At 40.1% G+C, this 144,179-nt stretch overlaps 1 protein-coding gene across 3 annotated transcripts; it reads left to right on the forward strand.

Annotated features, from left to right (window-relative positions):
• Positions 1–23,605: 23,605 nt before the first annotated feature.
• Positions 23,606–117,728, forward strand: LOC133803572 (uncharacterized). 3 transcript variants are annotated; one of them, XR_009878060.1, is made up of 38 exons: positions 23,611–24,831; positions 25,291–25,435; positions 25,652–25,930; positions 26,057–26,224; positions 26,330–26,545; positions 27,290–27,384; positions 27,997–28,171; positions 28,846–29,270; positions 30,190–30,313; positions 35,912–36,007; positions 36,111–36,182; positions 40,763–40,900; positions 41,853–42,006; positions 42,103–42,470; positions 43,462–43,925; positions 44,011–44,358; positions 44,979–45,203; positions 45,535–45,625; positions 45,764–45,841; positions 46,018–46,308; positions 46,410–46,607; positions 46,750–47,238; positions 58,367–58,528; positions 58,726–59,055; positions 59,139–59,221; positions 59,395–59,499; positions 73,129–73,357; positions 73,887–74,252; positions 74,624–74,725; positions 93,622–93,762; positions 94,374–94,462; positions 104,431–104,513; positions 104,602–104,717; positions 110,671–110,756; positions 116,139–116,238; positions 116,529–116,767; positions 116,886–116,982; positions 117,117–117,728. XR_009878060.1 is itself a non-coding variant. In XM_062241665.1 (37 exons), exons 1-36 carry the CDS (start codon positions 23,879–23,881, stop codon positions 116,949–116,951), a joined length of 7,650 nt encoding a protein of 2,549 aa, XP_062097649.1. In that variant the 5' UTR covers positions 23,612–23,878; the 3' UTR covers positions 116,952–116,982; positions 117,112–117,728. The 3 variants fall into 3 exon arrangements, 2 of the variants coding, with proteins under 2 accessions (XP_062097650.1, XP_062097649.1); XM_062241665.1 differs by lacking the exon at positions 116,529–116,767 and having other exon boundaries at positions 23,612–24,831; positions 117,112–117,728; XM_062241666.1 differs by lacking the exons at positions 73,129–73,357; positions 74,624–74,725; positions 93,622–93,762; ... (6 more) ...; positions 116,886–116,982; positions 117,117–117,728 and having other exon boundaries at positions 23,606–24,831; positions 73,887–74,124.
• Positions 117,729–144,179: the final 26,451 nt, after the last annotated feature.

Here is a 144,179-nt window from a genome sequence, read left to right on the forward strand (position 1 = left end):
CCTTGAGTATCTCGTCGAGGGAAAGCTTCCTGAAGGGCGTAATGATGCACGGCGAGTCCTGTATCAAGCACCGAGGTATACGATGATGGACGGGGTGATATATCGACGTGGGCACTCCCTACCTCTCCTCCGATGTGTTCTTCCAGGCGAAGCAAAGGCCATCCTGCAGGAAGTGCATGAGGGTTTTTACGGAGATCACACTGGGGGGCAGAGCTTGGCCCTAAAGGTCCTGAGGCAAGGATATTACTGGCCCACTCTGTCCAAGGATTCGATCTCGTATGTCAAGAAGTGCGACAAGTGCCAGCGATTCACCGTAGTTTCCCGAGCTCCTCCAGTCGAGCTGAAGATGATCTCGTCCCCATGGCCATTCGCTGTTTGGGGGATCGACTTGGTGGGTGCCCTCCCTACTGGAAAAAGCGGGGTCCATTACACCGTGGTAGTCGTCGACTACTTTACGAAGTGGGCCGAGGCAGAACCTTTGGCGACGATAACGTCCAAAAGAGTGCTTGACTTCGTGGTTAAAAGCATTGTTTGCCGATTCGGCCTGCCCAAGAAGATCGTCTCCGATAATGGCACTCAGTTCGATAGCGACCTGTTCACCGAGTTTTGTGAAAGGTACGGAATTGTGAAAAGTTTCTCCTCTGTGGCCTATCCTCAGGCGAATGGCCAGGTCGAAGCTGTCAACAAGACTCTAAAGGCGAGCCTCAAGAAGAGATTAGATGAAGCGAAGGGGGTCTGGCCAGAACAGCTCCCCCAGGTCCTATGGGCATACCGGACCTCGCATCGAACTCCTACGGGTCATACTCCTTTCTCCCTAACCTTTGGGAGTGAGGCAGTCCTCCCCGTGGAAATTAAGTTGCTTTCGAATAGGGTCCAGTCTTATGACCAGGACCGCAACCACGAGCTACTGTACAATTCCCTTGACCTAGTTGATGAAAGGCGAGAAGATTCGCAACTTTAGCTCGCCCATTATCAGCAAAAGATCACTCGCTATTTCAACTCCAAAGTCAAAAAGCGCGCCTTTAGCGTTGGCGACCTGGTCCTAAGGAGAGTCTTCTTAGCCGGTAAGGACCCCAAAGATGGAGTCTTGGGACCGAACTGGGAAGGACCATATCAAGTCATCGAGGTCATTAAGGAAGGAACTTATAAGTTAGCTCGGCTTGATGGAGGGGCAGTCCCGCGGACTTGGAACGCCATCCATTTAAAGAAATACTATCAATGATTCACTTGTAAGGTCTAAAAGGCCATTTTTTATGTATTAAGCAATGAGAATCTGCTTTCTATTTATATTTGTACATGTTTTCAAGTGTAATCTAAGGTAACCACGAAAGACCCTTTCCCAGTTACTTGGGGGGCATATGGTACCTGGATATAACCAGGTCACCTTAACGACTTAGAAGTTGATTCATATCGATTGATCGTTGTTTTTCTTAAAAAATGCGAGATATTGGTAAGGATTAACACGAACTAAGTCCTATCCTGGATTTAACCGGGTCATAAAACTTAGAAGTTGATTTAAATCTATTGATCGTTGTTCTTCCTAAAGAGCTCGAGATATGGATAAAAGTTAACACGAACTAAGTTTTCAAATTAAGTTCCTGGATATAACCGGGTCATAAAACTTAGAAGTTGATTTAAATCTATTGATCGTTGTTCTTCCAAAAGAGCTCGAGATATGGATAAAAGTTAACACGAACTAAGTTTTCAAATTAAGTTCCTGGATATAACCAGGTCAAAAAACTTAGAAGTTGATTTAAATCTATTGATCGTTGTTCTTCTTAAAGAGCTCGAGATATGGATAAAAATTAACGCGAACTAAGTTTTCAAATTAAGTTCCTGGATATAACCGGGTCATAAAACTTAGAAGTTGATTTAAATTTGTTGATCGTTGTTCTTCTTAAAGAGCTCGAGATATGGATAAAAATTAACGCGAACTAAGTTTTCAAATTAAGTTCCTGGATATAACCAGGTCAAAAAACTTAGAAGTTGATTTAAATCTATTGATTGTTGTTCTTCTTAAAGAGCTCGAGATATGGATAAAGATTAACGCGAACTAAGTTTTTCAAAAATTGTAACTAAAATGCGTAGGGGCAAGAAAGAGAATCAATTAAAAATAAAATTGAGTTAAATTGTCTCGAGGTGGAAGCACCTCATGCAAAGGTTACATAAAAAAAATTAAGTTAAGAATATTGAAGGAAAGGGCACGAGAGGGGAAGGCCCTAAGCTCCGCCAGGTGGCCCCTTGGAGGTCGCCGTCTCACCCTGCTCAGCTGCGCCGGAGCCGTCCCCGGCCTCGGAGGGCGCTTCTTTATCAAGGCGAGCTTGGAACTTCACCAACAAACGCTCCCAGAGGTTCGCTGACAGGAAGGAGAAGTCAGCGTCTGGATTGTAGGCCCAGCAATGGTAGAACAGGTCTTCCAAGGCCTTCTCCGAAGTTGTCCGCTCGGCCTCCAGGGCGGCCTTGGCCTCAGCCTTCGCGGCATCTAGGTCTGTCCGCGCGGTGGCAAGGGCGGTCTCGAGCTCTTGAACCTTTGGGCGGGTTTTTTCCAACTCGGCCTGCGAGGCCGCCAAGGCATCCTTAGCCGCCTGCAGAGAAGTCTGGTGCTTGCTCCTCATGTCCTCGAGCTGAGTTTTGGTCCTGGCGATGCTCCGATGAAGGGCAACGGCGCTCTGCGAAGGCGGAAAGGCAATTGCCTTAGAAAAAAGAGAAGAAAGAAAAAACAGGGCAAAGTGTAATAATAAAAAGCCATAAAAGGGTAAGGTCAGCTTACCGTTAGGGTCATGCCCAGTGAAGACTCCAGCACGCCCACCGGGCTCATTGTCTCGATGGCCCGAAGCTCCTTCTCGTTGAACTTGTATATGTGGCCGACGGCGTAGTTCGCCGACTCATACACCGTTCCCCGGAAGGCCTCTGGGATCTTCTCCAGGTCCTGGGGATTGACTGGGATGCGTACCTCGGAGGGTACAATCGCCGAAGCCTCGAGCTCCGTTCCTACATCCCGGGCGGCGGCCGGAGCTCGCGAAGGGGGTGGGGGCATGTTGTTTCCCCCTGCAGCAGGAGGAACCACTCCCACGACCTGGGCAGCTGGGGCTTGCTCCTTCTCCTTTGCAGGAGACTTGGTGGGCGTCCCAGCGGCGTGCTTGGACGTCCGGAGCCTTTTCATTCTTGGCCCAGCGGCCCCAGCTGGGGGGTTCCCCCCGGCGAACGCACCTCGCAGGCTCTCTTCGGACTGAGACATCTCTTCTGTCAAAACAAAGACATGGTTAATACAAGAGTTAGCAATCATACAGAAACAAAAACAAAGGGGGAAAAAGAGAAATTAAAGTATGTATACTAAAAAGGGATCCTACCCCCCGGGCTAGAAGAACCTATGGTTACGACCATCGGCTTTGGAGCTCCTGCGGGAGAATCTAAGTCGATTATCTCCTGAGCTGGTGCAAGTTCTAGATCTGACTCTGGTTTCGGGCTAGATTCTTCTACATATTGCCTAAGCCCCAGAGCTACGACACCCCTCCGGAGTGATGGCCATGACCGAAGGTTGGTCCCATACTCCTCGAATAGGATCGACCTAAAGGCTAGGGTGTTATCTACTACTACGGTACCCCTAGGCCGACTATCTTGGTAGTCCAACACAAGCCGGTCGACACAGTGGAGCAGGGTTGTGTTCAGGTCCGGATCACTTCGGTGACGATGGACGAGCTGCCTAGGATTGAACCTAGCTAGCCGGGGGTCTGCTGTGGCCCTATCTAAACTCCTAAACAAGTAAGGGTTACCTTGGCCAGAAGGACCCGCGGCTGCTCCGGACTGGATCCTCTCCTCGCCCGTCCTCTGGGCGACCTTCAGCGCCCGCTTCCTGCTCCTCACAAGGGGAACTTCGTCGTCCTCGTCCTCCTCATCTTCATTTCCCGCGACCTCCTCCACGATGATAGGTCTGGTGTCACGAGCTGGGGGAAGCCCCCGGGGCCTCCTTAGGTTCAAAGTCTGATTTGGGAAAATCAGCTTACAGGCCGCCATCGTCTCGTCTGTTACGAGCATGCGATAATCCTTCTCACTGGGGGGCAAGCCCGCCAGTGTCTCGTATTGGGCCCTGAGGGTCACAGATTTCTCTATCCTCGCGAAGATGGCTGCAGGATTAATCTAAGTCAGAAAGGGATACAGGAGGAGCTAAACGATACTTAACTTACGAGCTAAGGATGAAAAGCACTTACGAGGGCGATTGAAGTAGTGGAGCTCGCAGTTTCTGAACCCCGTCGACATGAAGAATTGATCCTTAAAGTCATTGGGATGGCTGGGCAGCTCGATGACCGCAGCCGTGTTGGGGAATCGGGTCAAGTAATAAAACCCATCGCCTCGCCCCGGCTGATCCGGGCTGGCCTTGAGGCAGAAAAAATACAAAATATCGGCAGGAGTGGGGACCTCCAACTCGTGCTTCAAAAATAAATATCTCAACCCCGCCAACAACCGATAAGAGTTAGGGGGGAGCTGAAATGGGGCCAACTTCACATAATTTAGGAAGTCAGCAAAATACTGGTCCAGCGGGAGGAAGGCCCCCGCCTTGAAATGCTCGCCGCTCCAGGCCGCGAATTCCTCGTCGAGCGGCGCGCAGCTCCGCTCGCCTTCCGCGGGAGGTCGGGAAATCACTGACACTCTCCCCAGCCCGATGTTGTGGGAGAGGAATAACTTGTTGATCTTCGTCTGGTCGGTAATCTTTGAGACGATCCTCTCTGCCTCAAAGAACGCGCCAGGAGCCACGTCGAGCTCCTGCTCCACTGCCGGCCCAAAGTTGGGAATCGGGGAATCCGGCATCACCGCCTTTCCTTTGTCTTGCTGGGAGGCCAAGCTGCCGATGGTCTTCTTTGGAGCGTTCCTCTTCGGTGCCATCTGGTCGCCTAACGAACAAAAGAAAAGATTTAAGAAAAGGCGACCTAAGCATAAGGAAGAATCAAAAGGAGTGTTCTTTGCACGAGCTGAGATAAGCCCAGCCCGTGGAGAGTGAGACCACGCGGTTCAATGAACACGCGCCTGTGCTCCCAACAGATCCCCGATTACTCGGAATTCGTGTGTCAGGAGGGTCAAGTTAAAATTTTGCCTTGGAGGGAAAGTTCCAATAGGCATGAAAGGCAAAACCGCCTGTGAAGCGTGTCCCCTAAGCTACCCGATTTTGCACCCAAAATTCCAAAACTCCTACCCAGAAATTTTCCCCAGAAAATGCATCCTGTAAACCATACTCCTAAAACGATTTCCTACAGTAAAAATACCCTAACCTAAAAGGCTTTCACCCTTCATACCCACAAAAACCAGTAAACCCTTGCATGTGCCTACAGTAAATATTTACCTAAGCTACAGTGAAAAATATTTTCAAAACACGCATGGTCAGGGGACTTACAGAGTGTTTGGTTGGGAGGTTGATGAAGGTGTCGCCTAAGTGGGAGCTTCGCCGGAGTATTTATTTTCGATGCTTTGAAGGAGTCCTCACGCCTGAGCTTCTTGAACGCTGAAAATGGCAGTCACAAAGAAGAGGGTTTTTTCTTCTGAGATGAAGAGAGAAGAAGGAGAGAGTTTCTGAGAAATTTCAAATGAAAGGGTGGCCCATGCGTAGGGTGGCCACCCTTGTTATATACGCGAAGGGTCATGTAAAAAGGGCCGTTGGATGGCCCTGATGTGAGATCCAAGGCCCTCCACTCGAAATACGAAACGACAGCTGGGCATAGGCTAGGCCATTAAATGCGGTTCTCGGAAGACGTACCGTCACCAACCATGATGTTCCACGTATTAGGCGCCTGCGTAAAATGTGGAATGTGAAAAGTTCATGGGGAAGCCTAAAAGTCCCTGTTGAGGCCTTATACGACGTCGTATACCACGAGCAGGGGCTTGGGGGGCATATGTACGCCCTGATTTTCCCACGGGCTGATTAGCGAGCTGAGCTGCGGCCTAATCATGATTATCTCGCGGACATCCCCAAAAACCGGAGCTGCCATCATAAGATCATACCTCCTTAGCTCGAGGTAACCTAAGGGTTCGCCTCTGACAACTTAAGGACAGAGTTCGGGCTCTGAATGCCGAAGGTCGAGTTAAGTATCCAGCTCGTAGTACGAGCTAGAGTTGGAGGCTGTGACCTTTTATAAAGTTAGCCACGCAAGATAAACGTGCATATATTAAACATCACGTGTTTGATATTGTACGCCCTAGATTTCCCACGGGCTGTTTAGCAGGACGATCCTCGGACTAAACATGATTTAGCCCGAGGCTCCCACAGGCCAGAGGCTTTATCTTCAGGACGGGCCCTTTCTAGCTCGAGGGGATGGAGTTTCCTGCTCCCTCTTGTTGTTCCAGGAGCTGGGAACAACATCCGACGACCACTGACGGATCAGCTCGGGTTATGGATTGCTCCGGTAGCGAGCTTCTCAGGAAGCTCTGACCCTATGGGAAGTCAACACGCAAGATAAACGTGCATAATCCTGCCATCACGTGTCCGATATCCCCCTGACTTCTCGGACACGCCGCAGGAACGTGCGTATTCAGACACCCACGGACGGGTTGGGCCGTGCGGCCCATTATCTCCTTCCATACTGATTAGACCACACTTGTGTGTCAGGTTTAGGAAGTAATCATGAATATCACAGACTTGATATGACAAATGGTAAGGTCACGGGATGACCTCCCTACCAATTTCCAGGTGCCTTCTCCTATAAATATGGAGACCCTGGGAATTGATAGGGGTTGGAAAAAATAGTCTTGTAAGAACTATATATTTTGTAAACCAATTACCCAGAAAAGATCAATAATATTGACTAGTGGAGTAGAAGGATTTTAACCTTCGAACCACTTAAAAACGTGTTTAGGGTCACCTAGTTCTTCTCACAAAGATTTCATATCTGCGGCGGTTCTACTTTTAAGTACTAATCTCTTTCTCTTCTTCTCTTAATTACCTGTTGCCGAAGAACCGCGTCAACAGATATATCCCTGACTTCTTGGACACGCAGCAGGAACATGCGTATTTAGACACCCACGACTGGGTTGGGCCATGCGGCCCATTATCTCCTTACCTATTGATTTGACCACACTTATGTGTCAGGGTTAGGAATTAATCATGAATGTCACAGAATTGACATGATAGGTAAGAAGGTCACGGGATGACCTTCTTACCAACTCCCAGGTGCCTTCTCCTATAAATATGGAGACCTTAGGAGTTAATAGGGGTTGGATTCTTTATTGTAAAAAAGAGCCTGTAATCAAATATCCAGTATATAGCAATAATACTGACTAGTGGAGTAGAAGGATTTTAACCTTTGAACCACTCAAAAAACGTACTTTGAGTCACCATTTCATTTCCTAAGAGAGAATCATGGAACCCATGTTCTAAGGCGATGTCCCATGGCAAGTGTGCCCTAATCAAAGAAGGGCCATCACCCTCCATATCCGCGCGACCCAGAAAACCTCTGCATGTGGCTACAGTAAAAATTTTTACCTAGGCTACAGTGGCATGCTTTCAAAAATAAATAGGGACAGAAGACTTACAGTATAGGGTTGGATGGTGAGCGAGGTTGCTGCGCTGGTAGGAGCTTCGTTGGCACAGTAGTCTCCAAGGCCTTGAAGGAACTCGCACGCTTAAGCTTCGTGAACGGAGAAGATGAGAGCAATGGAAATGAGGGTTTTGCTCTTCGGAAGGTCAGAGAGAAAAGAAGGAAATTTGAGAGGTTCTGAATGGTAAGGTGGTCCGTGCGTGGGATGACCACCCCCTTTTTATACAAGGGGGGATCACGTGTAAAAGGCTCCTGGGAGACCCTCCACTCGAAATGTGAAACGACGGCTGGACAGTAGGCTAGGCCATTTAATGCGGTTCTCGTAGAATGTACCGTCGCCACCCACGGCGTTCCACGTATCAGACGCATGCGAAAATCATGGAATGCGAAGGGTTGTGGGAGAAGTCTAAAAGCTCCAACTGTGGTCTCCCATGTCTGACGTCATGGACCACGAGCAGGAGCTTGGGGGGCAGATGTACGCCCTGGATTTCCCACGGGCTGTTTAGCAGGATGATCCTCGGACTAAACATGATTTAGCCCGAGGCTCCCACAGGCCAGAGGCTTTATCTTCAGGACGGGCCCTTTCTAGCTCGAGGGGATGGAGTTTCCTGCTCCCTCTTGTTGTTCCAGGAGCTGGGAACAACATCCGACGACCACTGACGGATCAGCTCGGGTTATGGATTGCTCCGGTAGCGAGCTTCTCAGGAAGCTCTGACCCTATGGGAAGTCAACACGCAAGATAAACGTGCATAATCCTGCCATCACGTGTCCGATATCCCCCTGACTTCTCGGACACGCCGCAGGAACGTGCGTATTCAGACACCCACGGACGGGTTGGGCCGTGCGGCCCATTATCTCCTTCCATACTGATTAGACCACACTTGTGTGTCAGGTTTAGGAAGTAATCATGAATATCACAGACTTGATATGACAAATGGTAAGGTCACGGGATGACCTCCCTACCAATTTCCAGGTGCCTTCTCCTATAAATATGGAGACCCTGGGAATTGATAGGGGTTGGAAAAAATAGTCTTGTAAGAACTATATATTTTGTAAACCAATTACCCAGAAAAGATCAATAATATTGACTAGTGGAGTAGAAGGATTTTAACCTTCGAACCACTTAAAAACGTGTTTAGGGTCACCTAGTTCTTCTCACAAAGATTTCATATCTGCGGCGGTTCTACTTTTAAGTACTAATCTCTTTCTCTTCTTCTCTTAATTACCTGTTGCCGAAGAACCGCGTCAACAGTTTGGTGCTTTCATTGAGAGGAAGTCCAATTAGTACTACCACAAACATACAACTATGGTGACTACTCGATCCAAACATGGCAACGAGACAGAACAGCATGATGGGCAGGAGGCCCGCCATGTTGCCCTCCCCGAGGAGCAAGTTCCTGAAGTCCAGCAAAGGCCAGGAAAGCAGCCGGCCGGCCAAGACGACACTGGTAGTTCGACGCCCCGGCCGCCTAATCCGAATCCAGGTTATTATACTGCGGTGGAGATGGAGAATGCTCAACTGAGGAGCCAGCTAGCAGCAGCTGGTCAGCAAATCCAGGATATTCTGAGTCGACTACCCCCTCTCACAACCAACGGTAACGTTGGAGAGAGGCAAGGCGAGGCTCCTAAGTCTCGCCGGAGTAATCGATCCAGGTATAGCCGTTCGGGTAGACTCCCTGCAGCCAACTCCACCCCTTCATCACGCCATCAAGAGGCGAACTTCAGGGAAATGCCTCAGACCGAACCGCAGCGATACAGCCGTTTGGTTAGGACATCAACCCCTAGCTCTCAGCCTTCCTCGAGGACACCCGGAAGAGATAGGGGAAATTCCCAAAGGAGGGCCGAGGAGATCCGGAGACGTCAGCCCGTCCCCGAAGAGCGTCCAGTTCCTCGTCCAGATCGCCCAGCGCGAAACCATCAAGCTGGCAGGGCCGAGAGGCCCCCACCAAATTTAGTCCGTCCAGACGGCACTAGGATCGCCTCTCCGGTCAGGCATCCTCCTTCTCCCATCAGATACCCGTCTCCTCAGCCCGTCCGAGACATCCCAACCTACATAAATAGTAGGAGAGACCCGCCATCGGCCGGGCCTTCCCGGCGCAGCAGGGTGCCGGGGGAAGGATCAGGTCGGAGCCGCCAAAGAGGCACATCGAGCCTGTCCAGCAGGAGTCACTGGACCGGTAGTGCACGGAGTGATCTTTCGGGAGGAGACCTGCGACAGCGACTAAGTTCAGCACAAAGTCACCATAATACCCAGGGAGGCGACCTTCGAGATCGCCTCAACTCTCACAGAGAGGATCGAGTTAGGGATGGTAGCCAGGCCCGCTCAGTTGGGGTCCGATCCGAAGTACGTAATGGCGGGAATGCCCCAAATGACCTATCTCCAGATAGGAGGGGCAATAACCCGCCTAATATGTACAACGGGTCCGGAGCTGTTGAACAGCCCCGGAATAACCCAGGATCTCAGGACAAAACCTTAGAGCGCTTAACTCAAATGGAGGAGCTGATGAAGAAGCTCCTGTCAGAGAAAGAAAAAGACGAATATGATTCAGGGGATGAGATGGAGCTCTTCGCCCCCAACATAGCAGCAACGGCATACCCTTCTGGCTTTCGTATGCCTCACTTGTCAAAGTTCAACGGGGATGGAGACCCATCTGACCACTTAGGGATGTTCAACACCCTAATGATGGCTCATAACATCGGGCCAGAGCTTCGTTGCTTGATCTTTCCTTCCACCCTAACTGGACCTGCCAGGCAGTGGTTCAAACAAAGTAAAAGGCAGTCAATCAGCTCCTGGAAGACCTTTTCGGCTGACTTCAAGAGGGCATTCCGCGCCTCTCAGGCCGCCAGGGTCCAGGCCGACTCCCTAGCTAACGTGAGACAGCAACCTGGAGAAACGCTAAAAGCCTACTTGAGCAGATTTGCAAATGTCGCTGCTCGAGCCAGAGACGCCGACGACAGCTCCAAACTCATGGCTATGAGGACCGGGATCCTAGTAGGCGGAGATCTGTGGAAGGATATTCAAAGGAGGGGGGTCAGCTCAGTTAGTGAATTCCTTAACAGAGCCCAAGAATGGATAAACTTGGAGGAAGCTGAAGCTTCAGCCGCGGGGACCAGCCAGGTCCCCGAGAAGCCCACTGGGGCGGGAACAGAGATCGTAGTAGCGACTCCCGACGTCACGCAGAGCAACCAGCCCGGTGGCGGCAAAAGAAAAGGAAATGGTGAAAACGTCCAGCACGGTCAAAAGAAGAATAAGTCCGTGGATAAATTCAAGCCTGTGTTCACAGCGTATACCGAGCTCACCCAAACCAGAGAGAATATTTTCCTGGCCAACGCTACGCGAGTCCCCTGGAGAAGACCGGAGCCAATAAAGCACCCTAAGGGAAAGAGAGACGCTTCCAAATTCTGCCGTTTTCATAACGACGTCGGGCACAATACCGACGACTGCAGGCACCTCAAAGATGAAATCGAGACTCTCATCCGAGCAGGTCCGTTGGCGCATTATTCGCGGAACAGGGTCCCCACAGGTCGACCCGCTCCGGAGATCCCAGCCAGTCAACCTGGACCTCGAGTAGATCAGGACGTCCCTCCCCCCGTGGTCGAGGGAGAGATTTCCACCATCTCTGGAGGGCCACACATGGCTGGCACGAGCAGAGGCGCCCAGAAGAGGTACATAAATGAGTTGAAGGCCCACAATGGAGGGGAGTTCGTCCCGGAACAGCGTCAATCAAAACAACAAAGACTAGAGAAACAACCAGTCACTTTCACGGAGGAGGACGCGGGCCATGTCCAATTCCCTCATAACGATCCCTTGGTCGTAGCAGTCCAGCTCGCCAACCGGAGAGTAAGGAGGGTGTTAGTGGACAATGGGAGCTCGGTGAATCTCCTATTCCGTTCAACCTTAGAAAAAATGGGTCTGACCATCTCCGAGCAAAAGGCAACCTCGATGATGCTATATGGTTTTTCAGGCGAAGGGTCAGCAGCGATAGGAACGATCGAGCTGGTGATCACCCTAGGCGACGAGTCCCGAACAGTGTCCAAACTGCTCGAATTCGTAGTCATTGACTGCTCCGCTGCCTACAATGCAATTTTGGGCCGACCAACGCTCGTTGCTTTCGAAGCTATCACATCCGTCCGGCACCTCGCCATGAAGTTCCCTACTTCGACAGGGGTCTGCACTATCAAGGGCGATCAGCTCGCTGCCAGGGAATGCTACAGCATTTCCATGAAGGGAAAATCTAAACCCGGGCAGGTGGCGATGGCCATTCAGGATGAAGAGGAATCGCAGGGACCCAAGGCGGCCCCTGAGGTTGAAAAACCTCGGGTTTCCGAAGACGAAAAGCTCGCCTTAAGCGAGGACATTGACCCCCGAGTAGGCGAGGACAGGTCCGAACTCCAAGCTATTGAAGATCTCGAGGAGGTAGGCATCGATGAACAAAATCCTTCACGGACGGTGAAGCTCGGAAAGAACCTCTGCGATAGAAGAAAGGCGGATCTGACCGCGTTTCTGAAAAAGAACCTAGACGTATTCGCATGGTCGCACGAGGACATGATAGGGATCAGTCCGAGCGTAATCATGCACACGCTCCACCTAGACAAAAGCGTCCCTGCAAAGTCTCAAAAGCAGAGGCGTTTAGGGACAACCCGAGCCGAGGCCCTTGAAGAAGAAGTGGCCCGGCTCAAAAAATGTGGCTTTATCCGCGAAGCCAGATTTCCCATTTGGGTTGCCAATCCCGTGTTAGTTCCAAAGCCCAATGGCAAGTGGCGGACCTGTATTGATTTTTCCGACCTGAATAAAGCCTGCCCCAAGGATTGCTTTCCGTTGCCGAGGATCGATCAACTGGTGGATGCCACGGCGGGGCACGAGCTCATGTCCTTCATGGACGCGTACTCGGGCTACAATCAGATCGCGATGAATCCAGCAGACCAGGATCACACCAGCTTCATGACCCCGACTAATGTCTATTGCTATAAGGTCATGCCGTTCGGTCTAAAGAACGCCGGAGCTACCTACCAAAGGCTGGTAAATAGAATGTTCGCGGACCAGATCGGGAAAAACATGGAAGTGTACGTCGATGATATGCTTGTCAAGTCTAAGATTGCCAGCAACCACGTTGCCGACCTGGAAGAATGTTTTAACATACTGCGAGAATATGGCATGAGGCTCAATCCTCAGAAATGCACTTTCGGTGTCGCATCGGGGAAGTTCTTGGGTTTCATAGTCAATACCCGAGGAATCGAGGCAAATCCCGACAAGATCAGGTCACTGCTCGAGCTTCCATCCCCCAGGTCGCGGAAAGATGTCCAAGGCCTCACAGGAAGGGTGGCGGCACTGAACCGGTTCATTTCCAAATCGACCGACAAGTGCCTGCCTTTCTACAACCTGCTCCGCGGAAACAAGAAGTTCGAATGGACAGTAGAGTGCGAGGGCGCATTCCTCGACCTAAAAACGCACCTAGCTGAGCCACCTGTGCTATCAAAGCCCAGGGTAGGAGAACCTCTTTTCCTCTACATGGCCGTGACTGAGGACGCAGCTAGTGCCGTTCTGGTTCGAGAAGAGGACCAGGCTCAGAAACCGGTTTATTACATCAGCAAGAGACTCCTCGGAGCTGAGTCAAGGTACCCGTTGATGGAAAAGCTGGCGTTCTGCCTAATCACGGCCACGCGAAAACTCAGGCCATACTTCCAGTCCCACTCTGTACACGTCATGACCGATCAGCCTCTAAGGCAGGTTTTGCAAAAGCCTGAAACCTCGGGACGCTTGCTAAAGTGGGCGGTCGAACTCAGTCAGTTCGAGATTTTCTATACTCCCCGAACTACCATAAAAAGTCAAGCCTTGGCCGACTTCGTGGCAGAATGCGCGGGATTCCGTGAGATCCCATCGGAAGATTCACAGCAGCTCAAATCCTCAGGCTCATCGTGGAGGATCTTCGTTGATGGCTCATCTAACGAGAACGGCTCCGGGGCCGGAATCATTCTGATATCCCTAGAAGGACATAGATTCCATTCGGCGCTGAGGTTCGGGTTCAAGGTGTCCAACAACGAGGCAGAGTACGAGGCCTTGTTAGCCGGACTTAGGATAGCTAGCGAGCTAAAGGCAAGCTCTGTCCAATGCTTCAGCGACTCCCAGCTCGTGGTGAATCAGGTCTTAGGCGAGTATCAGGCGCGGGGTCCCAAGATGGCCTCTTATTTGGCTAAGGTAAAATCCGAATTGTCTACGTTTGGGCAAGGGTCGATCGAGCAGATACCTCGGGAGCAGAACGCCAATGCAGATGCTCTCGCCAAGCTCGCCACCTCGGGGGAGGCAGAAACCCTGGGGTTGGTGCCAATTGAGTTCTTTGACAAACCAAGCATAGACGGAGATCGAGCGGATATTGAGGTGATTGACATCAGGCCGACCTGGATGACTCCCATTGTTGAGTACCTCGTCGAGGGCAAGTTACCCGAAGGGCGCAACGACGTACGGCGAGTCCTTTATCAAGCTCCGAGATATACGCTAGTCGAGGGGGTGTTGTACCGACGTGGGCATTCATTACCTCTCCTCCGGTGTGTTCTTCCAAGTGAGGCGAAGGCCATCCTGCAGGAAGTTCATGACGGATTCTGCGGAGATCACACTGGGGGGCAAAGCCTGGCCTTGAAGATCCTTCGGCAGGGTTTTTACTGGCCGACTCTGTCCAAAGACTCGATCTCATACGTAAAAAAGTGCGACAAATGTCAGCGGTTCGCCGCGGTTGCACGAGCACCCCCGGCCGAGCTAAAAATGATATCGTCTCCCTGGCCCTTCGCCATTTGGGGCATAGATCTAATAGGCGCCCTACCCACCGGAAAGGGCGGGGTCCGTTACGCCGTGGTAGCCATTGACTACTTCACAAAGTGGGCCGAAGCAGAGCCGTTGGCGACAATAACATCGAAAAAGGTGCTAGACTTCGTGGTTAAAAGCATCGTTTGTCGGTTCGGCCTACCCAAAAAGATCGTTTCCGACAATGGCACTCAATTTGACAGCGACCTGTTCACCGAATTTTGCGAAAAGAACGGAATTGTGAAAAGTTTCTCATCAGTGGCCTATCCCCAGGCGAACGGCCAGGTCGAAGCTGTCAATAAAACTCTGAAGGCAAGCCTCAAGAAGAGGCTAGATGAGGCAAAGGGGATCTGGCCAGAACAGCTCCCCCAAGTTCTGTGGGCCTATAGGACCTCACATCGGACTCCCACGGGTCACACTCCTTTCTCCCTAACCTTTGGAAGTGAAGCGGTCCTCCCCGTGGAGGTAAAGGTCCTGTCGCACAGGGTCCGGTCCTACGAACAGGACAAGAACCACGAGCTCCTATGCCACTCCTTAGACTTGATGGATGAGAGGCGAGAGGATTCACAACTCCAGCTCGCCCATTATCAACAGAAAATCACTCGCTACTTCAACACTAAGGTCAAAAGACGTGCCTTTAGCGTCGGCGATTTGGTCTTGAGGAGAGTTTTCCTGGCCGGGAAAGATCCCAAAGATGGGGTTTTGGGACCAAGCTGGGAAGGACCATACCAGGTCATCGAAGTCATCAAAGAAGGGACGTATAAATTAGCTCGACTTGGTGGAGGGGCGGTCCCGCGGACTTGGAATGCAATCCACCTAAAGAAATATTATCAATAAACATGTGTAAGACCTAGAAGGTCACCTCCCATGTATAAATAAAAATCAAATGTTTCTCGTTATTTGCAAGGGTAATTTTAAAGTAACAACGAAAGACCCTTTCCCAGTTACTTGGGGGGCATATGGTACCCGGATATATCCAGGTCTCCTTAACGACTTAGGTGTTAATTTTTATCTATGGATAAGAGTTATCACAAACTAAGTCCTATCCTGGTCTTAACCAGGTCATAAAACTTAGAAGTTAGCTAAAATTTGTTGACCGAGGTTCTTCTTTAAAGAGCCCGGGATACGGATAAAAGTTGACGCGATCTGAGTTTTTTCAAAATAAGCTCCTGGTCTTAACCAGGTCATAAAACTTAGAAGTTAGCTAAAATTTGTTGACCGAGGTTCTTCTTTAAAGAGCCCGGGATACGGATAAAAGTTGACGCGATCTGAGTTTTTTCAAAATAAGCTCCTGGTCTTAACCAGGTCATAAAACTTAGAAGTTAGCTAAAATTTGTTGACCGAGGTTCTTCTTTAAAGAGCCCGGGATACGGATAAAAGTTGACGCAATCTGAGTTTTTTCAAAATAAGCTCCTGGTCTTAACCAGGTCATAAAACTTAGAAGTTAGCTAAAATTTGTTGACCGAGGTTCTTCTTTAAAGAGCCCGGAATACGGATAAAAGTTGACGCGAACTAAGTTTTTTCAAAATAAGTTCCTGGTCTTAACCAGGTCAGAAAACTTAGGAGTGAACTAGAAATTTGTTGAACGCGGATCTTATTTAAAGAGCCCGGGATACGGATAAAGTTAACTCGAACTACGTTCATAAAAATAAAGAGATAAATTATGACCAAATGCATGAAAATATATATGTAAAACTGGTTGAGCAAATTGTCTCGAGGCGGAAAAAAGAGAATTACAATAGAAAAAAGTGTTCAAAATACGAAAACAAGAAGCATCCTAAGCCCCATCAGCTGGCCCTTTGGAGGTCGCGGTCTCACCCTGCTCCGCCGCGGCAGAGGCCTCTCCAGTCTCCGATGGAGGAGCCTCCTTATTCAGGCGGGCTTGAAGCCGCGGCAACAGGAATGCCCAGAGGTCCGGCGGCATGAAGAAGAAGTCCGCGTCCGGATTGTGGGACCAGCAGTGATAGAATAGGTCCTGTAAGGACTGCTCCGACACGACCCGCTCGTCTTTCAGGGCGGCCTGGGAGGTCTGGACTTCGGCCTTCGCCACCTCAAGGTCTGCCTGCGATGCGGCCAGGGAGTTTCTAAGCTCTAGGTTCTCGGAGCGAAGCTTCTCTAGCTCGGATGCGGCCAGGGAGCGTTTAAGCTCTTGGTTCTCCGAGCGGACCTTCTCTAGCTCGGCTTTTGAGGCCGCCAAGGCGTCTCTCGCCTCCTGAGACTCCTGGAGGGCAGTCTGGCGATCTGCTTCCAAACCCTCGAGCTGGGCCTTGGTCCTAACGATGCCTCTATAGGCGGCAGCCATGCCCTGCAAGAAAAGAGTGATAAATTAGCAAACTGGAAGGAGAAAGGCGGCGTGTGAGTGTCAAAGCCTTAGAAGAAGGGGGCACTTTACCGTTAAAGTCATGTCCATAGCGGACTCTATAACTCGGACCGGGCTCGTTGTTTCGATGGCCCGGAGCTCCTTCTCCCTGATATTGTAATAGTGGCTGACGACGTAGCTGGCCGACTCGTACACCGTACCCCGGAATGCTTCGGGCATCTTCTCCAGAGCCCGGGGGTCGACCGGGATACGCACGTCCGGGGCTGCCGCGGCCAGATTCCCGACCTCTATTACCCCGTCCTGGGCGGCCAGTGGAGATCGTTGGGGTGGCGGATGCATGAGTCCTGTCCTGGCGACAGGGAGGTTCGCCCCCGCGACCTGGGATGACGGGTCTCTCTCCTTCTCCGTAGCTGGGGATTTGGTGGAGACCCCGGTCGAGCTCTTGGACTCGCGAAGCCTCTTTAACCTCGGCCCCGCTGGGGGATTCCCACCAAACACAACGCCCCGCAGACTATTCCCGGGCTGAGACATCTCCTCTGCCAAAGAGCAAAAAACACGGTTATCAGCAATCATACAGAAATTAAGGCAATAAGAAAGCAAATACTAGGGGAGCCCTACCCCCCGAGCTGGAAGAGCCTAGGACGATTATCTCACGAACTGGCGAAGGTTCTAGGTCCGGTTCTGAATCGGGGCTGGACTCTTCTACGTACTGCCTAATCCCCGGAGCGTAGACGCCCCTCTGGAGCGCAGGCCACGTGCGTAAATTGGTCCCGTACTCCTCAAAAATGGCCGACCTAAAGGCTAGGGTATTATCTACTACTACGGTACCCTTGGGCCGACTCTCTTGGTTGTCCAGCACGAGCTGGTCAACGCAGTGGAGCAGAAGCGTGTCCAGGTCCGGATTCCTTTGGTGACGATGGACGAGCTGCCTAGGGTTGAACCTAACCAGCCGGGGGTCTGCAGTGGCCCTATCTACGTTCTTAAATAAGTAAAAGTTACCTTGACCGGAAGGACCCGCGGCTGCTCCGGATTGGGCCCTCTCCTCGATCATCCCCTGGGCGACCTCCAAGCTCCTCTTCCTGTTCCTCACCAGAGGAACTTCCTCACCTTCTTCCTCGCCTTCGTCATCTGCGACCTCCTCCGCGACGATCGGCCTGTTGTCGCGAGCTGGGGGAGGCCCCCGGGGCCTTTTCAAATTCAAAGTCTGATTTGGGAAAATCAGCTTGCAGAATACCATCGTCTCGTCCGTCACGAGCACGCGGTAGTCTTTCTCACTGGGGGGCAAGTTCGCCAGTGTATCGTATTGACCCCCGAGGGTCACGGACTTTTCGGTCCTCGAGTAGATGGCTGCAAGGTTGGTTGAAATCAGAATTGGAATAAGGGACGAGCTAAAATAAGATAACCGTTAAAAGGCGAGCTAAATGGAGGATTACTTACGAGGGCGGTTGAAATAATGATGATCGCAGTTTCGGAACCCAGTAGACATAAAAAACTGGTCTTTGAAGTCGTTTGGATGGCTCGGCAGCTCGATCACTGCTGCTGTGTTAGGGAAGCGGGTTAAGTAATAGAACCCGTCGCCTCGCCCCCGCTGGTCCGGGCTGGCTTTGAGGCAGAAGAAATACAAAATATCAGCAGGAGTGGGGACCTCCCACTCATGCTTTTGGAACAAATACCTCAGTCCCGCCAGCAGACGGTAGGAATTGGGGGGGAGCTGAAATGGGGCCAACCCCACGTAGTTCAGAAAATCAGCAAAATACTGATCCAGGGGGAGGAAGGCCCCTGCCTTGAAGTGTTCCCCGCTCCAGGCCGCGAACGACTCGTCGAGCGGCGTGCAGCTCCTCTCCCCATCCGCAGCAGGTCGGGCGATCACGGAGGTCTTCCCCAGAGGAATGTTGTGGTTAAGGAAGATTTTGGTGATCTTTGCCTGGCTGGTTATCTTCGAGACGATTCTCTCCGCCTCGAAAAACGCGTCAGGAGCCACCTCGGCCTGCTTCTCCACCGCCGGTCCAAAGTGAGGAATTGGCGAGCTGGTCACCACCGCCTTTCCTTTATCCTTCTGGGAGGCCGAACTTCCCACATTCTTCTGTGGCAGATTTCTCTTTGGAGCCATCTGGTCGCCTATCGAACAAAAGAAAACACTTTAGAAAAGGCGACCCAAGCAGGAGAGTGAGGCAAGTGTTAAGTACACGAGCTGGGGTAAGCCCAGCCCGTGGAGAGTGGTGCCACGCGTTCCAAGGAACACGCGCCTATGCCCTCAACAGATCCCAGATTACTCGGAATTCGTGTGTCAGATGGCTCAGAGTAAGAAAAAAATTTTTTTTGCCTTGAGGGGAAAGTTTCAACAGGCAAGGCGTGGCAAAACCGCTTTTAAGGCGTATTCCCTAAGCTACCCGGTTTTTGCACCCAAAGTTCCTACGGATCCTACCCAGAAATTGTTCCTAAGAGAGAATCATGGAACCCATGTTCTAAGGCGATGTCCCATGGCAAGTGTGCCCTAATCAAAGAAGGGCCATCACCCTCCATATCCGCGCGACCCAGAAAACCTCTGCATGTGGCTACAGTAAAAATTTTTACCTAGGCTACAGTGGCATGCTTTCAAAAATAAATAGGGACAGAAGACTTACAGTATAGGGTTGGATGGTGAGCGAGGTTGCTGCGCTGGTAGGAGCTTCGTTGGCACAGTAGTCTCCAAGGCCTTGAAGGAACTCGCACGCTTAAGCTTCGTGAACGGAGAAGATGAGAGCAATGGAAATGAGGGTTTTGCTCTTCGGAAGGTCAGAGAGAAAAGAAGGAAATTTGAGAGGTTCTGAATGGTAAGGTGGTCCGTGCGTGGGATGACCACCCCCTTTTTATACAAGGGGGGATCACGTGTAAAAGGCTCCTGGGAGACCCTCCACTCGAAATGTGAAACGACGGCTGGACAGTAGGCTAGGCCATTTAATGCGGTTCTCGTAGAATGTACCGTCGCCACCCACGGCGTTCCACGTATCAGACGCATGCGAAAATCATGGAATGCGAAGGGTTGTGGGAGAAGTCTAAAAGCTCCAACTGTGGTCTCCCATGTCTGACGTCATGGACCACGAGCAGGAGCTTGGGGGGCAGATGTACGCCCTGGATTTCCCACGGGCTGTTTAGCAGGATGATCCTCGGACTAAACATGATTTAGCCCGAGGCTCCCACAGGCCAGAGGCTTTATCTTCAGGACGGGCCCTTTCTAGCTCGAGGGGATGGAGTTTCCTGCTCCCTCTTGTTGTTCCAGGAGCTGGGAACAACATCCGACGACCACTGACGGATCAGCTCGGGTTATGGATTGCTCCGGTAGCGAGCTTCTCAGGAAGCTCTGACCCTATGGGAAGTCAACACGCAAGATAAACGTGCATAATCCTGCCATCACGTGTCCGATATCCCCCTGACTTCTCGGACACGCCGCAGGAACGTGCGTATTCAGACACCCACGGACGGGTTGGGCCGTGCGGCCCATTATCTCCTTCCATACTGATTAGACCACACTTGTGTGTCAGGTTTAGGAAGTAATCATGAATATCACAGACTTGATATGACAAATGGTAAGGTCACGGGATGACCTCCCTACCAATTTCCAGGTGCCTTCTCCTATAAATATGGAGACCCTGGGAATTGATAGGGGTTGGAAAAAATAGTCTTGTAAGAACTATATATTTTGTAAACCAATTACCCAGAAAAGATCAATAATATTGACTAGTGGAGTAGAAGGATTTTAACCTTCGAACCACTTAAAAACGTGTTTAGGGTCACCTAGTTCTTCTCACAAAGATTTCATATCTGCGGCGGTTCTACTTTTAAGTACTAATCTCTTTCTCTTCTTCTCTTAATTACCTGTTGCCGAAGAACCGCGTCAACAGATATATCCCTGACTTCTTGGACACGCAGCAGGAACATGCGTATTTAGACACCCACGACTGGGTTGGGCCATGCGGCCCATTATCTCCTTACCTATTGATTTGACCACACTTATGTGTCAGGGTTAGGAATTAATCATGAATGTCACAGAATTGACATGATAGGTAAGAAGGTCACGGGATGACCTTCTTACCAACTCCCAGGTGCCTTCTCCTATACATATGGAGACCTTAGGAGTTAATAGGGGTTGGATTCTTTATTGTAAAAAAGAGCCTGTAATCAAATATCCAGTATATAGCAATAATACTGACTAGTGGAGTAGAAGGATTTTAACCTTTGAACCACTCAAAAAACGTACTTTGAGTCACCATTTCATTTCCTAAGATCATATATCTGTTTCGGTTCAACACAAGTACTTTTCTTAATTTCATGTTGGCGAAGAACCGCGTCAACAATATGTATGAATATTTTTTGTATGCTTGTTATGATTGTATTTTTCTTACTGGGCTTTGAAGCTCACTCCTTATAGTATAATTGTGCAAATCAAAGTAAGTAAAATAGATAGATGGTCGGTGATGAGTTGGACCTGGATAGCTGGTTGTGTATTCGTGAGGGACATATAGCTGCTGGAAAATCTAAGGCTTATATTTTGTTTCTTACTAATATTTTTTTATTCCTCTACAAATAAATGTTGTTGTATTCTAGTTTTAAAGACATCTTTTTATTGTAAAACTAGGATCCCCTTCGGTGGACATTATTTTTCAATAAAGGGCAACATTTATGTTTTTATGTTTCAATGATGATTCTCTTTATTATATTTATGAGAAAATAAGAGTGTTACAAGTGGTATCAGAGCCACGACTATATTGGTTCCAGACATTCTCACAAAATATATACGACAGCTAAAAAGGGACCCAACTCGTTACCAAGTAAGTATTTTGATTTATGTCTGTTTTGTGTTAGTAGTTTTGAGTTTTCCAAGTTAAAGTTTTTGTCAAAAAATTAGAACATATGGACGAAAACATAATTAGAAAGGTTAAGGCTTTTAGGAGAATCCTCCTTGAGACAAAAAAAAAAAAAAAAATAGCAAGTTGTTAAGTTTTATTTTCAAAGTTTTAGCATAACCTCACTTAGTTTGGTATTAAACTTTTTTTTAGTTATTCTTATTTTCTGTTTTTTTTAACTTGTTTATTTTTATTTGGTAATATCATGATTAAGATACTTTTGGGCTCAATTGAAAGTATAAGGTTTAAATTTCTCTCTTATGAGTTAGCCCATTTGTGAAGGCCCCATTTGCTTTGCACCATTAGATTGGACCTAATTAAAATGAATAACAATTAATAAAGCGAGGGTTTAAATTCCTATCATTTGGGTTCAAGTGGAAGTTAGGGGGCCTGAGTAGTGGGTATGGCATACTGAACCCAGCCCTCCTCCATGGAAAACTCAATTGTTAAGGCTTAGTTACCTGAGTAGGACTTAATTGCACAAGGGTAATTTATAGATGGAGCTTAATAAAAATTAACATAATTGGTTAGGTTAGAATCTTGTTTGCTTTTGTTATTAGAATTTTTTTACGCATAATACTCTCTTTTGAGAACAAAAGAGACTTATGGATCTAGAACCCAGAAGATCAGATAGATTGAATAGATGAGGTCGTGGTTGCGATGGAGGTCGAGGCTGTGGTCGTGGAAGAGGAAGGGGAGAAACTGCTACCCTAGTACAAGAAGAATTCCTCGACCTACTTGAAGCCCTCGAAGTACCAAATGTGCCAGCAACCCTTGAGGCAGCAGAAGAACCTGCAGCTGCAACCGCTAGAGTCAATCTAGAGCGAGAGAATGCCTGTCTTAGAGTGGAACTAAGAAGAAGGGAGGAGCTACAACAACAACAAATGAATCAGGGCCAACAACAACAAGTAGCGCAACCTGTCATACCCTTGGCGCAGTTTATGCAAATGGCTGAGCCTCGTTATGAGGCAGTGTACGAGTGATTCAGAAAGCAGCAACCGCCTAACTTTGATGACAGATCTGATCTAGAGAAGCGGAAGGATGGCTTCGATCAGTGGAATCTATCCTAGAGCATATGAATATGGGAAATGAGGATAGAGTCTCTTGCGCTTCAAGTTTGCTAAAAAAGAATGCCCGCATCTGGTGGGATGTGGTGAGACAAACCAAAGACGTGGCTACCATGACTTGGGATGATTTTGTCCAAGTTTTCAATAAGAGGTATTACGGTTCCGCAATTCTCACCACTAGGGGGACAAATTCATCATGCTAACTCAGGGGAACTCGAATGTGACTGAGTACGCGAGAAAATTCGATCGCCTGGCCAAGTTCACACCAAATACAATACCCACGAAGACACTGAGAATTCAAAGAAGGGTTTATACATGTGTTAGACCCTATGTTTTGTCTCATTATCTGTTTGGACCTTATGTTTTGACAAATTACTTTTTGGACCCTGTGTTTTCTAAAATAGTTCAAATAGACCCCTAAACTCGATTTTAATCATAGTTTTTTGGACTAAAATTATAAATAATTCATCAAACTAACAACTCAGAAAAAAAATATAGTCATTCTGCGTAAGAAATGTGTTGTTATACTCAATTTTTTGTTCATCAAAATCAAGTTTAGGGGTCTATTTGAACCATTTTACAAAACACAGTATCCAAAAAATAATTTGTCAAAACACAGAATCCAAACAAGTAATGAGTCAAAAAACAGAGTCTAAAAATGTATAAATCCACCAAAGAATTGTCAGGGGACCGAAGCCCATGATAACTCAGAATGTGAAGTTGATAAGGGGATAACTACGTACGCACGCATAGGCATAGAAATAACCTTGGAGGCTGAGCAGGTCGAGGAAAGAATATGAATAACCCAATAATAGTGGAAACTGGAAGAAGAGAACCATGCGTTGAAGGGAGTTTTTGGAAGTGTTGCGATAAAAATGGTTCGAATAAACTAAATATATTTAGAGGATAATTTTAGTTAAGCAATCATTTAACCGGCTAAGTTTTTAACTTATCCCATATATTTAGTGTCTAATAAAGTTCCTAAAACTGTGTTGTTCTCAACTTTTCCAGTTAAATCCCTGATCTACTTTCGCGAGAAGCTACGCACAAATTCTCCCACATTAACTTAGTTCATTCTCAGGAAAGCATGCAACTGCCAACTCAATTTCCTTATTTCTCATTATCCCTAGAATACCGTTTATAGTCAATATTTTCCCGACAACCAAACAGACCAACTGATCATCAATCAAAGGTACCAATCAGCAAGCAAAACCAGTTCCTTCAACACTCGAATTCCTCAAGTTCCCATGTTCCGAAGTCCATAACCCTAGGCGTATCGTCTTCTGCTAATGGACAAAGAAACTGAAATCCTCTCGCGCCTTGCCGCTAACCACATCTATCTCGCCCAATTCGAGCCTCTCAGGGCGGTAATCCTCGCGCTCAGAGACCGAAATCCCGAGCTTGCTCTCGCCCTGCTCCAGACGATAGTTGCTCACTCTGGTCGTTTTGAAAACATTCTATGGTCTTCGTCTTGTCCGTCTCCGTCTCTACTTACGTTCTTGGCCACTCTCGAGCTCTTACTGTTCGGTAATGCATCATCTGCTTGGAGCTTCGATCCTGAGGCGTTGCGTTTGCGAGCCGAGTTTTTGTTGTTGGTTCAGCACTTGATCGATCGGGTCTCGGAATTTATGCGGATGAATTTTGATTTGGAGAGCATTGGTAAGGAGAGAGAGAATGGAGGTTTAGGTGAGAGTGAGAGTGAGAGTTTTGAAGAGCGAGCTGAGTTACTTAATAAGAGCGAGGATAAAACTGACGATTTGAGAGCTTCCAGCGGTGAATGGGAAAGTTCCGTAGGTGTTTTGGATAGAATTTTGGAGTTGGGAGTGAAGAGGTTGAAGGTGGATGCAGTTGTGGATGATGATGCTGATGCTGATGCTGATCATGATAATCGGATTCAAAGTCAGGCCACTGCTATTGAGGAAGGAGATTTGGTGTGTTTGAGGAAGGTGATTTGGGAGTATGCAGATATTTTTGATGCCCTGTGCTTGAATATACAGAGGCAAATAATAGGCTGGGAAGGTTATGAGCCTTCTGGTTTAGCGATTACAGCGCGGAGTGAAGAGAATGCGATTAAGTCTGAGAAGGATGAGGACGTGGAGGTTCTTGGTTTGATACAAAGGAGTGTTCAATTAGCTCACTTAGATGCTATTAAAGAGTGTGCGAAGGAGGGAAATGTGAACGAGGCTGTTTCGCACATTCGTTTTCTTCATTTTAATTATGGAGTGGAGGAGTCCGAGTATCGGTAATGCCTACTGATTTTTTTTTTGTTTTTCTTTTAGTACATAGGTTAATTCTTCTGGAACTAAAACGATGGATTGCCTCATAAGCCAAAAAATGAATAATAATAATAATGCTTTTTAAGTAGCGTTGTTATTTATTTTGAAACAAAACCTCAAGCTTGTATTAATTAGAGGAGTACAAGCACAATGTAGGAAAAGATCCTACTTGAATAAACAGAACAAAATTATAAGAGGTTATGCCAATCTTTACTTAGATCTCTTTAAACTTTCTAACATTAACTAGCCAAATAACCATCTAACATTTGATTCTATCCCAAAGCTGATATTTGTGGCCTTCGACTCCTTCGAAGATTCTCTTATTAACCAAATTGCCCACCAAGTAGCCATCACCCGCTCTCTCCATAACAGAATACACATTGCTTCTATTTTTATCCTTGGCATTCATTTTCGATGTCCTACAGCATTGTATTACAGGATCTACTGAAGGTGGTTTCTCTAGGGTGGGAGGGATATGGAGACTCTTGGCATGCCAAGAGAGAAAAATTGTTGATGATTTATGGTGCAGCTCTTGCATCAAATTGTAGATTTCTCATTCAAATGTTACAGGTATATTTGTTTTCATTTACTTATTAAAGCATATAATTGTGCTCCGAGTATTAGCAGCAGTTTTTGATGGAAATTAATATTTTTATACTGTTATGTTAAACTTAAGTAGTTAATTAACATCATACCTACTCCATAACACTTGATATATACACATGTTTTTATATGTACGTTCTTTCAATTTAAGGGCTATATTGAACTGATAGTTGATTCCCGCAGGTGCTTCACGATGACTTGCTTTTAAAAGAGATTGAGTTGTATCGATCTCTTGATAATAACCAAATCCCACCCCCTTTGGAGTGTTTCCAAAGATATGATAAAGAATTATACCTTGATTCTGATTTCCGTAATAAAACAATGTCCCTAAACACTGCGGTCAGTTCTTGCCTGAGAGACATGTACCAATATGCTCGAGTCTCTGGACAGCATGTTCTTGAATGTGTCATGGATACTGCCTTGTCTGCTGTGAAGAGCAATCAACTTCAAGAAACTAGCAATGTATGTCTCCAGTTTTATGTTTAATTGAGTATGGTTTTATTATTTTTGTTAGTCAGTTATTTAATTTTACAAGTCTGAATTAGTGATAGTTTTTATTGGAAAACCTTGCTTGTATTCCTGTGGTAGATCTTTTCACTGTTTCCGCGTCTCGAGCCCCTGGTAGCTTCCATGGGTTGGGATATATTATCTGGCAAGACAACAGAACGGAGAGAATTAATGCAACTTTTTTGGACTAGTAAGTCTCAAGTACTCCAGCTGGAAGAGTCTTCTCTTTATGGAAACCAATCAGATGAGGTGCTTCTAATTTTCAATTGTTACAGTCTGATATTTTCTGGTGTTAAATTGTTAGTAGTTAAGAACGAAGAGATTATGATTTATGTGTTTTTGATTTTTTGACAGATATCTTGCGTGGAACATCTATGTGATTCTTTGTGTTATCAGCTTGACATTGCCTCATTTGTTGCACGTGTCAATTCTGGTCGAGCATGGAATTCAAAATTTTCATTAATGTTATCTGGAAAGGAACAAATATCCTTTGGAAGTGATGATGCTCAATTGGACCCATTTGTTCAAAATTTTGTGTTGGAAAGACTTTCAGTTCAAAGTCCTCTTCGGGTAAGGTTGTAGGTATATTTTATTGCTTTGAAAAAGGATTGGCATCAAGATCAACCATGAGTTCTGCCTTTCGATGACCATCATTGTAACTCCAAATCTTTTTGGCTTTTGAAAAATTACTGTAATGGTTCTGTTATCATTACAGCTCTCAGTACAAATATTTAATAACACACTGAATAGGAGCCAACATTGAATTTAAAATGTCTTCATCCGAAAAACTTTGTTCTTCAGTAGTAATTTTATTTTTTAAATGTCACTTTGATATATCTGATAAGAGGCAACATGCAATGTCAAATCTGTTCAGCAAAAAGTCTTTGTTCCCCTGATTTGTTGCTTGTTTGAATTTTTGAGAGTTGAGCACGTATATACCCTTCCATCTTCATAGTTTCTAGACCAGTGCCTCAGCGGAACCTGAGTGAAAGTTGTGTGTGCCAAATCCAGCTTTCTTATGATCAGAAGTTCATTATTATATAGTCACATGTTAGGCCAACTTCCTTCTGTGCCATTTGATTTTTGTTAGTTTTTCATTTTTCCAACTTGGGTAAAATGATATATATATATTTTAAAAAAGAATAGTCAATAGAGGGGCACATTGCAAATGAATAGAAGTGTAACTGGGAAGGGTTTCAATTTGAAATAACAAGGTGGTCAATCAGCAAAAAAACATTTAACTACTGGGGATGATTATGTAGCAGTGATGATAAATGAAGAATGCTTAAACTGTGATTGTATAATTTTGTACAGGTATTGTTTGATGTTGTGCCACACATAGAATTTCAAGATGCCATTAAGTTGATCAGCATGCAGCCGATTGCCTCTAGCTTGGCAGCCTGGCAGAGGTGAGTATGCTAATAGCATAGGTAGCATGGGGATGACTATTTTGGGTGCGGGTGCTTGTTTAATTTTATTTCATTATACTATCCTGATATGTATTTGAAAAGGCTTGTCCTACAATACTGCAAATGATAGTACAGAATAGCTGGGTGAATGTTTGGGTCTATTGTGAGGCATTCTGGCATAGTGCTACTTACTTGTTAGCTTTTTGCTTGCTCTTCACTATATATCAGATGAACGTGCAAATTTCATTAATCATTTTTCTGATGCTGTTAAATAAGGGTTGCTTAATAGTGTGGTAATGACCAGTGACTTTGATGGGCTGGTTCTCATTTGTTTTAGTTGTAATAGTTGATAAATACAGACAGCTGGTCCTCTAATTGCTTGTTCTAACTTGTAAGGCTGCTTATTTGTGTTGCATCCGTGGTTTGTTCGGATATACATGTCAATGTTGGTATTATACTCGAGACTAATACCTAGATTTGTTCTTGATATAAAAACTCGAGTATTGTAGCTTAGGTATTATCATTTAATTATTTTTTCTTTGTTGGGATTCACTTTTATTATCCCACATATGCTGATGATACTTTCTTTTCTATTTTTTTTCTTCTTCATAGGCTGCAGGATATTGAACTTATGCACATGCGTTATGCACTAGAGTCAGCAGTTCTTGCACTTCGAGCAATGCAAAAGAGCATGGCCGGTGAAAGAGAAAGTCATCATCAAGAGCCCTTCTGTCATTTGAAAGATTTACAAAGCCACCTGGATGCTATTACTAATATTCCACGCAAGGTCTTCTCATTGTGATTTGCATTTTTTTTTCAGATTTAAGCTCTCTAGATTTCATCTTTTAGTAGTTTATATTGTGCCATCATGCTCTCCTCATCTTTTCATTCACAAGAAGTTCAATCCATAAGTAGACATTGCACATATGATGTATCTTTTGGTGAAAAAGTTGAATGTTCTCTGCATATATTTTTGCGTGTGATGCAAACTGTGGAAAGTATGGAGAATAGCTGTTTCCATTATACCTCAGTACTAGAAATTCTATCATTGCCGAAGGACTTCAATATGGCATTCCTTTATGATTTGTTTTGTAGGAGGGATGTGAGAAGGTAAGGAGGGTGAGTGTGAAGGAGGTGAAGGGTAGTTGGATTCCTTTATATTTCCTCTCCATCTTACTTGCTCTTTTACCAAACAACCTTAGTTTCAACTTTCCACATCCTATTCTTCCACTTGCTTCCTCCCTCCCTCCCAAATCCCTTGTACACTGACTGAGTGCTGAACACCTTGAGCGAATATATATGAACAATGGTGATCTAAGCTTGTCAATTTAAAATTTCATTCTTTTCATTTTGGAAAGCTTGTCATGCGGTTTGTAACTAAGCTTGTCAAATTAAGACTTAATTCTTTTCATTTTGCTTTTCATTTTGATTATGTGACACGCGATTTGTGTAATGATGCAGATAATGATGGTGAATGTTATAATTTCACTATTACATATGGATTATCTCTCCCTTAATTTGGCGCATTGCATGTCATCTCAGAGCTGTACTGAGTCACCTGTTACTTGTGCATGGGAACATAATGATCTCAGTACATCTGAAGGAGCAAACAAAATGGTTCTATCTTTCACAGGATTGCTACTTGATATACTACGTCGCAATGTTCCTTCAGCTGTAACTGAGCTGCAGAATGCTCAAACTGATGGTTTAACTACAAGTGGAAGACATGCCTTAGAGTGGAGAGTGTCAATAGCTAATCGTTTCATTGAAGAATGGGAATGGCGGTTGTCAATTTTACAGCGTCTTCTTCCTTTAGCTGAACGCCAGTGGAGGTGGGAGGAGGCATTGACTGTGCTACGTGCAGCCCCATCTAAGCTACTTAACCTGTGAGTTTTAAGAGCTGTCATGGGGAAGTTTTGTGAGATAGTTAATTTTTCCTTCCACTTAAATTGCATAAAATGGGTTTGCTTGTCTTTTTTGGAAAATTCAATGTGGAGAAAATCTTGTGCAAAGGTCATATTATCATCATCTTGAAAATTCAAGGTGCTGATATAATGTCTATTGTGAGGAAAGATTTTTCATTTTATAATAATGACATTGTTGAGTTAAGGTTGGGCAATGGTAGTTTGTGCATTTTGCTGCTAAATTGTTGGTTGAATATTTTGCTTCCTAGAAGATAACAAAGGGTGTGCAATAGCCTTGTGTTAACGTCAAAGTAGTGGGTTTTTCTGAGGGAAACTTAGCTTTGGTTGGTTCTTACCTACATTGTCCACGAAATAGCTGCTCTATAGAGTTGGACCGGTGTCTTGGTGTTTGTCAGCCTTATTTTGAATTACACTCCTGAATTAACTTATTTTCACTTTATGCTCCAATGTAATCATCATATCCTCCCATAAAAGTGCAATGTGTCAACTCTTACGCAACAAAGTTTCCTACTAATATTAGGTTAATATTATTGTTTGAAATGAAATTTTTGGGTTACACATGAACAATTGTTCTGTATGACAGTCAAAATAATTAAACAAGAGTTGATTTGATGATTCAATACATAGGGCACAATGCATATTAGTTGCAAGTTTGGGAGGTTAAAGTAGTTTTTCCATGGGGTAAAAGCTACAAATTATGTTTTTTCAAGTAAATTCTGCAGTCTTGGAGAGACTATGATGCATAGTTTTTTGTGCTATTCAAAATAGTTGGACTAAATGGTATTTAGAGGAGAGATCTTTGCAAGTTTGTACTTTGTACCGTTGTCTCCTGCCTCAGATCATGTAAAGGGGAATATAATAATAGTTTATTATTATGCAGCTGCTTGCAAAGATCAAAGTATGACATTGGAGAAGAAGCTGTTCATCGATTTTCATTGTCTGCAGAAGACAAAGCGACCCTAGAACTAGCTGAGTGGGTGGATAGTGCAGTCAGAAGAGCATCTGTATGAATCGGAACCTATTTTTTTATTTATGCATTTTCTAGTATTCTTGTTTTCCATTCTACTAAATCTATAAATTGATCTAGGTTTTTTTTGGTAATGTTTCTCTTTCTAGTTCTATATTGTTGCTAATCTAATTCTATTTCTGTGCAAGTTTATCTGTAATTCATTAGGTTTTGATTTCAACGAGTGTGGTCAGCCACTGATGAGTTATAAAGTACATGAGAAAATTCCTAATATTATATAATATAGTCAGCTTAACTTATTAACAATAGTATAGCTTCAGCTATGTACACCTGGAACAGTTAGTTGGATTTTCATTTTAGTAGCCGGTGTTTGACCTAAATTTGGTTAAACCATAAATCCAAGGATGCTGGTCAATTTCTTTTATTTCTAATTAAAAGAATGCAAGTTATTTGTTCTATGGAAAGCCTATCAATGGTTGACTTAACATGGTTGAAAGAGTTGAGTAATGTCAAAGTTTATTAATGATGGCTTGGTTTGTAAGTGGAACTGATAAGAAATTTGGTTGTCGTGGTGACGAGACATTATTTATTTATGTATATATGTGGAAAATAACCTCTAATATTTTGTTATTTTGAGAGCTATGCCATTTAAATTGGCATTGTACAACCTATAGAAATATTTGGTATTGAATACCTAATATTCTGGAGTAATTACAAATAAATTAAATCAGCAAATTACAACTAAATCAGCCTGAAAGTACCTAAGAAAGGAAATATACAGATTGGTTTCCCATACTATGTGGATACCGAATTAATAAAGAATATTAGCTTATAAAATAAAACAATATTTTCTACACCCTCCCTCAAGCTGGTGCATAGACTCCATATGTCCAGCTTGCAAACATTCTCATTGAAATTGTCTTTTGATAAACCTTTAGTCAAAATATCAACCTGTTGTTTGCTAGGAACATATACAACACATAACTCTTTCTTTTCAATTTTTTCTTTGATGAAGTGTTGATCCACTTCCACATGCTTCGTTCTATCATATGATGAACTGGGTTATGTGCAATGCTCATTGCTGACTTGCTGTCACTATATAACTTTAGAGGCTTTGTTCTTTGAAGTTTCAGCTCCCTAAATATGTGTTTGATCTAGATTAATTCACATACTCCTGCTTCTGCACAATAGCCTGTGGTTGACCTTCTATCCTCAATAGATCCTGCCCAATCTGCATCTGTGAAGGCCTCAACACCTCGTTCTTTGTTTTTCTTGAACAATAATCCAGTCCCAGGTGTTTTCTTTAGATAGCGCAAGATTCTGTACACGACTTCCAAATGATCTTCTAGAGGATTGTGCATGTATTGCCTAACTAAGCTTACAACAAAAACAATGTCAGGTCTAGTATGAGTCAAGTAGATTAGTTTACCCACTAATCGTTGATACATTCCTTTGTCAACGGTCTTATCTTTGGTATTCTTTTTGTACTTTCCTTTTGATTCAATTGGTGTTGCTACAGGTTTACAACCACTCATTCCGGTTTCTTTGAGAAGATCCATAGTATATTTCCTCTGAGAGACGACAATTCCTTGTTTAGTTCTCGCCTCTTCTATGCCTAGAAAGTATTTCATGGGTTCGAGATCTTTGACTTCGAACTCCTGGGCTAGCACACCTTGAAGTGTTTTCTGCTCTCCAAAGTCATCACGTGTTTTTTGCTCCCGAGTGTTTGAAAAACAATGTATGATTTGATTGAGCTTGTTTGTAACAATGCCTTTTTATCACCTGATTAAACCTTTCGAACCACGCCCTCGGAGATTGTTTTAAGCCATAGAGAGATTTTTTCAGGCGACATACATTCTCTTTTCCATACCTATCTTCGAATCTTGGAGGCATCCTCATAAAATCTTCTTCCTCCAAATACCCATTAAGGAAGGCATTCTTGATATCTAGCTGCTGTAAGGGCCAATCTAGATTGACAACAATAGATAGTAGGATTCTAACAGTGTTTTACTTTGCAACAGGAGCAAATGTCTCGTTGTAGTCCACACTATATGTTTGAGTGAATCCTTTTGCAACTAGTCTCGCATTGTATCGATCTATTGTTCCATCAGCCTTGTGTATAACTGTAAACACCCATTTACACCCCACCACATGTTTACTGCTTGGCCGATTGACAAGTGTCTAAGTAGTGTTAGCTTTTAATGCCCCAATTTCCTCGTACATTGCTTGCTTCCATTCTTTCTGTGAGAGTGCCTTAGTAATATCCTTGGGAACTGCCACTTGCTCAACTTTTGATAAGAAAGCTCTATAATGAGGAGAGAGTTTACTATAGCAGATATATCTGGTAATAGGGTGTTGAGTACAGCTTCGAACTCCCTTTCTTTCTCTTAGTAATAGGTAACTCAGACTTAGGTTCAATTATATGGGAAGACTCATCATGAAAAGTTTTATTAGGAGAAATTGGATCAAGAGAGGAATTACTTACATCAGGAGTAGTTTGTGGATCAAATTTATGAGATGCTGGAGCATTAGTGGACTGTACTACTTGATTACCTTTTGGTTGACGAGAGTAGACTTAGAGTTCCTTAGCCTTAGGTGGCTGAGATTCTTGTTGTTCAGATGGGTTTAGAAACTCCGGAATTTCAGGGATAGCCTTCAGAAGGCAAGTACTCAACTGGAGACATCACTCACTGTCCCTCCTTGAATTGAAAGGTTGGGATAATAGGGTTGCTCTTCATGGAATGTAACGTCTATTGAGACGTACCTACGACGAGTAGAAGGATGGTAGCATTTGTGGCCCTTTTTTGTAGAAGAGTAACCCAAAAAAACACATTTAATGGCTCGAGGATCAAACTTAGATCTATTTGGGCCAAGAATATGAACATAAGAGACAACCAAACGTTTTCGAAGGAAGATTAGAAACCAGCGGAGTATGTGGATGTACTTTGAGAAGCATAGAGAGAGGAGTGAAATTTCAACACTCGAGAGAGCATTCTATTGATAAGATAGGCAGCAATAAGTATTGCCTCACCCCAAAAATATTTCGGGACAGAGGTTGTGAACATAATAGCGCGAGCCACTTCTAATAGGTGTATTTCCGCGTTCGGCAATCCCATTTTGTTGGGGTGTGCCTGCACACTTTTATGAACGATGCCATGAGAAAGGAAATAATCACCTAAGATGGAGTTAAAATATTCAGTTCCATTGTCGGTGTGTAAGACCAAAAGATTTGTATTGAATTGAGTTTTGATCATGGAGTGGAAGTTTTTAAAAGTTATGGCAGCATCATATTTAGATTTAAGCAAAAATACCTAACTAACCCTTGTGCGATTATCAATAAAAGTGATAAAACTATTTTGTATCTGTAGTGTTTGTTATTCGAGATGGTTAAAAGGCTGAGATGATTTGTAAGGTATAGAACGAAAAATAGCACGAGTATGTTTTGCAAATTGACACATTTCACATTTAAATAAGCTAAAGTCTTTATTTTGAAACAACGTAGGAAATAAATATTTTAAATATGAAAAACTAGGGTGACCTAACCTATAATGCCACCGAATAATGTCATTATCAACTAAAGAAAGACAACCAGAAATAAAGGCTTTATTGACTTGAGCAATAGGAAACGAATCAAAGTAGTACAGCCCACTACATGCCTTTGCATTCCCAATCATCTTCCCTGAGGACATATCCTGAAATGACAACCAAGTGGTGAGAAGAATCAAAACAGTGTAGATCTTGGGTTATTTTATTGATAGAAAGAAGGTTATAAGATAGATTAGAAACGTGGAAAACATCATGGAGTATAATGGAAGATGATAATCGTATAGATCCTTTACCAGCCATGGAAGAAAGAGAACCATCAACAATTTTAATTTTTTGAGTACCTGGGCAAGGAGAATATGTGGTAAAGTGCCTGGCCTGACCAGTCATGTGGTCTGAAGCCTTGATTAGGATTAGACACAGGTTAAGGTGTAGAAGCATTGGTTGCCGTGTTCCATAGCTGATGGAGTTGAGTGATTTGGGCTTGAGAAAATGGGAAAGGCTCAGGTGGAGTAGCGATCAAGGCTTGATTGTCAGAATTGTTTCGATTAAAGGAGCGAGGCTTCCAATCAGCAGGCTTCCCATGAATCTTCCAGCATTTCTCCTTGGTATGACCAACCTTACTGTAGTGAGTACTACAGGGGTGGTCACGACGAGTCCCTTGAGAGTCATTACCATCATTAGCTAGAATGTTTAGTTTCAGCAGCAACGGGAGAGCCCATCATGACTCTTTTCCAACTTTCTTCCCTTTGAACTTCTGCAAAAGCTTCACGAATGGTGGGAAGAAGATTTTTTCCTAAGAGATGACCACATACCTCATCTAGAACTCGGTTAAGTTCATGGAGGAAATAAAAAAGTCTCTCTCGATCAATCATTTTTTGATAAAAGGAAGCATCAACAGAACATTTGCATTCAACCACATAAAATAGATCAACCTCTTGCCAAAGATTATAAAGAATACCATATTATTGAGTTACTGTAAGAGAGTTTTGCCGCTGGCCCCTAAGCCAAGATTTGAGTTCAAAGACTTTGAGCAGAATTCTCCAAATCCGAGAAAGCTTCCTGGACAGTATCCCACACTTCTTGAGCAGTAAAGAGAAATAAATAAGTCTTACCAATATTTACTTCCATGGAATTGATCAGCCACGCCATAATGAGAGAATTTTCTGACTCCCATTTGGAATAAGATGAATCAGCAAGGTCGGGAGCAACAATAGAACCATTCAAGTACCCCAAGCGGCCACGTCCACTTGCAAGAAGTTTTGACCATTCAGTATGTGGATAATAATTTGGAGAGAATTTTGGTGATCAAAAGGAGTAGGAGAGGCATCAGAAGAACTCTTAAGAGTTTTGTTGATGGTGGAGTTGGCTGAGTGATCATCAGTGATGAAAGCCATTGGAGGAGTTTGGTTGGCGGGATCAGTGACGGTGGCCATGAGGCTATGGTTGCGATAGGGAAAAAAAATTGCGATTTGTGAGGGCAGAAAAAAGTTTGCGATTTCAAAGGGCAGAGAAAAAAAATATTACGATTCCTAGGGAGGGTATCAGCTCTGATACCATGTGGAAAATAGCCTCTAATATTTTAGATACTTTGGGAGCTATGCCATTTAAATAGGCACAATACAACCTATAGAAATATTTGGTATTGAATACCTAATATTCCGGAGTAATTACTAATTACAATTAAATTAAATCAGCTAATTACAACTAAATCAGCCTAAAAACAGGAAATATCCATATTGGTTTCCCATTATATGTGGACACCGAATTAATAAAGAATATTAGCTAATAAAATAAAACAATATTTTCTACAATATATATAAATATATATTTTTTTTCATATACTCAATTCTTTTGCAAGCTTAGGCTATTATTAGGAAGTGGGATAATATTATTGAACTTGACATTTTATCTCTTTTTGATGAATATTGAACACCGCATTTTCTATATTATGAATTGTGATGTTTTCAAGGTGAGTAATGTTTTCTTACATCAAATATTGTGGTTACTTCTTTATGTTTGTGGGCTAATACTTTCCTGCCTTTTAATTTAGTTTTCGTTGATGTTTTTAATTTTTTTTCGTCTTTCCCAGGTAGAAGAAGTGGTGTCTCGTGCTGCTGATGGGACTTCTATGGTGCAAGATCTAGATTTTTCATCTTTACGGACCCAATTAGGTCCTTTGGCTGCTGTAAGTTCTGCATTTATATTCTCTATTTCCTCTGCAAGTTGCAGAGTGTTTTGACATAGTTCTAGTTTCTACTTATAGTAAACTTGTATGTTTTTTCTGCCAGATTCTTCTTTGTATCGATATTGCTGCTACTTCTGCACGGTCAGCAAAGATCTCTCAGCAGCTTCTGAATCAGGTAAGTCCTATATATTTCATATGTGGTCATAATAATCATACTTGTTTAAAATTATAAAAAAACAAAACAACTTGTTTCATTTTGTGTTGGTTTCTTTCTCTTTGGATATAAAATGGCTTTAATTTTATATAGGAGAACATCTCTCAGAATCTTTTTTTTTCTTGTGAGAGTGGAAATTCTTATTTTCTATATATACATTGCAGCTTGTGGATTTTGATGTATGTTGACAGCTATGAAATCAAATCCTGTTTATTTGGTTTCTTTATTATTTAGTTTCCCGTTATTGTTCTGTTTCCTATTTTATAGTAATTTCATATATTGTAATTATTCTGTATTAATGGGGATTGGTATGTTAAAAACCTTATATATGCTCAACTCTAGGTTGTAAATTACACAGACATAATACAAATAATTATTTCCTCATAGTTTTTACATATGAGGAAAACCATTAATTAGGGTAATGGTACTTCAATCCTAAAAATTAGGACAGGTTCAATTTCCTGTTTATTATTGGGCAGGTTCAATTTTTTTTAACTTAGCACTTTCTTAAAAATTAGGGTTTGGTACTTCAATCCTAGAAAACCATTTTGGAGTGTCTTCTATTCACACAGCTGGTCCAGGAAGGAAGTCCAACTGCCTCTGCATTTCGCAGAAGTTTGATGCCCCGTAGAGCCGCGTGTGAGCCCCACTTGGTGTTGTCATCCCCGACGCATGATGCGCGTGACAGCCTTTGACGACCTTTTCAGGCGTCTTCTTCCTCGGTGCTTCATGATTCATCTGTGGTTCTTCTCATCACCTCAGGTTCTTGTTGTCCTCAAGTTCCAGTCGCATCTCACATCTCAGTAGTCCTCAGTTTTTTCTCAGACTATGTCAATCAGCTCGAAAGTGTTTTCTCAGACCATCGGGTCAGTCCAGAATTTAGACTCCACTCCGTCAATGAAGTCCAGTGACTCGGTTGGTTCTCAACTTGAAGGTAAACATTACTTTCAATGGGCACAATCTGTGAATTGCATCAATCCTCAACAGAGTTTGTATACTTTCCTGAATCAGTCCTCTTCTTCTAGTTTGGGGTCTCATAGTGCATCTTGCTCTGTTGCACACTTTGGTAATCTCATTTGCTCTCACCGACTCTCAAACACCATGGATTATTGATTGCGGCGCTTTAGATCACATGACAATCATTCTAGTGCAGAATAGCAGATGGGATGCCCTCTCCTGTTGTAGGAATTGGTTCCATTAAATCTGATTTAATTCTCAAAGCAGTCCTTCATGTTCCTTCTTTAATATGCAATTTAATTTCTGTCATTAAGTTGACTATTGATAATCGTTGCCTTGCTAAATTTCTTTTCAATTCTTATCAATTTCAGGAACTATTTTCGGGGGTGGGGGACAATTGAATTGACAGTGCTAGGATTCATGGTGGGCTTTATTTCTTTGAAAATTGTCGATCAATAATACAACAACCTAAACTCCGTTTCTGTTTCAAACTCTAGCAAAATTATGTTATGACATTATCGACTTGGACATTCAAATTTTTCATATTTAAAACATCTGATTCCATAATTATTTTCCAATAATAATTATACATCTCTGTAATGTGATATATGTCAATTGGCTAAGCATACTCGGGCTAATTTTCCTCAAAAAAATTATACACCAACCAGCCTTTTCTCTTTAATCCACAGTGACCTATGGTGACCTTCCAAAGTCACTACTTCCCACAGTCATCGTTGGTTCATCTCATTTATTGATGATCACACACGTCTCACTTGGGTATACCTGCTCAAACGCAAATCTGACACGTGTTTTAAAATTTTCATACTATGATTCAAAAGATCTGACACATACACGTCTCATTTGGGTATACCTTCACAAGATCTTGCTCCATCCTCTGAGTCAAATGAAACAGATACACATCCTCCGAACCAACAACAAGAGTATAGAAATTTGCAAGAGAAATTTTATTTCTTCTTTTTTCTGTACCTACAATCAGTGAACACAACCCTATTTATACAATTTTCACACCTATTCCTTTTAATTACAAAATAATCAACAAATCACAAAGATAGCTACAAATCATCTAAGTAAGGAAAACTACTAATTTACAGCTACAACCAAATCATGAAATTTGATTTTCTTTGAATCTCTTATCTGTCAACACTCCCCCTCAAGCTGGACTGTAACTATTGATGAGTCCAAGCTTGTTTACTAGAAAATCAAAGACAGGTTCAGATAACCCCTTTGTGAGGATATCAGCCAATTGTTGATCCGTCTGTACATATTTGATGCTGACAGTGCCTCCATCAATCTTTTTTTTTTAATAAAGTGACAATCTACTTCGACGTGTTTAGTTTTGTCATAATGTATAGGGTTATGAGCAATATTGATGGTGGATTGATTATCACAGTAGAACTGAATGGGAGCGTCATATTTAATCTTAAATTTTTCTAATAGGCATTTGATTCATATTGTTTCTCACACTCCATGGGCCAGTGGTGCTAGAATCGATGATCCTTGGTGTTTGGAAAGCGGAAGAAAATTACCAGAATGTGCAACAGATGCACCATGAGATTCGGGACCAGACTTGGGTTTCATGGAGGATTGACGGAGGAGTGTGTATTAATGTTCAAGTTCTTGACTGAATGAAGAGGCAGCATGAGTGCTCAGAGGGGTACCATCTGCAGTCTGAGTCTAATAGGCCTTTTTGTCATTCTGGCAACGAGAATTCCAGTTTGGTGGTTTTCCATGAATTTCCCAACAAGTGGAGCGAGTGTGGCCATGACGTTGACAGTGATCACACCAAGGTCGTTCCCCCTTACAATTAGGTCAAGGGTCAGGATTGGATCTGCCAAATGGCGGTGGGCCAGACTTTGAGACAAGGGCAGAGCTTTCAATGGTGGACAATTCTGGAGTGGTGAGCATGACGCAACGACGTGCTTCTTTACGTTTGACCTCAGAGAAAGCTTCTTTAGTGTCATGAAATGGAAGAGACAAAGGCTCGGTACATAGGTGTTAGTTTTCCATAAGCAACATATTTCTTTGTTGGGTGATTAGTACAAGTTCTAACACCCTTTCGAAGAGTAATAGGCAGGTCAATGTCATCAATTCTTGATTACCAACAATTAATTGGAAAGCTTATGTATCTTTCACATACTATGAGTCAGTATATGTTTAACCCACGCCAAGGTCATCTTAATGCTTGGTATCAAGTTTTGAGGTATTTAAAGGGAATACCAGGCAAGGGGTTATTTTTCAAGAAAACTCTCAAATGAAAAGTCGAAGCATTCGCAGATGTAGACTGGGTTGGATCAATTAATAATAGAAAATTTATATATGGCTATTGTACTTTAGTGGGGGCAGCTTGGTGACATGGCGAAGTAAGAAACAAACTGTTGTTGCAACTTGCAAGGAGCAGTGTGGAAGCTGAATATAGAGCCATGACCCATGGAGTGTGCGAAGCAATATGGATAAAAAGATTACTGGGAGAATTGAAGATTGAGTATGAAGCCCCAGCTCAACTCTATTGTGACAACCAGACTGCTATTAGTATTGCTCACAACCCAGTCCATCATGACAGATAAAGCACGTGGAAGTGGATCGTCACTTTATTAAGGAGAAAATTGATGGAGTGGTTATAAAAATTGAGTATGTACACATGGACCAACAACTAGTTAGTTATTTGAGTTGTATTAGAGTGTGGGTGAGTGCACTGTATTTCCTAGTCTATTAGAATAAAAAGGCTGAGCTGTAGAGAGTGGGGGTTGTCGAGTATATTGTAAAGGTTTTAATACCTGTTTGGAGAGAACCAAGCTCTCGAAATCTTGGTAATTAATACAATTCAGTATTTCTTCTACCATTCCATTTTTCTCTACTGTTTCATTCCATTTTTGACAGGAAATTCCTATCAAACTCATCAATATCTCAATATTTACAGTACAGCTTGAGGGGAGTGTTGAAACCTATGAAATCAAATCCTATTGATTTGGTTTATTATTTAGTTTCCCGTTATTGTTCTGTTTCCTATTTTATAGTAATTTCATTTATTGCAATTATTCTGTATTAAAGGATTGACAGAAATAATACAATTAATTTTTTCCTCGTAGTTTTCGCAAAACAAAGCGGGTGTGTACATACCCACACACCTTAACAGAAAACTGATTAATAATTTCCTCCTAGTATTCATTGATTAATGTTAAAGCTTAACTAATATTCTATTACAACTATCTTCACTGCAAGGCTTCTTCCATGCCCTTTTATATAGTAATTCCATAAGTAGGTTTCGCATATGTCCAAAAATAGATTATAGTGAAAAAAGTGGCCTTTCTTTTTTGTTGCTGTTCACTGAAGTTATTTTTGATTATTTTTGAGTTAAAATAAAATTGTTCCTTGGATTACATTAACTGTATCAGGACTTGAAGAACAGCTTTGACTTTTGTGTCATTGCATTTTTAGTTTCTAAGGTTCTGCAACTTTTCCTTTTAAGAGATATGGTTTCTGGTGGTTTGCTTTTTAAGTGTGTTATTGATTGTTTATTATTTGCACTATGCAGACTCAAGTCTTTTTATTTTGTAATCATGTAGGCTCAAGTTATGTTATCTGAGATTTATCCGGGTGTCTCTCCCAAAAAAGGCTCCACATACTGGGATCAAATTCTTGAAGTAGGTGTTATAACGGTTTCACGAAGGGTCCTTAAGCGTCTAAACGAGCTCTTAGATAAGGTATTAAAATCTTTATTTCCTGTAGTTGAATTAAAAACTCTTACAGGTCAATGAGAGCTGGCCTGACTTTGATATGTTTAATCACTACTTTTTTTAAGAAATGAGAAACTGTGAAGAATAAAAAATATTAAAAAATAATTGAGGACAAGGTCGGTTTGAACTCCAAGGCTGGGAGAGCCTACAACCAAAATAGTAAAGCCAAAGAGGATCAAGCAAATGTCTGCCATTTCTTGTAATTCATGAAAAGAGAGGATAATATTTGAATTGAAGATATCCAAAGGAAAACGTGAAGCTGCATTGCAGTCACAAATCTTTTGGTTTCCAGGGTTACTTTGTGAGAGTTGTTATTCTTCTCTCTTTTGGTTGTAATTCTCATTTTGATGAATATATTTGTTTTGGAGTAGTGAATGTAGATTTCATAGAGCTCTTTCCTCAAATATGTATAGTTTTCTGCAACTCTTTTTTATCCTCCCTCTTATTAATTTTAAGTTGATCATTTCACCTCCTTGACACTTTCATACTAGCCAGCTCCCCTGTTGTTTTAAAATAGCTTGTCTTCCAATCTTAAATAGTCAAACACAGCCATATTTCATCTATTCACCATTTCTTGGATCCCTTTTAATTTGAATAAAAGTTTGTAACCATCCCAACCTTGAATTGAACATGTTTCTCTTTCCATTTATCAAAATGGCTTGTTGACATTCAAATGTTCTATGACTGAAAAGGCATCATTAATTGCTTTTTCTTTTGGTTCTCTTTTATTGATTATTTACTATTAAACATTTGTTCTGTCACTTTCTTACTGTTCTACCTTTACTGTTTTAGCGGCAGATAATATTTGAACTTCTATCTCGATCTTTATAGTTTCAATTCTTAGAGTTCTTGATGCATGTTACGTTCCGCAAGAAATATTACTTGGTTACTGATTGTGCTCCCCGAAATGCTCTTCTAGGACAACCCTCCAGCTGTTCAGGCTATTTTGTCTGGAGAGCTAATCATTTCTTCGCAAAAAGAATCTCTCCGACAGGGACAAAGGGAACGTGCTCTTGCTATGCTACATCAGATGATTGAAGATGCTCACCAGGGAAAACGACAGTTTTTGAGTGGTAGTTTATTTTTGCCCCTCTCTCTCTCTCACACACACACACACACAGCATAGGCTGCGTGGTAGTAACAAGTTTTATTTCTCTTCATGACTTTAGGTAAGCTCCATAATCTAGCTAGAGCTATAGCAGATGAAGAAACAGAACCAAATTTTCTTAAAGGTGAAGGCCAATCTGCTGATCAGAAGGCTTTTTCTGATTTTGACAAGGAAGGGGTTCTTGGTCTAGGGCTAAGAGTTATAAAAAAGAAAGCTTTACCTTCAGCCACTGGAGATTTTAATGAGCAGCCTGTGGATTATGATGTAAAGGAGACTGGGAAGAGATTATTTGGTCCCATAAGTAACAAGCCTACAACCTATCTTTCACAGTTCATTCTCCATATTGCTGCGATTGGTGACATAGTAGATGGGACTGATACAACTCACGACTTCAACTTTTTCTCACTTGTGTATGAGTGGCCCAAGGATGTAAGACTATATCTTCACAATTGAGTTATTTGCTCTCAAATTTATGGTTAATTGGTTATGAAACTTTTCTTGTTTGTTTGCTGATGTTCTCATTCAAGTTTATTTTGGGGTTAATTTTGGTTATTTGAAGAATGAAATCATTTTTGTACATGTTTATTTTTCTATAATATTTTTGCATTTATTTATATAAGGTATGAATGGGAAAGATTTATTTAGTTTCTGGCAATATTAAGTTCTTGAATAATCAAATCGGTTGCGGCCATTGTATAGATATGATCTTTTTATTTAAGCACATTAGTTTTTTTTGTTTATTTGCTGTTTATACGAGGATATGTTATCGTCTTGTTTTATAATTCATTTTTTACTCAATATATGTCTGATTCATATGCATATAATATATATATATATATGTATGTATGTATGTATGTAAATAAAACTTATCGTGGAAATGTGTTGGTGTATTTTGCATATTGACTAGTGGAATGCATACTAGGAGCTTTCACTTGGATTAAATAATGGATCATTTTAGCACTTACATGTGCTACTTTGAACAAGCTCACGTGTACATTATTATTATTAGTGAAATTTTTGTCTCGGTGATATATATCATACATTTGGAATCATCACCTTCACAGTATTTTGATTTGCATACCCAGTTATCATCTGATAGGATCATTGGTGAGGTGGTCTTTGCAAATATTCAATGCATAATGCCTCTGTTGATATGTATTAACTGTATTTAAAAGAACATATTTCAAAATCAAGTTGAAAACATATCTGATTTTTTTTTCGGAGCGATGTTTAGTGCATTTTTTTAATTATATCTTGAAGGTTGATCCAATTTCTGGACGGAGCACTGCTTGTTAGTTATTGTTCCATTTAGATTTCTGTTTGACTCATGTTTGAGTGGGACCAAGTGAGCTTTTGATGGTTTGCTTTTTTTTTTCAAGTGGATGATAGATGTATTGATTAGATATTTTCATGTTTGCAGCTTTTAACTCGCCTTGTCTTTGACCGTGGTAGTACTGATGCTGCTAGCAAGGTGGCTGAGATTATGTGTGCAGACTTTGTTCATGAAGTTATTTCAGCGTGTGTGCCGTCAGTGTATCCTCCACGCTCTGGTCAAGGATGGGCTTGCATTCCAGTTGTACCCCCTTGCATTAAGAATGGATCAGAGAATAAACTACCATCACCTTCTTCAAAAGGTGCACCGCCTAATTGTAATGACTGGTCATCAATAATGCCTGGCATCCCTCTCTACCCTTTACAGCTGGATATCGTAAAACACTTGGTTAAAATATCGCCAGTTAGGGCAGTATTAGCAGGTGTTTTTGGGAGTAGCATTTTATACAGTGGGAGTGCCTCTTCTACGTCAAGCTCTTTGCATGGTGAATTGCTTGAGGCACCTGATACAAATCGTTTGTTTTACGAGTTTGCTCTTGATCAATCAGAGAGGTTAGTTTAAAAGCCCTTGTAGTTATTCTTCTTTTTAAATAATCTACTGTGTGATTGCCCATTTAAATATTTATTTGCTGCACAGGTTCCCAACTTTAAACCGATGGATACAAATGCAAACTAATCTTCATCGAGTTTCAGAGTTTGCAGTAACAACCAAGCAAACTGCTGATGGCAGCAGAGTTAAAGATGAAGTAAGAGCAGCTATAAAGAGACTTCACGAGCATGATAGTGATACAGAGTCTGAGGTAGATGAAAATGTTGGTGGCACTAATATGTCCACAAATTTATCAGCGGTCAGCAGCCAAAGTGGTGCAGCTCCTGATACATCTTGGCAAGATGCCATGAAAGCTGATGTTGCCGAACATGATAACTCAGTTTTCCTTTCTTTTAATTGGGAGAATGAAGAACCCTATCAGAAAGCAATAGAACGGTATCACAATTTATTCTATCTTTGCCCTTAAAATTTATAAGGATGGTTAGCTTGTTTGGCTTTCTTGCTTGTTATTAAATTGCTGTCAAAAAATTTTTGCTGTAAAATAGATATTTGGATATCTTCCAGTACAATGGTTATTGTCAATCTGAATTAGAGTCTAATTAACCATCCTAGTCTAGTACTACTTATTGAAAATGATAGTAGATTTTATTATTAGCAATCTGAAAGATTATTGCTAATTGCAATTCAGTTTCTGGTAAAAAATGGTAATGGTAGTAGTAAGTTATAAAACCATCCTAGTACAACATTTCACTTCCATCCTTTCACTCCTTTATATCTTAAAGGGTTGTTGGTATGTGCACTAGCAATTTGATAAAAGGACAATTTTAGGATTTCATTTTTCATTAGTCTGACATCTGAAACTTACATAATATGAAAGAAAAACCATTTTTATCCGCATGTAGTTTTTAGGCATGAGTATGTTGCTAAAGACGTCTTCTTTCTGAAGTGCTTACTAAAGTTTCCAAGTGTGATGATTGAAGACATACATATTTGGCATTGCAATGATGATGGTAATTCAAATGCTGATTGGTGTCATCAATTGGTCTTCCTTTCAGATTGATTGATGAAGGAAAACTAATGGATGCTCTTGCACTTTCTGATCGCTTTCTACGTAAGGGAGCCTCAGATCAATTGCTGCAGCTACTTATTGAACGTGGGGAAAAGAACCAGTCAATATCTGGACAATCCCAAAGTTATGGAGGCCATGGCATTTGGAGCAATAGTTGGCAGTATTGCCTGCGGTTGAAGGACAAGCAGCTGGCTGCTAGACTTGCCCTCAAGTAAGTAAATTATTTCAGGTTTCCTTGCTTGTAGTGAGTGCTACTGTTGTTTGATTTAAGTGATAATTCTGGAAGACACAACATTCTTTGACTCATTTTCTTAACAGTTGTGGAAAAACCCTGTTTTTTTATGAAGTTAGAATTATGTACTTTTATCTTAGTTGAATTCTTCTCACATTATATAGGTTCAATATGCATCTTCCAATATGTGCTGTTTATGGTATCATAAACTATAATGATATGCATGCCCTAATGTCAATTCATAAACTTTGTTAAAACTGGGCTTGTACCTCTAGATATTAATATTAGATCTCTCACATCTTTATTCCAGGTATATGAATAGATGGGAACTTGATGCTGCCTTGGATGTTCTTACCATGTGCAGCTGCCACCTGCCTAAAAGCGATCCAATTACCAATGAGGTTCTGTTTTATATTACAGAATGCTTGCTGGTCTTTAGTTTGCTTTATTATTTTCTGGCAACACTAGTTTCTAAACATGTTTATTCAGTTGTATAACATTTAAAATGTTGTTTGTCCATAATCTTTTTTGATGGTTAGGTCATGCACATGAAACAAGCTTTGCAGAGATACAGTCACATATTAAGTGCAGACAATCACTATAGTAGCTGGCAAGAGGTTGCAATTCTTTCCTCTTTGTTCATTTAAATAAAGTGAATTTTTTTTTTGTTTCTTTCTGCCAAGAAAAGAGATTTTTTTTTGGTAATTATGTCATTCTCTTTTTTACTGGATCTCATCTTTTCACAGTTTGTTCTAATCTTACAGAGTTGATATCTTACTACTTGGTATTTCAGGTGGAAGCTGAGTGTAAGGAAGACCCTGAGGGCTTGGCACTTAGATTAGCAGAGAAAGGAGCTGTTTCAGCTGCCTTAGATGTGGCTGAAAGTGCAGGATTATCAATAGATTTACGGAGAGAATTACAGGGGCGGCAGCTTGTTAAACTTCTCACTGCAGATCCTCTTAATGGTGGAGGTCCAGCAGAAGCTTCTCGCTTTCTTTCTTCATTACGTGACTCAGATGATGCCTTGCCGGTTGCCATGGGTGCAATGCAGCTGTTACCTAATTTGCGGTCAAAGCAACTTCTTGTAAGTAACTATGAATTAGTAATTTTTTTCCTGAATAATTAACCTTCTTTCTAAGTTTGATTTGTCATGTTTCTTAAACATTCCTCTTTTATTTTTTGAAGGTTCACTTCTTTCTGAAGCGAAGAGAAGGAAATCTCTCTAATACTGAGGTTTCCCGGTTGAACTCATGGGCATTGGGTCTTCGTGTTTTGGCTGCGTTGCCATTGCCTTGGCAGCAGAGATGTTCTTCCTTGCATGAACACCCTCATTTGCTATTGGAGGTTTTGCTTATGAGGAAGCAACTGCGATCGGCTGCGCTGGTTAGATAACTTAGATGAATTTTGTGTCATTTGATAGTAAATATTCTTCCCTACATTTCATCATCAATGCTCATTTAGTTAATTGGTTTGACATGAGAGGGTTATATGTGTAGGTAATTGTTTTACATTCTGAATTTTGCAGATTCTTAAAGAATTTCCATCATTGCGAGACAATAGTGTAATTATTTCATATGCAGCTAAAGCAATTGTATTCAATTTTAGCTCCCCTGCAAGAGAACCTCGAGTTTCTATTTCAGGAATGAGACCAAAGCAGAAAACTAGAATAGGCACTCCTGTGAGATCATCCTTCTCTAATAGCTTAAGTAACTTGCAAAAGGAGGCTCGTAGAGCATTCTCTTGGGGTCCACGGAATACAGGAGACAAGCCTACCCCAAAAGATGTCTATCGGAAAAGAAAAAGTTCTGGATTGTCCCCATCTGAAAGAGTTGCTTGGGAAGCAATGGCTGGCATTCAAGAGGATCATGTTTCAACTTATTCTGTTGATGGACAGGAGCGGCTTCCTTCTGTGTTGATTGCTGAGGAATGGATGCTAACTGGTGATACCATCAAGGATGATGCAGTTCGTCTATCTCACCGATATGAAAGTGCCCCTGACATTACTCTCTTCAAGGTACAATGATAACCTGGCTAGTGTTTTTAGCTCATAATTTGGATGTTAGCTATTAATATCATCTAGGACATACCATACCTAGTTTTTCAGTTTTGGTATTTCTGCATTCATTTTGTACTTTTAATGCAACACTAAATAACATATAATGTTTTCTTGCATGATGCTCTTGCTATATTTTTTTTTTTGAAAAAGAGACGGAGGTCAAAGAAGACCTCTCAATAACATTGAGAGCCCTCACTTATGGTGGAGGAATACTGTGGCAAACAAATTGAAAAACAATGCCCAAAAGACTAACCCACTTCCCAAAAATTGTTACAGCCAAAAACTAACCCACTCCCTACAAAGATCCATAAAAGAAACCCCCTCAAAACCTTTCGATCTATACACCCAAGTAGCAACCTAGAACTTGATTTTGTCCTAGAGAACCTCCACAGAACAAGAGGAATCTTAAAAAATCCTGCCATTTCTCTCCAGCCAAATTGCCCAAAAAGTTGCCAACACAGTACTCTTCCATAAGCGAGCCATCCTCTTTCATCCCTCTAAATGGCACTGGAACAATTGAGAACAAGAGGAAGGCATACACCAAGAGACCCCAAACTCGTTAAACATTTTAACCCACAAATTCCAGGATGATGCTCGTGCTATATTACTAGTTAGTGTGTACATGATGTTGCTTTTGTCCATATTCTATTAGCTATCAATTTGTAACAAGAGGTGAAGAGAATTGTATTCACTTGTATTTCAATGAGAAATAAACATATGTTTATATACAAACTAGGGAAGATATTCTAGGAAACTATGAGAGAATAGGAAACTAATTACTCCTAATTTATAGTTAATATAAACAACTGAAATATACAGCTAACACTCTCCCTCAAGCTTGAGCATATATGTTAATCATGCCCAGCTTGTTACAAAAATAATCAACCCGCACCTCATTTAATGCTTTTGTAAAGATGTCCCCTAGTTGTTCGCCAGTCTTCACATATCCTGTGTAGATCAAGCCTTGTTGAGATTTTTTACAAACAAAATGACAATCAATTTCGATGTCTTTAGTCTGCTTATGGAACATAGGATTAGATGCAATATGAAGAGCAGTGTGGTTATCACACCACAATTTGCTAGTACTGAAGTCTTAAGTCCTACTTCAGTCATTAGTTGATAGATCCACATTACCTCACAAATAGACTGTGCCATAGCCCTATATTTTGACTCTACGCTTGATCGTGACACAACATTTTGCTTCTTACTCTTCCAAGAGACCAAATTCCCTCCAACAAAAATAAAATAACCTGAAGTGGATCTTCTAACCACTTTGGAACCTGCCCAATCTGAATCTGAGAAACACTCAATATGAGTGTGCTCTTTTCAAGTAACACAAAATTTGCTAACGCTGCCCAATGATGAATTGTTGGAGATGACATGAACTGACTGACAACACTAACTGAGAATGCAATGGTGGACGAGTCACAGTAAGATAATTCAACTTTCCAACCAACTTGCGATATCTTTCAGGATCTCCAAATAGTTCCCCATTTCTTGCAAGGTGCACATTAGGATTCATTGGAGTACTACAAGGCTTTGTTCCCAATTTTTCTGTCTCAGTCAACAAATAATGACATACTTTCTTTGTTAGGCAGATAACAATGTCGAGAGTGCACCATAACCCTTCTGGTTATGGGAAGAAAAATGTCCTCTTTCCCACTGGATTTGGACAAAATTTTGGATTTGGGGCACCTAAGTCGACTTCTGGTCTTAGGTATTGGAGTTTTAGAACAACACATAAGATTTTCATGTTGACCATCTCTAGGGATGGTGGATCAGTTCGGATATGTGAGAGGACTAGATTAACAGGTTATGAGATTTCTATATCGCTAGATGCAGCCATTTGGCTCTTAGAAGAGGTGTAATGGATGATTGGTGCTAAGGACTATCTTAGGGCATATTGGAGGAGGAATTTTAGGAATAATTCCATGAGGCTGCTATTGGAATGCTTTCAGAATGTTAGAGGAGTCTTTTTGAAATTATCTGTTTTTAAACATAGTGCTATTGAGTCGATCATAGTTCCTGAGGAAAGGCTCACCAAGGATTGGAAAGATTTAGCGGTTTGCTTGGATCATTTGGTTAGGAAAAAAGGTACTTATCCACAAAGGGCTACAGATAGGAAGGTGGACAAATTGGCTTCTTGGGCTTCCATAGTTAAAAGGAATTCACATTCTGGATCCTTGAAGGAGGAGCCTATATTAGGAGGGAAGGAAATGGATGATAAATGTGTGAAGACGGCATTAGAGGAGATGGAAGTGGAGGAGAAGGGGAGAAATCAGCCATGGAGTGGCCATTTTCTGTTCTCATGTTTAGAAAGGATTGTCGACTCCCATGGGCTGCGGTTCAAGTTGGAGTGCAACGATGGTGGGGGAAAAATCTTAGCTTTTCCAGTTTTTCAGATGATAGAGCAATCATTCGGTGTGCCAATGAGAGGGAGCAAGAGAATTTGGTCTCTCTTGGTGCGATTACTATTTCGGCAATCATATCAGTTACTTCCCTTAAATGAAGTTGGAGGAATCAAACACTTGACAGGAAATTTTCGTGCAGAAATGAATGGATAGGTGTTGAGGGAGTCCCGTTGAACATTTGGAATCTCCATGTGTTTAAGGTGATAGGCTCCTCCTGTGGAGGTTTATTAGAAATTAATAAAAACACATTAAGGGGAAAGAATTTGAATTGTGCTCGACTCAAAGTTGCTGGGGATGTTTTTGGGTTTATTCCCAATAAAATTTCTCTCCCGTATGAGGGTGATATTTTAACTGTCTGATTAGGTGTCAGGAGAGAGATGGGAAGGAGGCCAAACGTTTAGGGCAAGTTTGGATGAGGAAATCGGTGAGGAAGGAGACATTTGGGGTTGAGGTAACGACTGGGGCCCAATCGGAGGGGAAGGAGGCGCCTGGGGGTGAAAGAACAGAGATCCGAAAGGTTCACGATAAGTTGAAGGGACACGGTATGGCGGGCACGGGTGACAAGCTGGAGAATTTTGCTGGGCAGTTATCGGCTCCTGGTTTTTCGGAAGTAACAGATAATTCAATGGTGATTGATGCCCATAATTCTTTCCCATCTTTAAAAAGAATTTATAATAGAACATCTTTCGGTCAAAGATCTTAGATTGGCTTACATGCCCTCTGCTTTTAGAAAGGTGGAAAGCTTTATGTTCTCCACATGCCTTGTTAGGAAGGGGAATTATTGTTGGTCTAATACGTGCATTGCTGGGACAGTTAAGATTTCTTTTTCAATTAATTGTTTGGGTTGGGCTTTGATTTTGGAGAGTGGGCCTAGCTCATTAAAAGTGGATGTAAGCTCTTTTTAGGCTCTCTTCAATCCAAGGTGTGTAAATAAGATCTTGGGCCAACAAGCTTTGGGTCGGCCCATTTCAGGTTCTAATTTGGGAACCAAACGAAGGAACAGACCAAGGGCTCGTGATAGTTTTTTAAAAGGAGTTATCAGTTTTTGGGATGTTACGGTTCCTAAGCCTAATTCCAGAAAACATAGTGTTTTGGTTGAGCATATAGATGATGGCGACTCAAACTCAAACGCAGAGAAGGCAGGCTGGAAAGTACTCAGAAACCTCCTCAAAACTGTGTAGTAAGTACATTTCTCGTTGAAGAACAGGGAGAGGGGGCGAACATCAATGAAGTTGGTCTTTCCAGTGCTCGATGATCTTGAGTCGGGCAGTTCGGAAGATGAAATTGAGGAGGCTAATTTTGAAGGTGATAGGAGGGAGGAGGAGGATAGTGTGGTTCTGGGGAGTAGTCTATGGAATGAAGAAAATTTTGAAGGAGACCAAGAGGTTAGTGATGTTAATAAGGGTGAGAGTGTGAGACATTGTTTGGACCTGGTCGAGTCCTTGATTGTCAAGAAAGGGGTTCCTAAGCAAGGGGTGACAGGGGATGATGATGTCGGGGTGAGCATGGCAGAGGATAATTTGATTGAGCCTTCCAGACTTCTTAAGGCCATGGACTCATTAGGTATATCGGTGTATCCAAACGATTTGGGGGAAAAGGAGAAAGGAGATTCCATCAATCTATCTCAAAGGAGCTATCGGGAACTAAGAAAATTGAGTTTCAATGTTAATTACGAGAAGAGGAAGAGAGAAGTGGGGTGCCGTAGTGACTTGTGAAGATTCTGACTTGAAATGTGAGGGGGTGTGGCAACATAGACAAACAGAAGGCGATTAAAGAAACTATTTGTAAAGTTAGTCCAGATGTTATCGTTCTTCAAGAGGTAAAAAAGGAATCAATAGATAAAAAATTCGTGGGAAGCATTTGGCAATCCAGATTCAGAGCATGGATTTATCAGCACGCTTCAAGTCGATCGGGAGGTACTTTAGTGGCTTGGGATACAAGGAGTGTCTCTGTTATTGACTCTTTAGTGGGAGATTTTTCTGTTTTTGTTTGTATTAAGGCAGAGGGGAAGGATCCTTGGTGGTTTTCTGGTGTGTATGGGCCGATGGTGTATAGAAAAAGAGAGTTTTTGGGATGAAATATCTAGTTTGAGTGCTATTTGCGGTGATAAGTGGTGTGTGGGGGGCAACTTTAATGTGGTTAGAAAAGTTGATGAGAAAATGAATAGTGGGTCTAATACCAGGAGCATGAAGATGTTTGATGCATTGATTAGAGAGTTAAAATTAATTGACCCAAAACTTTAGAATGGTCGTTTCACGTGGTCGAATTACAGACATAAGCCTATTTGTTGTAGGCTGGATAGATTCCTGTATACTCTGGCATGGTCAGGTTTTTTCTCTTTTGTTCGTCAGGAAGTATTGACTTGTGTTGTGGCGGATCATAGTTTGTTTGTGTTGGATTCAAATCCTCCCTCTTGGGGGCCAAGCTCGTTCAGATTTGATAATGCTTGGTTGGACCAAAAGGATTTTCCTAGCCTTTTCAAAAAGTGGTGGGGTTCGGGCAAGGGTGGCTTGGATATCAGTTTATGTGCAAATTAGACTGGGTCAGAGATAGAATAAAGGAGTGTAGTCGAGAAGTCTTTGGATTAAGAACAGCGTTTTAAACAGTCGCTAGAAAAGAGATAGAATAGAGGGGGAATTCGGAACGATCCAAGGTTAAGAAAGAATGGCAGTAGCTTGTCTTGGAGGAAGAGAGAAGTGTCTGGCTTAAGTTAAAGTGTCAATGGGCTAGGGAAGGGGATGCTAATTCTAAATTTTTTCATAATATTCTTAGTGCTCGGAAAGCTAAAAGCTTCATTTCAAGGGTTGAATAAGATGATGGAACTGTGCTGGTTAATGACGTTGATATTGAAAAGGCTATTGTGGGCTTTTATTCTTCCCTGTACAAGTCGGTCTACAAGAGTGGATTGGGGTTGATGGAATCTCTTGGGAACCTATTCCGTCTGTCTTGGCTTCCTTGATTGAGCGGTCTTTCTCTGAGGAAGAGTTAAGACGGGCAGTTTTTGATTGTGATGGGTCCAAGGCACTGGAGCCAGATGGTTTCTCTATGGAAGTTTATCAGGAAAATTGGGACATTGTGAGAAGTGATCTGATGACAGTCTTTCATGGGTTCTTCAAGGATGGAATTATTCAAGGGAGGGCCAATGAAACTTATATTTTGTGAAATTTTCTGTGGGATAGAGCGGATTGGTCGGGGGGGGGGGGGGGGGGTCACTTTGTCTCTTGGCAAGAAGTCTGTAAATCTCGAAATCATGGTGGTTTGGGTATTGGGAATCTTGAGAAGAGGAACAAGGCTTTTCATATGAAGTGGTTATGGCGTTTGCCTCTAGAAAATAAGGCTTTATGGTTCAGGGTGGTGAATAGTAGGTATGAGGTAGATGATGGTCATTGGGATACGGGTGGAGGGGCAAGAATGTCGGTTCGTGGTCCTTGGAGAGATATCTCGGCTTTGTATGAGTATTGGAGGATGGCCTGTTTCAAGGTGGGAAGGGGGGGATAGGATTCGTTTTTGGGAGGATGTTTGGCTTGGAGAAGTTTCCTTGATGTCTCAATTCCCTGATTTATTTTTGGTGTCCATGGCCAAGAATTGTGTGATTAAAGATCTGGCAATCTTGGAAGGTGATGGGAGTTTGGGGGGCATAGGATGGAATTTGCAGTTCAGGAGGAATTTGTTTGATAGGGAGGTGTCTAGTTTCGCTCTGCTGTTGCACAAGCTTTAGGTTGTGGCTTTCCCGTCAATTTTGAAGGATAGGAGGCATTGGATTCTAGACACCAGCGGAGTCTCTAATTGTAAGTCCGCTTTTCATTACTTGAGCTATGCTCATTTAGGCCCTGAGTTGGATTGGGCTAAGAATTTATGGAGGAGTGTTGTTCCCTACAAAGTTAAATAGTTTGGATGGTTGTTGTTCTTGGATAAGGTGAATGTTCACGTTAACTTGCAAAGGCGAAGACCTTTTCACTATTTGTCGCCAAATTGGTGTGTTTGCTTTAAGAATGAAGTGGAGTCAGCTCGCCATTTGTTTCTGGAGTGTTTTTTTATTAGAGAGGTGTGGTTTAAAGTGCTGGCTAAGTTCGGGGTCTCTTGGTGCATGCCTTCCTCTTGTTCTCAACCGTTCCTGTACCATTTAGAGGGCGGATGGAGGTTGGCTTGTTTGTGGCAAAGTACTGTTTTGGCGACTTTTTAGGCAATTTGGCTGGAGAGGAATAGTAGGATTTTTGAAGACATTTCTTGTACAGTGGATAGTCTTTTTGGGATAAGATCAAGTTTTGAGTTGCCACTTGGGTGTATAGATCGAAAGGTTTTGAGGGTGTGTCTTTCTTGAATCTATGTAGGGAGTGGAGTAGTTTGTGGTTGTAATTGTTGTTGAAAAGTGAGTCATTGAGTGTTTTATTGAGAATGTTTTGGGTTTTGTTTTTGTTACTACGGTAATCCTCCGCCATAAGTGAGGATTCTCAATTTTATTGAGAGGAGGTCAATCTTTGATCTCTGTCTCTTTTTTTTTTTTAAAAATGACATACTTTCTTTGAGATAGTAATATACTTTGTTTACTCCGAGTGACCTCAACTTCCAAGAAATACTTGAGCACCCCCAAATCCTTCGTGTGAAACTAAGTATGAATGAATGATTTAAGAGATGAGATTCCTCTAGTATCATTTCTAGTAATAACAATATCATCCACATACACAACCAACAAAATGATACCGACAGTTGATCGCTTATAAAACATAAAATGGTCGGACTTACTTTTCAGCAAGACGAATTTCGCAATAGCCTGACTAAATTTACCAAACCAAGCATGAGAACTTTACTTCAAACCATATAAATTTTTTTGAAGATGACAGTCCTACCCCGACTCCCCTAAGCAACAAAACCAGGAGATTGCTCCATATACACCTCCTCCTGGAGATCTCCATGAAGAAAATCATTCTTGATATCCAGCTAATGTAGAGGCCAATGATGGGTAGTTGCCATTGAAATAAACAATTGAATAGATGTCAACTTAGCAACAGGAAAAAAAGTATCACAATAGTCCACTCCATGGGTTTGAGCATAACCCTTAGCAACAAGACGGGCCTTTAATTGATCCATCTGGATTGGCCTTAATAGTGAATATCCATTTGCACTCTATGGCCCGTTTTCCTGAAGGTAAATCGACCAAATCCCAAGTACCATTGTCATCTAAAGCATTAATCTTTCCTATCATTGCATTATGCCAACCAGGATGAGATGTGACTTCTCGAACAGTCTTAGGAATCGAGATAGAATCAATGGAAACAATAAAAAAGCAAGAAGAAGATGACAAATGATTATAAGAAACAAAAGAAGAAATAAAATAAATGCCTTGACGTTTACCTTTACGTAGCGCAATGGGAAGATCATCACTTGTGACCGGTTCTGATGACGAAAAAGCAGGTGCAGGACATGAGACAGGAGGTGGACGCCTGAAGTACATTTTAATAGGAGGTGGAGGCATGTCGGGAGCTGTGGCTGAGATAGGTTGAGTAATAGGAGGCTCGTCGTGAGTCATGTCTGAGATAGGTTGAGGAATAGGAGACTCCTCAGGATGTGTGTCAGGGGCAGAAGATGTGATAGAATATACCAACAAATCATCATCCTCCTTCTGACGAGTAGAAATAAATGAAGACGAAATATACAATATGTTTTCCACGAAGGTAACATCAATGGAGAATATATTTGTTAAGATTGGGACAATAACACCTATACCCTTTCTGAAGACGAGAATAGACAAGGAATACACACTTCAATGACTTAGGATCTAATATGGTGACATTTGGACGAACATCTCGAGCAAAATAAGTACTACAAAATATCTTAGGGTCAACAAGAAATAATGACTTGCCGAGAAAAAGAATTTTATACGAGATCTCACTATTAAGAACAGAAGATGACATGCGATTGATAAGAAAATATGCTGTAGAAACGACATCGACCCAAAAATGTTTAGGAACATGTTTTTGAAATAAGAGGGTTTGTGTTTCAAGTTGTTTGTTTTTACGTTTTGCTACACCATTTTGAGATGCAGCTACACCATTTTGAGATGCAGTATCAACACAAGGTTTCATGAAGCATGCCATTAGAGACCATATAAGAATGAAATAAAGCAGATGTATATTCTTTGGCATTATTACTTCGCAAAGTACGAATAGAAACATTAAATTGATTCTGAATCTCAATACAAAATATAAAAAACAACTTAGTAACAAAATACTTGAATCTAGGTTTAGACAAAATAGGACTCAGAATGAACTAATTCAATCTAATGAAGACACCTTACTATATTGTGGATAAAGTTTCTTGAGCAAAGGAAGAGATGGATGGCCCTATCGACAATGAGCCTCAAAAGCGGTAGTGACACTTGAACAAGCAATAGAAGTTGGTGGTGGTATGTCAAGAACATAAAGACCTCCAGATTCATGTCCTTTACCAATATTCTTCTTCATCATAAGATCGTGAAATAAACAATGATAAGGAAAGAATGAGATGCAACAATTAATATTACGAGTGAGTTGACTAACATAAAGCAAATTGAAGGATAAATTAGGTAAATGTAAAATAGATGACAAGGTAAGCAGGGGTATAGGAGTAAATAGTGCCAGACCCACGAATACAAGATGATGATCCATCAGCTAAGGTAACAGTAGAAGTGGAAGTGTGAGAATGAAAAGTGGAAAAGAGACTGGGATTACCTATCATGTAATCTGTGGTACTTGAATCAATGACCCATTTGGATTTGGAGGATGAAGAGAGAAGACACGCATTAGATTTACCTGAAATGACAATACCAGTGATAGAAGGAGATGACGACTTGAGTGATTCCTGATATCGTGAGAACTTGGCAAATTCATCAACAAAAATAAGGACCGATTTATCAGTGACATCGATAGTATTTGCAACATTAGCAGAGTGTAGTTGCTGATTTTTAAACTGTAGCTTTCTACACTCAAACTTGGTGTGGCCTGGCTTATTACAGTAGTTGTAAATAATGCCTCAAGAATCCGATGTTCGAGTTTCAACTCCTTGCGAACTGCCTCCTTTATGCCCAGTTGGAATAGAAGATTTCCTAGGTGCATAATTATTACGACTTACCAAATCACTATTAAGAAGAACAGATGGAGTATTTTCGTGCGAAGAATATGACTAAAGACATCTTGTAAAGAGGAAACATCAGAACCAAAAAGAATCTATGCTTTCGCAGAATCAAATTTAGGTGAGGGCTTGCTAGAAAGCTCATAATAGCCATCTGCTCTTGTTGGCGTTGTTGAACCTTCACATCAGGGCTAAATGGTAGTAACATATTAAGCTCTTCATACGTCTTCTAAAATGACATAAAGTAGTTTATAAGGGACTGATCTTGTTTCTCCACACGGTAGAATGCTTTGCAAACTTCATGCATACGGGAGAGATTGCCTTTTCCAGAATACAAAAATTCCAAACAATCCATTAGCTCTTTAACAAACTCACAATGATTAATTAAACCAATTACCTCACTGTCAATAGAATTCCGTATTTGAAGGAATAAGCGAGCATCCTCCCTGAGCCACGTTTGTCTTGAATCATCTTTTTCTTTAGGAGGGTTATTAGTCAAATGGTCATCTTTGTCAATACTTCGTATATAAAGCCAAACAGTCTTACACCACTCCAAATAATTCGAACCAGTCAATTTATGGTTCGTGATCTTAGACATCACAGGAACCACATTAGATGAAGCCACGGATTTCATCTCTGATTTATTCTCAACCATAACTCCTTAAAGAAACACAGCAACAAACACGAAAAACCAATGTAGAATCACAACAAAGATCCTAGAACAAACCTTGACAGTTGCAACTACGGAAATTAGGTGAGCAAAAACGAAGCACTAATTAACCAGAAACGCAGTGGAGACCAAACAGAACAAAAAGGGCTGCCGGAGACAATGCCACGTGCTCTCACGCGCCGACGCGTGGGAGGTGGTGCTGCGGCTTGTGACGGCGCATGGGGCCCACACGTAGGGGTTCTGGCGGTCAGATTTCTGGGGAATGGCGATCGGTGGCTAGGGAATCCTTTGGTGTGGGCGGTGAGAATAATAGACCAACAAAACTAGGGTTTCCGAAATAAACTCTAAAATAGACTAAACCCTAATTTGTGTTTATGGAAAACCCCAAAAGAAAAATCCTAATTTTGTAGCAAAATTTGAATTTTACGGACTAATGCTCTGATACCATGTAACAAGAGGTGAAGAGAATTATATTCACTTGTATTTCAATGAGAAATAAACATATATTTATAAACAACTAATATATGCAGCTAACAAAATTAAATGTACTGTGAATGATTTTCAGACACGTAAAGGAATTTAAGGGTGTATAGTTTTCTGATTTTGTGAGTGGTGGGAGTTTACTGTTGTAACTATGTTTTTGTCTCTGATGTGGCTTCTTTCATACTTGTAATATGTTCTCTTTAATTCAAGTGTTGTGTCTTATTTAAAAAAAAGCTAACACAAAAGATCCATCTTATAAAAATTAAATTTAAAATGGATTCTGCTGGAAAATCCAATACTACTTCATTTATATATCAGAAGAGAGAAGGATTTTCTTGCATATTGTGATTTTGGTATTTGTATATGCAATACTCTAACTAGTAAGGCTTCTGTCTTTTTTCTTTTCTTTTTCTAGGCCCTTCTTTCTTTGTGTTCTGATGAGAGTGTGTCTGCCAAGAATGCAATGGACTTGTGTGTCAATCAGATGAAAAATGTGTTAAGCTCCCGACAATTGCCCGAGAATGCATCAATGGAAGTTATTGGTCGCGCTTACTATGCCACTGAGATATTTGTACAGGTATTCCTTTCCCGGAGCACTGGGTGGTATGTTGGTGTATGTTGCTTATTGAAATCATGGCATAGCCAAGAAAAGGAATCACATCTTTCTTTTATTGCCAGGACTTTCTTTTTGCATTGTCATAAAAATGTCCCCAGTGTTTTTAGTATAGTTCCTTTTTGTAGTTCAAATTGAAATACTTTTCATGACATTTTCAGGGTCTACAATATGCTAAATCCTTGCTGAGAAAGACAGTGGGAGTTAGTGATTTGTCAAGTAATTCTGAAAGAAGCAGGGATACTGATGATGCATCTTCAGATGCTGGTAGTTCTACCATGGGCAGTCAGTCAACAGATGAGCTATCAGAACTTTTATCACAGGCAGACATTTGGCTAGGATGTTCTGAGCTACTTCAAAGCCTTCTAGGCTCTGGAATTGCTGTGTCTTTAGATGATATTGCTGATAAAGAGTCGTCTGCTCGTCTCTGTGACAGGTTGATTGTGGATGAACGGTACAGTATGGCTGTGTATACTTGCAAAAAGTGCAAGGTACATATTCTACTTCAAAGTAATTGTAGTTAATGCTGAATGTTTTGATTCATGCTTAGATTTTAATACTTGGTGCTTTCCAGATTGATATATTCCCTGTATGGAATGCATGGGGTCTTGCTTTGATTCGTATGGAGCACTATGCACAAGCTCGTGTGAAGTTCAAGTATGCACCTTTTTTTTGCATATAATGTTTAAAGCTTATTTGACAACATTCAGAAAGAGGAGGAATGATGACTATTCTAGAATCTCAATCTCAATCTCTCCCTCTTTTCCTCATTTCTTCATAAGAGTTTATGCTGGATGTATAATTCATTACTTCCCCCTCTTTGGTTTCAGGCAAGCTTTCCAATTGTATAAGGGGGATCCTGAACCTGTTATTACTGAGATCGTGAATACAATTGAAGGAGGTCCACCGGTGGATGTTTTAGCCGTTCGTTCTATGTAAGATGATTTTCAGCTTCCAGATCATTTGGCATTAGTTTTTTCTTTAAATATCCAGTTAGAAACTGAATAACTATTTTGACCAAACTAGGATGTCTTGATTTTTTTTTTTTTGAATTTGCGGCAATAATACCAAATCTTTGCTAATAGTTGTACCTATATGCCAATTCAATTTTTCTGATGACAATGATACCAAATCTTTACATGGTTGTTGATGTGCACCACCTGCAAATCAAATCCAATATCGCATAAAACACCGAGAACAACAAGCCATAGAAATGGAAACAGGAGATATATTATTGAATTAAGTCAAAGGTAACCAGAAGCAAATACATGAATTCGAGAGCCTGTGTCTCTCCAACGATGCAATGGCTCAATTGTCTGAATTCATGAATGCCCGAACACACCTACACTCCCACACTGTATTCTCTTTTTCCTAACTAACTCAGAAAGACTAAAATGCCCTATCCATTATAAAATCCATCCTTGTCCAATATTACCCCTGCCCTCGAGTGCCTTTCCCACGCCTAGCATATGTGAACCTCACTAGGGGCCTAACATTACTTTCACCTTGTCCTCAAGGTGAAAATCAAGAAATTGACTTTGAATAGCTTCAAATTTCTCCCAAGTCGCCTCAAACGATGGCAGGACATTCCATTTGACCAACACTCCTAAGTTTTGAGTGGTGCTGCTTTTGCTGTGACACATATCCAACACCTCCGTTGGCTGCACTTGTAATTCCAAGTCTGTTGTCAATTGTGGAGGAATGGTGGGCGAGGAACGAGCTGGAACCCATGGCAGCCGTCAAATGAGAAACATGGAAAACTCGATGCACAGGTGCTGTCGCTGGTAAGTCCAAGTGGTAAACAACGCTTCCGATGCGCTTCAATACCTTGGAAGCCCCATAATATTGAGCTGCCAACAAGGCCTGATATTGACACACTATATCTCCAACTTGAAATTCCAATTCTTGAAAAGAAGCATCAATAGCCAGCTTCATTTTTTGTTGTGCTTGAAGCCAGTGCATCTTCAAATCATCGAGAAAACTATCTTGTTCTTCCAGCTGCTGGTCTACTTCCACTACTGCCGTCGCACTAGTTGAATAGTAAACCAAAGGGGGTGGGTCTCAGTCATACAACACCTTAAAAGGAGTACAACCCAATGAGTGGTCGCTAGTGTTGTACCAATATTCAGCCCATGGAAGCCACCTTGCCCATACTTTGGGTTTCTCGACAATAATTAACAACTTCAGTCTAACCATCGATTTCCTGATGGCAAGCGATACTATGGCATAACTTGGTCCCTTGAAGATGAAACAACTCAGCCAAAAAATGACAAGAAATTATGTTAAAATTATGAGTCGCCCCATTGTCAATAAGAACCACTACTAAGTGCCTATCAATACTCCTGTGGAGCTTCATCATCTTAGGAGAGGTGCTTCATCATCTTAGGAGAGGTCAACCCAACCACAGAATTCAGGGAAACCTCCAACAGTTGAGCTTTAGCCTCGTTAATGGCTACCTCCAACTAAGGTTCCATAACTTCATCAATGAGCGAGAATGATTTGAAGCTCGAGAAACTTAAACTGATGCCCCCACAACAATTTCCCATCACATTTGAAGCTCGAGAAGCTTACACTGATGCCCCCACGACCATTTCCCATCACATTTGAAGCTTGACCTTCTTCTCTTTAATCTCCGATTCAGTGAGCTTGTGAAAGCCACCCGTGTTATAGGATGGGGAAGTCGATTTGGAAGGCGGGATAAAAGTGCCCTTGGGCCAAGGTGGAGTGAACACCCCTTTCGAACGGGTTGGGCTAGGGTTAAAATTCTTAGTATGCCCATTACAATGGGTCCATAACAAAGCTTGGTTGGCCTCAATGGTTTAGGCCAACTCCATTGTCTTCTCCAGCCTTGGCGATTCAAGTATTTGAAGTGACATTGAATTTCAAGCTTCAACCCCTTCAAGAAAGACGACTCCAACATTGGCTTAGCGTGAGGGGTACGAATTGTTGTTGGTAGTCCTGGACAGTCGACAACTGTTGCAACCCGAAGAAGCGGTCATATTAGTCTGTGTGGGTCAAAATCGTCGGAGTAGCAAGGACTTCAGTTCTTCCCAACTTTGAATCTCATGACGACGATTTTCCAGCGTAACTAATGTAAAGCATTGCCCTCCAAGCACAGTATGGCGACTTTAAGCTACTAAACTATAGATAGATGTTGGAGACCAAAATATCTTTCAGCTCGGTAAGTCCAATGTTGAAATGGTGAGGAAAAAACCTTTCTTGCTATATTTCTATTCTCTGATCTGTTTGTACAACCTAGGACTATAGATATATATATGAAATACAGAAATAATTACATTAAACACAGAAATAGGAACCGATTCCTATTCCTAGGAATCCCAAAGATCAAACATTAATACCCTATTTTTTTCTGTCAACACTCCCCCTCAAGCTGGACTATAGATATTGATGAGTCCAAGCTTGTTTACAAGAAAATCAAATGTTTGTTCAGATAGTCCCTTTGTGAGAATATCAGCAAGCTGTTGATTAGTATGCAGATATCTAATGCTGATAACTCCTCTGTCAATTTTTTCTTTGATGAAGCGACGATCAACTTCCACGTGTTTGGTTCTGTCATGATGTATAGGGTTATGTGCAATGCTGATAGTAGATTGGTTGTCACAGTAGAGCTGAATAGGGGCTTCATATTTAATCTTCAATTCTTGTAGTCGATGTTTGATCCATATAGCTTCACACACTCCATGAGCCATGGCTGCTTCTGTACTGCTTCTTGCAACCACAGTTTGCTTTTTACTTCGCCATGTGGTTACATTCCCCCATACCATTGTGCAATATCCAGATGTAGACTTTCTATCATCAATTGAACCAGCACAGTCTGCATCTGTGAACACTTCAACCTTTCTCTCAGTTGTCTTCCTGAAAAAAAGACCCTTTCCTGGAGTTTGCTTGAGATATCTCAGAATTCGATACACTGCATTGAGATGTCCCTGACACGGATCATGCATGTATTGACTGACTAGACTCACTGCAAAAGCAATGTCGAGTCTAGTATGTGAGAGGTAGATGAGTTTTCCTACTAGCTGTTGGTACTTCCCCTTGTCAACTGGACTTCCTTCAAACATTTTCCTTTTGTCTCCGAGCTCAATTGGTGTTTTGCTGGGTCTGCTTCCGAGCATTCCTGTCTCCTTTAGAAGATCTAGAGTGTATTTTCTCTGGGACACGGAAATACCTTTTTTACTTCTAGCAAATTCGATACCCAGAAAATATTTGAGAGCACTGAGATCTTTGACTTCGAACTCCTTTGCCAACATTTCTTTGATTGAGTTTATCTCCCCAATGTGATTACCAGTGATAATTATGTCATCAACATATACGATTAGTACAGCAATTTTTCCACTTCCCAAGTGTTTGACAAAGAGAGTGTGATTAGTCTGGCCTTGTATGTATCCAAGCCCTTTGACGACTTTCAGGAAACGATTGAACCGTGCTCGGGGAGATTGTTTCAAGCCATAGAGAGATTTGTTAAGTTTGCAAAATGTAGTTGTCTTGAGAGATTCTTCAAATCCCGGAGGCTGACTCATATACACTTCTTCTTCAAGTTCCCCATTCAAGAACGCATTCTTTACATCAAGCTGATGTAATTCCCAATCCATGTTAACCGCTAGTGAGAGTAGAACTCTGATAGTGTTGAGTTTGGCAACTGGAGCGAATGTTTCCGTGTAGTCAATTCCATAGGTTTGAGTAAACCCCTTGGCAACTAACCGAGCTTTGTACCTCTCAATACATCCATTTGCATTGAATTTGACGGTGAACACCCATTTGCACCCTATTACCTTCATGTCTGGTGGTAACTCTACTAATTTCCACGTTCCATTATGTTTAAGTGCTCTTATTTCTTCAAGCACTGCTGCTTTCCATTGAGGAGAATCAAGAGCTTCGATATTCCTGGGAATCACAACATTTGATAGATTCGAGGTGAAAGCTTTAAATGGAGATGACAATTTTGAGTAAGAAATGAACTTTGAAATGGGGTGTTGGGTACATGATCTGGTTCCTTTCCTTAATGCAATATAGGAATATCTAGATCTGACTGTTTGTTAGATGGGAGAATACCTGGATCTTTTGAGGGAAGCGGTTCCATCACCGGATTGGGCGTTTGACTGTGCTGAGGATTCATAACTTGTTTATTTCTCCTGGAATACACCCGAATCTCATTCTGTACGTTTTGGTCTTGAGGATGTCCTTCTGGTTCAGTGTTTTTAGGAGAAGTTGGTGGATTTTCTTGTTCAGGAGGGAGAGTCTGGATATCTGGTTCAGAAGAAAGTGGAGTGGAAGAGGTAAATGGAAAAAGAGTTGTTAAGGGTAATTCTAACCCCCACGACCACAGAGCTTCTTGCTGGTGATGGTTGGACTCCCCCTGAAGCGATGTGGGAGTGAAGTAAGGAGTATCCTCGAAAAATGTGACGTCACGTGAGATGAATGTTTTTTTGGTGATGGGACAATAACACCGATAACCTTTTTGGGTAGGAGAGTAACCCAAAAACACAGTCTTAATGGCTCTAGGATCAAATTTACTCCGATGGTGGGAGTGAACATGCACAAAAGCAGTGCAACCAAATACTTTAACAAGTAGAGTATTTGTAGAGATGTGAGGATGTAGAGATTGAAGAACAGAATATGGTGTTTTGAACTGAAGGGGTCGACTAGGGAGGCGATTAATGAGATAAGCAGCAGTAAGGATAGCGTCACCCAAAGATGTTTAGGGACATGCATAGTGAACATAAGAGCACGAGCTACTTCTAAGAGATGGCGATTTTTGCGTTCAGCAACTCCATTCTGTTGCGGAGTATCAACACACGAGCTTTGATGGACAATCCCATTTTTGAGAAGATAGGGACCAAGAGTGGTATTGAAATGTTCAGTACCATTGTCGGTACGGAGTATTCTTATAGATGTTTGGTACTGTGTTTGGATCATTTTATGAAAGTTCTGAAAAATTTGGCATGTTTCAGACTTACTTTTAAGAAGATAGACCCAAGTGAGACGTGTGTGATCATCAATAAAAGAGATAAACCATCGCTTACCATGAGAAGTATTGACCTTGGAAGATCCCCATATGTCACTATGAATCAGAGAGAATGGGTTGGAAGGTGTATATATTTTGTGAGGGAACGAAATTCGTGTGTACTTGGCAAATTGACAAATATCACAATGAAAATCAGTAATATTCTTATTTACAAAAAACGATGGGAATAAGTGTTTTAAATATAAAAATCTTGGATGACCAAGTCGACAATGCTATAACATAATTGATTTTGAAACAGAGTTTGAAACAAACGATGAACTTGAACAAGAATTAGAAATAGAACTTGAACCCAAACGTAGTAGAGGAGAGCTCGTTATCTGGATGTTGCCTTTCATAGAAATGAAGTCCGTTACGAACCCTAGCACTGCCAATCATCCTCCCTGATGATAGATCCTGAAATTGACAAGAATTTGACATGAATTTAGCGAAGCAATGATTATCACTGGTTAATTTTTTGACAGAGATTAAATTGCATTTCAAAGAAGGAACATAAAGTACTGATTTAAGAATGGGGTCAACAGATAATTTAATAGTGCCTATTCCAACAATAGGAGAATGAGTGCTGTTTGCAATTGTGACACTAGATTTAGTGGAATATGGAGAATAAGTATCAAACAAATGTCGTAAACCTGTCATGTGATCAGTGGCGCCCGAATCGATGATCCATGGTGTGTTGGAGGTGGAAGAAAAATTACCTGAGTGTGCAACAGAGGCACTATGAGTCTCAGGACCGGAACTGGGGTTTATGGATGATTGACTCAAAAGAGTGTATAGGTGGGCAAGTTGTTCCTTGCTGAATGAAGGGGTACCAGCACTATTCTGATCATTGGTACAATCAGTTTGAGTTTGATAGGCCTTTCCTTCATTTTGGCGGCGAGGGTCCAATTGGGTGGTTTACTATGGATAACCCAACAAGTAGATCGAGTATGACTGTGACGTTGGTGGTGATCACACCAAGGCCGATCACCCTTACGATTAGGTCGAGGGTCAGGAGTGGATCTGCCATGTGGTGGAGGGCCAGATTTTGATATGAGAGCTAAGCTTTCAATGGGTTGCAGGTCAGGAGTAGTGAGCATGACACGACGACATGTTTCTTCACGTCTAACCTCAGAGAAGGCTTCTTTAGTGTCAAGAAATGGGGCACGACCCACCAAACAACCTCTAACTTCATCAAGATTACTGTTTAACCCCGTAAGTAATTCAAAAACTCGTTCTTTCTCTAACTGCTGCTGCTGGATTGTAGTGCAGTTAGCACATAGTGGTGTGGTATCCAGATACAAATCGAGCTCCTGCCACAAGTCTTGCAAGTCGGAAAAATATTGGGTAACAGTTTGATTACCTTGCTTGATTTCTTTAAGCTTGGTACGAATTTCGAAAATCTGAGAGGCGTTACCAAGGTCAGAATACATTTTTCAGGCAGCGTCCCGCACCTCCTTAGCAGTCTTAAAGAACAGATATCTGCGGCTGCTTTTTGAGTCCATTGAATTAATTAACCATGCAAGTACAATAGAATTTTCAGCTTGCCATACCTTGTATGTAGGATCATTGAAAAGAGGTGCAGGGAAATCACCAGTAGTGTATCCTAGTTTACCACGACCACAAGTTTGACAGATTGGGCCCATTGTAAATAATTTTTGCCATCAAGTTTATGGGCTGTAATATTAAGTAAACCACTATCAAGGTTATAAAAAGAGCCCATAGACCACTGGGCTGAGTTGGGGTTAGGGTTACCTTCATTAGGTTGGGTTGAGTGAGGCCCAATATTTTGAGAGGTAACTTCCTCACTATTCGACATCACAGAGAGATTGGTGGCTGTGAGGGAGAGAGCCGAGAGTGGAGCGACTGAGGGCTACGGGGGCCGACTGTAGCGTCGAGAGATGGCTTAGAGCTTCTGAGGGCTACGGGGGCCGACTGTAGCGCCGCTGGACTGGACTGCCGTCGGATTGGACTGGCCGAGACGCTGGAGATGACGCCGGAGAGGAGCGACTGGAGGTTGAGCGCCAGAGTGGAGCGACTGGAGGTATTGCAGGTCTGGAGCAGGTGCCAAATGACTTCGCCGGAGGCCTGGAGTGTCGCCGGACTTGTTTGCGACTGGAAGGAGGGACGACCGCCGGAAAAAATGGAGGAAAAACTGAGGGTGGACAGAATCGAGCCTTATGGCTTTGATACCATGTTGAAATGGTGAGGAAAAAACCTTTCTTGCTATATTTCTATTCTTTGATCTGTTTGTACAACCTAGGACTATAGATATATATAGGAAATACAGAAATAATTACATTAAACACAGAAATAGGAACCGATTCCTATTCCTAGAAATCCCAAAGATCAAACATTTATACCCTATTGTTATCCCCAAAAATGGAATTGATGACGTGGCAATAGAGGTAACAAATGGCAGTACATGGTCCGTAAAAGACACATTAAATAGTCAATAAATACATTGACTCCTCAGAGTTGTGATAAAGTGACCCGGTAGACTAGTGAAAAGTTTGGACTGCTTGAAAGATGTCATAACCAAGCCAAGTGCATCCTAGGAGATCCCAAGGGTGTGGTCCGAGGAGACACCAAGAGGGTGGTCCTAGGAGAGCTAAGGAGAGTGGATCCTAGGAGAACTAAGGAGAGTGCATCCTAGGAGATCCCAAGGATGTGGTCTGAGGAGAGCCCAAGGGACTTTGGTCCGAGGAGAACCAAGGGAGTGGTCCTAGGAGACCCCAAGAGAGTGGTCCTAGGAGACCCAAGGATGTGGTCCGAGGAGAGACCAATAATTTGGTCTTTATACACATGTCCAGCAAGTGCATGGTTGCCCAAATAAAAGAGTGTCATGTTAGAGGAGAGATATGGTATGCTAGAGGAGAGTGCCATGTTAGAGGAGAGGAGTGCATGTCCTACCGCCATGCACTTGTCCGACCCACAAAAACATGTCCTACCACCATGCACATGTCCGACCAGCACTTGCATGGGTGGTCAGTAGGAGGTGGATCAACTAGCAAGAGGAGGACTAAGTCAAGATTCCCAGAAACAACTTCAACAAGATATGCGGGAATCTCTCATTCTTCCCACTAATGGGGGGTTTGTTACATTTTGAATTTTGAATGTTTCTTTGTAATTTAAATGTAATAAATATAATAAGATATCCCGGTTCTAGGGGATATCAGATGTATGACCCTAAGCCTATAAATAGAGGGCTTATGGGATTAGAGAGGGGGCTTCTTCTGCTTCTTTCTAGAGAGAGAAAATTTGGGTCTGAGTATTCTAGAGAGAGAAAGTGCTGGCATTTGAGAAAATTCTTGTATTTTTGCAATCTGTACTGAAGAAACTCAGTTGGCTCAGTCCATCTGATCTTGAGTACAGATCTATAAATCACAACTCTAAGTGGATTAGACTATTACCGACAATCGGGGCTGAACCACTATAAAATCTCGTGTTATTTACTTTTCTTGATTAAAACTGTCTGTGTTATTTAAATTCTCTTGAAGGTTTGTCGTATTTGACGTTCTCACGTCGTTGGCTAAAAACACAATCAACACCTATTTTTTTCTAACTGTCAACATCCAATCATTTGGATCCCCACTTGAGAACACTGGTATTTAAATCTTGCGAGGGTGAAACTCAAGTCGCCGAACGCCTTCACCCTTACGCAGAACCCCTCCGCTATTGTGCGCAGACTCAGAAGAAGCCGAAGCACCCTAGGCATTTGCTCACTAGACTCCGAAGACCAACAATCATCTCATTCGTAATAAAGGCCTGCCTCTTAAAAGCTAAATCCAACTTCTTAGTAATCACAGTGAAGCCATGCTTGTGAGAAGTCACTTTTTTTTCAACATAGTGACTTCTTCCTGAACAGGGACACAACACCTTGAATTGTGGAGACAACCCCTTCAACTGATTCCACACAAGAATATATCCGAATATGAGGCATTCACCATGGCCGACGACTCTGATACCAATTTGATGTACACCACCAACAAATTTGTTCCAATATAGTAGAAAACACCAAGAACAGCGAGCCACCAAAATGGAAACTGGAGATAAAATTGAATTAAAGCCAATAGTAACCAGAAGCAAATACAAGAATTCGAGAGCCTATTTCTCTCCAATGATGCAATGACTCAATTATTAGAATTCATGCTGCATGCTAAACCAACACTCCACACTATATTCCCTTTTCCTAACTAACTTTGTAAAGACTAAAATGCCCTATCCATAACAAAATCCATCTGTCTAATGTTACCCCTGTCCTTGAGTGCCATTCCCACGCCTAGCATATGTGAGCCTCACTAGGGGCATAACAGTTGCATTCATTGGTATCAACTGATAAGTGATGACATGGTTGTTACATGTTGTAACAAGAGGTGAAGAAAATAGTATTAACTTATGTTTCATTGAGAAATAAACATATTTATGTACAAACTATGGAAGCTAGTCTAAGAAACTAGGAGAATATAGGAAACTAAATAATCCTAATTTATAGCTAATTTTACAGCAAATTTACAACTAATATACACAGCTAACACTCCCCTCAAGCTGGAGCATATGTATTAATCATGCCCAGCTTGTTATATAAATAATCAACCTCCATCCCATTTAATGCTTTTGTGAAGATGTCCCCCAGTTGTTCGCTAGTCTTCACATATCATGTGGAGATCAAGCCTTGCTGAATTTTCTCACGAATAAAATGACAATTAATTTCGATGTGCTTAATCCGCTTGTGGAACACAGGATTAGATGCAATATGAAGAGCAACTTGGTTATCATACCACAATTTTGCTGGTACTGAAGTCTTAAGTCCTACTTCAGTCAATAACTGATAGATCCACATTACCTCACACACAGACTGTGCCATAGCCCTATATTCCGACTCTGCACTAGATCGTGACACAACATTTTGCTTCATACTCTTCCCAGAGACTAAATTCCCTCCAAAAAAAATTATAATAACTTGAAATAGATCTTCTATCCACCTTGGAACCTGCCCAATTTGCATCTGAGAAACACTCAATATGAGTGTATCCATGATCTGCGTACACAAGACCTCGTCTTGGTGCTACTTTCAAGTAACACAAAATTTGCTCAAACGTTGCCCAATGAAGAATTGTTGGAGATGACATGAACTCACTGACAACACTAACTGAGAATGCAATGTCTGGACGAGTCACAGTAAGATAATTCAACTTTCCAACCAACCTGCGATATTTTCCAGGATCTTCAAATGGTTCCCCCATCTATTGTAAGGTGCACATTAGGACTCATAGGAGTACTACAAGGCTTTGCTACCAATTTTCCTGTCCCAGTTAAAAAGCAAGGACATATTTTCTTTGAGATTAGTAAAATACTTTGTTTACCTCCGAGTGACCTCAACTCCCAAGAAATACTTGAGCATCCCCAAATCCTTCGTGTGAAGCTGAGTATGAAGGAAATATTTAAGAGATGAGATTCCTATAGTATCATTTCCAATAATATAAATATCGTTCACATACACAACTAACAGAATGATACCGACAGTTGTTCGTTTATAAAACATAGAATTGTTCGACTTTTCAACATACTGAATCTCTCAACAGCCTGACTAAATTTACCAAACCAAGCACGAGGATTTTGTTTCAAACCATATAAAGATTTTCGAAGACGACAGACTCGCACTGACTCCCCTTGAGTAATAGAGCCAGGAAGTTGCTCCATATACACCTCATCCTGAAGATCTCCATGAAGAAAAACATTCTTGATATCTAGCTGATATAAAGGCTAATGATGAGTAGCTACCATTAAAATAAACAATCGAACAGATGTCAACTTAGCAACAGGAGAAAAAGTATCACAATAGTCCAATCTATAGGTTTGAGCATAACCCTTAGCAACAAGATAGACCTTTAATCGAGCAATCGATCCATTTGGATTGTCCTTAATAGTGAATATCCATTTGCACTCTATGACCCGTTTTCCTGAAGGTAAATCGACCAAGTCCCAAGTATCACTACCATCTAAAGCATTCGTCTCTTCTATCATTGCATTATGCCAACCAGGATGAGATATGGCTTCGAGATAGAATCAATGGAAACAATAAAAGAGCAAGAAGAAGATGAAAAATGATTATAAGAAACAAAAGAAGAAATAGGATAAGTGCACTGATGTTTACCTTTACGTAGCGCAATGGGAAAATCATCGCTTGTGACTGGATTTGATGACGAAAATGTAGGTGCAGGACATGAAACATGAGGTGGACGCCTAAAGTACACTATAATTGGAGGCGGAGGCATGTCGGGAACTGTGGCTGAGACAGGTTGAGTAATAGGAGGCTCGTCGTGAGTCGTGGCTGAGATAGGTTGAGGAATAGGAGACTCCTCAGAAAGTGTGTCAGGGACAGAAGATGTGATAGAATATACCAACAAATCATCTTTTCCCTGATGAGTAGGAATAGATGAAGACGAAATATACAGTGTGTTTTTCATGAAGGTAACATCAATGTAGACAATATATTTGTTAAGATTGGGACAATATACAATTGGTGAACACAACCCTATTTATACAATTTTCACACCTAATCCTCTTAATTACAGAATAATCAACAAGTCACAAAAATAGCTACAAATCATCTAAATAAGGAAACTACTAATTTACAGCCACAACCAAATTGTGAGATTTGGTTTTCTCGTCTGTCAACGTCACCCCAAAAATATGTATACACCCTATTTTATTAAAAGAAAAATCAAATTAAATTATTTTTCTCAATTTCTTGACATTCTTTAATTTTTTTTTGTGTTAATTTCAATCATTTCTTTTTCTTGTTTAGAAAGTAATGTATATTTTTTTTAATTTTTACTTAAAAAAGTTTTCATAGATATATATATATATACTATATACTAAATACAGGCAACATGTTTTATTTATAGAATTTATCAATTATAATATTTAAATTTATATTAATATAAATATTAAATATGTAATTTTATATTAAATATTATTATTATAATAATATTTTATAATATTTGAATTCATATTAATATAATTAGTAAAAAATTAAAATTATATATTATTATCAAAATAGTATTCATAACATTAAATATATTTAAATATATATATATCTAGTTTTGTATTATATATTATTATAATAATGATAATTTATAATATATAAATTTGAATTTGAATTAGAATTTACATTAATATAATTATTATACATGTAGTTTTATATTAAATATTATTATAATATTTAAATTTATATTAATATAATTAAAAAATATCTATTTTAATTAGTTTTAAAAGAATATTCTATTAAAGTTAACAAAATAAAACGTTAAAACTAAGAATTTTCGTGCACATTTATTATATAAGATATATATAAATATTTATATATATATACTAGTTAGAAACTATGTGCAATGCATATTTATTTAGTTTTAAAGTTATAAATATTGTTTATAATTTTAATAAAAATTGTTTCATTGTTTTGTTTTTTTAAAAATATATATATAAAATAAAGTAAATTATAATATATATAAATAATTATATCAATAATCTCTACATATATGACATCTAAACACAATGGTGACATAGATATATATTTGTTAGGCTACATGATATATATATAAAATACAATAATATTTAAAACAAAATTAATAATAAAAATGAAATAAGAATAGAAAAAGTCAAAGTAGATAGTAGTATACATGCGTCAACTATTTTTAGTTTCTAATATATCTCACAATGTCCTTTGGTGAATTTGATGAAGAAAAAAAGCTCCAATCACTTGATAAAAAATAAACTATCACACAATAAGATAAAAAAAATGATATTTATGATTTTATTATTTTTAAATAAATATGATTTATATTTAAATTATTATAAAATATCTTAAAATATTTTATTTTAATTAATTTATTTATTTTTGTTCAAGTTTATGTTTGTTCTAGTTTTTTAATTTGACAGTGATATTAAGTTTAAGTTTAAATAAATTTTATTAAAGTTATTAAATATACGATTTTATTATTTTTAAATAGTTATTAGTGTAAAATATCTTATTTTAATTTGTTTATTTATTTATTTATTTAAGTTTAAGTCATATTTACAATTTACCGATAAATATAAGAATATTCTGTTAAATATAAAACTATTACGTTAAAGTTAATGGAAAAAAGTAAAAATTATTAAAACAAAAAATTTCCATTATCTACACACTTTTAATATCTTTTTATATAAAAGAGATTTATTCTTTTTTGTTTTAATTTTTATGTCCAAACATTTAAAATATGTATTTTTATTTATATGTAATTTTTTTTAATATGAAAAAAGAAAAATGACGAGAAGGTGAGCATAAGTTAAAAGATATACGTTTTGTGTTATTTTTTATAACAAATGGGGTGTTAATATGATGCCCCTAAAAATATAATCTAGTAGGTGAGTAAGTAGGTAGAACCTTATACTCTACGAATGCTGGTCAACTTCATTCTCCTTTACGTAACTACAAAAGAAAGGAAAAGATCTTGATCGTTGCACAGAATCTAATGTGTGACCAATACTTCTTCAGGTATGAGCATTTGGCTAAGAGTGCTCCAACAATCTTAGATGATTCTCTTTCGGCCGATTCATATCTCAATGTGTTGTACATGCCATCCACTTTTCCACGTTCTGAAAAATCAAGGCCGTTTCCAGAATATGCAAATGATAATTCTACATATGGTTCAGAGTTTGAAGATGGACCTCGCAGCAACTTGGACTACAATCGGTATAACGAGTGTGTGAACTATTTGCAAGAAGTAAGATTTCATTCATATTTTTACATGCTCAACTTTATCTTTTGAGTTTGGCATCTTGCCTTTAACTATGCCTTTTTTCCCTATCACTGTGACTATTTTAGTTTGGTTATTTCATTCTTCTTGACAGACTTTTACGAAGTTGATAGATAATGAAACTTTGCTTTATGGTTGTAGTTTTTATTGTTTGTTAATTGTTTTCAACTGGTAGTGTAGAATTATGCAAACCAAGTTCAAAGAGAAGCCCCTACCATTCTCTTTTACCGGTTGGTGTGTTCTTTGAGAAGATTCATGCAAACTAATTCTGCTGTTACATTTGTTTGTTAACAATTATAACTATAAGCAATTTTTGTTTTCTAAATTGATATTTGTTAATAATATAGTAATACTAAATAAGGAGCAGGAGGACCAGAAATCCTCCAAAACCTAGAAATCCAAAATAATAAATTATCTGTATCAATTAGCCTTCCGGAACTTCTCAAGTACAATGGATATAACTCTATATGCAAACTTCTAATTTTTCTTTTTGCAGTATGCACGGCAGAAATTGCTTGAATTTATGTTTAGGCATGGCCAATTCAATGATGCCTGCATGTTGTTTTTCCCCCCAAATGCTGTCCCTCTTCCTCCTCAACCGTCAATGGTGGGGGTAGCAACATCTTCTTCATCCCCTCAAAGACAAGATAATTTGGCAACTGATTATGGGACCATTGATGAGTTGTGTGATCAGTGTGTTAGTTATGGCGCAATGCCTGTTTTGGAGGAGGTGATATCAGCAAGGATGTCAGCTACAGAGCCACAAGACGAAGCAGTGAACCAGTATACAGCTGCAACGCTTGCCCGAATTTGTCTCTACTGTGAGACACATAAGCATTTCAATTTTCTATACCAATTTCAGGTAAATTTTTTTTTTGGGATAAGAAACAGTTTGATAGTTACCCATTTTTTTTTTAGAATTAGCCCAGCTGAGATTTGAACCCCAAACCTCTCACACACAACATACCATTTGAGTTAGAGCCTTTTCACACCTTTCATGTTAATTAGCAATCCTTCTGTCGTCCCCCACTGTGATCCCGACAAAAGAAAAAAAAAAGCTGGATTTTTTAATTGTCACAGATGCTGCGAATAAGTATTTAACTTTTTCTTCAATGTTGGTTTTTGATTTTAAAAAACCATTATTTATCTTACTGGTTCTTGAATCTTCATGTCAATACACTATTTATTTATTTTTAATATGTTTGGTTACTTAGAAGTTGTATAATTGTTCAGGTTATCAAGAAAGACCATGTTGCCGCTGGACTTTGTTGCATTCAGTTGTTCATAAATTCTGCTTTGCTAGAGGAGGCTATTAAACATTTGGAACATGCTAAGGTAGAACCTGTTGTTACTATAGAATTTTGTAAGAGAAATTTTATTTTTACTTTTCTGTGTATACAAACGGTGTGCACATCCCTATTTATACAATTTTTACACATAATTCTCTTAATTATAGAATAATCACCAAATCACAAAGATAGCTACAAATCATCTAAAAAAGAAAAACTACTAATTGACAACTTCAACCAAATCGTGAGATTTGATATCTTTGATTTTTTCTTATCTGTCAACACTCCCACTCAAGCTGAACTGTAAATATTGATGAGTCCAAGTTTGTTTACTAGAAAATCAAAGACTTGTTCGGATAACCCCTTTGTGAGGATATCAGCCAACTGTTGATCGGTCTGTACATATTTGATGCTGATAGTGCCTCCATCAATCTTTTCTTTGACAAAATGACGATCCACTTCGACGTATTTAGTTTTGTCATGATGTATAGAGTTATGTGCAATACTGATGGTAGATTGATTATCATAGTAGAGCAGAGTGGGAGCTTCATATTCAATCTTCAATTCTTCTAATAGGTGTTTGATCCATATTGCTTCGCACACTCCATGGGTCATGGCTCTATACTCTGCTTTTGCGCTACTTCTTGCAACAACTGTTTGCGTTTTACTTTGCCATGTCACTACATTTCCCCATACAATTGTGCAATACCCAGATGTAGATTTTTTATCATCAACTGACCCAGCCCAATCTGCATTTGTAAATATTTTAATCTTCCTTTCAGTTGTCTTTTTGAGGAAGACTTTTTCCTGGTGTTGTTTGAGATACCTAAGAATTTTGTATACTGCATTGAGATGTCCTTGACATGGATCATGCATATATTGACTGACTAGACTTGCAGCAAAGGCAATATAAGGTCTGGTATGTGAGGTAGATAAGCTTCCCTACTAATTGCTGGTACCTTCCTTTGTCAACTGAGCTTTCTTCAAACATTTTTTTCTTATCCCCGAGCTCGATTGGAGTTTTGCTAGGTTTACTGCCAAACATTCCTATTTCGTTTAAGAAATCAAGAGTGTTTTCTTTGGGATACAGAAATCCCTCTCTTGTTCCTAGCAAATTCCATTCCTAGAAAATACCTGAGTGTGCCAAATCCTTGAATTCGAACTATGTTGCCAACATTTCTTTGATTAGAATCATCTCTTCATGATGGTTGCCAATGACAATTTTTTTTTTTTGAAAAAGAGACAAAGGTCAAAAGACTGACCTTTACTCAAATAGTTGAAAACCTTCACTTATGGCAGAGGAATACCGTGGTTACAAAAAACAGCCAAGAAACGACAACTAACCCCACCCCCAAAAATTAACTCCAAAAGTTGCCCCAATCTCTAATAAGGTCAGAGAAGGTAACCCCTCAAAACATTTGTTTCTATACACCCAAGTTGCCACCCAAAATTTTATCTTATCCCAAATAGTCTCTACAGAATTAGAAATATCTTCGAATAGTCTGTTATTTCTCTCAAGCCATAAGGCCCAGAAAGTTGCCAACACAGTAGTTTGCCAAAGACTTGAAACTCGCTTGCCGCCCCCTAACTTAGTTAGAAACAATTGAGAACAGTTAGAGGGCATACATAAAAAAATACCAAACTCAGCTAAGACTTTGCCCCACACTTCTCTTGAAAAATGACACTCCAAGAATAAATGACTAGTGGATTCCCCTGCCTGCTTACAACAAACGCACCAAGCAGGGGACAAACAATGGTAAGGTCTTCTTCTTTGCAAGTTGTCATGAATGTTTAGTTTATCGTTGAAAACCAACCAACCAAACACTTTAACTCTCGAGGGAGAGACACTTTTCCACAAAGACTTTCCCCACTCCCGAACAGAACCCAAACGAGCATAACTTAACCTCCAAAAGGCTGATTTGCAAGAGAATACTTCATTACCGTCAGGTATCCAGGCCCTCCGATCTTCTAAAACTCCTGGTAAAGCCACGCTTTCTAACAAAAGTAATAACTGAGAGAGACTGGTGACCTCCCTATCGAACAGATTCCTTCTAAAACGCAAATCCCAACCCTGAGTTTGGAGGCCCGAATCCCCTCCTAAAACCACCATGTCCCTAATCAAACAATTTCTGGACATCGAAATCAGAAATAAATCTGGGAACTGATCCTTTAAAGGGACACCGTTTATCCAAATATCTTCCAAAAAACGGATTCGATCCCCCTTCCCCACCATGAAGCTAACCAGCTGAAGATATTCCTCATAAAGGGAAGAAATATCTTTCCACGGGCCACGAACAGACAACCTCCTCCCTCTACCAGTGTCCCAAAAACCTCCATCCCCCCATACCTACTCAGTACCACTCTATGCCACAAGGAGTTCTTTTCCATCAGAAAGCGCCACAGCCACTTCATGAGAAAAGCCTTATTTCTTGCATCCAAATTACCGATACCAAGGCCCCCGTGATCCCGAGATTTGCAAACTTCTTTCCACGAGACCAGATGATCCGACTTAGAATGATCCGCACCTTCCCAAAGAAAGTCCCGCATCAGCTTTTCCAACACATCCACCACCCCTTTAGGAATACGAAAAAGCGACAGGTAATACACCGGGATAGAAGAAAGAACCAATTGGATAAGTGTCAATCTGCCTCCCCTAGACAGGAAAGCACACTTCCACCTATCCAACCTCTTAGCACAACTTGATACCACGGGCTCCCAAAAACCTTTGTTATGGGGGGAATCCCCCAAAGGAAGCCCCAAATACTTCATAGGCCACTAACCCACCTCACACCCAATCTCCCTAGCACGAAGCTTCACTATTTCCTCCTCCAAATTAATCCCTAATAACTGGCACTTCTGCAAGTTAATAGAAAGACCATAAACAACACTAAAAACTTTCAGAATATCCAACAGAGTTGTCAAAGACTCGTTAACGTCCACAAAAAATATCGTTTTGTCTGCGAACTGAAGATGGCTAACTTCCACCAAATCTTTCCCTACTTTGAAACCTCGCAAGGCCGAGATGCTTTTGGCCTTATCCACCATCCTACCCAAAACATCAACCACCAAGGTAACAAGAAGGGTGAGAGGGAATCACCCTGGCGAAGACCTCTAGAACCCTTAAATTTCCCCCTCGATCTCCCATTTAAAAACACGGAGAAAGAAGTAGAAGACAAACACCCCAGAATCCACTTTCTCCAAACTACACCGAAACCTTTCTTATCCAGAACGAATTCCAGGAAATCCCAATCTACACAATCATAAGCCTTAGCAAAATCAATTTTGAAAACCCAACCCTTCTTTCCTTTACTCCGATACTCCTCCACTGCCTCATTAGCCACCAACACTGTATCCAAGATCTGCCTGCCCTCTACAAAAGCTCCCTGAGTCTCAGCTATTGTATCGGAGAGAACTCCTCTAAGACGACCAGCCAGCACCTTTGAGATAATCTTGTAGAGACTAGTGACCAAACTAATTGGCTTGAAATCTCGCACCCGACAACTATCCAACTCCTTCGGAATTAGGCAAATATATGTTTCATTGGTCCTCCCATGAATAACCTCATCCTTAAAGAAACCATCGAACACTGCTTGGAGGTCACTCTTAACCGTATCCCAATTATCCTGATAGAAAGCCAAAAAGAATCCATCGGGACCTGGAGCCTTAGACCCATCACAATAAAAAACTGAACGATGAATTTCCTCTTCCGAAAACGGCCTCTCAAGGAGAGAGGACAAGAAAGAGGGAATAGGCTCCCAAGAAATGCCTTCAACACCCCTCCACCTCCTAGGGACCGAAGAATACAACGAGGAGTAAAAATCAACAATTGCCTTTTCAATATCAGCATCTTTGTCAAGGATAGTACCATCCTCTTGCTCAATTCGAGAGATGAAATTCCTAGCTTTACGAGCGCTAAGGATACTGTGAAAGAGCTTGGAATTAGAATCTCTTTGTTTGGCCCATTGACATTTCGACTTAAACCAAACTCCTCTCTCCTCTTCAAAGACAACCTGGTGCCATTCTTCCTTAATCTTCCTTCGCTCTGAAAGAAGTTGATCATTCCACTGACCACCTTCCTCTAACCTATCCAACTCGAACATCCTTCTTTCCAGGTAATGTTTAAGCAAAGATCTTGACCTAACAACCTCCTTACTCCACCCCTTAACTTTGTCTTTAACCAAAGAAAGTTTTTCCATGAACCCATAGCCCGGCCACCCCATCATCTTAGACGAGTTCCACCATTTCTGACAAAGCACCTTGAAATCCTTATGCTCAAGCCAGGAATTATCAAATCTGAAAGGGCTGGGACCCCACGAAGGAGGACTGGAATCCAACACAATAGGACAATGATTTGAGACAATGCGAACCAACACTTCCTGGCGAATGAAAGGATACAACTCAGTCCACAATGGCGAAAATAAAAATCTATCAAGCCTACTACAGATAGGCCTCTGGCTGAAGTTAGACCAAGTGAAACGACCATTTTGGAGATTAGGATCCACCAAGTTCATCTCTCTAATCAACGTGTCAAAATTCTTCATACTTGTAGTATTGGATCCGCTGTTCAGTTTCTCATCTCCTCTCCTAACCACATTAAAATCCCCCCCCCCCAGGCACCAATGACTGCCACAAATGACATGTAAACCAGCCAACTCGTCCCAAAAATCTCCCTTTTACCATAAACCACAGGCCCATAAACATCGGTAAACCACCAAAGATTCTTTCCCTCAGCTTCAATACGAATGGAAACGGTGAACTCCCCAACCAAGGAATCCGAAACAGAAACACTACGAGTATCCCAAACAACTAACGTCCCGCCTGATCTACCCATAGCCTGCTGAAAAAGCCAAGCTTTAAATCTGGACCTCCAAATACTCCCTATAAAACTCCTGTCTATTTTAACATTTTTCACCTCTTGAAGCACAATAAGGCCAGGATTGACCTTGCAAATGGTTTCCTTTATCGCCCTCCGCTTCTCTTTATTACCACTTCCCCTTACATTCCATGATAAAATCTTCATGAGAACTTTCGACACCCAATCATTCTCCTATTCCCATAGTTCACATTAAACTCAAGTTTCTTAAGTTCACGTGCACTCTTTTTAGGCAAAGATGAAGGACTTCCTTTCTCTTCCTCCCTTAATTACTAGGTAGTAAAGAAATTCCAAAAGACTCCATCACCGGAACGAGCCTTGAAATAACATGAGGGCTGTCCGCCATTTCCACAGTAATTTCCTCTAAGCCTCCGCCCTCTTTCTCAATACTAGGAGCCAGATTTACCTCAGAATTAACCACTTCTTCTTCTTCGCACCACAACCTCCTAGCTTGGACTACGATGTCTTCAATATCCTCCTTGTCAACATCAGATTCCAAGTCTAAATCCTCCTCCTCTGAACTACAAAATTCCGAAGGGCCATCTTCCACCGGATTAAAGAACTCAGCCTTTGCCAAATCTTGTCCTTTATCCATCATTGTCTCCAATTGTTCTTCTAAAAGAGAATTACTCACTGGAAATGCACCTTTTGGCTTACGATGATACACTTTCAGGCTTTTAGTTGAAAACTCAAGGCTATTCTCTTCTATTTCTGACTGTTGAAGAGAAACAGCCCCACGGCTAGGAGCCTTAACTGGCTGATCTGTCCAAAGAGAGATTTTCCCCTTGGCGAAGGCCTCACAAAGTTTGGGGTTTCTAAAATTTCGAGTGGGCCTATTCCTAGTGGTCTTAAAGATGGTTGCTAGTGACAATGATATCATAAACATACACAATCAGGATTGACATTTTTCCTAATTCTGAGTTGTTATAGTGTGAATATTAGCTGTCTATTAGTTGACAATTAGGATTAATTAGTTGATTTAGTTTCCTAGAATAACTTCTCTTGTTGTGTATAAATAGATGTTATATTTTCAATACAAAATATAATTCTCTTCACATCTCATAACATGGTATCAGAACCAGGTTCTGGAGTTGAGGTTCGAAATTCGAAATTAGGGTTCATCACAAATTGGGGTTTGCAATTAAGGTTTAATTTTCTTTCATTTTATAATTTATATTTCGGAAACCCTATTTGGATTGTTCTTTCGTTCTCACCGTCGGCATAGGACTGCCCAGATGCCGATCAACCAAACCTCGCCGACCGAGGTCCAGAAACGCCGCGAGTGGAGCCCACGTGCCTCCGTAGCCCGCTGCCCAATCCCCCATGCGCCGGCGCGTGTGCGCGCTTGCATCGTTTTGCCGTCGTGCTTTCGACTCCGGTTGGTCCCCACGATTTTCTCGACACTTTTCTGCCCAATTTGTGTTCTTCTCTGGTCATTTTCATTTCTGTTTTTGTTCAGATCTTGTGTTTAGGAGGTTCCTTTTCTTGGCTTTGTTTACTTGTTTTCTCCATGTTTGCTTTTGAGGTTATGGATGAGACAAAATCAGTGGTATCTGATGTGCTTCCTGTGATGTCTAAAATCACAAACCATAAATTGAATGGTTCGAATTATTTGGACTGGAGTAAGACTTCGACTTTATTTACGAAATATCAACAAAGATGACCATTTGATTGATGATCCTCCTAAAGACAAAGGCGATTCGAGACGGGCATGGCTCAGGGAAAATGCTCGCTTGTTCCTTCGTATTTGAAATTCTATTGATAGTGAGGTAGTTGGCTTGATCAATCATTGTGAGTGTGTTAAAGAACTAATGGATTATTTGGAATTTTTGTATTCGGGAAAAGGGAATCTCTTTCGTATGTATGAGGTTTGCAAAGCATTTTACTGTGTGGAAAAACAAGATCAGTCACCTATAAACTACTTTATGAAATTTAAAAAGACGTATGAGGAGCTTAATGTGTTGCTGCCATTTAGTACCGACGTCCAGGTTCAACAAAAACAACGAGAGCAAAATGGCTATCATGAGCTTTCTAGCTGGGCTCTTCTCTAAGTTTGATTCTGCTAAGGCACAAGTTCTTTCTGGTCCTCATCCTCGAAATGGGTCATTGATTCTGGTGCCACAGATCATATAACAGGTAATTCTAGTCTCTTTACTTATCTTCAGTCTTCTGCTTCTACTTCTAAAGTTACTTTAGTCAATGGGTCACCATCGTGTGTTCGTGGGTCTGACAACATCACGCTTACCCTTTTGCTTTCTCTGTCTTCTATCTTACATTTACCTAATTTATCATTTAATTTGCTCTCTGTCATTTAACTCACTCGTAATCTCAATTGTTGTTTCATTTTTTCCTGATCATTGCTTATTTCAGGATCTTATGACGAAGAAGATTATTGGTAAAGGACATGAATCTGGAGGCCTCTACACTCTTGATACATCGCTACCCAGCTTTATTGCTTGCTCGAGTGTTCCTTCTCCCTTCGAGGCTCATTGTCGGTTGGGTCATCCATCTCTCCCTTTACTAAAGAAGCTTTGTCCTCAATATAGTACGTTGTCTTCCTTAAATTGTGAGTCGTGTTAGTTTGCAAAATATTGTCTTAGTTCGAGTCCTATAGTCAATAAACGTGCTAGTGTTCCTTTTGAATTAGTTCATTCTGATGCTTGAGGTCTTCCTATTTTGTCTCAACCTGGATTTAGGTATTTTGTTACATTTGTAGATGATTATTCTCGTGTAACGTGGTTATTTTTAATGAAAAGTCGTTCAAAGCTATTTTCCTTGTTTTGTGCTGAAATTAAAACTCAATTTAATGTTTCAATTTGTACTTTGCGAAGTGATAATGCCAAAGAATATACAACTGCATTATTTCAATCTTATGACTTAAAATGACATACTTTATGAAACTTCTTGTGTTGATACCCCATCCCAAAATGGTGTGGCGGAACGTAAAAACAGACACCTTGAAACTGCACGAGCTCTCTTATTTCAAATGCATGTTCCTAAACTGTTTTGGGCTGATGTAGTTTTCACAGCGTGTTTTCTCATTAATCGAATGCCATCTCCTGTTCTTCAGGGTGAGATACCTTACAAAATGTCACTTTCCTCGAAGATACACCTTATTTCCCTTCTCTGCCTCTTCCCACTCGTCAGGGGTAGGACGCTGATTTGTTAGTCTATTCTATCACATCTCCTGAATCAGACCTATCACCAATCTCGCAACCTGTTCTTGTGAAGCCTCCTATTCTTCAAGTTTACTCTAGGCAACAACCTCTTGATTCATGTCCTGCACCTGCTCCTTTATCATCAGATCCGAACCCGAGCGATGATCTTCCAATTGCATTACGCAATGGTAAACGTCAGTGTACTTATCCCATTTCTTCTTATGTTTCTTTTAATAACTTGTCGTCTACTTCTTGCTCTTTCATTATATCCCTTGATTCTATTTCTATTCCTAACATTGTTCATGAAGCCATATTTCATCCTGGTTGGCATAATGCAATGATAGAAGAGATAAATGCTTTAGATGATAATGGTACTTGGAATTTAGTCGATTTACCTTCAGGGAAACGAGCTATTGGTTATAAATGGGTCTTCACGGTTATGGTCAATCCGGATGGGTCAGTTGCTCAATTGAAAGCTCGTCTTGTCGCCAAGGGCTATGCTCAAACTTATGGAGTAGATTATTCTGAAACTCTCTCCTGTAGCAAAGTTGACATCTGTTCGATTGTTTATTTCAATGACAGCTACTCATCATTGACCTTTACATCAACTTGATATTAAGAATGTTTTTCTTCATGGTGATCTTCAGGAGGTGTATATGGAGCAACCTGGTATTGTTTCTCATGGGGAGTCGAGGCGAGTCGAAATTCTTTATATGGTTTGAAACAAAGTCCTCGTGCTTTGTTTGGAAAGTTTAGTTAGGCTATTGAGAAATTTAGATGATGAAAAGCAAGTCTAATCATTTGGTGTTCTACAAACGATCAGAAGTTGGCATCATTTTGTTAGTTGTATATGTGGATGACATTGGTACTGCAAATGATACTAGAGGAATCTCATCTCTTAAATCTTTCATTCATATTCAATTTCACACGAAAGATTTGGAGTGTTAAAGTATTTCTTAGGAGTTGAGGTCAGTCAAAGTAAACAAGGTATCTTTCTATCTCAAAGAAAGTATGTCTTTGACTTGTTGATTGAAACAGGAAAATTGGGGGCAAAACCCTGTAGTGCTCCAATGACTCCAAATCTGCAACTTACAGAAGATGGGGAACTATTTGAAGATCCTGAAAAGTATCAAAGGTTGGTTGGGAAGTTGAGTTACCTTATTGTGACTTGTCCATACATTGCTTACTTAGTGTTGTCAGTCAGTTTATGTCATCCCCAACAATTGATCATTAGGCAGCGTTAGAGCAGAGTTTGTGTTACTTGAAAGGAGCACCAAGACGAGGTATTGTGTATGTGAATCATGGATACACTCATATTGAAGCGTTTCTCAGATGCAGATTGGGCAGGTTTCAAAGTGGATAGAAGATCCACTTTAGGTTATTGTATTTATGTTGGAGGGAATCTGGTCTCATGGAAGAGTAAAAAGCAAATCGTTATGTCACGTTCTAGTATAGAGTCAGAATATCGAGCTATGACACAGTCTGTGTGAGATAATGTGGATATACCAATTATTGACTGAAGTAGGACTTAAAACTTCAGTACCTGCAAAATTATGGTGTGATAACTAAGCTTCTTTTCATATTGCAACTAATCCTGTGTTTCATGAACGGACGAAGCACATTGAAATTGATTGTCATTTTGTTCGTGAGAAAATTCAGCAAGGCTTGATTTTTACAAGATATGTGAAGACTGGAGAACAACTTACGAAAGCTTTAAATGGGATTCAGGTTGACTATTTTTATAACAAACTAGGCATGATTAACATTTATGCTCCAGCTTGAGGTGGAGTGTTATAGTGTGAATATTAACTGTCTATTAGTTGACAATTAGGATTAATTAGTTGATTTAGTTTCCTAGAATAGCTTCTTTAGTTGTGTATAAATAGATGTTATATTTTCAATACAAAATACAATTCTCTTCACATCTCATTACATGAGTGTTTGATGAAGATGGTATGGTCTGTTTGGCCTTGCATGTATCCGACTCCCTTGACTATTTTCAGGAACCGATTGAACCATGCTCGAGGAGATAGTTTTAGAACGTAGAGTGATTTGTTTAGCTTGCAAACTCTGGTTGTACTGTAAGATTCTTCAAAACTTGGAGGTTGACTCATGTACACTTCTTCCAGTTCTCCATTCAAAAATGCATTTTTTACATCAAGTTGATGCAACTCCCAATCCAGGCTGACAGCTAGCGAGAGCAATATTCTAATAGTATTGAGCTTGGCAACTGGAGCGAAGGTTTCAGTGTAGTCAATTCCGTAGTTTTGAGTAAAACCCTTCGCAACTAATCGTGCTTTGTACCTATCAAAAGATCCATTTACTTTTTTGTCAGGTGGTAACTCCACTAATTTCTAGGTTCCATTATGTTCAGGTGCTTTTATCTGTTCAAGAACTGTCACCTTCCATTGAGGAGTACCAAGTTCTTCATTGATATTCCTAGGAATCACATCAGCTGATAAACTAGAGATAAAAGCTCTAAATGGAGATGATAATTTGACATAAGAGATAAATTTTGAAATAGGGTATTGTGTACAAGTTCTAGTTCCTTTCCTTGATGCAATATGAATATCTAGATCTGAGAGAGTGTTTGAGGGAAGTTTATCTGGATCATCTAAGGGAAGTGGTTCTATCACCGGATCGGGCTCTTGATTGTGACAAGGATTCATTACTTGTTTATTTCTTTCTCTTCTGGTATATACTCGCATTTCTTTCTGTGTTTTGATTTTGAGAAACAGGAGAAGATGGATGATCTTGAGAAGCATGACAAGATGGATAATTTTTAGAAGCAAGAGTGATTTCTAGCTCTGAAGGGAATGAAGTGTCTAGGGGTAATTCTAAATCCCACAACCACTGAGCATCTTGCTCGTGATGGATGTGCTCCCCCTGAAGCGAGGTGGGAGTGAAATAAGGAGAATTTTCGAAAAAAGTGACATCCCTGGAGGTGTGGAATTTCTAGGTGATGGGACAGTAACAATAGTAGCCCTTCCGTGTAGGGGATGATCCTAGGAAAACTATTTTTATGGCTCTGGGATCTAGTTTACTCTGGTGTTGGGAGTGTACATGGACAAAGGCAATGCAACCTAAAACTTTGACTGGGAGAGTATTATTGGAAGTGTGAGGGTCAGGATTGGATCTGCCAAATGGCGGTGGGCCAGACTTTAAAGCAAGGGCAGAGCTTTCAATGGCTGGCAATTCTGCAGTGGTGAGCATGACGCAACGACATGCTTCTTCACGTCTGGCCTCATAGAAAGCTTAAGTGTCAAGAAATGGAGAACACTAACCAAACGACTTTGAACTTCATCAAGATTACTGTTCAATCCAGTAAGAAATTCAAAGACCCACTCCTTTTCTAATCGTTGGCGCTGGAGTGTGGTGCATGTAGCACATAAAGGAGTGGTATTCAGATACAAGTCGAGATCCTGCCAGGTCTGAGAAATATTGGGTTACAGTGGGAGTACCTTGCTCGTGATGTGTGTGCTCCCCCTGAAGCGAGGTGTAGGATTTCTTGGTGGTGGGACTGGACAGCAACAAAGGTAGCCCTTCTGTGCAGGGGAATATCCTAGGAAAATAGTTTTTGTGGCTCTAGGATCTAGTTTACTCCGGTGTTGGGAGTGTATGTGGACAAAGGCAGTGCAACCAAAAACTTTGACTGGGAGGGTATTATTGGTGGAAGTGTGAGGGTAGGGAGACCAAAAAATGAAGTATGGTGTTTGTAGGGTCTACTAGGAAAGCGATTAACGAGATAAGTGGCAGTAAGGACAGTGTTGCCCCAAAGATATTTTGGAACATGCATATTGAACATAATGGGACGAGCCACTTCTCAAAGATGGTGATTTTTTCTTTCGGCGACTCCATTCTGTTGCAGAGTGATAGGCCACCATTGACCAATGCATATGCTCGGAGTGGAGGGAAAGGTGAGAGTACCACTGCCAAGTCAGCAGAGATTAGTGCAGCAGAGAATTAGTGCAAGATAGTGGTTATGTGAGTAAGTTTAGCCTAAGGGTAGGCCTAGGGATACTTGGGTGTACCTGAGTAGTAGTAGAATAAGTATTGAGTAAGGGCCATTTATGCAAGTGTGGAATGTCTGAGTAAATTGTATTTGGAGAGACACAGGCTCTCGAATTTCCTGTTAGTTCAATGAAAAGTTGTTGTTGTTACCATTTCTACTCTATTTTCCCTGTTTTATCTCACTAATTGACAAGTTCACCCTATCAATTGGTATCAGTGCCAGGCGATCCCCCATGGCAAAGAAGTTTGAGGCAGTAGTGGAGGGTTTGGAGGCAAGTTTTCGAAATTCCAGCTGGAGATCCAGATGGAAATGGCGACAATGAAGTCAGATATAGGGTCTCTGAAGGAGGGTATGGCACGAATACCTGCTATGGAGAAGGCCTTGCAGCACATCGTAGCTTAGATGAGTCAACCGACCCACAAGGACGTGGGTGACTCTTCGGCCATTAGCGCCAATCAGGCTCGGCAGACAATCGACGGCGACACAGTGACGGGAGGACGCCCATCGGGCTTTCAGGAAGTTCGATTGTCCCATAGTTCCCCCCTGGCGCAGTTCGACCAGTTATTTTCGAACCCTTGTTTTGGCAGGGACTACTGTCCACCACGATTGGAGTTGCCCCTATTTTCTGGCGAGAATCCAGAGGGGTGGATATACAGAGCAGAGCGATATTTCCTACTCTCAAAGATGACATTGGCTCACATGCTAGAGACAACCATTATCGGTTTGGAAGGGGACGCGTTAACATGGTTTCAGTGGGAAAACCAACGACGACTAATTACATCTTGGGCAACCTTAAAAACTCTGCTCCTAGGCTAGTTCCGAGCTCAGCCCATCGGTTCCATGACAAGAATTTTTGTCAGTAAAGCAAGAATCAACTATGAAGGAATACTGACTGAAGTGGGAGGCGTTGGCTTCTCGGGTACCCGATAGCCCAGAACACATCTTAGAAGGCAACTTTGTTAAGGGCTTGAAGGAAGAAATTCGGAGTGCAATTCATATTTTGAAGCCCACAGGCTTGGCCCAACGGATTGAGGAGGGCCGCCAGATGTTAGTGGGATCGAACCCAACTACTCAGCCATCTACAAGCCGCACCACTATAAGCCCGATTACACCATATCGTTCTTCCATCTCGGCTTGGACCCCCAAACCACCAGCAACCTTTAGTTCAAACTCTTCTATAGCATCAGCGTCGACACTGGCACCGAATGCTACCACTGCCACCATGAAGAGCTCACAAGTACGGCGCATAACGGAGGCGTAGTATTAGGACAGAAAAGCAAGGGGTGTTGTTTTAAGTGAGAAAAAATGGCACAGGGGGCACGAGTGTGAGCAGAAAGCCTTGCAAATAATGTTAGTAATAGATGAGGAAGAGGGTAGTCTGCCCATGGACTCACCACCTCTAACACTGGAACCTTTGGATGATACGACTGATGAAACATTGGCAACTTTATCCCTGAATTCCTTAGTAGGAATCACTTCAACCAACACGATGAAATTGGCAGGACATATTGGGCAGCACTCCGTGACAGTGCTCATCGATAGTGGGGCGACGCATAATTTCATTTCAGGGGAGGTGGTCAAGGCAGCTAGCATTCCCATCACAGCCATCTTGCTATGGCGTGTTGTAGGGTACGGGAGGTAAAGTTCGCACTGACAGGATTTGTAGTTCCGTTGAGCTTGACTTGGGAACTCTTAGGGTCGTCACTGATTTCCTTCCATTGGAATTGGGAGGTGCGGATGTGATTTTGGGAATCTAATGGCTGGAAACTTTGGGCAATATGCAAGTTAATTGGCGGACGATGGTTATGAAGTTTGAAGTTGGTGGTTCCTGGATCACTTTGCAAGGGGACCCCAGTCTTTGCAATTCCCAAATCTCTCTCAAAGCCATGATTCACACAGTGCAGCTAGAGGGCGAGGGATTTTGGGTGGAATTTGGGTCTTTTGTTGTGGAAGAGGAACCCAAAAGGTGCTCTCCACCCCCACTAGTTTTTGGAATGATATAGAGCTGTTTTTGACATGCCGCAGGGGTTACCGCCTTTAAGGGCAAGAGAGCATACCATTTGCTTGAAGGAGGGGATGGAACCAATTAGTGTTCGCCCCTATCGTTATGCTCAAGCTCAGAAAGATGAGATAGAGAGATTGATGACGGAAATGCTGAAGGCAGGTATCGTCCAACCTAGCACAAGCCCTTTCTCTAGCCTGGTACTCTTGGTGAAGAAAAGGATGGGAGTTGGTGATTTTATGTGGATTATAGAACTTTGAATCTCGCTACGGTGGCTGATAAATTTCCTATTCCCGTCATTGATGAGCTGTTAGATAAATTACATGGGGCGAAAGTGTTCTCTAAGTTGGACCTCAAATCGGGATACCATCAAATTCAAGTTGCTGCCAAAGATGTGGAAAAGATGGCTTTTCGAACACATGAGGGACACTATGAATTTTTAGTTATGCCGTTTGGTCTTACAAACGCCCTCGCCACCTTTCAAGCACTAATGAGTGAGGTATTCTGTGATTTTTTACGAAAGTTTGTCTTAGTTTTCTTTGATGACATTTTGGTGTACAGTGCTACTTTGGAGGATCATGAGTGACATTTAGAGATGGTCCTTGACCGTTTATGTCAACACCAACTTTATGCGAATCGCAAGCAATGTGTGTTTGCTCAAGGTTAGTTAGAGTACTTTGTCCACATCATTTCAGCAGAGGGTGTCTCCGCCGACCCAAGTAAGCTCACCGCCATGGCTGAATGGCCCTCCTAAGACATTGTGAGACTTGCGGGGATTTTTGGGTCTCACTAGCTATTATTGCAAGTTTGTGAAAGGCTATGGACAGATTGCTCGACCCTTAACTGATCAATTGAAGAAAGATGCTTTTGGATGGTCCGATGAAGCACAAGTCGCTTTTGTTCATTTGAAGGAAGCAATGTGTTCAGTACCTGTTCTAGCATTACCTGACTTCTCTATTCCATTTGTTTTGGAAGCCGATGCGTCGGGCAGCGGGTTAGGAGCTGTATTGATGCAAAATCAGCGACCCATTGCCTTCTATAGTCAGCTCCTCTCATCTAAAGCTCGCACCAAGTCAGTTTATGAGCGAGAATTGATGGCGATTGTGCTCGCGGTATAGAAATGGCGCCCTTATTTGTTGGGTCGCAAATTTTAGTTCGTTCAAACTAACGAAGTCTCAAATACTTGCTGGAACAGAGATTGGTGGCCTCCGAACACCAAAAATGGCTAACTAAGTTGCTGGGATACGACTTTGATATTGTTTATAGACCTGGCCTTGAGAACAAGGCAGCAGATGCGCTTTCTAGAGTGTCTCAAGAGGTCTGTTTGCAAGCCATTTCAGCCCCAACCCTTATTTCTGTCATGGACTTACAAGCACACGTGCAGGCAGATCCCGCCTTGGCGAAAATCATCCACGAACTTAAACAAGGTCGGGATACAGGGGGTTACTCACTGGTTCAAGGATGTTTGAAGTTTCGTGGCCGATTGGTTGTTCCATCTTCTTCCCCGTTCATACCACTACTACTTTAGGAGTATCATGGCAGCAATATGGGAGGCCATTCGGGGGTGTTTAAGACATTCCAGCGATTGGCAAGGATTTGTATTGGGCTGGTATGAGACGCGATGTCTAGAAATATGTCTTAGAGTGTGCGATTTGTCAACAGCACAAGTACTTAGCACAAGCACCGACAGAATTGCTTCAGCCACTACCCATTCCGGATCAGATTTGGGAAGACATTTCGATGGACTTCATTGAGGGATTACCACTGTCAAATGGATTTGACACAATCCTTGTGGTAGATGACCGGTTGAGTAAGTATAGCCACTTCATCTCACTTCGCCATCCATTTTCAGCGCCTACGGTCGCTACCATGTTTGTTAGAGAGGTTGTAAGGTTGAATGGTATCCCAAGATCCATTGTGTCTGATAGAGACAAGGTCTTTATGAGCATATTTTGGAAGGAGTTATTCCGTTTACAAGGAACCCACCTCAAACATGTGCCGCTTACCATCCGCAATCCGATGGGCAAACGAAGGTCGTTAATAGATGCCTTGAGACTTACTTGCGAGTAGGCAATGTGGCAACCTTGGGCTGAATTCTGGTTTAACACTTCATACGACACGGCGGCTGGGATGACACCCTTCTTGGCAGTTTACGGCAGGGACCCTCCCCATTGGTTAGATTTGAGCTTGGGACTACCAAAGTTTCCGTAGTGGAAGATAACCTGCGAGCTCGGGATGACGTGTTAGAGTTACTCAAGCTGAACCTTCAGCGTGCACAACAAAAAAATGAAGCTACAAGCTGATCAGAAGCGTCAGAATGTCCAATTTGCTGTGGGCGACTTGGTGTATGTGAAGTTGCGCCCTTATCGACAAAGATCAGTAGCAAAACGTCGCAATGAGAAACTGGCCCCACGTTTCTTTGGGCCATATACTGGCACGGGTTGGAACAGCTGCATATCGTCTCCAATTGCCCCCAGATTCCACCATTCATCCAGTGTTCCACGTTTCCTTGCTTCGGGCTGCCTTGGGATCACAGCAGCAAGCCTCTGAGCTACCTCCAAAGCTAGCAGCAGACCTCGAATGGCTTCTCACACCTGAGAAGGTATTGGATGTGCGTCCGGGCACTCACAAGACTCCTCCGCAAGCCTTAATCAAGTGGGTTAATCTTCCAGATTTTGAGGCCACTTGGGAGGATTTTCCGGTGCTGCAACAACAATTCCCTGACTTCCACCTTGAGGACAAGGTGAGTCTTTGGGCAGGGGGTATTGATAGGCCACCATTGACCTATGTATATGCTCGGAGGGGAGGGAAAGGTGAGAGGACCACTGCCAAGTCAGCAGAGATTAGTGCAGCAGAGAATTAGTGCAAGATAGTGGTTGGGAGTAAGTTTAGCCTAAGGGTAGGCCTAGGGATACTTGGGTGTATCTGAGTAGTAGTAGAATAAGTATTGAGTAAGGGCCATTTATGTAAGTGTGGAATGTCTGAGTAAATATTGTATTTGGAGAGACACAGGCTCTCGAATTTCCTGTTAGTTCAATGGAAAGTTGTTATTGTTACCATTTCTACTCTATTTTCCCTGTTTTATTATCTCACTAATTGACAGGTTCACCCTATCACAGAGTCTCTACACATGAACATTGATGAACAATCCCATTTTGTAGAACTCTAGAGGGACACATAGAAGTTCGTGGAAGGGTATATGTAACGCCCCACGTCACTATGGTTGCTTCCTGGAATACCAACTAGCCCTACAAACCAACACGAGTCTTTCCAGCGTGTTTTGTCTTCACTCGCACGCTTCTTGGGAAAACTTCTCAGGAGGTCACCCATCATAAGACTACTTTAGGTCAAACACGCTTAACTTTGGAGTTCTCAAGTGATGGGTTATCGCAAAAAAAGATGCATCTTGTTGGCATAGTACCCATCAATCCATTTAAGCCATTTTCAACTGTGTAGTCCCATACTTACACAGTCTTAGAATCATCTCACTTGACCATCCCTAGGCGATGTGGGATTGCACAGTTTTTACTCGGTCTTTCCCTCTGCCGATCACGGGATTCTAACTGCCACAGTATAGGTCTCTTGTACGAAGACTTTTTGCAACTTGTTTCTTTCGAGGTAGGTAGTGGTAGTAGGATTTGGTTTTGGGAGGACTGGTGGGTTGGTGAGCAGCCTTTAAGTGAGACCTTTCTTGGGCTAGCTAGATTATGTGAGAAGAGGGAGCATTGTATAGAATATTATAACCCAGTAAATTGGAATCTACATTTTCGTAGAAATCTTAGAGATAGAGAACTAACAAATTTGGTTAGTCCCTTAAATGTGGACACAGGCCAAATTTGTTGAGGATGGTAGGATTTGGAAAAAGGATTCCCAGGGATGTTTTCTTGTAAATCAGCCTTTAATGCTCTTAGAGATGATGACACTTTTTTGTCACCTTGTTGGTCCAAAATTCTTTGGAAGGTTCATGCCCCGCCAAAGGTCAATATTTTTATGGTTGTTGTGGGGGAGGCTTAGTGTGCATGAAGTGCTTCAAAAGAGGAAGGTTATGTTCATCTCTCTGGGCTGGTGTGTGTTGTGTCGGAAGGAAGTGAAAACGTCAGCCACCTTTTCCTCCATTGTGAGTCTGTTTTAAAATTGTGCTATAGACTCCTTGATGAGTTTAGGTTGAGCTGGGCAGTATCTCATTCTTGCGCAGGGCTAATGCTATTTTATGTCAGTAGAAATAAGGAAAGTCAAATTCTGTGGACAACAACGGTGGCTGTAGTTTGGTGGGGGGTTTGGTTGGAGAGGAATAGAAGGATTTTTGAGGATCAGAGTAGTGATACAGTGGGGTGTGGGATAAGATCAGGCTTTGGGTTGCGTTGTGGTTAAACAAAGTTAAGGGTTTCAAAGAGGTTCCTTTCTCTTGTTTCAAAGAGGGTTTCAAAGGGTTTCAAAGAGATTGGAGCTTACTTCTTTAATGTTTTGTTGTGTTTTGGCTACTGCATCTGTTTTTGTATTTGGTCCTTCCTTTTGATTCGGTTTTGGGCTGTTTTGTTTTTTGTAATCATGGTATTCCTCCGCCACAAGTGAGGATATTAATAAATTGTGAGAGTAGACCGCTGGCTCATGTACATGTGGTCTTCCTCTCTTTTTCAAAAAAATTGTTCAATTTTATTACATTTCTACAAATTTTATGAATTTTTTTTTTATATTTTTAGATAAATATTTATAATTTTTTTAAAAATTTCCACCAATATAGAGATATTTTCTTAAAATTACAGTATCGATATTCCCATCGACACCGATATTTTCTTTCTTGGTGCTATCATAAGTCTTAAATGCTTATGAGCTCCTGACTTCGAATTGTTGGTGGTGTTTCTCTATTCATCTACATAAAGCTATCTTTTGGTTGTAGATGCATTTTGATGAAGGGTTGTCAGCTCGATATAAAGGTGATTCTACTAAGCTTGTGACAAAGGGTGTCAGAGGAAAAAGTGCATCTGAGAAGCTCACTGAAGAAGGACTCGTGAAGTTTTCTGCCCGGGTTTCAATTCAGGTAATGGCATGAATCAAGTTTTCTGTCTGTTCATTAAGTAGCTTGCACATTTCATCATAAATGCTTTCACAAGTTAGGTGCGTTTTCTTTACTTCATCTTACCATGTGTCCCAGTGTATGATTATCACCCACCACCACCCACTCTTTTTACAAATATAATTGAAATTATTGGATGGGAAAAGTACACCTAGCATACCTCAAATACAAAATTTATTTTCTTATTGATGGGTTGTTGTTTAGGCTCTTCCTACAGGTTAGTTTTCTATTAGTTATACTGAAGCAGGTTATTTCTTCTAATTAATAATGAAAGTTTTAACGGCTTTTTAAATTTTTTGTTTGTTTATTTATTTATTTTTATAAATAACTGCAATGGGTTATTGACATGGATGTCTTGTTAAAATTACAGATAATTAGTAGTACATCTTCGTAAATTGGCCAAATTAGTTGCTCAACATTGAATATGCATGTGGCCATATCTATCTTTATAATGAGATCAAAATGCCCAAGTTTCACGCATATTCAATTGGCTTTTCCTTTTTTCTTTACCCATCAATTATAACATCTTCATTTATTCATTGGTTTTATACATTGTTCATGTGGATACGATGTAGGTCGAAGTAGTGAAGTCCTACAATGATGCTGATGGACCGCAGTGGCTATACTCACTCTTTGGTAACCCAAATGATCCAGAGACATTCAGGTTCAGTGCGATTCTTATTCAATAAACCATTTCATCATTACTTGGGAGTATGTGAGCCGATTATATTGATTTGATTTTTGGAGAAAATGATCTCAGCAATATTTACATATCAATATTTTTCTATTATATAAACCATATTTGGATGTCATAAAAGTGAGTGACTTCAGACTCGTTATTCTAGTAACAATGTATAAGAAATAAGATAATTAAAAAGATTTTGGCTAATATATTGTGAGAAGTGTTTGATGTCACAGTTTTTGTTTAGTTAATGTGTGTTTGCGAAGGAAAACAAATTTTGGATTTGTTAAATGTTAATAGTGAATGAGGCAATTGAGTATAAATCTGGAAACACTGAATGATTTTCAAGATTGATTTTGAAAAAGCATATGATTTTGTGGATTGGGACTTTAGATCTTTTTTATGCCTAAGTTCTCAAAGAAAGATGGAGAGTTTGGATAAAAAGCTACTTGAGCTCTGTTTGTTTCTCAATCATTATAAATGGTTGGACAAGTTAAACTTAGTCTTTTCTTGCAAATATATTTTTTGGTTTAGATAACATTCATTTTGAGCCCATCAGAGTCGATAGCATTTCTCGGCTGGTTTTTCTTTGAAAATTTAGTACATGCGAGTTGGTTAAAAAAGGGCTTCATCTTATCTTCCCTTTGTGGGGTGTCATGTGCGAGGAAGGGTAGTGAATATTGAATCTTTTATTCATGCATTGGTTCTGGCAAGTCTAAGATGGCATCTATTATGTGGACCTCTTTGTGGTGGTAATATCAACTTTGTGGACCTATTTTATTAAACATCTTCTCCCCAAAACTTTTAGGAATTCCCTAGTAACCTCTAACCAGAGTGTTGACAGCCAGGAAATAAAATCACAAAGATATGCAATATTAATTGTAGTTTTAGATGTGATAGCTGTGGTCTTTTATTGTATTTAAGTTTCCTTATTTATAGGATTTTTATCTTTGACATTTATTGTGATTATTCTGTACAATCCCTATAAAAGGGCATACCTAGTATTGATCGAAGATACCAGAAAAAAAAATAGTTTCAAATATTCTCTCATTTTATTCTTTATGGTATTAGAGCTTTAAGGCTCCAATCTATTTTTTTCTTCTTCTCTGCTTGGATCCGGCAGTCCATTGGAAAACCTCCTTTTTTCCTGGCGTTCCAGGCGCATGTCCAGCTAGCTCCAGTAGTTCCAAGCCGATCTCTTCCCATCGCAGGTCTTCGGCATCCTCCAGTCATCAAGTCACAGCTCCTGTCGCAAGTCTCGACCTTCTCTCTACATCTCTCTTCCTCTTCTCCGATCGAGTCCGGTCACCACTGTCCTATCCAGCAAAATCTGAAGCTCTAGGCAACTTCGGCGGATCTAGGCGTACTCCTTGGCAACCTCGAATCTTGCTCTCCTCTGTGCCATTGCGTACATCGGCGTTGCTCTAGTTTCTGTCTGGCATTTCCCCGACCAGTCTGACCCTCCATTCATCCTTCTTGGCGTCACAGACCCTCAGTTCAACCTGCAAGCTTTGCGTTTCAATCGTACACTGTTGAAGCTCTCAACTCTTCAAATTATCTCAATACTTGTCAGTCCTAGCCACGTGAAGAGATTTTATATCAAACCAGTGGGCCTACCAAAATTCCAACCCAAACTCAGGCCCAATCTCAAGCCCATAATCAGTCCACAATTGCCTCTCTGAAGTCCAAGTTCACAATCCTTGACATCTTCATCTTCGATAAAAAAGTTTGTTCCCAACTCTCATAGTACCTCGACTGCATATTCTGGTAATTTTTCTTCTGCTTTCCAAACACCGTGGATAATTGATTCCGGTGCCTCTGATCATATGACTAGTTTATATTCTTTGTCTGAATCCTATACTCCATGTTCTAATCCTTCTAGTGTCAGAATAGCAGATGACACGCTCTCTCCGATTACAAGAATTGGTACCATTAGATGACACGCTCTCTCCGATTACAGGAATTGGTACCATTAAATTTTCACCTGATTTAATACTCAAATCGGTCCTTCATGTTCCCTCTTTAACATGCAATTTAATTTCTGTTAGTAAGCCAACTACTGACAATCGTTGCCTTGCTAAATTTGTTTCCAATTCTTTTCAATTTCAGGAACTATCATTGGGAAGGACGATTGGCAGTGTTGGGATTCAAGGTGGACTTTGTTTCTTTGAAAATGGTCAACTGATAATACAACAACCTTGTTCATCTAGTTCGGCTTCTAATTCTATCTCTACAATAAACTCTGTTTCTGCTTTAAACTCCAGCAAAATTATGTTATGGCATTATTGACTAGGTCATCCAAGTTTTTCGTATTTATAACATTTGTTTCCATCATATTTTCCAATAATAATTATGGTTCTTTGCAATGTGATATTTGTCAATTGGCTAAGCACACAGGCTGTTTTTCCTCAAAAACTGTGCAAAATGGTGAGAACTAATCACCTCCACTATCTTTTTAGTTTCTGATACACATTGTTTAACCTAGGACTAGAAATATATATAGGATATACAAGAATAACTACATTAATCACAGAAATATGAATCGATTCCTATTCTTAGGAAACCCAAAGATCAAACATTAATACTCTATTTTTTCTAACCGTCAACAAAAACATTATACTTCAACCAACCCTTTCTCTTTAATTCATAGTGATCTGTGGGGACCTTCAAAAGTCACCACTTCCTATGGTCATAGATGGTTTATCACATTTATTGATAACCACACACGTCTTACTTGGGTGTATCTCCTCAAACACAAGTCTGATACATTTTGTGTGTTTCAAAATTTTTATAACATGATTCAAACACAATTCCAAACATCTATTTGTATATTACGAACAGATAATGACAGAATATTTCAATTCCATCTTAAGACCCTACCTCTCCAAAAAAGGCCTTATTCATCAAAGTTCATGTGTCGATACCCCTCCATTGAATGACATTGCTGAACGTAAGAATCGTCATCTCTTAGAAGTTGCCTGAGCTCTAGTTTGTACTATGCACGTTCCTAAGTACCTTTGGGGAGATGCCATCCTTATTGCTGCTTATCTCATCAATCGTCTCCCTAGTTGTCCAATTGGTTTTTGGACACCATATTCTCTTCTTCACACTTCATATCCTCGTCTATCTTCAAACCCTCTTCCTGTCAAAACCTTTTGGTGTACTGCCTTTGTCCATATTCATCCTAAGGATCGCAACAAACTTGACCCTATTAAAATTGTTTTCATTGGTTACTCTCCTACTCAAAAAGGCTATCGGTCCTATTGCCCTCTTACCAAAAAAAATATTCGTCTACAGAGATGTCAGTTTTTTTGAAAACACTCCATACTTCTCCCACACCTCGCTTCAGGGGGAGACCAAGACTTATCAAGTGAACGAAGCTCAGTGGTCATGGGGATTAGAACTACCTCTGAGTCAATCCAAAATTCCATCACATCCAACAAACTTCTCTCTTCCAGAATCGACTCACCCTCCAACAGATTCAAATTTAAAAGACCTTGCCTCATCTTTTGAGTTAGTAGAAGCAGATACACATCCTCCAAACCAACAAGAGTCGCGTGTTTATTTTAGACGACAAAGAAATAACCAAATCATGAATCCTCAATGTTGTTAAGAAGCCAACCCCGTGGTAGATCCTCTTCCTCCAAACGAGTCAGGTAATAGTCACTCAAACACTGATCTAGACATTCCTATAACCTTGAGAAAAGGAATTAGGTTTTGCACTCAACATCCCATCTCCAAATCCATCTCTTATTCAAATTTGTCATCATCATTTAAAGCTTTCACTTCTAGTTTGTCAAATGTTTTTATTCCTAGAAATATTGAAGCTCTTAAAATTCTTGAGTGGAAATCAGCTATACTAGAAGAAATGAAAGTAATCAAACAAAATGATACTTGGAGATAAGTGGAATTACCTCCTGATAAAAATGTTGTGGGGTGCAAATGGGTGCTCATAGTCAAGTATAATGCTAAAGGTTCTATTGAATGGTACAAAGCACGATTGACAGCAAAGGGTGCATAGACCTATGGGATTGACTACATTGAGACCTTTGCTCCGGTTGCCAAGCTCAATACTATCAGGGTCCTACTCTCACTTGCAGCAAGTCTAGAGTGGGAATTACATTAGCTAGATGTAAAAAATGTTTTTCTAAATGGCGAACTTGTAGAGGAAGTTTACATGAGCCAACCACTAGGCTTTGAAGAAACTCCTGATTGTCTGCAAGCTTAACAAGTCACTTTATGGCCTAAAACAATCTCCTCGAGCTTGGTTCGATCGGTTCTCGAAAGTAGTCATAAGTCTTGGGTACACACAAGGTTAAACCGATCATACACCGTTCATTAAGCAATCAGGTAAAGGGAAAATTACTATCCTGATAGTATATGTCGATGATAAAATTGTCACTGGAAGTAATACCGAGGAGATAAGCCTAATCAAAGAGATGAAGACAAAGGAGTTCGAAGTCAAAGATCTCGGGGTATTAAAATATTTTCTAGGTATGGAAATTGCCAGAAGAAAAAAAGACGTTTCTGTATCTCAACAAAAATATACTCTTGATCTCCTAGAAGAAACTGTGATGCTCAGCTCCAAGCCTATTAGAACTCCAATTGAACTTGGAGACAAGACTAAAATATTTGACGGAGCTCCAGTTGACAAAGGAAGATACCCGCAGCTAGTAGGGAAGCTTATTTATCTATCTCACACTAGACCAGACATTGCCTTAGCTGTAAGTCTAGTAAGTTGATATATGCACGACCCGTGTTAAGGCCATCTCAATGTTGTGTATAGAATCTTGAGATATTCGAAACAAGCACTACGAAAGGGACTATTCTTCAAGAAGACAAATGAAAGAAAGGTGGAAGTCTTTACAAATGCTGACTGGGCTGGATCAATTGATGACAAGATATCTGCATCCGGTTATTGTACCCTACTATGGGGTAATCTAGTTGGAGAATTAAAAAGCAAACTGTTGTTGCAAGAAGCAGTGCAGAAGCAGAATTTAGTGCTATGACTCACAGGGTAGGTGAAGTTATATGGCTAAAACGACTGCATGGAGAATTAAAGATAGAATACGAAGCTCCTATTCAATTATTCTGCGACAACAAGTTCACCATCAGTATAGCACATAATCATGTACATCATGACAGAACCAAGCATGTAGAAGTAGACCGACACTTTATTAAAGAAAAAATTGATGGAGGTATAATTAGCGTTAAACATGTGCACCTGACTAACCACTGGCGGATATACTAACTAAGGGACTATCTGAACGAGTATTTAATTTCCTTACAAACAAGCTTGGACTTATTAACATTTATAGTCAAGCTTGAGAGGGAATGTTAATATCTAGGAAATAAAATCACATAGATATGCAATATTAGATGTAGTTTTAGATGTGATAATTGTAGTCTTTTGTTGTATTGAAGTTTCCTTATTTATATGATTTTTATTCCTTGACATTTATTGTGATTATTCTGTACAGTTCCTATAAAAGGACATGCCTAGTATTGATCGAAGATACAAGAAAAATACAGATTCAAATCTTGTCTCATTTTATTATTTACAGTGCCTGTTTTTTCTTTCAGCAATCCCATTTTGTTGGGGAGTGTTGACGCATGAGCTTTTATGGAATTAAAATATTTTGTGCCATTATCAGTGTGTAAAACCTGAAGATTAGCTTGAAATTGATTTTTAAGCATGGAGTGAAATTTTTTGAAAGTGGTAGCAGCATCAGATTTATCTTTTAAAAGAAACACCCAAGATGGAATTAAAATATTCTGTGCCAATATTAGTGTGTAAAACTTGAAGATTAGCTTGAAATTGATTTTTAAGCATGGAGTAAAAAATTTTGAAAGTGGTAGCAGCATCAGATTTATCTTTTAAAAGAAACACCCAAGTTAAGCGTGTATGGTCATCAATAAATGGAATAAATGTTGACAGCAAGGAAATCAAGAAAATCAAATCCCATTGATTTGGGTTACCTGTTATTAGTTAGTATCCTATTCTATAGCAATGTTCCAACAAGTAGCTTTTGTGTGACCAAGCTTGTTGCAATGTTAACACCATGGGCATTGACGGCGCTGTCCATGGGGTTTAGTAGCAGGAGGTGAGTGTTGGATAGCAAGGGCAGAATGTTCTGCCTCAGTAGTTGGGAGAGGTCCCATCATGACCCCCTTGCAGCTTTCCTCTTGTCGAATTTCAACAAAGGTCTCACGAATCGAGGGAAGAGGAGACTTTCCGAGGAGGCGACCACGAACATCATCTAGGTCACGATTCGAGGGAAGAGGAGACTTCCTAAGGAGGAGACTTTGCAGTTAGCCAAAGGAAGTACATTCTAGACCTGCTCAAAGACACTGGGATGAGTGGGTGTAGACCTATTGATACACCAGTGGATTCGAATGTGAAACTAGGAAATAATGAGGAAGGAGCTGATTTAACTCGGTATCAAAAATTAGTTGAGAGACTTATTTATTTATCCCATACACGGCCAGACATTTCTTTTCTCGTAGGATTGGTGAGCCCGTTCATGCATTCTCTCAAGAAGGTTCACATGGAGGCTGTTTACAGGATCCTTCAGTATCTCAAAGGATCTCCTGGAATAGGCCTTATATTTAGGAAAAGTGATAGCTGGGCCATTGAAGCATATACTGATGCATATTGTGCAGGGCTTGTAAAAGATAGAAGGTCAACGTCTGGTTATTGTTCCTATGTATGAGGTAATTTGGTGACACGGCGAAGCAAGAAACAGAGTGTTGTTGCTCGGAGTAGTGCTGAGTCTGAATTCAGAGCAATGGCAAATAGGCTTTGTGAGATGATTTGACTACAACGAATTATGGAGGAACTAAAGCTACCTTTGGAGCTTCCGATGAAACTATATTGTGACCGAACAAAGCATGTAGAGATTGATAGTCATTTTATCAAGGAAAAGCTCGAGGTAGGTTCCATTTGTTTGCCCTTTGTGCCAACGTCTTTACAAATTGCTGATATTTTTACAAAGGGATTGTTCAAACCGAGTTTTGAATCTTGTATTAGCAAGTTGGGATTGATCGATATATTCAAACCTACTTGAGGGGGAGTGTAGAAAAATGCAAATTAATTAGTAGAATATTTTCTTTCTATTTTTCAGGAAACTCTCTAGGAATAGATTGTATATATATATCTTTCCTTGTATAGTTTGGATTCTCCTAGTTTTTGTCAACTATGTATTCTATGTGTGCCTTGACATATACACGGTTTATGAATGAGAAAAATAGAATATTTTTCCTTCAAATTTTTATATAGCATGGGCCAAATTTGACCCACAATAAATGTCACATTTTTTATTTACTCTTTTGCCACTCATTAATACGATTTATTAAGTGAAAAATATTTTAATTTTTAATATATCTTTTTGAAGCTTACTGTGGTAAAAGAATAATTTTATTCTGGATCTTTTTCATAGAGTATAAGGGTATATATATACATACAAAGCAGCTAATTAATACAGAAGAGGAAACGATACCTAGGAAAATAAAATACAGCTGTAAATAGGAAATAAGCAAAGCAGTAAATCTACTAACTAGGAAAAGAAAGCAGTAATAAATACACTTGAATATGAATCGACATCTTGATATTCTACACTTTTATTAAAAAAAATTAATTTTGTATATTTTCAATAAGCATTAATAGCCATAATGCCTTTTTTTAGCTAGTTTGCACCTTGTGCATTAAAAAACAAATGAACAAAGTGGGCCAAATATAACATTGACACATTTTGGACCAAATTTCGCACAAAATATACACCATCCATTAGAGATGGTTTTAAGGAGTACCATAAATCTGAGTTGGATCCTCATTCTCCAAAAATACATTTACCTTTGAAGAAGCCTTTATGGATATTCCGCCAAGCTTTGAAAGTCCATCCAACTAAATCAAAGTTTGCAGACCCAAAAAAAATCTTTGAATGGCCTTGAGCAATCAATTATTCAAAATGGGTACACTCAATGTCAAGCAGATCACACATTGTTTGTCAGACTCTCATCAGATTAAAGGATAGCTATCCTAATAGCTTATGTTGATGATATAATATTGACGGGCGATTACAAGGAGGAACTGGAAAAATTGAGAAACTTCCTATCAAAGGAATTTGGGATTAAAGATCTTGGGTACCTTAGATATTTTCTTGACATGGAAATTGCACAATCAAGACATGACATTCGTTTCTCAACATATGTTCTAGACTTAAAGAAACGGGAATGCTTGGATGCAAACCGATCTCGACTACAACGGACTCTAACAAGAAAATTGGCTCAGGGATGGATAGGACACCTGTGGACAGGGGGAGATATCACAGGTTAGTTGGACGCCTTGTCTATCCATCTCATACTAGACCTGACATTGGCTCCTCTGTTAGTGTCATCAGTCAATAGATAACAATCCAACTGAAGAATAGGGCAAATAATAGAGAAATGAACGAGTTAGATTGTTTGTATTGAATTAATCAGGATTTCGAGAGCCTGAATTCTTTCCCAAAGGTTTTACAACCTACTCAATTTCTCCACACCTTACAAAATAGCTTCCCTTGGTATTTATTCTACTCTCTCAGCAGTACACCAAGTGTACTATACACCTTAGCCTCACCCTACTCGAGCTATGCACAAATCCATGCTCTCTAACTAACTCTCCTCTACTGGTTCCTTCCCTATTGATGACCTGGCATTCTTAGACCCTTTTCTTGTGTATACGTAGGTGAGTGGGGGTCTATCAAGAACACATGGAAGCAATTACCAGAATCTTAAGATACCTCAAGATGACTCCCGAAGAAAGTCTTTTATTCAAGAAGAGTGAAAGTAGTAGAGAAATCAAAGTCTACATTGATGCAGATTAGGCAGGAAACGTGACAGATAAGAGTACTTCAGGATACTGTTCCTATATTTGGGGTAATGTAGTAACATAGAGAAGTAAGAAACAATCAGTTGTTTCTAGGAGCTCAGTTGAAGCATAATTTAGTGCTCCGACTCTAGGTGTTGGCGAAGGAATTTGACTGAAAAAATTACTTGTTGAACTGGGAGCATGTACAAAAGAGTATAAAAATGCTTTGTGACAGTCAAGCTGCCATAAGTATTGCAAAAAATCTTGTTCATCATGACAGGACTAAACATATTGAGATAGACACTCTATCACTGAGAAAATTGAGAGCGGCATAATTCAAACAATTCATACTCCATCAAGGTTTCAAACAACTGATATCTTCGCTAGAGCTCTTCCAAGAACTAGTTTTGACGAGTTAATTTGCAAGCTTGGGATGCTTGACATACACAACCCAGCTTGTGGGGGAGTGGATTTATTTCCTAAATGGGAAGTTGGCCACGGCTGGAGATAGAAATCTGATTTGGTATCAATACCAAATTCATGTTTATTGTTCTTTCTAGAAATAGGAGATTCTAATTTTGTATTTTCTAGAAATAACAGATTGTATATTTATAGGAGGTGATTTCCCTCTACCTTTTTGGTTTATACGACTTTTCCAAAACTCACAATATGCTACAGAAATAACAGATTGTATATTTATAGGAGGTGATTTCCCTCTACCTTTTAGGTTCATACGACTTTTCCAAAACTCACAATATGCTACAGAAATATTTTTCTAGTATCTGCCCCGTTATAAACTTTTGGTCCTATGACTTCATCTTAACTGATTAATTAAACAGGAACTATCGATAATTTTTAAGAAGTTTTGGTTTAATGTGTTTCCATAATGTATATACAAGAAAAATTTCTCTAAAATGCAACTTTGGATACTGTAGGTTTTCGTTTTTTTTGGGGGGGGGGGGAAGAAGCTGGTGCATATATTTCTTTTGTTGCTCCTATTTCTTAGTTGTTGGTACTGTTGCTTAAGTATCCTCTTTCCTTGTTGCCAAGGTTTTCTGAGATATTATGATATGATGAGATTTGTGTGCTTTTTCCTTTGCAGGAGGAGATGCAAAATTGCAGAGACTCTTGTGGAAAAGAATTTTGACTTGGCTTTCCAAGTGATTTATGAATTCAACCTTCCTGGTAGCCAACAAATTTTATGTTGATTGAAGTGTTTTATCGTGTACTGCTGCTACTGTTTATAATCCTAGTCTCATCTCTTTTATTGCAGCGGTGGATATATATGCTGGTGTGGCAGCATCACTTGCTGAGAGAAAAAAAGGAAGCCAATTAACAGAATTCTTTAGAAACATCAAAGGGACTATTGATGATGATGATTGGGATCAGGTAATATGGCAACTTACTTTACGTATTGTGTACACCATTAGCTAGGGGACAAAAACATTTTAGGAGTAGGTCTAGTAAATGAAATGATTGCAAAAGAATAGAGGTAGATTTATCAACAGGTCTAAATGTAGTGTACAATAGAAATTATAGTCAATGAAATGATTGCAAAAGAATAGAGGTAGTTTTATCAACAGGTCTAAATGTAGTGTACAATAGAAATTATAGTCAATGCTTTAAAAGGATATAATATATACCAGTGGCTAACTCATTGCTGGGAGCACTGAAGTTGATACGTCACATACAGGGCATTGATAGAGACCAAAATTTGCAAGGGCATGCAATTCTAGATATTTTTTTTTGTTCATTGATGTCTTGTATCTATTTTTGTTGTCCGTTTCTTTTAAGAAAACATTTACGATCTTTAAAAACTTTGAAAAGAGTAAGGTGGGAATGGTATCATAATGTGCAGAAGGAATATGAAGGTGAGATAAGGTAGGAAAGGTGTTGCAGTGCATAGGAGAAACTAAAAAGTAGGATACCAATTGATTGCTTATTCACAAAATAAAAGTTGATGTTGAGTAATTGGTTCTTTAAATGCGCTTGAATAAAAGAAAAATCCAAGTATAAATAAGCATCTATGCTTAAGAGTACCCCGTTATTGAAAAATAAGATCAAGTTAAAAAAGAATATGAAGGTGAGATAAGGTAGGAAAGGTGTTGCAGTGCATAGGAGAAACTAAAAAGTAGAATACCAATTGATTGCTTATTCACAAAATAAAAGTTGATGTTGAGTAATTGGTTCTTTAAATGCGCTTCAATAAAAAAAATTCCAAGTATAAATAAGCATCTATGCTTAAGAGTACCCCATTATTGAAAAATATGATCAAGTTAAAATACATTGGAAAACTATGCTTGTAAATAAAACTTGTACGAAAATACACCTACACAATTTTCCCTCCCCTTCTCTCCCCACAACCCTATACCCAAATCTTCCCTCCACCATTTCATCAATTTTTTAACATTTTCCTTATAAAGCATCACAAAGATTCAAGTTGTCTATCCTAAAATCTTAAAGTTTCAGCCTGTTAAACACACGAAAATACAATCTTTGTTGATCTTAGAATAGATTAATTATCGGGTAAGTAATATGTAGTGATGTGTATATGTTTAAAGCATAAATATATTTATTTTTAATTGTTCTGTTCATGGTTTTTTTTAGCAATTTTTTTGTTTTTCTTTTTAAATCTAGAAATTTGGTTGCATTAGGAATTTCGGTGTATCCAAACGGTGTGGGGGAGAAGGAGGAAGGAGATTCTATTAGTCTTTCTCAGAGAAGCTATCGTGAACTTAGAAAATTGAGTTTCAATGTTAATTATGAAAAGAGGAAGAAGAGAGGAGTGGGGTGCAATAGGGATTTATGAAGATTCTGTCTTGGAATGTGAGGGGGTGTGGCAATAGAGATAAACGGAAGGCGATTAAAGAAACTATTTGTAAAGTTAGTCCAGGTATTATCGTGCTTCAGGAGGTGAAAAGGGACAAAATAGACAGAAGCTTCGTGGGGAGCATTTGGCGATCCAGATTTAGGGCTTGGATTTATCAGCAGGCTACAGGTCGATCGGGAGGTACTTTAGTGGCTTGGGACACAAGAGCGGTATCTGTTATTGATTCTTTAGTGGGAGACTTCTCTGTTTCTGTTTGTATTACGACAGAGGGGAAGAATCCTTGGTGGTTTACTGGTGTGTATGGGCCAGTGGTGTACGGAAAAAGAGATAGTTTTTGGGATGAGTTATCAGGCTTGAGTACTATTTGTGGTGATAAGTGGTGTGTGGGGGGCGACCTTAATGTAGTCAGAAAGGTGGATGAGAAATTGAATAGTGAGTCTAATACCAGAAGTATGAAGAGGTTTGATGCACTGATAAGAGAGTTAAAATTAATCGACCCAAACCTTCAGAATGGTCGTTTCACGTGGTCAAATTATACACAGAATCCTATTTGTTGTAGACTGGACAGATTCCTGTACACTCCGGCTTGGTCAGGGTTATACTCTTTTGTTCGGCAGGAAGTGTTGGTTCGTGTTGTGTCGGATCACAGTCCAGTGGTGTTGGACTCAAACCCACCCTCTTGGGGGCCAAGTCCGTTCAGATTTGATAATGCTTGGTTGGACCATAAGGATTTTCCTAGCCTTTTCAAGAAGTGGTGGGGTCTGGCCAAGGGGCATGGGTGGCCTGGGTATCAGTTTATGTGCAAGTTAGACTTGATCAGAGACAGAATAATGAAGTGGAGCCGGGAAGCATTTCGTTTAAGAATGGATTCTAAACAGTCGATGGAAAGGAGGTTGGTCGCTTTGGATAGAATAGAGGAAGGGGTCTATGGAATGAACAATTTTGTCAGGAACGCTCAAAGTTGAAAAAAGAATGGCAGCAATTGATCTTGGAGGAAGAGAGAAGTGTGTGGCTTAAGTCCAAGTGTCAATGGGCAAGGGAAGGGGATGCCAATTCCAAGCTCTTTCACAACATTCTTAGTGCTCGGAAAGCTAAAAACTTCATTTCAAGGATAGAGCAAGATGATGGAACTGTTTTGGTTGATGACGTTGATATTGAAAAGGCTATTGTGGGTTTTTTTTCTTCCCTGTATACGTCGGTCTATAGGAAATGGATTGGGGTGGACGGGATCTCTTGGGAACCTATTCCGTCTGTGTTGGCTTCTTTGATTGAGCGGCCATTTTCTGAGGATGAGTTAAGACAGGCAGTGTTTGATTGTGATGGGTCCAAGGCTCCGGGGCCAGATGGTTTCTCCATGGCAATTTATCAGAAAAATTGGGACACAGTCAAAGGCGATCTGATGAACGTCTTGGAAGGCTTCTTTAAGGATGGAATTATTCAAGGGAGAGCCAATGAAACTTACATTTGCCTTGTTCCCAAGAAAATTAATAGTTGTCGTGTGAAGGATTATAGACCTATCAGTCTTGTCACTAGCTTGTATAAAATCATCTCTAAAGTGTTGGCTTGTAGACTTCGAGGTGTTTTGGCCGATACAATAGCGGATTCTCAAGGAGCTTTTGTGGAGGGTAGGCAGATTTTGGACACTGTTTTGGTTGCAAATGAGGCGGTTGAGGAGTACAGGAGTAAGGGTAAAAAGGGTTGGGTCTTCAAAATTGACTTTACAAAGGCTTATGATTGTGTGAATTGGGGTTTTTTGGATTTTGTTCTGCAGAAAAAAGGTTTTGGAGAAGTTTGGAGGCGGTGGATGCAAGGATGTCTGTCATCTACGTTTTTCTCTGTGTTTTTAAATGGGCGTCCTAGGGGTAAATTTAAGGGATCAAGGGGTCTTCGTCAAGGGGATTCCTTGTCCCCTTTCTTGTTCACGTTGGTGGTGGATGTTTTGGGAAGAATGATTGATAGGGCTAAGAGTAGTTTGGCTTTTAGAGGATTTACAGTGGGAAGTGATGGAGTTGATGTTAGCCATCTTCAATTTGCAGACGACACGATTTTCTTTGTTAATGATGATGAGTCACTGGGGGTGCTCCTTGACATCCTGAAGGTCTTTAGTGAGGTGTCTGGGCTATCTATTAATTTGCAGAAATGTCAATTGTTGGGGATCAATTTGCCCGAGGAGGTCGTGGATCTTCGGGCAAGTGAGATAGGTTGTGAAGTGGGCCAATGGCCTATTCAGTACTTGGGACTTCCTTTGGGAGGCTCACCAAGAACCAAAGTGTTTTGGGAACCAGTGATGTCAAAATGCATTAAGTGGCTGGATGGATGGAAGAGTGCTTTTCTGTCTCGCGGTGGAAGGTTGACTCTTATTCAGTCAATCTTGTCTTCTATTCCAATTTACTATCTTTCCCTTTTTCGGATTCCAAAGAATGTGGCAAGGAGTATAGAGAAAGTTATGAGAGACTTTCTGTGGGAGGGAGCAGATGGTTCGGGGGACGATCATTTGGTTTCTTGGCAAGAAGTTTGTAAGTCTCGAAATCATGGAGGGCTGGGAATTGGGAATATTGAGAAACGGAACAAGGCCTTTCTTATGAAATGGTTATGGCGCTTTCCTTTAGAAAGAAAGGCTTTATGGTATAAGGTGGTGAAGAGTAGGTATGGATTAGATGAGGGTCATTGGGATACGGGAGGAGGGAGAAGATTGTCGGTTCGTGGTCCGTGGAGGGATATTGCGACAATGTATGAGGAGTACAGGAAAATGGTTTGTTTTAAGGTGGGGAAGGGCGATAGGATTCGGTTTTGGGAGGATGTTTGGCTTGGAGAAGATACATTGAAGTCTCGTTTCCCGGATTTAATCTTGGTTTCCATGGCAAAGAATTGTGCGATTAAAGATTTGGCAGTCTTGGGCGGGGAAGGGAGAGGGGGGTCCTTAGGTTGGAATTTGCGGTTCAGAAGGAACTTGTTAGATAGGGAGGTGGCTAATTTCGCTCAATTGATGCATATGCTTCAGGTGGTGACTCTCCCATCGATTTTGGAGGACAGAAGGAATTGGAATCCAGATACCAGTGGAGTTTTTAATTGTAAGTCCGCCTTCCATTCCTTGAGCTATGCTCATTTAGGCCCAGAGTTGGATTGGGCTAAGTTTTTGTGTAGGAGTGTTGCTCCGTATAAAGTTAAACTGTTTGGTTGGTTGTTATTCTTGGATAAGGTGAGCGTTCACGAGAATTTACAGAGGCGTAGACCTTTCCACTATCTTTTGCCAAATTGGTGCGTCTGCTGTAAAAATGAAGTAGAATGAGTTCGTCATCTTTTCTTAGATTGTCTCCTTGCAAGGGAGGTGTGGTTAAAAGTACTAGCAGAGTTCGGGGTCTCTTGGTGTATGCCGTCTTCTTGTTCTCAACTGTTCCTGTCCAATCTGGGGGGCGGGCGAAGGATGGTTCGTTTGTGGCAGAGTACGGTTTTGGCGACTTATTGGGCAATTTGGCTCGAAAGGAATAGTAGAATCTTTGAAGATGTCTCTTCTGTAGTGGACAGCCTTTGGGATAAAATCAAATTCTGGGTGGCCACTTGGGTGTATAGAACGACAGACTTTGACGGTTTGTCTTTTTTGGATCTTTGTAGGGAGTGGAGTAGTCTATGGGCGCATTAGAGTTTGTTGAGTGTGAGTCCTTGGGTGTTGTTTTTGACAATGTTTGTTTATTTTTGTTCGTTTGAGTTGTTTTTTTTGTTACCACGGTATTCCTCCGCCATAAGTGAGGGTTCTCAATTTATTTGAGTAGAAGTCACTCCATGACCTCTGTCTCTTTTTCAAAAAAAAAGAAATTTGGTTGCATTCTAGTTTTTTATGGCCTAATTTGTGATGTAATTGGGTGAAATTTTTTATATAAATTGCATTAGAAGGAAATTTTAATCCATTCACATAAAAAATGGGCATAAAAACCCATAATCTAACCAAATTTCTAGATCTGAAATAAAATTACCAAAATACTTATCTGCTGAACAGTTTTAAATAAATATACTTTGCTTTAAACATATACACATCATTGCTTATTATTTACTTAACGATTTTTCTATTCTAAGATCAACAAATATGGTATTTCTGTGGGTTTGATAGGTTGGAATTTTGAGTTTTTAAGTAGACAAGTTGAATTTTTGTGTTGTTTTAGAAGAGAAATCATGTATAGGGTTGTGAGAGGGAAAGAGAAGAGAAGAACTACAAAGAGAAGGGGAGGGAAAATTGTGTTTGGGGTATTTCGGTCCAGGTTTCATTTAGAATCATAGTTTCCCAATATTTTTTAACTTAGCATATTTTTTAATTATGAGGTATTTTTAAGATGCTCAAACTTCCCTTTGAATATTTCAACTTTATGAATTTTTATTTTTATTTTTATTTATTTAAATGATTTTTATGGCAATCTCAAGAAAATATATCATTGACAAATATTTGCATATAATTGTGTATGCTAGAAATGTAATTATTTTGATGAGCTGTTATGCTGAAGTTACCCTTGGGCTGTGTAGGTACTGGGAGCTGCTATTAATGTATATGCTAACAAGCACAAAGAACGCCCTGATCGTCTCATTGACATGTTGACTAGTAGCCATAGGTAAGGATCTATGAGCTGTTAATTACTGTACATATTCTTCTATAATTTTTATCCAACAGTTTCATGGACACAGCTTATATATAGATATATGTGAAACATGCACAGACACTTCCTATATAAGTACATCGGTATATGTTCATGAAAACAGAATACATCAATCGATGGAGACTTTGTTTTCTGGTGTAGGGTTTGGAGTGGAAGTGTATAACTTGGGTCATGGCGGATTGGCTAGAGAGACCATTTGATGAACATGAAATTAGGAGAGCAGTATTTGTGAATTTGGGAGGTCTCTCATGGACATGGGGCCTTTGTCTCTTTTCCTTAAAATAAAAAAGAGCGCCGGTTTCAGTTATTGAGATAATAGAAAAATAGATGAGAATTTCCTGGAAGGGGGAGGTTTAGGAAGGGACCATCTGGTTTCATGGGAACAAGTCTGTAAGCCAAAGATAAAAGGAGGCCTAAGAATTGGTATGCTTAGGGAGAGAAAGAAGACTTTTCTTATGAAATGGCTATAGTGTTTTCCAATGGAAAAGAATTCCCTTGGCACAAGGTTATAAAGTGTAAGTACAAAATTCACGATAATGTGTGGGATACAAGACTGGGAGATAGGTTGTCATCTAGACGTCATATGAAGAATTTTGGCAATTGGTGAAGTTCAAAGTGGGGAATGGCAAACAAATTTGTTTTTGGGAAGGTGCTTGGTGTGGAGAAGTACTCGGAGAAGCTTTTCCCAATAATTTGGTAAGGCTCTTAGAGAAGAATGGTTGCATTGTTTATTTGTGTTTCAACGGAGGGGCAAGAGAGTGTTGGAATATTCCCTTGATCAGAAATTTAAATGGTAGGTGTACCTGAACTTATCGAGTTAATTCATAGAGGGCAAAATAAAAAACGTTGCCAATTCTAAAGGATAAAAGGATATGATTGGGAGATTCATTTGAAGTGTTCTCTTGTAAATCAACATTCAATAGACTGGTAGGTGATATTTCCAAGAACTTGTACAATTTGACGCACAAGGTTTGTATAGAAGTATTTGAGATTGGTAGAAATTGATATCTTATTATGATGAACATGTTACAAACATATAGGCTATACAAAATATTCTAACATAATTACAAATTTAAATCTATTTCTAAAACAGACAGATAATATACACATGATTTTCTATCTATCAATACTCTCATTCAAGCTTGACTATAGATGTTGATGAGTCCAAACTTATTTGTAAGAAAATCAAATACTCTTTCAAATATTCCCTTGGTAAGAATATCTGTCAGTTGTTGCTTTGTGTGCACGTATCTAATTTTGATAACACCTCCATTAATTTTCTCCTTGATAAAGTGATGATCCACTTCCACGTGTTTTGTACTTTCACATGCTTTGTTCTGTCATGATGTACTGGGTTATAAGCAATACTAGTAGTAGACAAGTTTTCACAGTAAAGTTGAACAGGAGCTTTATATTCAATCTTTAACTCCTCCAGTGGTCTCTTTAGCCAAATTGCTTCGCACGCTCCATGGGCCATGGCTCTATATTTTGTTTCTGCATTGCTTCTTGCATCGAAAATTTGCTTCTTACTTTGCCATGTTACCAAGTTACCCCACAATAAAGTACAATAGCTAGATGTAGAGTTTCTACTATCAATCGATCCAGCAAGTCTGCATCTATGAATACTTCAACTACCTATTCAGGAGCTTTTCCTGAATATAACCCTTTTCCTGGTGTTTGCTTTAAATACCTCAACACTCGATACACAGCATTGGGGGTGACCGTGACTTACTAGGCTCACAGCAAACACAATGTCGGGTCTAGTGTGTGAAAGATAAATGAGCTTTCCAACTAGTTGTTGGTATCTCCCCTTGTCAATTGGATCTCCCTTGAACAATCATGCTTTGTCTCCAAGTTTGGTTGGAGTTTTGCAAGGTTTACTACCCAGCATTCCAATTTCTTTTAGAAGATCAAGAGTATACTTTGAAATACAAAAATACCCTTTTTACTTCTTGCAAATTCCATACCCAGGAAGTATCTTAGTAATCCCGGATCCTTGACTTCAAATTCCTTTGCCAACAATTCTTTGATCAGAATCATCTATTTGGTATTATTACCGGTGATGATTATTTCTCCTTTTCTTGAGTGTTTAATGAACAAAGTGTAGTCTGTTTGGCCCTGTGAGTATCCAAGACCGTTGATTACTTTTAGAAATCGATTGAACCATTCCCGAGGAGATTGTTTCAGACCATAGAGTGACTTGTTGAGCTTGCAGACAATCTTGGTATTAGAAGTATCTTCAAATCCCAGCGGTTGAATCATATAATCTTCTTCTAACTCTCCATTAAGTGCATTTTTTACATTCAATTGATTTAACTCCCAATCCAGGTTGGCTGCTAGTGAGAGTAAAACTCTGATATTGTTGAATTTAGCAACTGGAGCGAAAATTTCAGTATAATCAATCCCATAGGTTTGTGTAAACCCTTTTGCAACTAACCGAGCTTTGTACCTTTCGATAGATCCACTTGCGCTATACTTGATAGTATTTGCATCCTACCACATTTTTCTCAAGTGGTAATTCCACTAATTTCCAAGTCTCATTTTTGTTAAGGGCCTTCATCTCTTCAAGAACAGCTGCTCTCAATTCAGGAATATCAAGTGCTTCTTTGATGTTCCAAGGAATAACAATTTCCGACAAGTTAGAAGTAAAAACTTTAAATGAAGATGACAAATTTGAATAAGAGATGAATTTGGAGAAGGGGTGTTGAGTGCAAGACCTAGTTCCTTTACTCAAGGCTATAGGAATGTCTAGATCAGTGTTCGAGTGATTATTACCTGACTCGTTTGGAGGAAGAGATCTACCATCGGGTTGACTTATTGATTGTGTTGAGGATTCATGATTTGGCTATTTCTTTGTCGTCTAGAATAAACATGCAGCTCTTGTTGTTAGTTTGGAGGATGTGTATTCGTTTCTATTAACTCAAATGATGAGGCAAGGTCTTTAGAATTTGGATCTGCCCTCCGTGAGTCGATTCTGGAAGAGAGGAGTTTGTGGGATGTGATGGAATTATAGATAAACTTAGAGGTATCAATTCCGGAAGAGAGGAGTTTGTGGGTAGTAGCACCGATAGCCATTTTTAGTAGGAGAGTAACCATTGAAGACAATTTTAATGGTCTTAGGGTCAAGTTTGGTGCGATCCTTAGGATGAATATGGACAAAAGCGGTACACCCAAAGGTTTTGACGGGAAGAGTGTTTGAAGATAGATGAGGATAGAAGCACTGATTTGATGATTAAATCAACCGACAATTTAATTGTACCAATTCCTTCTATAGGAGAGAGTGTGCCATTTGCTATTTTGACACTAGAAGGATTAGAAACAGGGAGTATAGGATTCAAACAAAGAATATAAACTCTGTCATATCATGAGAGGCGTCAGAATCAATTATCCATTGTGTTTGAGACTCAGTGAGAGCAGAGGAGAAATTATTAGAGTGGGCAGCAACAAAGCAAAGACACTATGAGATCCGAAACCCGGAACCCATTGTAAATAATTTTTACTCTAGAGTTTGTGGGTTGTGATATGAAGAGAGCTCCTGTTAGGGCTACAAAGAGATTCCATAGAACCACTTGCCTGAGTTTGGGTTGAATTGGGAATATTTTCAGTGGGTTGTGTTTGGTCTGAGTGAGGCCCAATAGCACAGAAGACATCTTCAATCGTGAACCTAGGGCTTCTGGACTTCCAAGGACAAAGACGTGCAACTGCCGAAGACAGGACTTCCGAGAAGGACAAAGACGCGCAATTGCCGAGGACTGGACTTTTGACTGCCCGAGGATTTCTGTGCCGAGAAGGATATGCGACTGGTCCCTAAGCTGCCGAGAGAAGTGTGCTTGGAGCCGAGGAAAGATGCGATTGAAAACCTAAGTCGTCGAACTTGCTGTGATTGAAGATCGAAGAGGGGCTCCTGGTTGATCGACCGGAAGGAGACACAAACTATCGGTGTCAGAGAAGACAACTGGAGCTGAACATAAATTCTTTTTTTCTTCGAGAAGGAATGAAAAAAAGATCTCTCATACCATAAAGGATTATTTGAGATTGGTAGAAATTGATATCTTATTCTAATGAACATGTTACAAATATACAGGTTATACAAAACATTCTAACATAATTACAAAATCAAATCTTTTTCTAAATTTGGAAACTAAATATACAGACAACTAATATATCCAAATATATTGACAACTAATATACACATGATTTCCTATATGTCAATAGTTTGGAAGAGCCATATGCCGTATAAGGTTTGCTTTTTTGTATGGCTGCTGTTTTTAGACCGTTCAAGTGTTCATGAGGTTTTGCAAAGAAGGAAACCTTATATTTCGCTCTATCCTGGCTGGTGTGTGTGTTGTGCAAAATGAATCGGGAAAACTCTGCTCATCTATTCATACATTGTCCTTTCTCAATGAAAGTGTGGTACAGATTTTTAAATGAATTCAGTTTACAGTAGTGTATGCCAAAATCGGGTATTGGGGTATTTATTCATTTTGTTGCAACTTGCAAGAAACAAAGCCAAAAAATAATTGTTGTGAACTGGGGTAGCAGCTATTTGGTCGGCGATCTAGTTGGAAAGAAATAAAAGGATTTTTGAGGATGTTGAGTGTATAGAGTCCCTTTCGATAAAGTTAGGCATTGGGTGGCCATTTGGCTGATTAATGTGCTGTTTAATGTAAAGGAGTTAAAGGATGTGCCTTCCTCGGAGGATTTATGTAGAGATAGACAATATTTTTTGCAATGTTTTGTACAAGTTTTTCCCCTTTTGTTTTTTCTTTCATTAGGTTTCTTATAATGTTTACTTGCACTAATTTTCTTTTATTAATACAAGTTGAGGTTTTGTTTCAAAAAAAAAGAAAAGAAATCAGAATACACTAGTAGAAAGAAGGCCTGACTTCTTATATCTCTTGCATGATGCACTCCCATATTTTTAACAAAGAGAGACTGACCCTACGTGTATTTTTTTCACATATTAATAAAAGTTCGTTTTTTTTTTCAAAAAATAATAACAATAAAACAAGATCTTTTTTTGCTGGATATGTAAATCATGATTTCTCTACACGTATTTTGCATAGTCCCCTGGGCTTTCTGCTTCTGGTGTTAAAAATGTATTTATAGTTTCTTCACCCTCTGAAATGAACGATACAAAGTCATGAAGCTAGGAAGTGTGAAACTTACAACCTTATTATTATTATAATTAACATCTGTACACACATTGGATACACAGATATGTCATTGCATAAGGAATATGCAATTTTATGTTCCCTCAAGTATATTGTTACTCTTATTATTAAATTACAAGGTAAAATAATGAAGCTACATTTTGGTTTTGTTTTTCATGTGCAGGAAAGTTCTTGCTTGTGTGGTTTGTGGTCGTCTAAAAAGTGCATTCCAGATTGCTTCTCGCAGTGGAAGTGTAGCTGATGTTCAATATGTAGCTCATCAGGTAGTACTTAATTGCTATTGCTATCAGTGCCATGGAAGTGGTTGAGTTTATTTGTAGCTGGTGATTCTGGATACTTGATGTCCTATATGAAATGGTTTGATGACAAAGTGATGTAGCTTAGGAGAGTAAATAATAAAGAGATTAGAATGCTAGAAGTCATTATCATTGGCCAAAAAATCAAGCAGTGACATTTTTGCTTGTTAATTGGAAAATCTTTCGGATAGTACTATTAGTATCTGGAATATTTGTAAAATATCTTCAATTAATTTTGTGTTTGTATATTTTGTTAGAGAAGGAACCTTTTATACAAGTATAGGCTGTATTATGCTGCAGCTGTTGAGTTGCAGGGCCAGAGCCAATGAACTTCTTGGGCACAAGGCTGATCACTCCAACTTTTAAGATAATTTGGCCTTACCAAGATGTCAGATAATGTATTATATGCTAATATTAAAAAGATTGGGAGGGATGGGATGGGTTGGTGAGTCAAGACTTGTGTGAGTAGCTGTTTTCCCCGTCAGATTCAGGGGAGGTGGTGGCTTGACATTTCACATTTTTCATAGGCTAAATTGTTTCAAGTCTTTGGTTTCTGCTTATTACTTGACATAATTTGTGTTTGATTTTGGTGTGCTTTTCGATTCAATTTGCAGGCATTACATGCAAATGCGCTTCCTGTACTTGATATGTGTAAACAGTGGCTGGCCCAATACATGTGATATTGGTTAAATCAACTATAGATTCTGCAAGGTAATCTTCTCAAAAACGTACAAAACTGAGATCTCTCTTCTATTTAGAAGTTTGAAATCCATGATCTTAATGAGAACATATGGATGGATACACCTAGTTATATTTACTGGTTACACTTTCTGATGCCAGTGCAGCTTATGACATCTGGAATTGCTGAGACTGCTCTTAAGCAGTGTTACCTCTTTTTGTAGCTGCTGCCAAGTTTAAAGGATTGGAAGATGGTTGATGATCCATGTCAGAGCTATTCAAGTTAAGAGTCTGAATTTAGGACTAAGGCGGGCCAAACCCTATTCCTCAATTTTATAAAAATTATTATATATATATATATTACTAAAATTTATAAATCTTTAAAAAGTTATGGACCCTTAAATTTAATTTTATTGGGTCCTAAAATATATCAGGGCCGACCCTGCTTAGGAGTTCTGTGATGGCCAGGGAATTTGAAAGGTAAATTATTTCTCATTATTTAAAACTTTGTCGTGATGAGAAAAAGTGGACCGAGTGTGTAACAATAAAAGTGAGTGATCATTCTGTAGTTGGGAGTTGGATCAAGTGCTTGCGACTGTAGATAGATGTTAATAAAGCGTGAGATGTGTATGTATTTACATGAACGGGAGCTCCTTTTTTTTATTATTATTATTTTGGGCCTTATATGTATTTTCTTTTGCCTAAACATGCATTGTAAATTATGTATTAATAGAAAATTTGCTAAAAGATTTGAGCATTATATTGCTCCTTTCATGACCCGAACATTTTGAAACTAAGGAGTTAAGGAGTTGTTTGGTATGAGGAGTTCATAGTTTTTATATTACCAAGAAAGTTTAAGAGGGTAATCTGATAGTCTGGAAACTTGCATTACTGTGTTTGATTGTGTACTGGAATTTTATCTATGATTCCTGATAATATTATTTTTTGTTTGGTTGTGGATAAGAATCTGTCAAGTTTTCATATTTTCATAAAATTAATATAATAATTATTTGATCAAAATAATAAATAATAATTATAAATAGTGAATAATATTTTAAAAAATTACTAATTTTTTATTAGATTATAATTTATAAACATTTTTTCTCAAAGTATTTTTTTAACATAATACAATTATTAAATACTAGAATCAACTATAATTTTTTAAAATAAAAAAAATACTTTTACTTTTTTAATTATATTTTATTTATTATTTTAAAAGCTAAAGTAATGATAGAAAAACTTTAAATATCAATTTCTTTAAATAAGCAAACATCATTTTATAGTTGGATATATGAATATTTGTTTTTATATTATAAGCTTCAAAAATAAAATAAGTTATTAATTAAAAATTTATTGGTTTAAGATATTTTAAAAAATAATAATAATTTTGAAATTTTTCACATTACTAAGTATCTGAAAAACCATTTGTTTGATGAGTTTCATTTGAATCTAGAATCAGGAAAAGTTAAAACTTTTGGAGTACAGTTTTCAGGTTGGAAAAATTCAAACTCAGTACCAAACATAAGAAAGTGTTTAGATTTTTATTCCCGTCTCCAGATTCTTACTTACTAAACAACCCCTGAGAGCTAAATTAGTTTCTGACACTTGGGAAATTGTTTTAATTGAAAAAAAATGGTTTATTTTTCAATAGGAGGCTCAGGTTTACAATGCACTTTTACAAGTTACTCCTATTTGAACATGTAAATTGCACCCAACATCACACGAGATATAAACATCACCACTTGAGCTCACCTAGTTATCTTTGGAGGTGCTAGTAATGAACATATATTAATAATAATGTTTTTTATATATATATATATAAATATTCTTGGTACAAAATCTCATCTCTATGCCAGGGGTGAAATCTAAGAACATTGTTGAGCTTGAGAGCTAAATTCAATCATTGCTGATAAGTAGTTTGTATACATCTCTTTAGGGATTCGTTTCCTAAGGGACACAATATCTTGGAGGGTTTAATATGGATGAGAAATTTGCCAAAAAATCTCATGTGGATAAAGTAAGGATAAATGAGAATTAATGCACAAAATTTACAACATCTGAAACTTCAACTGATGCTCATGGCAAATGAGCAATTGGCTTAGGATTCGTAATGATCTCAAACATTGACCTTCTCGTACAAGCATTCAATATATGTATCGGTCCGTTGAAGGTTTTTATTTTGGTAGGTGTATTTGAGAGAATATTTGCATAGAGTGTGGAGTAAATATCAAGAAAACCTAAACTTAAAACTTCAAGCTTCGACTTGGAGTAAATGAGGTGGTGAGTTTCTTTTTATAGGCAAAATCCAGATCACATAAAATCTCTTTTCTTCTATTTAAATATTAGCCTTTTGTCTGTGTTTTCACAAAATTATTGATTTTTGAAACAAGTCTTAAAGTAGTAGATCTATATCTCTCGGGAACCTTGATTTTATAAAAAAAAATCCCTTGTATCAAATAAAGGATTAGACCAAAAATTAAGTTATATTTAGTGAATAAAACTTCCATTGAAGATAAGCAAATAAAAGGAAGAAGGAAAATGATTGAATACAGGAACTCTTGAACTTGAATGTTTGGTGATATTTGATGTGTCAATATGAATAGCGACTCATTAGTTCGATGAATCATTTTTATTTCGTTGCTACTGCAAATTTTATGCAATTATTGTTAGGGTTTTGTGTCCTAATTAAAACCTAATTTCTTTGTAATCTCATTTATTATCAATAAAATAATAGAAATTATTTTTTGACTTGGTCAATTACTTTGCTCACATGTTTTATTTTCTTGATTATTTGTTTAATATAAACTTCTATTAAATCCCGAGCATATATCTAATCGTATTTATAGTGACGTAATCACAGTGGAATATAAATATGATTATATGTTCAAAAAAAGTTAGTAATAAGATTAGTCAGTGCACAGGATTTACACTGACTTGTCAATCTATGATATGATCTACTTACACATTGTAGTGTTATGTTCTTTCCAGAACATTAGCAAAGTAGATAAGATCAGATGTATTTGTTACATTAGACTGGACCGACATTGACAGTTAATAGGATAAGTAAACATACCATTTTTATCTATTCTTGTCATATCATATAGTTGACCATAGGTCAATTTAATTATGAGTAGTTAGTATTCTAACTGATTGTATTATTTGAGTTCTTTGACTTGTTCGTTACCAGCTTACCCTACGGACTAGCCCATACTTACATCTTGGGGACTTGGTAGTATAATTGAGTGGAGTGTTAATCATAAATATGAACATCTATAACATCTGATGAAGAAGTGAAACAATGGTTTCCTTTTATTTTGGTTCAAGGTGTTAAATGATAGAGATCTCATTTCAGTAATTAATATTAGTTTACTGAAGTATCATTTACAAGAAACTAAGTGTTTTAAGGATAAAATACAATGAGGGATAAAACAGTATTTTAGTTCCATCTCATTGTAGACCGTCTATAGAAGATTGGGTGACAATTATGGTTGTAACAATGGATAATTAATAGCGTATCTATATTTGTTATAGAGCGTTCTATGAATTCAAGAGTGCAATTCTGAGTCTTTAGTGGAGTCATGAGGAATTAATAAGTTAGTAAATTTATTTGTTAGATTTATAATAACTTATTGGAGCTTGATTTCATAGGCCCATAGTCCCCACTATACCTTGGATAAAATCATCTAAATAGTCTCAATTAATTGATTTAATTATCAATTAGAATTATCAAAATTTGACCAGGTCAATTTTGGATAGTTTCACAGAGTTATGTAATTTTGAGAAGAAAAGAGAAATTATGACAGATTTATTAATTAAGATAAATTGGTATCTAAATTAATAAATAAATTTAAATCAAAGTTCAAATTATAAATAATTAATTTGATAAAGGATTTAAATAATTATTTAATTAATTAAATCAATAGAAAATAATACAGGTTTTGATTTTAAGTCCAACGGACTTATAATTAAATGAAAAAATTTATGGGCCTAAAGCCCATGATAATTTCGACATAGGGCTGTTAATTGCCTATTATTTTATTGATTTTTTAATTAAATAAATGACCTAAATGAGTCTATAAAAGGAATGTTAAGTGAGTGTTGAAACAAGATGACAAACACTAGTTTTTTTTATAGGTTTTAGTGTAACACCCTCAATAACCAAGGTCGCTACACTGTATGATTATAAAGGTGCAAAACTTGCTAATCAAGTCATATAGTTGAAAACATGACCCTAAAGTCGTAATTTAGGTTAGGGTTAAAAGATTTTGGTCATAAACAAGAAATTTCTCATTAAAATAAATGTTTAATACATGGGATCCCAAAATAGGTTTTAAAGGACATTTTACAAAATTTCAAAGTTTATGTACAACCACAAGCCACTCTAATGGAAAAATATGCACTTTAGGTTCTCCTGTCCCTGTACCATTCCTCGGCCGTGACGACCGATCAACTGACTTTGTACATTCTGCCCCAGAGCTCTCCAACTCAGGAATGATCCACATTTCCCTTGCCTTTACCTGCACCACGTAGCACTCGTGAGCTAAGACCCAACAAGAAAACCATAGTGCAGAGCATAAACGATACAGACAAACAAATAATCCACAAGGCTGTTAACCAGGTAATCAACACGCCATAACAACCATTTACTCAGAGAGGTCAAACAATTATTTATAAACCAATCATCCCAGTATTAAACAAGTTATAATCATCAGACAACAATAATAACATATCAACATTCTGTTGGTTTTTATTGATCAAATCAGAGATTATGCGCAGCAGAACAACAATCAAATTGTCAGATTAATCCCATAAGATTTCTAGATCTACTTCTTCACACTCATATATATATTGAATCAAGGACAAGAATAGAAAAATTACCTCAGGTCATTCCTTGCTGCTATCTTTTCGTATGGCTGAATCCTTGAGATCTCACACCAAGATCTTCCAAAATGTTCTCAGGCACACAAAGAACGAGTGTAGGCTCGCTATACAAATAATATGCAATAACTATTTATCAGATGTTCTCAACACATGAGATCTGATAAAGTTTGGACCTAGGTTTTGTGAAGAACAATGACCTTTGTTTTTGTCACTGTTCTTTTTTCTCTGAGAGAATCCTAGATATTTTTCTATCCCTGAAAAATTACGTTCTGTGAAAACTGATATCCAATACTTAATAATATCCAATATATTAAAATATTTGTTATTTTAAACAAATTCAAAATAACTGATCAGTTATCAGATTTTTGTTTAAATAATAATATTTTAATCATATTAAAATATCTCATTATTTATTTAATATTTAAATAACTAAAATTGTGGAATCAAGAGACTAAGTCCATCTCTTATGCGTGTAGCACAGTGTCTGTGCAGGCATGTGATTTTTCCCAATTTTTATTATTATTTAAATACCAAAAATCCCAAAAATAAATTAATTCAAAATTAATTATACTTTTGATAAATCAAATAATTAATTAATTCTTAATTAATTAATTACACATAATTAAACAATAATTATGTTTGATACATAGAAAAATATTTTACTTACCACATAAGTCCTTTTTGCCCATTTTTGTATTTGCCTTTGACAGTGATTGTTTGAGCCATTTCGGGGACCATGGACCTATAATATTAAGCTCCAATAAATTGAAACTAAATAATTAAACTCTTTAATTATAATAGTTAATTTATTAATTCTGATATTACTCCACTATAAATTCAGAATTGTACTCTTTATGTTATAGATATACTTTTACATAAATCTTTTTCTTAAGTCGTCCATTGATATAACCATCTTACAATAGTTCAACCATCTAATTAATTAGTTCATAAATCAGAATGGGAGAATTACCATTTAACCTTTCTAATTTACTTCTTATTCCTTAAGTACCATTAATTCACTAGTGAATAATTAATCTATAATCTAATTATAGATTTGAGGTCAAAATCATTCAGTTCCAGAATTAACCCTTAAGGGAACTAATATACGATCCGTTAGGAAAGATTAGATTCTGTATTGTTGATACATGTTCTCAGCCATCCATGATATTAAATCTCCAAAACAAAAGTCATTAGCCTCATTCTTTGAAGAGACCTTAACGAATGAATCAAAAGATTTAATAAACATGAACAGGAGTTCATGAACACTCAGGATTTAGGTTGATCTATAAATAATCATCAGTTATGATATGAATTACAAGTCTTTATTGTTAAATGGTTTTTGGATAAAGACTTTAATTCATATCTGTCCATGTCATAAATAATCATATTATATAAAGCACCTTTACCGAGATGTCTTACCACATCAATAATCCGAATCTAGATTATTTGTATCATTATGATACTCAGTAAACCGTACTTACAACTCCAATTAAAGAATTCAATAACTTTAATTTGTTGTTGTTGACTATTTTTATTCATTCATGTGATCTTAATTCTCTCGTACTAATACAAGATCACATCCTCAATAATGAATATGGAATTTTTCTGATATTTACAAAATTATTCAAACAATAATTTAACAATCTAAATATGACAATAATAATAAACCATTGTATTTATTTATTCACAGAAAAAACAAATGTCTTTACATGCTTTTAGGACACACTCCTAACACATTCATCATACAGTACTTAGGGTCGACGCCCTTAGGCCGCACCCTCTATTTAACCCACTATCTTCGGCTCGCTTAGGCCAAGCCTAGTGATTATTTAATTAACCTCATCTACCAATGGCCGAGCCGCGTCCTATGCGCAAATATAATTTCCGGCACTCTTAGGCCATTAAATTCATGCTCACATGGCATGTCATAATTATACAACAATCACATTCAAATATAGGGAGCCCTTAGTCCCAACAATCACACACGGGTGCGTTTTCTTACCTTTGATTCCAAATGCTTTGTTTTAACAGAGACGCCCTCGAGCACGATCCCGTCTGAGCCCTAGCATACACCTAGTCACAACTGTAAAATAGAACCCTCATTAAAATTCAATTCCTTAACCCCACCTCAGGACCAATCCCGAGCTCTCAGGAAGCCCAATTCCACCAAACGGGGTGGTGGAATCGACCCTCTAACCCCCAAGCAAAAACCCTAAAAGAAATCCCCAAAACCAAGTTCTAGAGACAGGGTAGCGCTACAACGCCACAAGAGGAGCGCTACAGCGCTACAGTCAGAAACCCAGCCCTCAGAAAACGAAGCCTAGCGCTACAGCGCTACAACCAGAACATTAAAAAATTATGGGTTTTTCCTTCGAACTATCCCCAGCCAAAGCTCCATATATCTAACCCAAACCTCAACCAAACTCAAAATTAAATCTATAACTCACTATATCTCATCCATACCACCTAACAACATCAAAAAACTTAGCCAATAGCATCATCAAACACAGAAAACCAAAATTGAGCTTGAAGCTCAAGAACTTCATCTGAAAACCAGAAAACCCAGACAAACAAGATCAGAAATTGTTACCTCAATTGAGTGAATTCGACCCTAGGTTGCCTTCAATGTCCTTCCAAACTTTAGTTCCTCCAATCCCCAAGCTTAAGTCCTTAAAATTCCCATTCAAGATTCAAGTTCAGAGATCAACCTCAACAAAACTCAGAAATCTCAAAAACAACCTTAAACCTTACCTTAACTTGGAAACTAATTCATGTTGAACCTCTTAGCTACACCAAGAATCAAAGTCCCAAGACCTAGCCTCAACTTTCTCTGAGTTCTCAGCTTCAAAATCCAGAAGAAAGGGTGAGAGAGAGAGAGCAAATCATGTGAGAGAGAGAGAGAGAGGTAAGTTGAGTGCTCTGTTTTTCCTTCTTTTTCTTTCCTTCACAGCTTCTAACCCTTCTACAATTTTCCACTAAAGTCCAAATGAACAGAATATATCAGTTATTCCCCTTAATGAGCAAAAGACTCTTCTACCCTCCCAATTAAACCCAAGCCTTTTAATTACTCTAGGGGTGTTTTGGTCATTTACTCCCAATTCCCGCTAATTCCTCAAGTGTACCTATTATTTACTACTTAAATCCCGTCATCTAATTAATCACCAATTATTTTCCCCAATGTCTAAAAATCTCCAATATATCTCCAAAATTCCTAGAAATACCCCCAGGCTCCCCCGAGCCGGGTATAAATCCCCGTCGTGACTATTTCGCTAAACCACTCACTAGGATCGCCTCGAGCCATATGCTGCAAAAACATCCACATAATAATGTGGTCTTAACAATTTACCATAAAAAATCACATTTATGCCCTCAACGGGCCAAAATTACAAATATGCCCTTATAAGCTAAATAGGGCCCACATGCTTATTAATACTCATAAACATGCACTTCATACATCCATATAATCATATAAGCATGCTTATCACATAATCATGCATTTCATCATTTAAATCACACATAAACCAATTATGCCCTCCCGACACACTAATCAAGGTCCTTAAACCTTATTAGCAAATTTTAGGTCGTTACAACTATCCCCTCCTATTGAAAATTTCGTCCTCAAAATTTTACCTGAATAACTTGAGATACTGATCCCGCATTGCTGGCTCAAGCTCCCAGGTCGCTTCCTCGACCCCACTATTCCTCCATAAAACTTTCACCAGAGGAATCGTCTTGTTCCGTAGAACCTTATCTTTCCTGTCTAAGATCTGAAGCGGTCGCTCCTCATAAGACAAATCAGTCTGCAATTCCAAATCTTCATACATCAACACATATGTCATATCTGAGACGTACTTCTGGAGCATGGAAATATGGAATACGTCATGAACTCTCGACAACGATGGTGGCAAGGCTAACCTATAAGCCACCTGTCCGATCCTTTCCAGGATCTCAAAAGGTCCAATGAATCTAGGGCTCAGCTTGCCCTTCTTTCCAAATCTCCTCACCCCTCGCAATGGTGAAACTCGCAGAAATACGTGGTCCCCAACCTGAAACTCCACGTCCCTACGCTTAGGATCAGCGTATCTTTTCTGCCTGCTCTGTGAAGCAAGCATTCTAGCCTGGATCTTCTCAATAGCTTCATTGGTCTTCTGGACCATGTCTGGCCCCAAATACTTCCTCTCACCCATCTCATCCCAATGAATGAGCGATCTACACCTCCTCCCATATAACATCTCATTTGGAGCCACTCCAATCGTTGATTGATAACTGTTGTTGTATGAGAACTCAATCAATGGGAGATATTTACTCCAATATCCCTCAAAATCGATCACGCATGCCCTAATCATATCCTCCAACACCTGAATCGTTCTCTCAGACTGTCCACCAGTCTGAGGATGAAAGGTCGTGATGAACTTCAGCTGAGTCCCCATAGCCTTCTACAAACTACCCCAAAACTTGGAGGTAAAGATAGGATCCCGGTCTGACACTATAGACTTAGGAACCCTGTGGAGACGTACAATCTCCCTCACATATAACTCTTCATACTGATCCACTGTATAAGTCGCCTTCACTGGAAGAGAATGAGCTCACTTGGTGTATCTGTCCACTATCACCCACATCGAGTCATGAAGCCCCACTGTCCTAGGTAAACCTCCCACAAAGTCCCTTGTAGTATCCTCCCATCTCCACTCGGGAACACCCAAAGGCTGAAGCAACCCTGCTGGTCGCTGATGCTCAGCTTTCACCTGCTAACAGGTCAAACACCTGGCCACGTACTCCACCACACCCTTCTTCATCCCGAGCCACCAATACAACGTTCGTAAATCCTGATACATCTTTGTGGTACCCAGATGAAGTGAGTACGACGTAGTATGCGATTCATCCAATATCTCTCGTCTGATCCCCACATCAGCCAGAACACAAATCCGACCCTGATACCGTAGTAAACCAGCCTCAGAAATAGAATAGTCTTTAGTTGCTCCCGCTTAAACATTCTCTCTAACCTCCAATAACTGTGCATCCACCAGTTGACCCTCCATAATCCGCTCTAGCAAGGTTGATTGCAAAGTAATGTTGGCCAACCAGCCCACCACCAACTCTATCCTCGCTCTGGCCATCTCATCAGCTAACTCTCTCGATATTTAGGTGGAACTAAACAACTGCCTTGAGCCTTTCCAGCTCAATGCATTTGCCACTATATTGGCTTTCCCTGGGTGGTAGAGAATATCACAGTCATAGTCCTTTACCAACTCCAGCCAACGCCTCTGTCTCATGTTCAGTTCCTTCTGCATGAAGAAGTACTTAAAACTCTTATGATCGGTGCATATCTTGCACTTCTCCCCATACAGATAATGTAGCCAAACCTTCAGTGCGAATACCACCCCTGCTAATTCCAAATCATGGGTAGGATATCGTTGCTCATACTCCTTCAACTGTCGTGATGCATAAGCTATATCAACACATAGCCCAAACCCAACCTCGACGCGTCACAATAAACCACAAACTTTCCTTCCTCTGAAGGAAGACTCAGCACAGGTGCAGTAATAAGTCGCCACTTCAACTCTTGAAAATTGTTCTCACACTTGTCTGACCAGACGAACTTCAGATTCTTCCGTATCAATTCTATCATCGGTGTAGCAATCTTCGAGAACCCTTCCACGAACCGTCTGTAGTAACCTGCTAACCCGAGGAAACTCTGAACCTCTGAGGCGTTTCTTGGCCTCGGCCAATCTCTAACTGCCTCCACCTTAGATGGATCCACCTTAATCCCACCTTCACCAACAATGTATCCAAGGAATGTCACTTCTGGTAGCCAAAATTCACACTTCTTAAACTTGGTGTACAATCGGTGCTATCTTAACCTCTGCAAGACCTGTCGAAGATGTAGCTCGTGCTCTGCCTCTGAACTGGAGTACACTAAAATGTCGTCGATGAAGACAATGACTGTGACAGTCAAAATCCCGTGATCCATAAGGGGAAAGACCGGGTAAGCTGTGCAATCCCACACCGCCTGGGGAAGGTCAAGTGTAATGATTCTAAGACTGTGTAGGTATGGGACTACACAATTGAAGATGGCTTAAATGGATTGATGGGTACTACCTATATCAGGAAGGTGCATCTTCTTTTCGGTAGCCCATCACTTGAGAACTCCATGGTTAAGCGTGCTTGGCCTGGAGTAATCTAGGGATGGGTGACCTCCTGGGAAGTTTTCCCAGGAAGTGTGCGAGTGAGGACAAAACACACTGGAAAGACTTGTCTTGGTTTGTAGGGCCAGTCGTCATTCCAGAAAGCAGCCATAGTGATGCGGGGCGTCACATAATGGTATCAGAGCCTTGACCCAGCCGGAAGTGTGGCCGACGGGGACGTCGGGCCCGTAAGGGGGGGTGATTGTGACAGTCAAAATCACGTGATCCGTAAGGGGAAAGACCGGGTAAGCTGTGCAATCCCACACCGCCTGGGAAGGTCAAGTGTAATGATTCTAAGACTGTGTAGGTATGAGACTACACAGTTGAAGAGGGCTTAAATGGATTGATGGGTACTACCTATATCAGGAAGGTGCATCTTCTTTTCGGTAGCCCACCACTTGAGAACTCCATGGTTAAGCGTGCTTGGCCTGGAGTAATCTAGGGATGGGTGACCTCCTGAGAAGTTTTCCCAGGAAGTGTGCGAGTGAGGAAAAAGCACGCTGGAAAGACTTGTCTTGGTTTGTAGGGCCAGTCGTCATTCCAGAAAGCATCCATAGTGATGTGGGGCGTCACAATGACGAACTGATCCAAGAAGTCCTTGAACACCCTGTTCCTTAAGTCCATGAAGGCTGCTGGGGCGTTGGTCAAACCAAAGGACATGACCAGAAACTCATAGTGCCCATACCTCGTTCGAAAGGCCGTCTTCGGTATATCCTCGTCCTTGATCCTCAGCTGGTGATAACCAGATCGAAGATCAATATTCAAGAATACCGTCCTTCCCTGTAGCTGATTAAATAAGTCATTGATCCTTGGTAGAGGGTACTTATTCTTGATGGTCAACTTGTTCAATTCTCTATAATCTATACACATTCTCAGAGTCCTGTCCTTCTTCTTCGCAAACAGAACCGGAGTGCCCCATGGCGAAAAACTAGGCCTGATGAACCCCAAATCCAGAAGCTCCTGTAATTGTATCTTCAATTCCTTCAGTTCTGCCGGTGCCATTCTATATGGTGCCCTCGACACTGGCTCTGTCCCTAGCGCTAACTCAATAATGAATTGAATCTCCTTGTGCGGCGGCAGTCCTGGTAAATCCTCAGGGAACACATCCAAGAACTCACAAACTAATCTGGTCTCCTCCAGCCCTGCTGGAAACACTCTGGTAGTATCCACCACACTAGCCAGGAAACCTATACATCCTCCCTGTAATTAATCCCTGGCTCTCAGCGCTGATATCACGGGTACGCGGGGTCCACATACTGCACCCACAAAAACAAAAGGATCCTCCCCCTCCGGTTCAAAGGTCACCATCTTCTTCCTACAATCAATAGTAGCTCAGTATCTAACCAGCCAATCCATACCAAAAATCATATCAAAGTCCTCCATACCCAACTCAATCAAGTCTACTGATAACTCCCTACCATCAACCATCACTGACAGTTCTCTAATCCACCTCCTAGAAACTACTAGTTCCCCTGTAGGCAATATAGTCCCAAAACCCGCAGTACAGTACTCACTAGGTCTACAAAGTCTATCAATCACCTTACTAGAAACAAATGAATGTGTAGCACCAGAGTCAATCAATACAGTAAGAGGAGAGCCAGTGCTAGAAAGCTAACCTGTCATCATCGAGGGACTAGCCTCGATCTCTGCCTGTGTCAAGGTGAACACCCGAGCTAGAGTCAAACTGTCCACCTTCCCATCTTCCCCTTTATTCACTGTTGGGAAATCCTTCTTGAGGTGTCCCACCACCCCACATACATAATAGGCCTTAGCCCGACATTCGCCCGGATGGCGTTTTCTACACCTCGTGCACTCAGGGTAACTCCTCCATGTGTCACCGCCTCCCTGAACACCCCGACCCCTCCTATCAAGACCAGTAGCAGTCGAAGTGTCAGGGGTATTTCTCTTCAGATCACTGGGGCCCCCACCCCTACCAGATCCTGAATATGGTGGCACCATCCTGTGAACCTCCCGTCTCGCAGCATTCTCCCTCCAGATCTTGTTCTCTGCTTCCTCAGCGGTAAGAGCCTTCTCTACAGCCTGGGCATAAGTCGTCCCCCTAGGTACTGTTGTAATCCTCACATCTTGGGCTATCATAGCATTAAGCCCTCTGATAAACTTGTCCTACCTAGCTGCATATGTAGGCACAAACTTCGCAAGTCTATCGAACATCAGGGCATACTCTATAACCGTCATGTTGCCCTGAACCAACCCCACAAATTCATTTACTTTTGCTGCCCTGACGGCGACATTATAATACTTCTGACTAAACAGGTCCTTGAATCCATCCCAATCCAGAGTAGTAACATCCCTAGTCTGTGATGCCACTTCCCACCAAATGCGACATCCTCTCTCAACATATATGAGGCACAGTGATACGAACCACACCAACGATTGTGGTGAAACCCGACACCAAATATGGCAGCCACCAAGAACACACGAAATTTGGTATGAAGAACCGCGACCCAATGCTTAGCCAAGCACGAACCTTGGTATGAGGAAGACGCCACAAACGGGGATGGGAATCCGTTTGATAAGTCAGGTTGAACGCCACAAGGAACCCCTTGATAAGTTCTAATAGTTTCTTCAAGAACTCAAGAAGAAAAACTCACAAATTCCATTTCATCACAATCTGCCATTCCCAAACGTTTACAAAGGCCTAATATAGGCGAAAATTACATCAAGACAGCCCTTTGTCTTCCTAAAGAAAACCGAAAATTAAAGACAACCCTTTGTCTTCCTAATGAAAACCGAAAATTAAAGACACCCTTTGTCTTCCTAATGAAAACCGAAAATTAAAGATAAAAGGACTCTTGGACTCACACAAGTCAAGTGTTTGACTTTTCACAAAAAAACACAAAGACTAAATAAAAAATACAAGATGACAAAATACAATAAGACTCATCAAGCTCCTAAACTGAGTCTTTTGGTTCGCGCCCTCGTCACCAGACCAACTGGAACTACACTTGGATCTTTAGTCTTGGTGTCCTCATCATCCCCCCCACACCCTCTTGAGAAGGATTTGTCCTTAAATCTTCACCTGCATCAAAAGGACTCAAATCAGAAACATTAAAAGTAGCACTAACAGAATACTCACCTGGTAAATCGAGTCTGTAGGCATTGTCATTGATCCTTTCTAGCACTTGAAATGGACCATCTCCTCGAGGTAGCAATTTGGAACGTCTTTGTGCTGGGAATCGCTCTTTCCTCATGTGTACCCATACCCAATCACCGGGGTCAAAAACCTGCTTGTGACGACCCTTGTTAGCATCAAGTTGGTTAGTGTTTAAAAGAGCCTCCTTAACCTCACTTTTTTTTGCATAAAAATTATTTTTTTTTCTCTCTAATTTTCCCTCATTGATCGAACTCTTCTCTTTCTTTTCTCTCTCACTTGATTCGACCCTTTTCTCTCTTTGTCTCTCTTTTTTCTCACTCTCATTCATCTTTTCACTCTCCTTCTTTTGCTCACTCAATTTTTGCAACCTCACTTGGTCTTCATATACTTGCTTTGGCGTCAATGGAGCTAGAGTGATTGTTCGTTGACAGAACGTGAATGAGTACTTGTTGGTGAAGCCATCCTACTGGACTCGGCGATCAAATAGCCAAGGCCTTCCTAGAAGGAGGTGTCCAGCTTGCATTGGAACCACATCGCACAATACCTCATCCTCATATTTGCCAATTCGAAATGATACCAAAACTTGTTTTGTAACCCTCACTTCACCACTATCATTCAACCACTGCAACTTGTATGGACGAGGATGTTTAAGCATTGGGAGCCCCAGCTTTTCAACCATGGAAGAACTATGTAACGACCCAAAATCGCTATTAAGGCTTAAGGGCCTTGATTAGTGTGCCAGGAGGGCATGTTGGGATTTATGTGTGATTTTATGAGTTAAATGCATGGTTATAATTTAAAGCGTGTTATGTGACTATTTGATTATTTGAGATGCATGACTATGTATATTAGTATGCATGTAGGCCCGGATTGTGTTAGAAGGGCATAATTGTAATTTTGGCCATGTTGGGCATAACTGTATTAATATGTGATAATTGTATTCCGTGATTTGTACCACGTGTGTGTGGTGTTATTAATGTGATGCACGTGCCGAGACGGTCCTAGAGAGCAAACTTAACTTAAGAGTCACAACGGGAATTCTATAGCCGGCTCGGGAGGAGCCTAGGGGTACCTCGGGAATTTTATAGCTAAGTTGAGATTTAGCGAGTAATGGTTATTGGTGATTGAGTAACCTGGGTAACCATTAGTTACTGCTGTGAGTAACTGTTGGAAAAACTTATACAGGATCTTTATTTATTTTCATGTATATCTGATATTAAACAAATTAATACGAGATAGCCTAAAACATGTTTCTAAATTGAATTCAAAGAGAAACAAACAATATAATACTTACAGTATACGCAGCGGAATTAAGAGTCCTTCCTTTAGTTTCTCTAACTCTTGTATCCTCTCTGTCGCAGAGTATTATCAAGAAACTGAACCGATCTTCTATTTTTTTCACGATCTTCCAATGTATCCTTAGAACCGCCTAGACTAGTGTGGGCAATTCTCAACACATGAGATAGATATAGAGAGAAGAAGAGAAAATACAAAGAGGCTTAGAAAAGGACTTGTGTTTAGAGAGAATATAAAACTATCAGAAAATCTGACTTATCAAAAAAACCCTCTTTTTTGACTTCTCTATAAGCACTCCTTTTATAGACTCAATTAGGCCATTTAATTTAATTAAAAAATCAATAAAATAACAGCCATTTTGAAGCCCTAGGTCGAAATTATCATGGGCTATAGGCCCGTGAAATTTCCCATTTGATTATAGCCCATTGGACTTAAAATCAAGGCCTGTGTTATTTTCTATTGATTTAATTAATTAAATAATTATTTAAATTCTTTATCAAATTAATTATTTATAATTTGAACCTTGATTTAAATTTATTTATTAATTTAGATACCAATTTATCTTAATTAATAAATCAGCCATAATTTCTCTTTTCTTCTCAAAATTACACAACTCTGTGAAACTATCCAAAATTGACCTGGTCAACTTTGATAATTCTAATTGATGATTAAATCAATTAATTGAGACTATCTAGATGATTTTATCCAAGGTACAATGGGGACCATGGGCCTATGAAATCAAGCTCCAATAAGTTATCATGAATCTAACAAATAAATTTACTAACTTATTAATTCCTCGTGACTCCACTATAGACTTGGAATTGCACTCTTGAATTCATAGAACGCTCTATAACAAATATAGATACGCTATTAATTATCCATTGTTACAACCATAATTGTCACTCAATCCTCTATAGACGGTCTACAATGAGATAGGACTAAAATACCGTTTTACCCCTCATTGTATTTTATCCTTAAAACACTTAGTTCCTTGTAAATGATATTTCAGTAAACTAATTTAATTACTGAAATGAGATCTCTATCATTTAACACCTTGAACCAAACTAAAAGGAAACCATCGTTTCACTTCTTCATCAGAAGCTATAGATGTTCATATCTATGATTAACACTCCCACTCAATTATACTACCGAGTTCCCAAGATGTAAGTATGGGCTAGTCCGTAGGGTAAGCTGGTAACGAACAAGTCAAAGAACTCAAATAATACAATCAGTTAGAATACTAACCACTCAGAATTGAGATTGAATTGACCTATGGTCAACTATATGATATGACTAGAATAGATAATAACGGTATGTTTACTTATCTTATCAACTGTCAATATCGGTCCTGTCCGATGTAACAAATACATCCGATCTTATCTACTTTGCTAATGTTCTGGAAAGAACATAACACTGTAATGTGTAAGTAGATCATATCGTAGATTGGCAAGTCAGTGTAAATCCGGTGCACTGACTAATCTTAGGACTAACTTATTTTTGAACATATAATCATATTTATATTCCACTGTGATTACGTCACTATAAATAAGATTAGCTATATGCTCGGGATTTAATAGAAGTTTATATTAAATAAATAATCATGAAAATAAAACATGTGAGCAAAGTGATTGACCAAGTCAAAAAATGATTTCTATTCTTTTATTGATAATAAAATGAGATTACAAAGAATTTGGGTTTTAATTAGGGCATAAAACCCCAACAAACTCCCACTTGCACTAATTGAAACTAATGCCTTAATTCTACTAATCCCATCTCCTTGATATGCTTATCAAATGTAGCTTCTGGTAGTGTCCTTGTAAACGGATCCGCAAGATTGTCTTCAGTTGCAATCTTCATAACCTTCACATCTCCCCTGGCCACATATTCTCGAATAATGTGATACTTCCTTTCTATATGCTTACTCCTCTTGTGACTTCGAGGTTCTTTTGAGTTGGCTATCGCTCCTGTATTGTCACAAAACAACACAAGCGGTTTATCCATTTCTAGAATAACACCAAGATCCGAATAGAACTTCTTTAGCCAGACTATTTCCTTAGCTGCTTCTGACGCGGCTATGTACTCAGCCTCCATGGTGGAATCTGAGATTGCAGACTGCTTTACGCTTCTCCAAATCACAGCTCCACCCCCAAGAGTAAACACCATTCCAGAAGTAGACTTCCTGTCATCGACATCAGTCTGAAAATCTGAATCGGTGTAGCCTACAGGGTTCAGAACACCACCCTTGTAGACTAGCATATAATCCCTAGTCCGTCTCAAATACTTCAGGATATGCTTAACTGCTATCCAATGTTCCGGTCCTGGGTTTGACTGATACCTGCTCACTACTCCCACTGCATAGCAGATATCTGGTCTAGTACACAACATGGCATACATCAGACTTCCAACTGCAGATGCGTAAGGAACTTTTCTCATTGCATCTTCCTCTTCAGGAGTCTGGGGAGACTGCTTCTTTGAAAGATGAATTCCATGGCGGGACGTTAGACGCCCTTTCTTGGAATTTGTCATTGAGAAACGTTCAAGCACTTTATCTATGTAAGCTGCTTGAGATAGAGCTAAGAGTCTGTTCTTTCTATCCCTGATGATCTGGATACCTAGAACATAACTTGCTTCACCCAAATCCTTCATCTGGAATTGAGTGCTCAACCAATTCTTCACATCTGATAATTTCTTAACATTGTTTCCAATGAGTAAGATATCATCTACATAAAGAACCAGGAATACCACTATTTGATTTGCCTTCAGTTGGTAAACACAGGGTTCATCAATATTTTGTTCAAAGCCATAGGTTTTGATTATTTCATCAAACCTAAGATTCCAGGAACGAGAAGCTTGCTTAAGTCCATAGATGGACCTATTTAACTTACAAACTTTTCCTTCTTGTCCAGATACTTTAAATCCTTCTGGCTAATCCATATAAATGACCTCGTCAAGCTTTCCATTAAGAAAAGTTGTCTTGACGTCCATTTGCCAAATCTCATAGTCGAGAACGGCTGCTATGGATAGGAGGATGCGAATGGATTTGAGCATGGCTACCGGACTAAAAGTTTCCTCATAGTCCACGCCTTCTCTTTGGGTATAACCCTTTGCCACTAATCGAGCTTTATAAGTCTCGATATTTCCATCAACACCTCGTTTCTTCTTGTAGATCCACTTGCACCCAATGGCCCTAAAGTCACTAGGTGCTTCCACAAGATCCCAGACGGAATTTGAGTACATAGACTCCATTTCCTGTTTCATGGCTTCAAGCCATAGTTCCTTTTCAGGGCTAGCCATTGCCTGTTTGAAAGACAATGGATCATCATCACTAGTGTCACCAACAACCATATTGGTTTCACCATCCAAACCATAGCGAACTGGGTTTCTAGAAACCCTCCCACTACGACGAGGCTCCGTGACTGTTTGCTCAGGAACAGTGGTACTTTCTTCATTTAAATCGACTTGCGTCGGTTGTACATGAAGAGTGGGAATTTCATCATCAACACGCGTTGATGACGATGGAACATTGGTTGGAGTCAATTCTTTAACCATCTCCTCTAAAACTACTTTGCTGCGAGGTTTAAAGTTCTGGACATAGTCATTTTCCAGAAAAGTAGCATTTGTAGAAGTAAACACTTTCTTTTCTGAATGACTGTAGAAAAGTCCACCCCAAGTACCTTTAGGATAGCCAACAAACATGCAAACTTCAGTTCGCGGTTCTAGCTTTCCCTCCTTTTTCCTCAGGACGTGAGCGGGACACCCCCAGATTCTATAATGGCGTAAACTAGGTTCACGACCATTCCAGCGTTCTAAAGGTGTTTTGGGGATTGATTTTGACGGCACGACATTGAGAATGTCATTTGCGGTTTCAATTGCATGTCCCCAGAACGAAGTTGGTAGAGTTGAGTAACTAAGCATGCATCTAACCATTTCCAATAAAGTTCTGTTTCGGCGTTCCGCTACACCATTTTGTTGCGGAGTACCTAGGGCAGTAAGTTGTGATAAAATCCCAAGTTCAGTTAAATGATCTTGGAACTGCATATCCAAATATTCTCCACCCCTATCAGATCGCAAGATCTTTAACCTTTTACCTAATTGGTTCTGAGCCATTGCTAGGAATTCCTGAAACTTTGAAAATGTTTCTGATTTCCTATGCATTAGGTAAAGACATGAGTATCTAGAGTAATCATCAATGAAAGTGACGAAATACTCAAAACCACCCCTGGCTTGTATATTCAAAGGTCCACAAACATCTGAATGCACAAGACCAAGTGGTTCTTTGGCCCTATCACCCTTTGCAGAGAATGGACGCTTGGTCAGTTTGCCTTCTAGACAAGATTCACAGACTGGTAATTCACCTAAGGTGAGTTCCCTCAAAGGTCCGTCCTTTGTAAGTCTTTGAATCCTATCATAGCCAATGTGACCTAGTCTCAAGTGCCATAAATACGTCATATTATTGTTATCGGTCTTTTGACGTTTATTGGTCCTAGGTTTAGCTACTTTGAATAAATCATTGTTAAGAGCGAGGGGTTCGTTAGGTCGCAGAATATAAAGCCCGTGTTCCAAACATGCAATACACAATTGTGATCCATTGAAAGAAATAGATATATTAAAACTTGTGAAAGTCATAACAAATCGTTCTAATTGCAACATGGAAACTGAAATTAAATTTCTACTAAAATCCGGAATAAAAAATACATCTTTTAAAATTAAAAATTTATTTCCGAACTTCAGACGAGCTCTTCCTCTAGCTTGGACCGCAATGAACGCTCCGTTCCCAACTCTAAGCTTTAAGCCGCCTTCGTTCACTTTCTCCCACGATTCAAGAAGCTGTAAAGAGTTACAAACATGGTTAGTAGATCCAGAATCAATAATCCAAACGGAGTTATCATTCTCTAAAACACATGTTTCCAAGATAAATGAACTATAATCATTACCTTTGTTTTTAGCTGCTAGAAACTTGGGGCAATCTCGTTTCCAATGCCCCTTCTCTTTGCAGTGAAAACATTTATCTTTACCTTTCTTGTTTTTCATGTTCTTCCCCTTAGGCGTCTGTGCACATGGTTGTGCACTCGTCTTTGCAGCCTTTGCAGGCTTGGGGTTGTTTATTTGTCCACATTTCCTCTTGTTTCCAACTTTCGAAGACGAAGCTTGGTTAGCTTCAGCCTTAGCTAGATGCGCAGCAACATCAGTGGTCTTATTTTCACCTCCTTTACTAGGTCCACCCATGATAGGTTCAATAATCTGAAGCTCGTTCATGAGTTGCGTCAGACCATAGTTGAGTTGATCACGAATGTGCAGACACGGTGCCATCCGAGAATTCACGGTTCCATCACGTTCGTGTGGAGACGGTGTTATCCAAGCATTTACGATGCTATCAAGAACGTACGGAGACGATGCTCGTTCTAGGGATTCCTCAATCATGACGAACTCGGAGTTGTCACCAATCAACTTTATGTTGATATTTTGCTTCCAATTATGGAAGTTTTCTCCGGTGAGTTTCTCCATCGAAAGTTGAGAAAGGATGGGAGTAGACACTACTTAACTGTAGAGTCCAAGAACTTTACTTAGCTAAATGTTAGTAGTATTATAGTATGTTTAGTGTTATCTTTGTTACCATGGATTTTTGGTTCAGACCGGGAATTATTTGGACACTCATAGTAGTACTTATAGATTTTCTAAGTTTAATCTATAGTTTAAGAATATTAAGTATAACCTAAGGTTTGATTAAAGTGACTGATGATGAGGACACCAAGACTAAAGATCCAAGTCTAGTTCCAGTTGGTCTGGTGACGAGGGCGCGAGCCAAAAGACTCAGTTTAGGAGCTTGATGAGTCTTTTGCGTTTTGTCATCTTGTATTTTTTATTTAGTCTTTGTTTTTTTTTTTTGTGAAAAGTCAAACACTTGACTTGTGTGAGTCCAAGAGTCCTTTTTGTCTTTAATTTTCGGTTTTTATTAGGAAGACAAAGGGTTGTCTTTAAATTTCAGTTTTCATTAGGAAGACAAAGGGTTGTCTTTATTTTTCGGTTTCATTAGGAAGACAAAAGGCTTGTCTTTAATATTTCGGTTTTTAGGAAGACAAAGGGGCTTGTATTGATGTAATTTTCGGCTATATAAGGCCTTGAAAACATTTGGAAAAATCAGATTTGGATGAAATGAAAATTTGTGAGTTTTCTTCTTGAGTTCTTGAAGAGACTATCCGAACTTATCAAGGGTATCCCTTGTGGCGTTCAATCCGACTTATCAAACGGATTCCCATCCCCGTTTGTGGCGTCTTCCTCATACCAAGGTTCGTGCTTTGCTAAGCATAGGGTCGCGGTTTACCATTCCAAATTTCGTGTGTTCTTGGTGGCTGCCATATTTGGTGTCGGGTTTCATCACAGTGTTGGTGTGGTTCGTATCAGTTGGTATCAGAGATTAGGATCATCCGGTTTGGCCTATCCTTTACTTTGTGTTTTTCTTTCAATTCGTGTTTCTATATTAGAAAAAAAAAATAAAAAAATTCATCATCTACTCGTGTTTTGATTTCTTTGTCCTTGTTTTGTTGTGAAATCCGAATGTGCTTTGGGTTTCTCTTGTTCTTATTGTGCAATCCGAATTGGCATTGGGTTTTCTCTTTTCTTTTTGTGAAATCTGAATCTGCATTGTTTCTCTTTTCTTTTTGAGTCTCCATTGTTTCTCTTGTGAAAACCGATTCATTTTTTTGCTTTCAAATTCGTTCCTTGCATCTGCATTTGAGAAATCAAAGAAAAGAAGAAAGAAAGAAAAGAAAGAAGAAGAAAACCAAGAGGATCCGAATTTAAAAAAAAAAAAAAAAAAAAAAAAAAAAAAGTCTGGAAACCTCTCTTAAAAATTTTTGTTCTATTCTTGTTCCTTATGGTTTAGAGGCCTTTTGGCCAAAACCCCACACAAGTGTTCAAAAAAATCCTCATTTTTTCGTCATTTTCACCAGTTTTCGTCGGTGTTCGTTTGGTTGTTTGGTTGGATTTGCTACTTGAATACTCCATATTACCGTTTCATTAGTTTTCAAAGAGCTTAAAGAAGGAAATAGAGTGGAAAAAGGCAGAGGTGTGAGCTTATTTGAGGGTAAAAGCCATCATTGAGTGCAAACACGAGTGTACTTGAGTGACCATTTTCTTTGAGTGAAACACGTGAGGGAGTGCAGCGAGGTCCTTTCTATAATTGTCTAACCTTATTGTTTTGCAGATTCTCTATCATGTCACAAAATCCAGAGAAAGATGCAAGCAATGATAATCCGCCACCTGAGGTTCCGAATCTACAAATGCAAGCATTAATCGGGGAGATGCGAAGGATGATGAGGGCGGAGTGTGAGCAGATACATGAGAGGTTGGATAGGGTAGAAGAGGGAACACAATGGAGGCCACGGAGGAATAGGATGTACCAAAGGGAGGATGAGAATGAAGGGGATTTGGAAGGGTTAGTTTCTGATGATGAGTTTGATAGGATGTCGACGGGTAACCATAGGAGGTATGGTCGGGATAGAGAAGCTAGGAACCAGGTAGATGATTATTTAGGAAATATAAAGATGAGAATTCCAGCATTTCAGGGGAAGAGCGATCCTGAGGCATACCTTGAGTGGGAAAAGAAGATGGAGTTAGTTTTTGATTGTCACAACTACTCTGACATGAAGAAGGTAAAACTTACTGCCATTGAGTTTACTGATTATGCTATTGTTTGGTGGGATCAGTTGTGCATCAACAGGAGGCGGAGTGGAGATCGCCCTATTGACACATGGGAGGCCATGAAGAGGGTGATGAGGCGACGGTTTGTACCACCTCATTATTATCGAGATCTCTACCTTAAGTTGCAGGGTCTTCGTCAGGGCTACAGAAGTGTTGATGAGTATTACAAGGAGATGGAGATGGCTATGATTAGAGCCAATGTTGAAGAGGATCGGGAGGCAACCATGGCAAGGTTTTTGAATGGGTTGAACCGAGAGATTGCTAATCCAATTGAGCTACACCATTATGTGGAATTGGAAGATTTTGTGCATATGGCAATCAAAGTTGAGAGGCAGCTCAAGAGGGGTAGTACAAGTTCAAAGCCAAGACCGAGCCCACACCATTCAAGTGCAACACCTTGGCAGTCGAACTATCCAAAGAAGGAAGAAGACCAACCTACTTCATCCTTTACACCAAAACCAGCCACGACCCCTCAAGGTAAAACAGCCCCTACTTCGTCCCATTCTAGTGAGATAAAAGGCTTCAAATGTCAGGGGCGAGGACACATAGCTAGCCAATGTCCAAACAAGCGAGTTATGGTACTTCGGGATAATGGGGAGATAGATTCCGAAGAGGAAGATGATCTTGATGACATGCCACCATTGGAGGACGCTTCTATGGGTGATGAGGAGTTTGGGGCAGAATCTGGTGAAATGCTTGCACTAGTCACAAGACGAGCCTTAAACTTGCAAGCAAAAGAAGAGGAAGAAGAGGTGCAGCGAGATAACATCTTTCACACTCGTTGTCATGTGAAAGACAAGGTATGCAGTGTTATTATTGATGGTGGTAGTTGCACTAACGTTGCTAGTTCTTCCATGGTTGAAAAGCTAGGGCTCCCAACGCTTAAACATACTCATCCATACAAGTTGCAGTGGTTGAATGATAGTGGTGAAGTGAGGGTTACAAAACAGGTGCTGGTATCATTTCGAATTGGCAAGTATGAGGATGAGGTATTGTGTGATGTGGTTCCCATGCAAACTGGACACCTCCTTCTAGGAAGACCTTGGCTATTTGACCGGCGAGTCCAGCATGATGGCTTCACCAACAAGTACTCATTCACGTTCCGTCAACGAACAATCACTCTAGCTCCATTGACGCCAAAACAAGTATATGAAGACCAAGTGAGGTTGCAAAAATTGAGTGAGCAAAAGAAGGAGAGTGAAAAGATGAATGAGAGTGAAAAGATGAATGAGAATGAGAATGAGAAAAAAGAGAGACAAAGAGAGAAAAGGGTCGAATCAAGTGAGAGAGAGAAGAAAGAGAAGAGTTCGATCAATGAGGGAAAATTAGAGAGAAAACAAAATAATTTTTATGCAAAAAAAAGTGAGGTGAAGGAGGCTCTTTTAAACACTAACCAACTTGATGCTAACAAAGGTCGTCACAAGCAGGTTTTTGACCCCGGTGATTGGGTATGGTTACACATGAGAAAAGAGCGATTCCCAGCACAAAGATGTTCCAAATTGCTACCTCGAGGAGATGGTCCGTTTCAAGTGCTAGAAAGGATCAATGACAATGCCTACAAACTCGATTTACCAGGTGAGTATACTGTTAGTGCTACTTTTAATGTTTCTGATTTGAGTCCTTTTGATGCAGGTGAAGATTTGAGGACAAATCCTTCTCAAGAGGGGGGGAATGATGAGGACACCAAGACTAAAGATCCAAGTCTAGTTCCAGTTGGTCTGGTGACGAGGGCGCGAGCCAAAAGACTCAGTTTAGGAGCTTGATGAGTCTTTTGCGTTTTGTCATCTTGTATTTTTTATTTAGTCTTTGTTTTTTTTTTTTGTGAAAAGTCAAACACTTGACTTGTGTGAGTCCAAGAGTCCTTTTTGTCTTTAATTTTCGGTTTTTATTAGGAAGACAAAGGGTTGTCTTTAAATTTCAGTTTTCATTAGGAAGACAAAGGGTTGTCTTTATTTTTCGGTTTCATTAGGAAGACAAAAGGCTTGTCTTTAATATTTCGGTTTTTAGGAAGACAAAGGGGCTTGTATTGATGTAATTTTCGGCTATATAAGGCCTTGAAAACATTTGGAAAAATCAGATTTGGATGAAATGAAAATTTGTGAGTTTTCTTCTTGAGTTCTTGAAGAGACTATCCGAACTTATCAAGGGTATCCCTTGTGGCGTTCAATCCGACTTATCAAACGGATTCCCATCCCCGTTTGTGGCGTCTTCCTCATACCAAGGTTCGTGCTTTGCTAAGCATAGGGTCGCGGTTTACCATTCCAAATTTCGTGTGTTCTTGGTGGCTGCCATATTTGGTGTCGGGTTTCATCACAGTGTTGGTGTGGTTCGTATCAACTGATATTAAGGATTATATTTTTTATATTATAAGGTTTAGACATCAACCAATAGGATTTTAAACACATGTTATGAATGGTAATTAAGGATTAAGTATTTTGGAGGATTAAATTAAATAAGGGCAAAGTTTGAATGTTATAGGGTCAGTCAGCAGCTTTGAATACGTTGAGGGCTTAGTCAAGGCTGTTTACTCCATTCAAACTTAGCTAAAAATGTGTAATTTCGTGTTTAAATATTCAGCGAGTGCCGATATATCGCAGCTATAGGGGGCGATATGTCGCAGCACGTAGATACGGAAAACACGAAACGATGCACGGTCGCCTCGGGCATACTGGCCCAGGCGATATATCGCCTACAGGGGGCGATATATCGCCTCCTTCAGCATATGTTCAATTGTTTTTGAATTCTTTTCCTTTCAGCCATTCAAACTTCTTCATAAGTCCAGCATCTTTTGAACGAGTCTTCAGCCTCTACTGAACGATTATTCAAATGATTTTCACCTAAAAAGCCATTATTTTTATTCAAGTAAAATCAAGATCTTTTCATCTCCAAACTCTATAAATAGGACCTAGTTCCCAGCCATTATTCACCATTTGCTCTAAGTTCAGAAGCTGCTAGTGTTAAGTGAGTGTGAGAGTGTAAACACCTGGTTTGGGGAAAAACTATAAGCTTAAACATCATAAGCTTATCAAACACTTTGGGAAGTGAGTTCTATAGTATTTCGGTGGAGGTTAGATTGATCTTGCAAATCTTTGAGGTAACCAAACTCTAGTTCCTTTCTGTATTATGTTTCCTTTCTCTTAGTCTTCTACTCAATTTCCTAATCTCATTCTTATTTTGGTTAGGGAATCCAAGTTCTTAAGCTTATAAGTCGATAAGTATGTTTTTATGGTTTAGTCTTTCCATCTCTTTCATTTCATCTCCTTTCTTTAGACTCACTCTTGTTCATTATGGTTTTAGGAGTGTTCCAAAAAGTCCCAACTCAGTCCATTTTATCCCGGTAACTTTGGTAAGGAAAATAGGCTAGAATCTATATGTTTATGTTTATGCTATTTTATGTGTTATGTTTTCACATGTTATGAATATGTTATTGATGTGTATGTTGTAGGCTTGGGCTTATGCCCTATTTGACTAACAAGACCCCAAAAAGATTGTGGGCATATGCCTATTTAGCTGGTAGGACCCCACTAATCTCATGGGCATAAGCTTGTTTAGTCTATGGGACCCCAAGTAATAATGGCCATTATAATAAGTGTATTATGTGTTATGATATGTTTTTACGTTATTATGAAATTATGTTTATGTTTATGACTATGTGTTAGATTTTTCCTTGCTGGGCATTAGGCTCATTCCTTTCTGTTTTTTGTGCAGGAAAATAAGCTTTAGAGGCGGAAAGATTCGTGACGCTTAGAGGATGTGTATCGATGGTGAATGGAGTCAAGGGGCCGAGCGTTATTCGATTCGAGGATGTAGTCTTGTTTATGTTTTTATGGTTTTAAATGTATTTTCCGCATTTTCTATGTAACTCTTTTTAGTTTTTAAGTTATTTTTGTTTTAAAGACAATGGGTACCCATATCCTACTTATTTTATGAAAGTAAACTTTGTTTCTACAAGTTTCTGATAAATTATGGTATTTTCGCAAAAATGTAACTTTTATGTATAGTTTCGTTAATGGTCCAAAAAGTCTAGAGTAGTGGGTCGTTACAGTTGGTAT

Source organism: Humulus lupulus, chromosome X (genome assembly GCF_963169125.1).
Source record: "Humulus lupulus chromosome X, drHumLupu1.1, whole genome shotgun sequence".
Lineage (NCBI taxonomy): Eukaryota > Viridiplantae > Streptophyta > Magnoliopsida > Rosales > Cannabaceae > Humulus > Humulus lupulus.

Excerpts from the sequence above, each read along its gene's own strand:
- LOC133803572 (XM_062241665.1), top strand. The coding sequence starts at position 23,879 with ATGGACAAAGAAACTGAAATCCTCTCGCGCCTTGCCGCTAACCACATC. Across the intron at positions 42,471-43,461 it reads TGTATGAGTGGCCCAAGGAT|CTTTTAACTCGCCTTGTCTT; the intron begins GTAAGACTATAT and ends TCATGTTTGCAG. Across the intron at positions 94,463-104,430 it reads AATGATCCAGAGACATTCAG|GAGGAGATGCAAAATTGCAG; the intron begins GTTCAGTGCGAT and ends TTTCCTTTGCAG.